The sequence below is a fragment of the Anolis carolinensis genome, chromosome 1 (assembly GCF_035594765.1).
Source record: "Anolis carolinensis isolate JA03-04 chromosome 1, rAnoCar3.1.pri, whole genome shotgun sequence".
NCBI classification, from domain to species: Eukaryota; Metazoa; Chordata; class Lepidosauria; order Squamata; family Dactyloidae; genus Anolis; species Anolis carolinensis.
The window spans coordinates 15,338,035-15,482,213 of record NC_085841.1 but is presented as its reverse complement, the minus strand read 5'-3'; the positions used below and the strand labels follow the sequence as shown (position 1 = coordinate 15,482,213).

General features: G+C 39.1%; 1 long non-coding RNA gene across 2 annotated transcripts; it reads right to left on the bottom strand.

Moving 5' to 3' along the window:
• Window positions 1-23,125: 23,125 nt before the first annotated feature.
• Window positions 23,126-133,384, bottom strand: LOC134296183 (uncharacterized). Of its 2 annotated transcripts, XR_010002763.1 has the most exons (3): window positions 132,537-133,384; window positions 53,615-53,683; window positions 23,126-25,659 (listed from the first exon to the last, which is right to left on the bottom strand). It is a non-coding gene; the product is annotated as an uncharacterized LOC134296183 (long non-coding RNA). The 2 variants fall into 2 exon arrangements; XR_010002762.1 differs by lacking the exons at window positions 53,615-53,683; window positions 132,537-133,384 and adding an exon at window positions 42,365-42,903.
• Between the last annotated feature and the right edge of the window lie 10,795 nt (window positions 133,385-144,179).

Sequence of the window (144,179 nt, the reverse complement as noted above, 5' to 3'; positions counted from 1 at the left end):
CTAAATGACTTCAGCATGAATCAGGTAGCATCATGTCAGGACCCAGGCTGCAGAACACCAATAACCATGCGCAGAGACCAGAATCTATCTAATATCTTTATTAAGGAAATATATAAAGTCAATAAAAACAAGTGTAGAATATAGTTCAGAAGTAGACCTTTCAGGAAAGGTCAAATATAGTCCAGGAAAACAATGTCCAATATGTGATATTAGAGTCCAAAGTTATAATCCACTTGACCGAAACACACACTATTTGGCAAGCAATAGTGTGGGGAACTGTCCATAGTCTTTCGAGGCTTAAGGTAAATCCGAAGGAAACTGGAAAACAAGGCTTGAATCTAGGAAGCTAGGTCCGTGGTTTAAAATGCAAGGCAAGGCAAGACTTGAAACTTGGCAAGATCAAATTTTAAACAAGGCAAACATGAAACAAGAACTGAGTCCATAGAAGTCCGTGGAACAAGGCAGGGCTGGAAACTTGATCCGGGAAACAGGGAACTGGAGTACGAAGTCTACACACGATCTCACTCCTCAAGCTGACGAATTGACTCCGCAAGGTTCCCCTTGCGGGCAAAACCCTATATAGGATCTTGTTTTCCCGCCAGAAGAACACTTTCCCTGGAGAACTAGAAGTGAAACTCATCTCTGTCCAGATGCATAACTCCTTAGAATTTCCCAAGGGAAGCAGACCTAATCAGCTAACTGTTTGGCTGCGATTCTGGCGCTTCGGCGATTCGCCTCCCTAGCGCCTCTATCTTTATTATAATTATCCTTTCGAGAAAACGGGGGAGAATTCTGCCCAAGGCTTGTTTGGCTAACTTCTTGAGGGCAAACATCCTGCAGGTGCAAGGGCTCCGTTTCTGGCTGAAACGGTGTAAATCCCATGTTTTCCTCTTCGTCTGCCACAATAGTACTAGGAACGGGACTACAAGGCCCATGAGACATCACACATCAGGTTTACATTTTGACACTGCTGTGAGCAAATTAGGTTTTCCCAATGAAAGATGCTCTCTTTTTACCCTTTATCCTCCTCCTCCAATGTGGATATAATAATAATGTCCAATTTAATGGGGGTCGCATGATTATGACACAATATAAATGTATGTGGAAGAGCTAAGCATTCTTATATTCCATGTGGATCATTGCTTTCAAAGAATTTATCTTGCAATCCTGCAGAAGCTAATTCGATATGGGACAAATCTGGATATAGAACATTCTTTGAGCCCTCTCATGAAAAAGGGATTATGTGGAAAAAACAAAATACAAATATAAATCTACTAGTTGTACCCACCCATGTGTTGCTGTGGTCCAATCTGATTTAATTTAAAAACTCAGAAAAGAGTTCTTTCTCCCACCCTGGACCTTCCACAGATATATAAAGAGGAGCCTCCCACAGGATGGTAAAACATGCAGGCAGGGCCGGCCGGAGATAATTTAAAATATTAAGCGGGGGTGGGGAAAAGCGCCCCCCCGCCGGTGCCGCAGGAGGCGTGGCCATGTGCCATGGGAGGCGGGGCCAGGGCGAGTAGCGCGGGTTGGCCCCGCCCCCCGCGCTACTCACCCTCGCCCGTCTGGCCTTTTCCAGCTGGCAAGACTGCAGCGGAGGTCCCTCCAGGCTGCGATCGCCCGGGGCACGCAGCATGGGAGGCAGGGCCAGGGCACGCTGGGCAGGAGGTGGGGCACCGCCCTGACGGTGCCCCGCCTCCCGCCCAGTACGCCCTGGCCTGGCTGGCCTTGCCCAGCCAGCAGTGGCCATGTGGAGCTCGCTCGTCGCCGAACAGGCCTTCCTGTTCACCGGTGAGCGAGCACATGGTCCCGGCTGGGGCGGGGGAAGCCTGACGGCGCCCCCCGGGGACCTGCGCCTGAGGCGGCCGCCTCACGTGGCCTCTATGGTGGGGCCGGCCCTGCATGGAGGTGTCCCCTGGGCAACATCCTTGCTGATGGCCAGTTCTCTCACACCAAGAAGTGGCAAGGCTATTCAATGGTAATCTAGTTGGCCAATTGGAACATTTCTTGCAGTAAATAAACAACACCACTCAGAAAACAGTAGAATACCAGACATGAAACAATCAGGGTCAGCTAACACCTCCCAACAGAGGATCCCCCAGGCAGGAAGTAGCTAGGGTTTGAAGCAGCAAGGCTATGTAATGCTAATTAAGTTGGCCAGTTGGAATATTCACACTTGCATGTAGCAGAAAAGAGTTCTTTCTTCTATCCTGGACCTTCCAAGAATATATAATGAGAAGCTTCCCACCGGATGGTAAAACATCCAAGTGTCCCCTGTGTAACATCCATGCTGATGGCCAATTGTCTCACACTAGAAGTGGCTTGCTGTTTTTGAAGTCACTCCTGGCACCCTTTCTGTGGCTAGGCCTCAGAGCCTTGGCCTCGCGTAACTCCTCATGAGTGGTGAGGAGTTACGCACACCGGTTGAGACTGCATGGCCATTGCTTGTGCCATTGCTAAGGGGAGGAGCAATCAGTTACAATGCTTAGGGAGGAGGGGAGTGCTTGGCCATTGCTAAGGGGAGGAGTAGTCTGTTAGGGTGGTAGCTAAGGGAGGAGGAGACTGACTGACTGTTGCTTTGAGGTATGATTTTACCTTTCTCAAGTGTGTCAGGTTTGTGAGAGTAGGCTTAAAACCCACTGTAGTTTGAGTGCTATGTTGTCCAAATTTCATAGCATTTGGTGGAGTAGTTTGGGAGATATGAGGTCCCTCACTGATGGACATTATATTTTTATTTATATAGATTTTTTTTAAAAATGTCAATGGCTCTGAAATCAAAGGCTTTCATAGCCAGAATCACTGGAGTGTTGTGTGGTTTCAGGGCAATAATTCCTAATTAATGGCACAACATGGTCAAAAGAACTGCAAAAATAGGAAGTTGGCTAAACCCAGAAGATCTATTACAGAGTATCAGGCACCCTGCAACTTGGGGGTAATCCATTCATGATGTGGATAGGCTGTTTCTTCATATTGTCCTCCACATGCCAGATGGAGGTAGCACTCGACTCGGGGACCCATATAAGTAGTGGGTCCTTCTTGAGTCTTCCCACCCCCATTCTTGTTTGCTGCTTTCTACATTTTGTCACTATGAAAATGTCCATAACATTTGACCACCACAATTACATGTATGTAACACATAGGGTGGGCAAGGTCAACTAGCTGGGCAGCAATGTGAGGGAGCTTTCCTACCACATTCACATATTTCTGTGGCAAGTCTATGGTTATTTTGGTCAACAGATGCAGCAGTGACACTGCTTTTTTACTGCTAGGCAAACCTCTTGCACAAGGAAATAGTAGATTCCTCCTTCTGCAGCATCATTTATGCCACTGTAGGTCACCAAGAGATTTATTGCTAAAATAACGTGGATTTGTCAATCATATTCTGAGATTTCTCAGTGAAAATATCATTGAGCTAATTACACCCCTCCAGCTTAGCTATGTATTGTGATATTTGAATAACTATTAATGGTTAAACGACACTAGTGGGAAGATGGACACTATCTTCTTCTCTGTCTTAGGTGATCACTCAATGAGTTATAGACCAGGTTTCATGGTGCATAGAGTTACAGTCAGAGCATTGTTTATGATTCTCAACCCAGCTGGTGCTGTCAGTATTAAGAAAAACTCACAGTCATTTGATTGCTTGAGGATAAACATAATGAAGTGCTAATTTGTTCTGTTGCTGTTCCAGCCTGTTACCCATCTCTGGCAAAGTTCTTTATTGCTAAAGAAAATATCCAGTATGGTTCAAGTTAGGTTTAGATGGAGCCAAGAAGAAAAAGTGCAAGTACCTTTCAATGTACTGGTTTAGTGCCTAAAGCAGGGGTGGACAACAGTTGAGGCCAAGGGGCTAAATTGCATACAAAGGAAAAATGCATCCTCACTTTGGAAGGTCACACCATGATCTAAGACAAGTAATTTGTTTGGTCCCCCAATACAAACAACACCCCTATAGATTGTAGAGGCGTTTTTTCCATGCTTTGGGTACTTCCTGGGCCATTTTAGACTAAGGAGGAGATTTTTTCCCCAACATGAAATTACCTGGAATTTGATTCTGTCTTGGAAAAATGTCCCATTGGTTAAAGAAGAAAGTGGCTGCACCTGAAATAGCCTGAGGGGTGAAAATGTAGAAAAAATGATAGTAAAAATGAAATACAAAGATACAAAATGGGAGATGCCTGGCTCAAGTCTTCATGAACAATAAGTTGAACATGAGATAAGAATGTGATGCAGCAGGTAAAAAAGCCAATGGGATTTTGGGCTGCACCAAAGGAGTATAGTGTCTAGATTGAGGGAGGTCATGGTGCCTTTGTATTCCACTTTGGTTAGATCTCACATGGAATACGGTGTCCAATTCTAGGCACTGCACCTTAAAAGAGATATTGACAAGCTGGAAGGTGTCCAGAAGAGGGCAGCTAGAGAACAAGCCCTACGAGGAACATCTTAAAGAGCTGGGTCTATTTAGCCTGCAGAAGAGAAGGTTGAGAGGAGACGTGATAGCCATGTATAAAAATGTAAAAGGGGGTCATAAAGAAGAGGGAGCAGGCTTGTTTTCTGCTGCCCTTGAAACTAGAATTAGGAGCAATCGGTTCAAATTACAGGAAAAGAAATTCCACCTGAACATTAGGAAGAACTTCCTGACCATATGAGCTGTTTAACAGTGGAACTCTCTGCCTCAGAGTGCGGTGGAAGCTCCTTCCTTGGAAATTTTTTAACAGAGTCTGGATGGCCATCTGTCAGGGATGCTTTGATTGTGCTGTCCCTACATTACAGGGGGTTGGACTAGATGCTCCGTGTGGTCTCGTTCAACTCTAATATTCTCTGATTCTATGTCTTCAATTTTTCTAGGGAGTATTTAAGGGCATTTGGGGCACAGTTTTTCTTTTATTTCAAAAAGGGTGACTCTAGGCAGTCCCAAGGCATCAGAAATGTGGGGTTCACTATTTCTACATCTGTTTTAAGGGGAAAGAATGTCCATCAAATCAATATACCTGCATCTTGAGAAACTCATTGTGAAACCAAGTATGTCTTTCCTACGGAATAAAAGAATAAAATATGAAAAAATACACCCAAGGGTGCATTGTAAAAATGGCAGCAGCTAAAAATAGTTACAGCTGAAAAATACATAAAATATACTTTAGTCAATGGGGAAAATGCATACAAAAAAAGGAATAGATTGCTATGCTGGAAAAAAATGCAGTCTCACAACCAGATGCAAATAATGATTCAGAATCCACATGAAATCCAGGCACACAAGGATGCTAAGAGCCCCTGGCCCTTAACAAATCATAACTGATAGCCTGGGATTTTATAATAATTTTCTTCATCAACCAAAATCTGTAGTACATTACTCCAGAATAAACCAGCCTCTGCTTCTGGTGCTACTAATTCCTTTGATCTGAACCATTTCACTGGAGTAGCTCAGAATTGCCTTGGCCTTTTTTGCCTACTATATCACACTGTTGAGTCATATTTGGCTTGTGAGCTATTAAATCTGCTAGATCCTTTTTGCATGTGTTGCTTTCAAACCAGGTGTCATCCATTTCATATTGGTACATTTGATATTTCCTGCCTACATGTCGTACATTTCATTTGTCACTTTGTTAGTCTTTGTCCGGCTCTTCAATCTACAAATTCATTTTTAATTCTGTCCCTGTTCTCCGTGTTTCCTGCAAATCATTCATGTGTGAATTTTACACTGAATATGTCCCGAATTTCAAATAGGCTTCAAAAACGGTTTGACTTTTGAAGACTTCATTGCAGCATGAAGAAAATAACAAAAATTAGTCTATGCTTCCTTTGAGAAGAAAATTACTGAAGGATTATATCTCTAATCAGGAGACAACAAGGCCATGGGATCCATCAGTAATTGCATTACTGGAAATATTTGTAGTCCTGATGGCTCTTCCATTTGTCTGTGCCAATATTTTGCTTCGCACAGGGTATTTTAACACCTATAAATTAAGCCTCCCTTATCTGGAATTTCATTATCTGAAACCTTCCAAAACCCAAAACTTTTTGCCACCAGTTCCTTGCTTTTGCTGTATTTCTGCTCAAGATAGAAGTGAGTAGCTGGCAAGTTCCATAAAGAGAAAGAATAAAAGCTGGAGGGAGGCCCCTTCCATACTGTCCTATATCCCAGGATCCAATCCCAGATTATCTACTTTAAATTGGATTATATGAGTTTCCACTATCAGATAATCTAGTATAAGCAGATAATCTGTGATCAGATCCTGTGGAAGGGGCCGGAGAGATGCAAGTAAATGGAAAATAGTGGGAGACCTTGATTTGTGCTGGGCCATACACTTAGATTCATTGCCATTTCACAGATCCCCAGTCTCTCTACAGCTTTGTGTCTCATGAACAGTGTAAAATAGTGAACAAAGGAAATATGAGGCACTTCAAAACTTACAACAGCACCATTGACTTTGTGTTATCTTTGAAGAAGGAAAAACTGTGGGAAGACTTTGTACAACATAATAGCTGTTGTCAGCCTTTGATTTTAACAGAACTGTGGGTTTACTACACAATGCAGCAAAAAATTGCAAATTCCATGGAAAATTTGACATAGGCAATGGTTGACTCACTCATGCATATACATTACCCAATGCATCATCATCACCATTACTCAGTTTTCCATTACATACCAATAAATATGTGAACAAGCTCTACTGAAAAATAGTCACAGGGACATTCTAATTTTGATCTAGTAACTTGTTAAAACTAAGGGTCTTTAATAAGGCTTACATTCCCCATGGACTTAAAGCATCATATGCCTGTATCTACATTCAGTGCATATGAGCAAGTGGGTAATAATCACCAGGTAATATATATATTGAGACCATTAACAAACAGAACTAAAAAGAAACATTAAATGAGAAAACATTTCAGCTCCTAGCTTCTTCAGTTGCTAAAAATAAAATTGCATTCAAGGTGGCAGTTTAGAGCTTTTAGTTTTCTTTTTTTCATCTTTCACTGGAAAATAATATTGTTCTCTAGATTGAGACTATGCAGCATTAGGGTCTTGTTGGTATCTTAAGTCTATAGACCCAGAATGTCTCAATTTTGTCCAATATGCCTGAAAGAGGTGCCACTGCAATGCCAAAAAGGGGTAAATCAGAGAAGCAATGAAATTCCAAATAGAAATGTATGTTCTCTGGTTACTCTTCATAAACATGTATGCAGGTCTGTAGTTGTTTTGTCTACATACTGCAAATGACATCCTGTATGCCTGAAATATGGATTGACATAAACCTGGGAGATGTGCTTGGTTTGCATTTTAATCTCATATACAAACACATACAATGAAGGTTGAGAAGTTGGCAATGAAATATTCATTAGCCTATAGGGAACACATTCATACATTTGAAGGTCAGTGTGGCACAGTATGGTTTGAGTATTAAATCAGGAATCTGGAAGACCAGGATTTCAATCCCAATCAAGGCATGGAAACCCACTGGATCAGCTTGAGCAAGTCAGACTTTCTTAGTCTCAGAGGGAAAGAATAGCAAACCTATGAAGTCACAATAGATCAAAAATGTTGTTGTTGTTTATTCGTTCAGTCACTTCCGACTCTTCGTGACCTCATGGACCAGCCCACGCCAGAGCTCCCTGTTGCCCCCCCCCCAGCTCCTTCAATGTCAAGGCAGTCACTTCAAGGTTATCATCCACCCACCTTGCCCTTGGTTGGCTCCTCTTCCTTTTTCCTTCCATTTTCCCCAGCATCATGATCTTCTCCCAGCTTTTCTGTCTTATTATGTGACCAAAGTATTTCATATTTGCCTCTAATATCCTTCCCTCCAGTGAGCAGCTGGGCATTATTTTCTAGACTATGGAATGGTTTGATCTTCTTGTGGTCCAAGGCACTCTCAGAATTTTCTTCCAACACCACAGTTCAAAAGCGTCTATCTTCCTTCACTCAGCCTTCCTTATTGTCCAGCTCTTGCATCCATAGGTTACTATGGGCAATACCATTGCTTTAAATATGCGGACCTTTGTTGCCAGTGTGATGTCTCTAATTTTCACTATTTTATCGGGTTTGGTCATTGCTCTCCTTCCAAGAAGGATCCGTCTTCTGATTTCCTGGCTGCAGTCTATGTCAGCAGTAATCTTAGCGCCTAGAAATATAAAGTCTGTCACTGCCTCCACGTTTTCTCCCTCTATTTGCCAGTTACCAATCAGTCTGGTTGCCATAATCTTGATTTTCTTCATGTTTAACTGCAACCCAGAAAGATCAGAAATGGGTTGCCATAATTTAGAAATGACTTGAAGTGATACAACTACATACGTTTATAGCATTACACAAACTGAAAAAACTGAAAATAGGTTGGATGCCATTTGTATTCCACAATATGCACATTGACAGAGATCAAAAAACCAAACCAAAACTAAACTGAACATTATAAAAAAAACACCAAGAGAGTGATGCTCACATTAGGAAAGTACACATAGAAAAGTGACAACACGCCACTGTCTCAATACGTTTAATTAAAAGGAAATACATTGAAGAATTATGCATGATTTTCAAAATCATTGATGTGAAATTTGTTTTATTGTCTTATTGTTGTTATTGTATTGTTGTGTCGGGCATGGCCCCATGTAAGCCGCTCCGAGTCCCTCTGGGGAGATGGGGCGGGGTATAAAAATAAAGTTATTATTATTATTATTATTATTATTATTATTATTATTATTATTATTATTAAAATGAACACACACATGCATACACTGCAAGACTGCAAAAGAAGGGCATGTTTTGCAACATCTGTGGAGATGGAAGGAAGGAAAGTTTGTGGATTCAGATGCCACTTATCTGCACATTTTTACTTAGTATGGTTTTGAGCTGGGGAACACAGAAGTGGGTTTCTGTGCTCATGTACTGATGGTTGGCTTCCAGAGAAATTTGGTTGACTAGACTACTAGATCGTAGTGACTTGGAGGTCATCTGCATGGACATTAAAACCCAGAATAACACTGAGTTGGAACCTGGCTGTCCCTATGATGTTTCTCCACTTACATGAATATCACAGGTTAAACCAGGTTAATCCAGCTTGCCCCATTTCAGTAAAAGTCAAGGTATGCTCCAAAATTTTCTTGAGAGTGTGGAGTATCTACTGGCTTTGAGGTAGAAAAACAGAACTGGATCTGATTTTGACTGGTCCACTGTCCACACAGGTCATCTCCATAATGCTCTGTTCTCTATGATCAGTGTAGGGAAAAATGGAAAAGATTGTGCCTTCATCACCAATGCCATCACTGCCAACTGTCTACAGAGCTTCATGTGAGCTCCTAGCTATTGCGGGTGCTTCATATTGACATCAGCAAAGGTGCTTGAGTGGCCATGAAGAAGATGAGATCAACTTCCTCTTGGTTGTAGGGAGCCTCTGATGTTGTCAGCACAAAGCACCCACAACAGCTCTGCAGCTGGCTGGGAGCAGCAATGGTAAACCAGAAAGTGAGGCGACAGTCCAGATAGACCAATGCAGTCTTGGCCCAGCTGAATTGTGTAGATTTCAACCACTATATGATCTGTCCAGTTCTTGTATAAACATATGTCAGCCATTCTTTTGAGGAAAGCAGGAAGCCATGACATTTGAAACAATATCATATTTTTATTTTCCCTCCTTTGGGTTGACTTTATGTGTGTGAGAGAGAGACCCAAGAACAATTTCTGGGTCCTGTAATAGTAAAAAAATATATATTTCCATTATTATTATTCCTTTGGTTCTTTTTCTGGCACAGAAGTAATCAATAAGAAAGCTGGCGTTCACCTCAGTAATAAAAAAAGACCTTTATATTTTGGGCTGATGGTATTGCTGAAAGGTCTACTTTTGGTGTCATGCTATTATTTCTTTGCGTTTCCCTATTGACATTGAATTTTGTTGATATGTCTATGCACTGAAGAAAAAATAGAAGCCATTCCTTGTAAAAAAAAAAAAGTTTAAATGTTCATATAGGCTGAGAGCAAATTGTAGTAAAGCACCGGTGGTGGTGATATATTTTTTTTTTTGGTCAAGAGTTGTATTCTTTTAGGAGTAGTTTGATGAGGGTCACACCTAATAGAAAGGCACTAAGCCAGTCAAACATAGCTAGTCTCCCTCCCCCCTTCCCTCCCATACTTCCTTCTTTCCAACAAATTCCAGTGAATTAATGAGATTTAAAAGGCAAATAAAAACTGGTTAAAACAGTTTAACATGATTCAAAACCATGTATGTATGAGGCCTAGTATAAAACCAAGTACACACCATAGGCTTTAGAGAGCAACCATTGTTTCACTATTTACTGGAATGGCACAGATGAGGTCTCCAAGGGGTGGGTGGTCTAGAATTGGATGCAGAGAATGTCCTCTATGGTTTTCCAGACCTGCATTGTTCTGACTAATGGGGCACAGAGGAGTTACCCCTCTCAATAGAAGATTTAGGTTCTTGGGTATTTAGTATTAGGACCCCATCCCCTTTCATGAATATCTGAATCCATGGATGCTCAAGTCTGATTATATAAAATGGCAAGATCAAAATTTGACTTTTGTAGCTATCTAGCTAGCTACCTATCTGCAATTTTTTCACGTCAGTGATGGTTGAATCCACATATGCAGAATCTCTTGATGTGGAGGGCTGACTGTAATGTTTCTTTACTCTCACATTGCCTGGTGAGTGCATATTTGGCAACAGGATTCTGTTTGTTATTCAGAACTGTTTAACAGGCCTATTGAGTCACTTGTTGACTGTTTCCTCAATACATCAGTAGATTCCATAGGTCCAGTAGGTTTAGATCCTGAGAGACTATTGGTCTGAAACTCAAGTCTTCTAGATTTTTGAACGTCAACTCCTAGAATTCATGAGAATTGGCTATCTTGGCTGGGACTAACTTTCATAAACACATGAAGGACTAGAGTTCATGAATGCTGTCCTGAGAATTATGCCTTAGAACATCTGATTATAAAATTAATCAGATGAGATAGTTGATCACCATGGACCAAGGACACATTGCTAGGACATAATTTGAAGCATGAGCTAACTGGAAATAGTAACCACAGTGCTATTAAATATAATTTATAGGTAAGGTGCATTCTATCAGATTTTAGGAGAAGAAAGTTCTCTAAAATGTTACTTAAATAATGACTTATTTAAAGAAAGCTTGGGAAGATTAACCACTAACAATGAATATGTTAAATGATTAGTAGTGACAAAAAAGAGAACATTGATGAGACAAACAACTCTGAGTAGATCTATTAGGTGGATGTGTTATTTCTTATATATGAGATACAACTGGGAAATTTGATGGAACCACAACTTATTATTGGTTAAACTGGGATAGAGTCTGGAAGCAGTCAAATAAAGTTAGTTGTATATAATAAAATAATACCACAGAATATAGGACCTTTAGATTAACTATAGTATATGTGCTCATTTTATGTCAAAACTAGTTCAGGTATCTGTGGCAGACAAGAATACTACGAGAAGACAAATAAGATGATGAGAACTGAGAAGACTACATTGAAGGTGTTGGAACAATGTCAGTACTGATTTACTGTATATGATGTGTTTATATTGACAGTGTATGGATTGGATTGCTTACTGTTTATTCATTGATTTGTTTACTGTGTACTTAATAAAAATGACTACAAAGAATGATACAATGGGTGGCAAGGAAGTTGAAAGGAGAAGTCAACAGCTCCTGCACCCCTTATTCAACAAGTTTCTCTCTTTGTTCTCTTGGCTCCCAAACATTGGAATTCTCTCCCTAGGAAAGTTAGAGCAGTTTCCTCCCTGCATCCTCTTTGCAGTGGGTATTTAACAACTGACAATCATAGGTTTTTAATATGTCCTATGTTTTTTTCAGGCTTTTAAAATATTGTCTTTTAATGAATTTGAAATGGGTTTAACTCTACAGATTGTTTTTAAGTTTTATATATACAGTAGAGTCTCACTTATCCAACACTCGCTTATCCAACGTTCTGGATTATCCAACGCATTTTTGTAGTCAATGTTTTCAATAAATCGTGATATTTTGGTGCTAAATTCGTAAATACAGTAATTACAACATAGCACTACTGCTAATTGAACTACTTTTTCTGTCAAAGTTGTTGTATAACATGATGTTTTGGTGCTTCATTTGTAAAATCATAACCTATTTTGATGTTTAATAGGCTTTTCCTTAATCCCTCCTTATTATCCAACATATTCGCTTATCCAACATTCTGCCGGCCCGTTTACGTTGGATAAGTGAGACTCTACTGTGTGTGTATATATATATATATATATATATATATATATATATATATATATACACATGAGGGTTGTCCAAATATTCGTTATGTTTCTCGTTTCGTAATTATTTCGGATTGTTCTCGTTTTTTGAAACGAGTATTGAAACGTTTTCCCTGGGCTCAACTGGCAATGTAATTCGAACCATCGTTGGCCCATTCTCGAATTGTTTCTTAAAATTTTCGTTATATTTTTTCCTTCGAAATTTTTTTAAAATTTTTTTTAAATTTTTTTTTAATTTTTTTTGTTTCTGCAACCTAACATGAATGGGAGCCTAGCGCAGCCTAACATGGCTACCGCTCCCTGGCCAATCAGAGACTTCCACGATGGCTGAAAAAGGTGGGGGCTAGCGTCCTCCACGTCCACGTGGAGGATCTCTCCCCTCCCCAACTGAGTCAAGCCATTCTGGGTTGGGATACCGAGGAGAGAGGGTGTTTCGCGCGCGCTGGGAAGCTGCTTGCTTGCTTGAGGGAGAGAGGGCTAAGTGACTGGGGGTAGATTGTTTCTGTTGTTGCTGGTTCGATATTGTGTTTTTTTGGGGAGAAATTGGCTGGGGGCTTGGGGCAGAGTCCTTGCTGTGGCTGGCTTTAGGAAACTTTCTTTTTCCAAAGGACGTCTGCGTCCCTGCTAGTGCTGAGCTTGGGGTGCTTTCCATCTACTCCTGAGGGAGACCTTTTGCCTTTCTGTTTTCTTTTTTGGAATCTAGCAATCACCACATCAGCCCTTCTTTGCAATCCTGAAAGGGGGGGACTTGAAAATAAGGACATCTGCGTTCCTGCAAGTGCATTGCTTCCCTCCCGCTCCGTTTGTAATTTCAAGCCCCCGGGCTGAGTGTTATTGCAGCAATCACAAAGACACACATTGTTTTCAAACCTAAAGGGTACATTGGAAGAAATAGTTTCCAAAGGACGTGGGGCACCCGCCAAGGCATTGCTTCCCTCACGCTCCATTTCTATTCCCAAGCCTTGGGCTGAGTTTTATTTCTGCAATCACAAAGTCAGACATTGATTTGATTCAATAGAGGGTCCACAGCAATTTATAGTTTCCAAAGGACGTTGCCAATCCTGTCAAGGCATTGCTTGGCGTGTGCTGCATTTCTAATCCAAAGTCCTCAGCCAGAGTTTCATTTTTGCAATCACAAGGTCAGCCAGTGGCACCATTGATCAAAAGGTTCAAAGGCAATTTATAGTTTCCAAAGGACGTTGCCAATCCTGTCAAGGCATTGCTTGGCGTGTGCTGCATTTCTAATCCAAAGTCTACACAAGTAGAAGAGGGACTTTTACAGTGATAAGAACCCAATTGAACAGGAAATAAGACTTTCAAACCAGGAACAGGTTTCTTCAAATATTGAAAAATAGTGTATTATAAAAAGTTATGAAAATTCGCCAAAAATCATAGGAGACAGGAAACATTCTGCAATTTGTTGAGCAAAGAGTGTGGAATGTGTTCTCCCACTGTACCAAATTTGATGAGAATAGCTCAAGAAATGAGGGCGGGAGACCCCCAGAAAAGTCACCCCCGGTTTCCTGTTTTTTGGCGATTGCGCATGCACGTCCGCCATTTTAGAAACATTTTAGAAACATTACGAATTTTTGGAAATATCCAAAAATTTTGGGTGAAACATTAAGAAATAATTTCTACATTGAAGAGCCGGCACCCCCTACTTTAGAAACGAGAATTGAAACATTTTTTCCATCGATCGGACAAGCTATATATATATATATATATATATATATATATATATATATATATCCCTTTTTCACTAAAGTTTTTCTGTTGTTTTTAATCTGTGCATATTTTCATTAATTTGTTAGATGCTTTGAATATTATGATTGGATGAGGGGGAAGATGGTATGTAAGTCAGTAAAATAAATTTTATATTGTAGAATATATGAACAAATTACAAATTAACACATCACAAGGTCCAGATGTTATCCATCCAAGAGGCCTTAAAGAATTCAAATTTAGAACTGCTACTCTAAATTAAAGTAATGTTCAATCTACCTTCGCTACAGTGACCACCTTTAATAATTGTGTAGCTAGTAGCAACAACTTGTTTTTTGTATACTTTCAGAAATAATTTCTTCACGCAACTGTAAACAGTATAGGAATCATGTGCCTTTTTACATTCAGCCACTCTTAATGATGGGTTTAATAACCTATCAGTAATACACAAGTATTCTCCAGCTTGTCCATTCCAAGGCATCAATATAATGTTTTCTCTGTTCATAGAGGCCATACTGTCAATGCTTCCCAAGCCCTTTGCTTCTTAGCCTTTTCATCTTTGTCCATGGACTGAAAGAGAAAAGGGCATTCTGTACAGCCCATTTTTTCCCACTCTGGAACAGAAGTTCACTTGCACAAAAAGTTGCACTGTTTTCTTCCAATTTATTTCTTAATCATTTTAATTCTGCTTCATTACATCTCAGAAATTGCCAAATGCTAATGCTTTTTCATGGGGTCATTCATTTTAATAAATGGTGCATTTTCACACTGCAGTGAAACCCATCTAGCAGCCTACTTTATATTAATCATAAGTTTTAAATTAAGAAATGTAAAGAAAAACCTTCTTATAAACTATGGCAAATCCAAGTCTCTCAAGTAATTTAATCATTGGTAGCTTATGGTAGTTTAATTACTTTCTGCCTACCAAGTTCAATTTTGTCATTATGTTTGGAGTCAAAGCACTTTTGCTAACCTCTTCTCTGACATATTGTTCTTTGTTTATTGCATGAGAGAGAGAGAGAGAGAGAGAGAGAGAGAGAGTGAAAGAGAGAGAGAAAAAAGAAGAAGGATTTCACACAAACCTCAAGGGGCTTTCAAGGAAGATGCTGTGTATGATTTAGATTTCTGCTGTGAAAATTTGGATCCATGAGATGGATTTGGCTATTACTCTCTGTCATCAGAAAACAAATGGAATCATCAAGGAAGGATAGAAATATCTGTAGGAATATTGTGTAGCTTCGAGTCATACAAGTTTTTAGTTAAGGATACTTAACTAAGCAACCTCTCCTTGACTACCACCACCCCTTCAAATCTGAAGGAAATACTATTTGTCCAGGTTCACATTGTTCGCAAAATGAACTTGTTTTCTCCTTCTCCTAGTTCTGTTGAAGCCAAAGTGGTTTGTGGGTCACACACTCTTTGCCTCAGAATAGGCTCACCTTATGGTTGCTATAAGTCAGAAATAATAATAATAATAATAATAATAATAATAATAATAATAATAATAATAATAATTTTATTTTGTACCCCACCTCCATCTCCCTAAAGGGACTCCGGGTGGCTTACACATGGGACAAAATGTTCACAAAGCATCAAAGCAAACAATCCATTAAAATAAAAATATGATTGAAATAAAAAATAGCAAAGCACAACTATCAGATTAAAACACAAGTAAAACATAAGGGTACAAAACAACAGCAAAAAATACAATGGCTTGAAAGCACACAGCAACAATTGTACATAGATAAAGAATGGTAATAGAAACTCATGTAAGGTCATTGAGTGACCTCGGCAAGTCAAAGGTAAAGGCAGCCTTCATTTGAAAAAATCTTGTCAAGGGGATAGCACATACTTTTTCTATTGCTTGTCACTGTGATAATGACCCTAGAGCTTCAGAGAGATCCTGGACATTGCCAGCTTCCTTTACTGATGCAACCTGGGAAAGGAGGGGGGAATCACTCTCCTCCTTTCCCCAAGTCATGTAGGTGCCTCTGCATACAATATCAAAGGTGCTCAGCAATGATCAGGAGCTCTTTGGAGCTCTGCAGCCATTGTTGTGGCAACAAACAACAGAAAAAGTAAGGGTGACCATCCAATGGGACTCATGTGGGTTTTTTCTTACTTGGACAGTCATGACTACTTCTGCCACTCCCACATTTTGGGAGGTAAAAACAACTCGAATTTACATTTACATTTAGATGGGCCCCTAGTGCAGAAAAGGTTGCAATTAGAGACTTTCCGTGCAAAATTCACTTGCGGTTAACTTGTACAGAAAACAGCTTTTTTTCTGGGCAGAAAATAATATTTCTGCACACAAAAAATCCCTGAGGGTTTATTTCAGTTTTCCTTGTCATTTTTAATACTTTCTTCTTTATGCAGATGTTGTGAATTTTGGTTAATTATGATTAAAAAAACTGAATAAAATCATCACCTATTATTATTATTATTATTATTATTATTATTATTATTATTATTACATAGTTAATTACTATAGCCTGAACCCTAACAGTTATGTCCTATTAAATAGAACCATAGGTAGGCAAATGTCACTGATTTAATGGTTTTACTCAGGATTTAGAGTAGGATCTAGGACTATATTTTCTAGCAATGAGTCTTACAAGTTAATCACAGGTTGAGTGAAAAATAATTGATTTTATCTTCACTTCTTGCTAGTTATTCTGATTGCCTTTCCACAGTTTCTCATGTTATAAGATAAAGAAAAACTGTTTACTTTCCTCCCACAAAATATTTCATTTTATTTATATTATGTTTCCAACTTCTTTTTTGATCTTCTCTCTAAATTAAATTAAAAAGCCCACAATGATGTGCCTTTTCTGACTGGGAAGATGTTTCAGCCTCCAAATTATTATGATTGCCCCTTTCTGTACCTTTCTCTATTTTACAATGATATTTCTAAGATACAGCAAGTGTATCCAGCTTTCAAAGTGTAGCTGCTACATGTATTAATATAAAAATTTCGAATAGCATCAGTGGATTTTAACAAACATAAAAATAATCTAGATACAAAAGTTTTAGAAATTTAATATTGCATGGTTGCCTAAACACACACATACATACACATTTGATGGAAGAAGCTTGCACAATTCACTCATTTATGTCAGTAGTTCCCTTTCCCAGTTTCCCTTCTCATTAAGTTGCTTTATTCAAGTGCCTAAGATCACAAAAGGCCAGCAGAGTTGTCTAGAGCCTGTCTGAAAAAGCCATTATGCAAACAACAGAGGCTTGCACAGAAGAAAATAAACATGTTTATTTTCATATCAGCACAATGTGTTGCTTTTCTCCACTTTTGCTAATTAGAAATATTGAAAAAGTTAAAATGCTTTCTGCCTGATGTTAAACCCCCTTATTTTCTGTGAATGTAAGGGCAGACTGATTAAGAAGAACAGAAAGTCCCATTTTTTCTTCCTATTTTTTGTTATTTTATTTTGGAAATACATGCATATGTTGTTTATCCTAGCTCCTGCTCTTGAAGCTTCCCTCCTAGATTCAAGAGCAGGTAAGGATTGAAGGATATAAACACGTTCTTTTTGCTCAATGATCCTTCCTTCTTTGCTTGCTTTTGAGGAGGCTGCTGCTGCTGCCAGAGGTCCACTTGCAATCTCCTCCTTGCAACCCAGCTTCCCACCACCTGGGCCTGAAAATAGAGCTCTGGCAGCATCAGCGTCAAGCCCAAACAAGGAAGGAAGGATCCAACACTGCCACTCTTGCCCTCTCCCTTTGCCTACATTGGGGCCTTCCTTCCTTGCAGGCCCAGGCAGCAGGGAGCTGGGTTTACAAGGAGGGAATTGCAAACTGGGTCCTGGCAGCAGCAGCCTCCTCAAGAGCAGGCAAGGAAGGAAGAGGAGAGGGAAGGGAGGCATTGGATTCTTCCTTCCTTGCCTCTGCTTGAGGAGGCTGTTCTGCCAGAGCCCCATTCACAGTAACTTTCTTTCAACCAAGCCCCCCACCCTCCTGTTGTCTGGGCCTGCAATTCGGGCTCTGGCAGCAGCAGACTTCTCAAATGCAAACAAGGAGGGGGGGGGGGATTCAATGCTCTCTCCCACACCTCTCTTTGCCTAGCATTGGACCTTTTCGTCTTTACCTGCTCTTGAAGAGGCTGCTGGCAGGGCCCCATTTGGGGTCTCCTCCTTGCAACCCATCCCCCTACTGCCTGGGTTTGCAAGGAAGCAAGGAAGGATCTCACATTGGGCAAAGGAGGGGACAAGAATGGTAGTGTTGGAGCCTTCCTTCCTTGACTGAGCCTTGAATTGCTAGTGTCAGAGCTCCATTTTTAAGTCTTGGCAGTGGGGAGCTGAATTGCAAGGAGATTGCAAACAGGGCTCTGGCAGCAGCTTCCTCAAGAGCAGGTAAGAAAGGAAGGGTCTAGCATTGGACAAAGAGAGCAAGATGGCATTTGATCCTTCATTCCTTACCTGCTTTTGAGGCAAAGAGTTATTCACAGGCTGGATTGCAAGGAGGAGGAGGCAGCCAAAGTCAGCAGGTCATGAAGGCATGGGTGAAGGGAAACTCCATCTCTAACTCCTCATTTTGAGGGAAGGGAAAGAAGCATGTGAGCACACTCTTCCTTTGGTTGAGACAGTGGAAGTAGAGCTCTCAGATCCCATTCTCCCAGACTGGCTATTGAAGTCTGAATACTAACAACAGCCTTGGCTCCTGTTAATACTTGGGCTTCAAGAGCCTTTCTACTATTATTCAGTGCCACATCATGTGCATGACATTTAGTTAATAATATCAGTCCAATAATTCCCTACCTAGTGAAAGAAACGCAAGCTCAAAAATCACATTATTTTTCATTAAGTCTCATAATGGTGTTTTGTTTTTATGTATCCAAATTTTGCCTCTATGGTCCACAGTCTCTTAAAGGTTGGGAACCACTGCTTTAACTAGACAATCTTAGTATATTGTTTTGCCGTTTCAGCAATTTCACCCATATTTTACACAGAAGTTTCTTAGTAGATGGCAAGGCTGGATTGCACCATTAAGCAGTAATTAGAATATTTGCTGCTGTTATTATATTCCAAATTAGTGTATGATTATATTTTAATAGAATTATAGAGGCATCCAAATGGAATGTTAATTGGATTAGAAAGAGAACGAAAGTTTATCATTTATTTGATTGCAACTGATATCCTGTGCATACTTACATGGTAACAATGGGCCATGAAAGACTTATTACAATGTAAACATACTTAGAATGTCACTGTACCTATGCTACATTTCCATCAATATATATGGTTTTCAAGACACAACCAGGAACCAGATTTATAATATGTCCACCCAGTGTCTTTTTTAGTGCCAGACCTTATCACTGTAAATCTTTTCACTCCTTTGTTGAGTAAGAAACCAACAACACACACTTGTGACATAGCTTTCTTTAAGGCTGACACAAGTGGAAAGGAACTGTATTTCTGAAAATCTTTTTCCTGAGACCCACCCAGCACTTTCCCCAGCACAAATAATCTTCCCTCACTTCCCTCCTGAAAAGACATATGCCCCTGTTTCTTTTTTAATGCAATAAATAAGTGCAGTTTGAGAATTGTATCATGATGAAATATCCCCCTCCAACTAAACAAAAATGTAATAAAAACAATTAATACTGGTCACTGTTGTGAATACTAAGGATGGGCATTCTACTTACCTGGGAATACTCCCAGTGGTTAGAGAGCCTGAAGTAACCATCTGTGGGTGATTTATAGGACAACCTTGATACAAAGTTGAGGTGTATGTAATGTCCTTCTGGGCTTTTGTAGGCATGGCAAAAATGAGGAAGGAAAAACTTTCTTATCTTCTCCTTCAATTTTTTTTATCTCAGCAATGTGGAGGAAAGGGATGAGACCTTTCAATGAATTGTTAAATGCTGGGAAAATATATGTAAATCCCCTTTGGTTACGCTTGTTGTAACTAAAAACAGATCCATACCAGTGTATATATTTATTCTTATCATTATTTTCATTGTAACACAAGTGTCATTATATATTACACATTATACCTTCAGTCTTCTCATTTAGTTACAAGCTCCTATCACCAGACTCAGATTTTTATCCAAACTAATTCCCACTCTCTATTAAAAAGATTCATCCCCTTCCTCTACTCCTTTTAAAATAATACTAAAAATTAAAATTAAAAAATTTATTTCAAAAGACTTCTCACCTACCTATCTAAAGATAGGTATATAGGTGCAATGATTGTCTTTTTGATATTATTAAATACAAATGTGTCTAATCCTGATAAGGTTTTCTCTTTTCTATTTAATCTTTGGAACATGCAAGTATCTTAACTTTTTATTTCTTCTTTACCAAAGTCATGAAAGGTTCCCAGTTATTTTAAAAGATTTTGTTGATGTTTTTTAAACCAATATTGATAGTTTGTCCATTTCAGTCTTTTCCTTTACTCAAAAGGTTTTTATTTTATTTTTACAATCATATTGCAGAAATTACATTTTAAATCAGGATCAAATACGAATCATTGGTATGATGGAGCCCCTGGTGGCACAATGGCTTAAACCCTTGTGCTGGAAGGACTGCTGACTGAATCTGGGAAGAGTGGGTGAGCTCTTTTCGTCAGTTCCAGCTTCCCATGTGGGAACAAGGATGGTAAAACATCAAACATCCGGGTGTCCCCTGGTCAACGTCCTTGCAGATGGCCAGTTCTCTCACGCCAGAAGCAACTTGCAGTATCTCAAGTCACTCCTGACACAAAGAAAATGGTATGTTTGCTTTCTCTCTCTTCCCCCTCTCTCAAAATCTATACATGTATTTATACATAAATACATACACTTTTGAACAGTGCCTACGGTAATTGTTCTTCATTGTACTATTTTCCCCTTTCCACCCCTCCCTTTGCTGTTACCTCCCATCCTTAGGTTTGAAGAGATTCATATACAACATTTCAACAATTTCCCTCATTTTTATAACCTAAGTTTGTCTTGATGGCAAACATGTTTTTTAATTATTATTATTATTATTATTATTATTATTATTATTATTATTATTATTATTATTATTGTGCGGGCCCAGGTATTTATTCCAAGCCCATGTCTGTGTATATTTCCATCTTTATGCACTACAGTTATAGTGGTATTATTATGATGGGTTTTTAGGAAACACACCAAGCCTTACTCAAAGTGGGAAAAGAAAAATGTAGATATATTTCAACTGGCTGGGCCTCCGAGGTGGAATCACTCCAACTCAAATTCCCGAAGACCCCGTGGCCCTTTCACACAAAACATTTATATTATTGACTTACATTCAAAGCATTTTTAAAGGCACTACATATCTTATTATCTGGATTAAACACAGGGTACTCAGGTTAGAGTTGGGTAATCATGATGCTATTTAAAATACTATCAGACACATAACAGGAATTTTAACTACTATGTAAATAGAAATAGCCATTACAGTATGATTCTAGGTTGGATCTACGCTGCCATATAGTGCATTTCAAACTGCATTATATCACAGTGTAGATCCAACGGCATTTTAACTACAGTAGAGTCTCACTTATCCAACATAAATGGGCTGGCAGAACATTGGATAAGTGAATATGTTGAATAATAAGGAGAGATTAAGGAAAAGCTTATTAAACATCAAATTAGGTTATGATTTTATAAATTCAGCACCAAAACATCATGTTATATTGATAGTGCATGCCCCATTTCACAGTGTTAACAAACATCTAATGTATTCATATAACCCCAAGTTATCACTAACTAGCCAATACCAGCCTACCTGACAAGGGACATATTCATGATACAGAGCTAAAGAATGACTATTTCACTGTAACTGCTATGGTTCAATTTCTATGAAATCCTGAGGTTTGTAATGTGATGGGGCATTAAAACACTCTGGCTACAAACTCTGAATGCTCCTTGTAGCACTGTAAACTCCAGGATTTCATAGGATGAAATTAAGGCAGTTATAGTTGAATCATAGCATTTTAATTCTGTGATATAAAGCCCTTGTGTCCTACAAATCTGTGGGTCTGCAATTCCAATAACCCCAGCTACATGGCCATCGGGCAAACTGGGCAACTACAGATTATCTGGTTGCCCTGTGTACAGTTTACATTCCTGTCAAATGGTGGTTGATAATTTTCTTAATGTGTATGTGTTACGTGTGCAGGATGCAAGGAAGTGGGGGGGGGGGGGGGTTAAGAAACATGGAGTAGTTATTGACCGTTATAGAAGGGCCGGATGAGACAATGGTATGGAACATCCAGGAGAAAAGTATGTCCAGCTTACTGAACAATGAGGAGATGGCCATAGTTTGGTCTAGAACAGCGGTTCTCCATCTGGGGTCCCCAGATGTTTTGGCCTTCAACTCCCAGAAATCCTAACAACTGGTAAACTGCCTGGGACTTCTGGGAGTTGTTGGCCAAAAACATTTGGGGACCCCAGGTTGAGAACCACTGATATAGAAAGACCTTCAAACAAACAAACATGACTCCATTAGAAGAACCCAAAAAGAAAACACCACTACCCCCATTGACAAAACACAACCTAACGAGCATTGATCATAGTCAGTAGTGATATAATTGTGTGTAATTGGTAGGAAGGGATAGAAAACTAGGAAACAATGGAATGGAGTCTTTGAGCAGAAGCAGGAACATTATGAGCAATGACACTCTTCAGCAGATCCTATTTGTTGCACCTTCCACTCACAAGAGACAAAAAAGAGCTATTATATTGTGTCTTCATCAGTTTTGTTTCAGGATTACGTTAAAGAGTAAGAAATGTTGTTGCAGATATCCTATGCAATGTGTAGCTCAGAAATGGGGATATTGCACCTCCCAACATTCCTCATTATTAGCTATGATAGCTACATGGATGGTCAAACAATACCTAGAAAGCTGCACCCATGATATAATTTATTCTTAAAATCACTACAATGGATTTCCTCTTTACAGTACTGGGCAGTATAAGGCAAACCCTCCCCCCAAAATGAATTAGAAATCCTTGTTCACTAAGACTGAATTGCAATCAGTCAACATGTAGGCAATAATGGACAATATCAAACTACTTAGAAGAGTAAAGAGCAAATCTGTGAAGATTATAATCACATCAATGACTGAAATTGTTTCTCCTGTTGTAGAGTTATTTCTATAGGCACGCTGTGTGAGTCTGCATAATTAAAATGCTTTATTATCACCATAGACAATGATTATAGTAATAACTTTGTGGGACGTAAATGATTGCATCTTAATTTTACATATACACACATACACACAAATGCACACAATTCACATTTGAAGCAATCAGCAGAAAAAGAACTTTGCAAACAAGAGATGCTTTAATACTGCTTGCTAGAACCCTCCATGTTATTGAGACACCTCAGAACCTCCAAGATATTCAAGCTGGTCCAGATATTGCAAGAGCTATATGCAAATAGTTGCAGAAAGTGTGAAGGAGCTGATTTACTGTCTAAATCCTATACAGATATACTAGGGATGGAATATTTAGATTCCCTTGAAGCCCTGGGTTCCAGAGTTTTAAGCAAATGGTTCAATGTTTAACTCAATTTATAGAACTTGTCTAAGCTTAATTTGGGTACTGGTGTCTCTCAATCCTCCAGGTAGCATTTTCTGTGGGTGAAAGTATCTGCTGTGGAGAGACTGTTTCAGAGGACTCTGCTCCCACTGACCTAGTTGACAACATACATATACATTTGGATCCTTCAGAATATTCTATGTTCTAATATTTCCAATCTGGCAAAAAAAGTTCTATTAAATCATTTCAAAACTAAAACACAAGCCAAGGATGGGAAAATGTGGGGTCAAAGCACAACATACAACATGCTCAAAACTGATCCACAAATTTGTTTCTTTGGCTGGATCTACACTGCCCTATATCCCAGGATCTGATCCCAGATTACACTATGTAACATGATTTTTTGTTTCTGGGTTATAAATATCATTTTGTAAGTGGTTCCATCATACAAATGTGGAAAGGTTCATTAAACTGCAAACACTTTGTTTTTATGGGACATCCTGCAGCACATTGTGCTATAGTTTTTCAATTAACATCTTCTAAACTCTCAACCAATTCAACATAGTTTGTGGCAGCCACAAAAATGAAGTTTTTGGAGTATAACAACTACTTTAAAAGTAAGCATCTCACCAGGAACAGATTTTTTTTTCAAATTTTGTTACATAGTGTTATCTGCTTTGAATTGGATTATATGAGTCTACACTTCCAGATAATCTGGGATAAGAAGATAATCTGGGATCAGATCCTGGGATATAGGGCAGTGTGGATCCAGCCTTTAATGTCCTTCTCAAAACACTATAAAATGTATCAGATTATGCCTCGCTTACATACATGAAAAAATCCTGAAGCAACATTATATTAAAACCAAAATACACATAGGAAGCGAGTAGTAAACTTTCTAGTTTTGATTTTGGCCAATTTCAAGATAATATTTTTATTTTTCTAGAAATATCAAGATATTTGAAGGAGCTTTGTGGGAAAATCTGTATTTTGGAGTGGATTTCAGCCCTTTGGCAGGGTAAAAAAAATCATATGTGCTTTTTAAAAAGTTGAGGGTGTTTTGAAAGTTTCAAGGTACAGTACATGCTTTTGGACAAAAAATAGTATGTGGCCCGTAGGTTATATTTTGCCCACCCTGATCCAAACAGCAATCAAATAACTCCTTGATTGTTTTTGCAATGGTGAGTATGCATTTGAAGAGAGGTGTTATGGTGTAGTGATTTGAACATTGGACAACAACTCTGGAGACCAGGCTTTAAATCCCCACTTGGCCATGAAAAGGTGCTTGGTGATTCTGGTGCAATTCCACTCTCGATGCCTCAGAGAAAGGCAGTGGCAAATCTTCTTTGAACAGATCTTACCAAGGAAATCACATGGTATGCTCACAATAGTTTTATCATAAATTGGGACTGGCTTAAAGAAGCACAAGAACAACAACAATGCATTCGAAACCTGAATGACTGGAGTATGAGCTCATCCTCAGACACATCTTAACCCACTCTCCATTGTGCTCTTGTTCTTCAAATATTTTTATGCTCAATTTGCAATCATGACACTGAAGAGTTATTGAAATATCAACTTGTATCTCTGCAAGTAAAGTTCTCATTGAAAATGTTTTCCAACCTCAGTTTTCAAAGAGTACCTATACACCAAACAACAGGGCTTATTTTACAATGCATACCTTTCCCTCTTTCTTTTCTAAATGGATGACATTTGAGCAACTGGGTGTTACATGTGCTGTTTCTGTATTAACATTTACATTAATTAGCTAATTGAAAGATTAAACTGCTTACATACATTATGCAAATTTGATTTACACACATTTAAAGAGCAGCTACTGATTAATAAATTAAACACTTGCAAAATCATGTGCAAATCAATGTAAACCATCCATTTTCAATTTCATTCGGTTTTTAATGGATTTCTGACAAACACCTGCACTTGAACTTATCAGGTGCTTTGAGCTTCTCCATATTTCTAGTCATTCATGTTTTTCAGTGTAGACCAACATTCTCTAACCTGGCACATTCCAGATTTGTTGGCTTGCAGGTCCCATGATTCTTAATATGGAAGTGCTGGGAATTATATTCCAAAACACTGGAAGGGAGATGTAGGCACACTAAAGATCAGACAAGTTAAGTTGATGGAGTTCTGTGATCCACTCTGTTGGGGAGAAAGAAAAAGAGATAGACAGATAGATCAGTACTTCTCCCAAACTGTATTGGTACTATGGTGTTGATAGATAGATAGATAGATAGATAGATAGATAGATAGATAGATAGATAGATAGATAGATAGACCTTCAAACTGACATATATGATTCTACCTAATGTTTTACTGGCATGATTTATTCAGAGAAACTTTGCTACTACCTTCTTCTGAAGCTTGCAGACTTGCCCAAGGTCCTGGTGAGTTTTCATGGCCAACCAGGAATTGAATCCCTGGTTGAGTCCCTGGGTCCGGAAATTCTAATCCAACACAATGACCATTGTCTCAGGCTGCCTGTCCCATGGCTGTATGGAGATGGTTAAAGGCACCTTTCTTTATCTGTCATTTCCCCATGAGAAACACACTTTTTAACCTCATGCAAGGAATATATGGGGTATGAATCATAAAATCATAGAATCATAAAGTTGGAAAAGAACACAAGAACCACCTAGTCTATCCACCTGCCATGCAGGAACACACTGGATGAGTGTAGACAAAGCATGTGACAAAAACTAATAGTATAATAAAGACTAATTGAGATTTATTTTGGAAATGAAGCTCATTTTGGATGAAGCAACACAACCCCCCCCCCCCCAATTGAAATCAATTGTTCTAAACAGCTGGTTGAAAACCAACAGTTGAAAACCAACTCACTAATGCCTTGAAAGATCTCTCCAGCTACAACAAAGAGAACCACCTGAAGCCTAACCCTTCCAAGACACAAGTATGTGCTTTCCACCTACGTAACCGTGAAGCCAAAAGGAAACTGAAAGTTACCTGGGAAGGCCAAGAGCTCGAACACTGTTTCCATCCTAAATACCTTGGTGTCACCTTAGATCGAACACGAACATATAGGAAACACTGCATGAACACCAAGCACAAAGTAGCCGCACGCAACAACATCCTGCAGAAACTTACTGGCAGTGCATGGGGTGCAGACCCACAAGTAATAAGAACATCAGCCCTGGCCTTGTCTTACTCAACTGCTGAGTACTCCTGTCCTGTCTGGCACAAGTCTGCCCATGCAAAGCAGGTGGACATAGCACTGAACGAAACATGCAGAATAATGACAGGATGCCTTAAACCTACACCAGTTGATAAACTCTACAAGTTAGTTGGCATTGCCCCTCCTGATGTGCGACGGGAAGTTGCTGCCAACTGCGAGGGAAATAAGGTCGAACATTGTGAAAGCCATCCACTGCATGACTATCAGCCTCTTCCCACTAGACTCAAATCAAAGAAGGGCTTCATGAGAACCACCACTCCTCTTGATGTTCCTCCAGCAACAGCAAGAATGTCCCTCTGGGCAGCTAAACCAGGCAATTCCAACTGGATGGCCCCCCATGAGGGTCTTCCTCCAGGGGCAAACCAAAAATGGGCAACTTGGAAGTCCCCGAACAGACTGAGAAGTGGAATGGACAGATCAAAAGACAACTTGGCAAGGTGGCACTACCTGGAGGAATACTCCACCTTGTGTGACTGTGGAGCAGAACAAACAACTCCACATATGTATGCTTGCCCACACTGTCCTGCCTCATGTACGGAGGACATGTTGTTTAAAGCTACAGACAATGCGGTCACTGTTGCCCGCTTTTGGTCTAAAACTATTTAGCTGCTTGTGATTTCCTTTATTTCATCACTTTTAAATGTATTTATTATGCAATGCTTTTGACATGAAATAAATAAAATAAACAGCTGGTGACAAACAATTATTAGAACAAACTTTTGTGAAGAGTGTTTCTCCATCACACTTCACAAAGATGAGGAAATGAATGTTAAATCTGGCAAATGCAACTGAATTAAAACAACTGGGTGAAGTGATTTATAATGAGTTAAAATAAATAAATCTAGACTTTACACACACACTTGAAAGGTATGGGCTCACAGTCACTAATCAAGGGATTTATGATTTTGGTAGACAGCCCAATGAAAATGTCAACCAACTGAGTAGTTTCTGTTTAAAAAAGGAGTGGGGGGAATTCAGCATAATTCCTAGCATAATTAATAGAGGATTTTAAAAAAAATTGTCAACACATCGTTATAGAAAAGTTAGAACTATTGACTGCATGGTGAAGATGATGAAGTTCTAGCAGGGACAGAGTGGAGGTTGAATTGATCATCAACTACTTTATCTTAGTACTCTACTTGGTGATATCTGAACAAATGTTTCAGGGAACAATTGCTCCCCCCTCCCAACTTCTATGGTGCTTTGGCTCTCCAGTCAGCATCAGTAAGTGCAACTAGTAACAACCACTTGCAATTTCATGACTGGTGGTCATCACTAAGATGGGTATAGTATGTTGTATGAGAGGGGGAAGATAAGAGTGGTCATCCTTGGGTGTTGAACTGGGTTCAGTGCTGCTTGGCCACATAAACTCAATCCAGCTGCTGGGTAACCTCAGTAACATGAAATATGGACACCCACTAGCCACTGAGTCAGCTCAAGGGCTGGTTGTGTAGGTGCTCAAAGCACTGATCTGGAATACTCCATTTCATGACAGCTCCAAGATATGTGGTCCATGTAGCACATATAAATGAGCCATATGGGTTGCAAGATTTCTTTATTTTCTTCTCACACTTAAATACGTACATGAAAGATAGATAGCTCGTCAATAAAGGCATTTCAAATGACTTTTTATGTTTTTAATGTCTAATACACATTGTAACCCCTGCATCTCCTACTTGAGACAGAATGTACAGAAGGATTGAGGGAAAGACTTAAGGGATTCTTCTAAAGTTGATCACAGTTGATTGAAGAGCTTGTCTGAGTTTCATTAGACAAACTCAGAGACTACATAACTTTCTTGCTCCCAAAGGTGAAGTGCTTTCTGCTCCTACTTTCAATTCCTTCCAGTGAAGGCTAGCAGCTCTGATGCCAATGGGACACTGAATCTATACAGTTTTAGCTTTCAACAAGCTATCTGGGATGCAAAATCTGCTGCTGATAATAAGGTGAACCATCTGGGATAGTTTCTTTAAAGATCAGGCCAAAACCAATTCCTACTGATGCTGAAACTACCCACCTTCACTGACCTCGGAGTCTATATGCTCTCCCTATGGGTGAACTTGACATTCCTTTTTCTAAAACAGTTATTTGCATTTTACATGGAATCATTATAAACTTACTCCCAATTCTTCTTCCCTTTCTGCAGACAACATTTCATGATTCAAAATACAGACAGATAGCATCAACAGAATCAACAGCTAAAGATAGCCACCTTTTATTTAATTAATTTACATCCCACTTTTCTCCTGATGTGGATCATATGATATGTTGAAATAATACAGTACAACTAAGACCAATCTGGAATATATCTACATTACATATAATCGTCTTATGTAAACTTTAGGTTAAAACTATTAAAAGCACATGCACACCTATCTATTGCATTAGCCCAACTGAACCTGTTTAAATAGGTCTTGGCCTGGAGACAAAAAGAAAACAAAGAGGGGACCAAACAAGCCTCTCTTGGCAGAGAGTTCCATAACCTGGAGAAGCATCATAGGGTTGGTGACACTTAAGAGTAGACAACCAGTAGACAGAGAAACATTTAAACACAACCACCTCAGCCAAGTATTGCTGTTGTTCTTGCCTCAGAGACTACTTTTCCATTTTCAAAACAAATTCTGTGAAAAGAATTAATCATTTGTTACATGCAAAGTGAGAGTTGGGTGAGAGCTGCCTTCATCTCCATTTTTATTGCCATACATCTTAAGACTCCTCTTTTCAAAGGTCCACGTGAATATCACTTTAGAGCAGTTAACATGCCACTTTCTCTCTGATGTGTTCCTGAAACCTCCAATCTTTTTTTTTCCCTAAATGGGTGAAAACCTGACACACAATTGACAAGTGTATTTTTCCCAAAGTGGCATTGACAGAGAAGAATTGAACTCTACCAGTAGAAAGTAACATCTGAGGCAGATTTTGACTTGGACTTAAACTACCAGTTAAGTGGAGTGCCATGATTTATAGCTTACTTGGATTCTTCTGAAAACAAAGGGGTACCATGCATGAGAACAGAGAAAGGACAGAAGTAGCTCTTAACTTCCAAACTTCAACTGGGGAGGGAGGGGGTCATCTGTGCAGAGAAAGGGGGTGAGTCATGCTTATGTTTCTATGTCTGAGTTCCTGGCTGTCATAGGGCAGCTGCATGATCAGGAAGAAAAAGGGGCAACCTCTCTCCATCTTCTTGGTCTGATGTCAACAGAGGCACCCACAATGGACAAGAGCTTGGATGGAGCTCCATGGGCGACCAGGACAGTGGCAGGGGTGGCACAAAGGAGGTGAGATGTTGACTTCCTAATCAGAGCAGATGCACTCCTGGGTTGTCTGAACAGTGGCCCCAAGGCACATTTACACCAGACTAAGCTGTCTGCTATAGATGAGCTCCTGGTTCACGTGCTATTCCCCATTAATAACTACTTGACAGCACTGCCACATTACTTGGCCACTCAGTCCAAGTTTTCTTCTGGCAAATGTTGGTGAGCATGTCATGGGGGGGACATTGACAAAATCCTTACAGATCTTTTCACCATAAGCAAACACTGCCAGAATTGTTAGCCATTTCGATAAAGGCAAAAAATCAAGAATGAGTAATTTTCATATTCCTACCTGGTGATGCTGTATTTGGAATCAGGGTATATGAGAACACAATGGGAGATTCCAAGTTAGGATGATAATGTAAAATGTCTTTGTAGGCAAAGAGAATGATATTTCTTGAAGGGGAAATAAATTTCAAGATGGTGATATGTCAGGAATGGGCTTACATAATTGCCTTACATTGTGTAGGGATGTGAGAGTGGGCCTTCACCACTGTGGCACCCTGACTGGATAATGCCTTCCACTTGGATATAAAGGGCCAACTATAATGTTTTTACATAGTGGTTGGTGCCCTTTAATTTGGCTCTCCAGATCTTGCTGAACAATAACTCCCATCACTTTTGATTATCTGCCATGCAGTGTGGGTCTAATGGGAATTGCAACCCAACAGCACTTGTGGCTGTTAGGTTGGGGAAAGGTTAAAGGACATTTTAAAGTCATATCCATAAGACTAAATTCAAACCCTACTATTCAGACTAAACAGACCAAACTGAAGTCTTCCAAATATTATTGTATCGCAATTCCTATCAGTTCTAGTCATAATGTCTGATGATGAGTAATAAAAGAGTTGTAGTCAGCATCTTGAAGGCCATGTAAAATGACATGGTGGATCGGACTCAAATAGCATAGCAGGACTTGAGTTTGACACATGCTGTTTAGACCACATCATGAGAACTTAGAAGTAACTTCTGAAGCAAACATGTTTTCACATCTTTATCTTCATAGAAGGACTGATTTATTTTCACTTTATGATTGTCAATTTCATCTAACTAGAATTTCACATAGTTTACCGTTTCGAGTTCCCAAGGTTATTATACAATAGCATTGTCTGTCTAGTAGTCAGATCTGCAACAGTATTCCCCTTGGAAACGTCTTACGCCTTCCATGACATTTATATGACAGGAGAATACACATGGGCTTTTATACTATTTTTGTATATTTATTATGCAAAAAATTAGCTTATGCAGTTACATACTGTTGTGGAAATTCATCTTCTCATAGACAGTTCATGTCTAGATACATTATGTCACACAGACGCTACATTACTTTGGTATATTATCTTCTTATAAGGGCCATTTCTCATACTCTCTGTACTTGTAGTACAAGAATATGGTACCTATTCGTTTAAATGGTAAGAAACATCAAATTGTACAATATTTGTTATATATACAGCATTGCACATTTCACTTTTCATCAGCTGAAAAATTTCATCTAATGCAGAGTATTTACATGTATTTCTATATTTAACGGCATTTCCAGTATATTGCGTTATATCAGCATAGCTAACAGCAGTGCTTCAGAGAGTATTTTAACTTTCTCTGTGCAGTTATTTCTAACTCTGTCAACTGGTGTTTCAATCAGAGTATTGCAAATTCAAAGTGTCCTCACCAATTCTGGGGATTGCATAGTATGTAGAAGACTACATGATTTCTAGATTTCTAGATTTCTTCTGGTTTAGGAAACTGGCCCAAAATTGCTGCAGCTTAATAGTTTTACAGCTGTTGCCTGCATATCTTTGGACCTTATCCCAAGTGTGTATGTGGGGGGGGGGGGGGATTCGTTTCATCTAAGAGTGGTATTTAGTCCTGTAGCATTATAACTATGTTCCATTATTCATATCGCATGTTGTCTGAATTTGCTGGTTTACTTGTTACTATATGTTTTCATCCTTGTCCCAGGATCAAGTGGATTCTCCCCTCCCCCTTTAAAAATATTGTCTAACTTTAACATCATGAAGGATTGAATTATAACATTAAAGGCATAGAAAAAGAGCAATTTACTGAAGTAGCGATATTTCTTAGTTTTATTTTTTAAAAAATACTGAAAAGGATCAAGTGGCTCCATTATGGCAGTACCAGGGGCTAACTGCTGGTTAGGAGACTGCCCACAGGACAGCCCATTTGCTCATGTTATTTTTTTTTTATTCAATGCAGGCGATTCTGACAGCTCCCATCCCATGTGTTTTTGATACTTTAGAAATGGTATATCACAACGCTAAATAGCTGAACTGTTTACTTGAGCCTTGAGTGTAATAGAAACAATATTAATAGACCAGGACAGTCTGTGGTGAAAGAAAGCCCCAGATATTGGAAACTTCTGACCTGAGTTTTTAGCTTAGGATCCAGTTTAATTAATCACTTAGCTCAGGATGAGTACATTAGCAGTTGTTTTAAGATCAACTCTAAGAAAGCCTTTCTGCATCCCTCCTAACTCATCTGGGTTTTGACATGGCTATCAAATCAATCAAACAGAGATTGTGGGACATTGCCTTATATGAGCTGTGCTCTCGTTCTTATGTATCCTGCTCCCCTGCACTTTTCATTGGATTTTTGATTTTTTTTTTTTGCATGTTTGAAATAAAAAGAAATGTTTGCAGAAAAGTAGATAAGCACAAGTTGCACATTTTCTGTGAAATAAGTACTAGTTTGGAGCATTTTCCTACAAAGAAGTCCTGAATTATGTAAAATCTCATGGCAGTTGGCTATTTCTCCATTGGAATGAGTCCATGACACATTCATCATATTCTTAGTTTGTATAGTTTGTTTCAAGGTTTTATAGAATAATAATATTTTAAGCTGGAAGAGACCACATTTAGTTCAGCCCCTTGCCATGCAGGACACACAATCAAAGCATTCATGACACATGGCCATCCAGCCGTTGCTTAAAACCTCAAAAGAAGGAGACTCCACCACACTCTGAGACAGCTCTTACTATCAGAAAATTCCTTCTAATGTTTAGATGGAATCTCTTTTCCTACAGTTTGAATCCATTGCTCTGTATCCTAATCTCCACTGCAGCAGTGAACAAACTTACTCCTCAAAGTGATATCCTTTCAAATATTTAAACATGGCTTTCGTGTCCCCTCTCAGACTACTTTTCTCTGTGCTAAACATACCTAGATCCCTAAACACTCCTCATAGGGCTTGGCTTCCAAACCTTTGATCATTTTGTTCATCCTTTTTTGAACATGTTTCCAGGGGATGGTACCCTGTTTCCCCAAAAATAAAACATCCCCTGAAAGTAAGACCTAGCAAAGTTTTTGTTTGGAAACATGCCCGTCAAATACCAGAGCATGCAGGATTGGTAAATGTACATACCATAAATTGTTGTACATAGAAATAATGGTAGTAATAAGAAATTCTTGATAGGATTCACAGTTTGTCTGGCTATGCTGGTTTGTGATGACAACTACTGTACAGTATATAATAAATGTCCTTTTTTTGTTCAACAATAAATGTGAATTCTTCTCCATGGGAAAATAAGACATCTCCTGAAAATAAGACCTAGTACATCTTTGAGAGCAAAAAATTAATATAACACTGTCTTATTTTCGGGGAAATACAGTATATGGATCATGGTTCGTGAAAAAGGTTTTCTGAGAAAAATGAATCTTGTGACAGTTCTTGTATCCCAACTTTAGGTTTTGCACATCATATTTTATGTTTTTTTATGTAAAGACAAACAAAAAGTTCTTTGACTGATTTTAACAACATCCATGATGTCTAGAGTCATAAAACAATAGAATTGGAAGAGACCACATGGGCCATCTAGTCCAACCACCTGCTATGCAGGAAAAGCACAAGTACCCCTGAGAGATGGCCATTCAGCTTCAGTTTAAAAGCCTCCAGAAAAGGAGCTTCTACCACATTCTAAAGTAGAGTCCCACAGTTGAACAGATCTTACAGTCAGGAAGTTCTTCCTAATGGAATCTCCTTTTCTGTAATTTGAACCCATTGCTCTGGGTCCTAGATTCCAGAGCAACAGAAAACAAGCCTGTAATAGTTTGTTTTGTGGTGACATGAACAAACTATTGTTCGACTATAAGTATTTGTCAATGCAAAGAAAGAAACAGAGACAAAGAAGAACAGACATGACTTCATACTAAGAAGCAGTGAAAGGTATGATAATCATTTTGAAGACGTGAGGAGAGGCTTTTCACTAGCCATTGAACATGATCTTTGTACCATACCCTTGAAACCATGAAACACGCCTAGACAGAGGAAGAATTTGCTGAGTGTGTTGAAAACTGCATGACAGCACATGTCAACATGGATTTATTATTGAAGGGTGGCTGAGCAAGGATTCTGTGTAAATGTCTCTGAAACTAGCGATGGAGAAAGTGTCAGTTTCACTGTACATTGCAGGTTTCCTTTTTGAGATGGTTATTGTGAAGTCATGTAGAAGAAGCCTAGAGGATGCCCACCGGTGTAGAGCTTTCTCTTTGGCCTTGTGTCTGTCAGAGAAAGCTCGTTTCCTTGCTTGGTTTTAATATGTCTGTAACTAAAGTACAAACTCATAGCAGACATCACTAAGATAGAGATAAATTTTATGCACTTAAGGTGCTAGCAGTTTGCAGGCAGTCAGCTGTAGAGTTAATGTAAAATCTGCATCATGCAAAGATCATCCAAGATCTTCATTTGGTTTTTGTGAATTTCAGCATGAGGACCAACTTCATGTGAAGATCATGCTCATGTATTTGCTCTTTTCAACAAGGAAATAATATTTAGATGATGCATACATAAGGTCCCATTATTGAAAGCTCAAATAAGGTAGGCTGACTGTGGTCAGATCTGTAAAGCAGTTAAAGGTATAGGAATGCTAGAGGATGGCCTTTTATTTTTATGTGTCATCATGGGGTTTTTGTGTGTGTGTGTGTGTGTGTCAGGAGCAACCTTCTGGAGTGAGAGAATTGGCCATCTGCAAGGACATTGCCCAGAGGATGCCCGGATGTTTTGATGTTTTATCATCTTTGTGGGAAGCTTCTCTCATGTCCCCGCATGGAGCTGGAGCTGATAGAGAGAGCTCATCCACGCTCTCCCTGGGTGGGATTCGAACCTGGCAGCTTTCAGGTCAGCAACTCAACCTTCAAGTCACAAGGCTTTTATCCTCTAGGCCACTGGAGGCTCCTATCATGTTGGTTTTGAATTATTGGGACCCGATGAATAAGATGCCTCCAAGGAACCCTGTTAATGACATCTCTGATGGGGTCATACAAACTCAGGGCTATATCATATCTCCATGTGTAATGTAGTCTTTCTGTTTTTCTACTCCCTTCAACTTAAATGAGCATTATTGATGGTTTCCCCCCGTGTATCATGTTGTCTTATGATAGGTCCAAAGAATGGTCTGCAACACCATTAGCCCTACTTGTTTCTTAGAAGAAGTCCTGAATAAAGTGAATGTCTCTGCAGAGGCAACTGGACCGTGGTTTGTAAGTCTAGAGAGGATTCCAGGAGAAAGTCCACAGACTGGGGCTGGATATACAGTGTTCCCTCACTACTTCACGGTTCACTTTTCATGGATTCGCTGTTTTGCGGTTTTTCAATAAACTCTAAAAGACTACTATAAATCATAAAAAATTACAATTTACAGCCTAAGGAAGGGAGGAAGGAGAAGCCAAAGGGAGAGAAAAGGAGCCCAAGCAGCAACAGGAGGAGAAGGAGACGATTTATCAACACACGATTGGTTGATAAAAACTTAAAATAGTGTATAACTACTAAAATAATGTATGAATATTAAAATAAATATAGTGTCCCTACTTTGCAGATTTTCACTTATTGCGGGTAGTCCTGGAACCTAACCCCTGTGATAAGTGAGGCAACACTGTACACTGCAGTTTCAGAATGCAGGTTGACTTCATTGAATTTGATTATATGGCAGTGTAGACTCATACAATCCAGTTCAATGCAGGTAATCTATTCAATACTGCTATTTTGTATTTGCTATTCATCTGATCCTTTTGGAAATGCCCTTTCCCCCTTTTTAACAGCTTTCTTCAATAAACATTTTTAGATAGACTCTGGACTCTGGTGTGGTGCTAGGTGAAAAGGTGTTTCAGTGCAAGACTGCAACACTAAGGACCTCATCAGATGGGGTTTTTCTTTCTTTTAGCATGCTGCTGGGATGGAGCCAGGACAGAATCCACCAGAGACCATCATATGATACAGGGCTACTTCCACTGGGGCTCCATCTCGGTAGCATGCTAAAAGTAAGAAAAGAAGCCTGGAACAGAGTGCAAGGAAGCTGGGGACAACTTGGAACTTTTGTGAGATGCAGCCAATGACCGACCACAGCAAGGGGATAAAGCTGGAAACTGCCCCATGGTTTTCCCCACTGTCTCTCAGCTTCTGGACCTCCATTTGATGAGGTCCTATGGTACATCTGTAGTTCCATTCTAGGAAATGAAAGGGCTTCTATATCTCTGATAGTTGTGGGGCTTTGAGGCATCTCTTCTTCAAACATATTACTGTGTATATTTCTGCATGCAACAAATATACAACAAATGTTTCATATCACATGCTTACATCATATCAAGTGCATATTTTGGGTATTTTGGGTATTTTGCAAAAAGTGTACATGGTCTATTGAGCCTCGGAATTTTTTTCAGATCTCTCAAACTAGATGTGTTCCATTTAATTCTCAGTCTTGCACAATGGAGATTACCAGGGGAAAAGACAAATTACTCATTTCTTTTCTATCCCTGATTGTATGTGACATATTGCTGCATATGACTCTTGTAGTATACGTAGTTTATGCTGCTCTACATCATTTATGCTAGTCTCCTGGTAAGCCACAGGGTGGCTAACAGAGAAGTGCGTGTGGCTCATTGTTAAGAACGTGTTCTGCATGACTCAGTAATTCCAGGGAGGGTACCAGCCAATACTAAAGATTGTTTTTGGGTTCCATCTCACCAGTCCCACCCCACAAGCCAAACTGGTAGATTCCAATTGTCTATGTTATCTCTTCCAGCTGTTGAGAGCTTGGTCTGTTTCTAAAAATATATGGTCTCCACTTAGCAAAATTTATTATACTGTACTGTTGCCCACAGCCTTTTTTGATACGGTTGCGCTTGACAAGACTGCATTCATTATCTTATCATAAATGTGGGCTCATGGATTTCAAACAGACCCAGCCAGCTTGAGCATTCATTGAAGCAGTTCATTCATTGAAAGGAAATGCCACATAATTAATTGAAAATGGTTGCAGGCAATTATGACATTCTGGCAAGGAAAGCTCTTGGTGGAAAAGCACATCAAATACTTCAACCCCATTGCATTTTGGAACAAGCAGGAAGACAGCCTGCCCTGGGCTTTAATAAACTTTGGGGATGTGTTACAGAAGGAGCAGTTCATATTATAAAACCAATCAGATTAACGTTACCCAATAAAAAGGTACATAGCTGTAAATTTGACCATGTGTTGTTTTAATTTTAATGACTTAAATATGGTTGAGATAAAAACTACTCTTTTGTGAAAGTGGGATGGTATAAATCTCAGTACTTGGAGGAAGAGTGTTTGTGTGCTTTCAATATGGCAAATGTAGATTTGTTTTTGCTATATGCCTTCAAGTCATTTTTGACCTATGGTGACTCTAAGATGAATTTATCATGGAGTTTTCTTGGTGGGATTTGTTCAGATAGAGTTTGCTCTTTCCTTTCTCTGAGACTGAGAGAATGTGATTTGATGGAGGTCACCTAATGGGTTTTCAAACCTGGTATCCAGAGTTGTAGTTCAACACCCAAACCACTCCATCACATTATTATTATTATTATTATTATTATTATTATTATTATTATTATTATTATTATTATTATTATTATTTCACTTCTATAACACTTTTCTCCTGTAGGTGGGATTCAAAGCGGTGTACAACATATAACATTAGCTTCCTGTATGTCAAGGTATATCTATAAATAGCAAAGATAGATTTTCCCTTCAGTATAACCAATGGAAAGCTTCCAGAAAAAGCAAGTCACACCAGGTTGATAGATAAGTAGTAGAATTAGATGCATTTTATTCCTCTGTGAAATAAATGGATCCAGTTCACTTTCTATACCATTAGGGCTCATTTATATATGTTAGTGTCGAATTCAGGTCCGATGCCAAATTCTGGATCCTAATATCTTTTCCACAGGTCTCCATAAGAAACCACTTTGCCTCATGCAAAACAAATTTGTAGCATCTTTGAGACTGAGAGAACCAAGTTTGTAGCATGGCCTTTCATAGAATCTCCCAATGTCAACACACAGGCCAAAATCTATTCATCTTAAAACAGTTTAGATTATGTAGAATTGGTTCCACAGCAGAAGTACTGTTTCCAGTCATTAATCCCACACAAGAGTAACTGTAGGTTGGTTTGCAGTGTCCAGGAAACACCAAAGTGAAGCGTGTTTATTTTGGACATGTGGATAATTGGATTGGACTGGATCTGAGATTGTCCACACATCAAAAAGACCCATCAACATTTCACTGGCTAAAAGAACCTCCCTGGCAGAGCCTTGCTCACTGTGTCACTTTGAGTGATGTCATGGCTGGGCACCCGGTTTTGACCTCACCAGAAGTAATGTTGCCAGCAAAGCTCTGCCAGGAAGCTCCTTTGGCAGCAAAACAGCAGTAGTGGCCCCCAGGAGAACAGGGCACTTGTGCTGAAGTGCTGTGGGACTGGCTCGCTTTGTGGACTGCAAAAGAGATTTGGGATGCTTTCATGTTTGTATGCATGGATTCCCCACATTCTATCCAGAACTGCTCTAGAACATACTAAGTTTACTTCAAGAGACTTTTACTATGAAAGCTTACTCTACCAGCTTTTCTTTGGTATCAAAGATTATCTTCATATACTGTACAACAGTGTTTCTAAACCTGTGGGTCCCTAGGTGTTTTGGCCTACAACTCCCAGAAATCCCAGCCAGTTTACAAGCTGTTAGGATTTCTGGGAGTTGAAGGCCAAAACAATCTGGGGATCCACAGGTTGAGAACCACTGATCAACAAGGTCTTCAGCTTTCTCTGCTAAAGAGAGCAAATGTCTCACCAGCTCTCAACTCCCAGGATTCCATAACACTGAGCTGTGGAAGTTAAAATAGTGTCAAACTGCATGAATTGCACTAGGGAGCAATGGATTCAAATTACATGAAAAGAGATCTAAAGAAATGTACAGGAAAACAGACTTCAATATTAGGAAAAATCTCCTGATCCTCGGATACAATGCTTCAAGCATATATTTTTTCTGGGGTTTTTTTAACAGAGGCTGTATGACCATCTGCCAGGAGTGCTTGGATTGTGCATTCCTGCATAGTAGAAGGTCTGACTGTATGGTCCTTGTGGTCTCTTCCAACTGTGATGATTCTATGATTCCAGGTCCTTTGTGAGCAATTCCAAATTGACTAAAAAATCACCTTAAACTATCATAGATAGGGTCACAGTAATATGGTTAGAAACATTGCAACATGCAATGTTATCACACAATACACACACACACACACCTCATTAATTCCTGGATAGAATAAAGCTCCAGTCCAAAGCTCTAATCAGTACAAACTAGCAGACTGTGAATCTGAAATAATAATAGAATAGACTTCCTCAGAAGGTGGAGGACTCTCCTTTGTTGAAGGTACTTACAACCTCATCACATGAGGAAATTTCAGTATCCTAGGAAGCTTCTGCCCCAGTTGAGCCACGGAACCCCACACATCGCATGATGTAGCCTCATTTCCGTCGGGGCTCCATGGCTCAACTGGGGCAGCAGCATCTTATGCAGGGGGAACCGCACAGCAATACTTCCCCATATGTGGTGGGGAAGTGTCAACTGCCAGCGAGGTGGGGCACAGGGCTCCAAGATTGCCCTGCTGCCCCCCTCCTCCTGATTTGCTACAAAGTCTGGCAAATCAATCTGGTGGACCTCATCAATGTGATGAACAGAGATGAAATGGCCACCTCTCAGAACTTCAGCAAAGGAATCCTGCACTCATGGAGTTTGAATAGATGAGTCCTTTGTACCCTTCCTATTCTGTGATTTTATAATTTTTGGTTTTAATTGCATTTCTTCCTTCCAACTCTGATTATTCGAGCTGGTGCTACCATAAATCAATAATGTGCTTGTTTACCCTTGGCAAAGTAATGATGCTATTAGAAAAGGTTGCATGTTTTGACACAATGCCATTCATTCCTATGTGCCATCTGGTGGACCTTTAATGTAACGCCAATTCCACTTTAACTTACAGTGGAACATGATATGCTGTTATGATGTGAGGTGTTCAATTCCCTGTCTGCATGTCTGACTAAAAATGTGGGTTAGTACAGGAGTTTATTGCAAAGCCAATATTTTTGCCTCTTCCAAATTAGATATGTTTCTCTATGAGTCTCTGTTTGATATGTTTCACAACATCTGGCCCTTCAGAAAAGCAAAATACACTGAAAGATGTTAGTAGCTAAAAATAAAACTCAACATAGCTAAGTAAGAGCAGTGTCAGGACTTACATGCCTTTAAAGCAGTCTGCAAAATTGAACTAATTAACATTCTAATTACTCCATTACATAGGCTAAGCAGCACTGCTACTGCATGAAATTCCCAGAGTCCTAATATAGACTTCATTTGCTATTAACAGCCTTGCATATTATATTCATTTACTGACAATACTAGCAATCAGTGATTAAAAAAAATAATTGACATGGCCAGATATGTAACTGAATGGAAATGGTACTTAACATTACTTAAGTTTAGTTTTTTAAACTATTACTTTTAAACAACTTTTTTTTGGGAAGGGCAAGATTTTAGGTTGCAACCTCTGAAGTAGAAGGAATACACACACACGAACACACACACATACTGTACTATGATCCCTGTTCCAAAGGAACCAATATTCATAATTCCATCTATTCTCATCTGACAAAATATGCTCTTGCTAGGGATTTCCTAGGTCATCCAGATAACTTTTATTGCAACTTCTGGTGGAAGATGCTTGTGTCAATAGGGTTCACGGTTTCCTGTTTCTATTATAAGTTAAACATATTCTGCATGTCACACTGCATATATAACACAGGCCTGCAAAATGAAGAATAATTGTTAAAAAAGTATGCTGGTCTAAATTCACAAGTGAGGTCCAGTTTTACTTCAGCACATCAGTTCTTTTCATAGCTTGCAGTGACGTTTTTATGTTTTAATATATGGCTAAGGGAAATTAGTAGTGAAATTAGTAGTGAAATTTTGTGAAAGAATTATGTGTGACATGGTATTTTTATTGTTTTCAAATTCAGTACCCGCAATGTTGAAAAAGGTTTTATCATCACAGGCTCATATAATGTGTTGGTTTCACAAATATTAGGAGTAGGATACAATCAGGTTGTAACCGAATAGGTGTTTGAGTTCTGAAATCTTCAGGAGAGATTCTTCTTTTGGTTCTACTTATTTCCTGGGTTCATTTGGTAACAATAAGGGAGAGGACCTTCTAAGGACACATCTACACGGATACCTATATAGGACCAGTCCAAAGCATTGCAGCTTCAGACTGGCCCCGGACAGCAAGAAGGTGATTAACGTCCCACTTGTGAACCTCAGCAGTAGCAAAAATAGATTCCTCACCATCCAGCCACGCTGAACCTGGTTCCCATCTACTGGATGATCACCCTTACCTTTCCCGTTATTTGTCACAATAGCAGTGGCCATGGAGCTCCAGAAAGCTCCTTGCCACAGCTCAGTACCTCTGATGATATCATAGGATTGGGGAAAAGGAGGAGAATGATATTTAAGAGAACTTCCTCCCGGATGTCCTGGAATACAACTGTGCAATTTGTCTGGAGTGAAGAATCTCTTCCACCACCATCTCTTCCTACACCTCCTTCTCCTTCCTCTTCTTTTTCCTCTCATTTATATCCAACCTTTCTTCCAGTAATTGGGCTCAAGGTGGTTTACAGCAGATTTAAAAAAACATATTGGATTAAAAACTGTACTTGGATAAAAATATAACTATAACAATTGTTTAAAAGATAAGCAATTCACGAAGTTAAATTCATGAATGTTCATTAAAATACTATGTATAAACCATAAAACACCACAGCAAATTAGGGATTCAGCAAATTAGGGGGGAGGGATTCAGGTGCAGAAGATCTGAGAAACTGTGTGTGTGTGTGTGTGTGTGTGTGTGTAGAGAGAGAGGGAGAAGGAGAGGGAAGAGAGAGAGGGAGGGAGATGTGGGGGGTTCAAGGTCAGAATAATGCATTCATGCTTTGTAGTCCTTAAAGCAGAGAGATCTGTGTCAGGATTTTAGATCTAGCAACGTCACTTACCCATGAAGTATCTCTTGCCTTGTTCTCTGTTCAAGCATGGGTTGGAGACCCAAGATTCATGCTCATGTTGTGGCTCCTTGCTTCATGGATTTTTCTGGGATTCATGCTCATGTTTTGCCCCTGGTTTCCTGGATTTTTCTGGGGATTTATGTTCATATTTTAAGCCTTGTGTTTTGGATTTAACCTGCCTTCATGCTCCAGTTTTGAGCCTTGCTTTGGGATTTATTCTGCTTGTGGATTGTTCTCTGTAAACAGTTTGACTTGGCTTTTTGCCTATGACTTTTGCCTGCTATATTAACTCCTGGATTTTATTCCTTATTTACTCCATGGTGTTTTCCCTTTTTAATATAAGCTTTCTTAATAAACTGCTTTGACTTTCAAGTTTGGCTTCTTGGTGGGTGCTGTGAGCAAGATGAAACCTCGCTGAGGAGCAACAGTCCCTTACAGTCAGCTTACAAAAGCATGATGGCATTAAAATATTTTATTTTACTGTTAGAAAGAGAGCAAGGGTCAAGCAATTCCGGCCTCTCTTAGGAAGGAGTTTCAATGTCTGGGAGAAGCTACCAAGATGGTCATCTCCTTTATTTCCACCAAATTGCCACCCAGCTTCTGCTCACCTAGCAGTCTGAAAACAACAATGTTTGCTGCGAGGTAAAAGGAACATTGAAAAAAAAAACATGCTGGCAAAAATCCAACCAGTAAAGGTGTCCGTGGACCACAGGCTTCTCGTGTGGAAAATGAAACAACAGCACCTCCCCATGGCTGGGTCGAGCACAGCCGGATGCCGGAGATTAAAAGAGGGAAGCCTGGCCTCTGTTCATGTACTGTCTGGTATTATCAATTGTATAATGGCATTGAATGTTTGCCATATATATTCCTGTAATCTGCTCTGAGTCCCCTCGGGGAGATAGAGTGGAATATAAGTAAAGCCTGTCTAAGGATTATTTATCAAGGCCCATGAAGATTGGCCACTGAGGAAAACATCTTAATGATTTTTATTTTATGTGGACCACTTTGATAATTTTACTAGAAAAGTGGTTTAGAAATGCTACACATAAATAAAACAAAGAAGGGTTTTATTTGATGTATTATTATATTTGAGGTTTGAGGGATAAAAAGACTCTTTTTAAATTCATTGTGGTCTGTCAAATAAATAAAATATAATATTGTATAAAACATGTCTTAGTCTTAGCAACGTTGGAAGATTCAATACATTTCTAAGGCCACATACTGTATGCACATTAAAATTACAGTGTCAGTGAAGTAACCTCATGTTTAAGGCAGTACATTTTACCAACAGGATAAAAAATTAAATGGATACTTTTTCATAATGGCCTTTCTGCCCTATAGCTATTGAGTAATATAAAGATCTTATCTAACAAAAGCATCTCTTTAGAAATCATTGAGTTGTATTTATCTCAGGACAAAAGCTGAAGCAAAAATACTTACGTTATTTTTCTTCACAAAGGCAGCAAGAATGACATCCTATGCAGTGTTTGAGATATTGCTTTAGACTTATTGGCATCTTGGCTTTTATCAGTTGCCTTTCCTTGTTCTTTTGAATGTCAAATTAAGACTGGTTTTTAATTACTTTATTGAAACTTCAGTGCAGCAACATGCTAAATCCATTAGATAGCCCCCGACTAGAAGAGCCCTATTAAAACAATGGGTATTTGGGAACACTTCTGCAGTTTCCCCTGATTCAGTGGCTCTACTCTAACAAGGGGGTTATAATAGGATTTAGAGTTGCTGAGCTGGAGTGGAAAGTGTATGCTCCTCTAGATTTTGCTGAACTGCAATTCCCATCATTCTATATTACTATGTTGATTATGGATGCCTCAGGTTGGAATTCAACCTTGTATGGAAAGCTATGTGATTCCCACCTCTGATTTAGTCCAATAAAAAAGACTGACTGATTGACTTTTGACTAGTTTATTATTTTGTGTACTGCCTCATTCTATAAAGGTCTTTGCTGTAAGATTAGAAGCTAAATGCTTTTCCTAGCCTGCTAGGCAGGCCTAACAGGTTGGTGAATACAAAAGACAGAAAGTCACAGAATCTTCAAAGAGAAGGATGTTTAGAACCATCTTTGATGACTTCTACAAAGACCTGACTGTTTCATGCTGATTTTAATTAACCAGGCTGGGGATGATCTGTACTTCTAAACTGCCATGTTAACCTATTGCTTTTTATTGTTCTGTTGTTTGGAATGTGCACATTGTTTTTCATTGCTACCATGAGAAGGTGTCACTTGAGACTTTCCCTTGTTAAATAATTTAGCTCCAAGGGATGAGACAGGTGTAAGAGATTGGGATTCAGCACAGACCTCTTCTGTTGACAAAATGGGCAGTATCAAAGAGAAGCTAGAGTCTATTAGGAAGAATAAGATTCTATCACCTCTTCTTTCCCCTCCTTCTACTAGGGACCCTTCTACATTGACCAATAATGCGGTCCCCATCTACGTGATGATCCTTGTAGATAAGCCCTAGGTAAATTGTGTTCAAACTACCTTTGTATTATGAACTCATCTACAGCATTTGAAATAATTTTTTCTCATGTCAGGAGTGACTTGAGAAACCACAAGTAGCTTCTGGTGTAAGAGAATTGGCCGTCTGCAAAGATGTTACCCAGAGGATGCCCAGATGTTTTACCATCCTATGGGAGGCTTCTCTCATGTCCCCACACGAGAAGCTGGAGCTGACAAATGGGAGCTCACCCCACCCCCCGGATTCAAACTGAGAAATAAACTGAGAACAAATGATAAAAAGGGGGGGGGGGAGAGCTGGGACATTTTAAAAGCAACTGAAAAAGTAATTTCCAGGAATTCTATGTTGGATGGGGTTTGGATGATGTTTTAGCTAGCATTGTGCAAGCAGAAAGGACTCCTTGCTGTCTTTGCAAGATAGAATAATAGTCCTAGTTACTTTTTTACAATCAACCAGAGTTATGATTTTTAATTATATCTAATAAGCTGTTGGAGGTTACATATATAGTTGTAACAAATGACTTTTTAAAAGTAACTTTTGAGTCTGTTTATAGATCAAGAAACAAGTTTTGTCAATAAATGAGGCATTTAACACAGTTGCTTAGATGTGAAATGAGTGGAGGATTGAAGTTCCCTGCTCTGGGAAAACTTCTGAAGAATTTTGAAGAATGCTTAATGAGACTTAAGACTGACAGAATTCCTCCTGTGTGTCTGATGAAACTTATGTTGCCATTGATTTTGCTCAAAGTTAAATTCAAAGCAAATATCAAGCTTTTTGCTTGGTCAAAAGACCAGGGGAACATTAAGGTATTCAGTATGGCTGGCAAAGAGAGCGAGTGTGCTGTAATGGTTTGAACATTGGACTACAAAACTGGAGACAACACCACTTGGCCATGGAAAGCCTCAGAGGAAGGCACACAACAATTCAACAAAGTTAGTTAATCTATAATTGAACAATCCAACAAAGCTAGTGGAACTCCCTCCCCAGTGAAATTAGATCAGCTCCTGACTTTTAGAAATAAACTGAAAACTTGACTATGGTACCAAGCTTTTGGAGAACAATCAGTGCAATAGACGTCTATGAAGTAAGCATAACACAATTGGAATGGTTCCTGGATTGAGATTTTGGATCTTGTGTGGTTTTAATAGCTGATTTTAATGTATGAATATTTTATTTTTATTTTATTTTACTGATTTTAATGTATGTGTTTATTGTATTTGTATGTTTTGTTTGTATGGCATTGAATATTGCCAATTCGGAAGTCACTCTGAGTCCCCTTCGGGGTGAGAGAGAGTGGGGGTAAAAATATAGTAAATAAATAAGTAAAATAAACTAATCTCCTCAGGTGACTGAGGGCATTGAATAATTTAAATGGAAATAAATGCTTCAGGAATCTAGCAAGAACTTACAATGGTATAGGTCAGATAAGGAAGTTTGCTTCATTAAAAACTTATTTTTGAAAAAAAAAGAAAAAAGTAAAGGAAGTTGGTGGGAACATTTTCTTCTATTCAAGTGAAGCAACCACAGACATATAAGTTGTTCATGACAGGCTCATCCCTCATCCTTTTTCAAAACCCATGCCATTGCCTAGCCATGTTTATTCAGCAAGCATTATCAAACAAAGCTATAAAGCTACACCCCATTAAAATATGATGAAACATAATTTTGCTACAGCTGATATATTCCATCCACTGAAGTCAACAGGCCTTACTTTTAATATGATTTTGAATATTGTCCTTAAGTGACACTATCCCATTCCTAGATACATCTTTCATTCCTACAAACCCAAGCGATACGGAAAAAACAATGTGATCTCAGCTCTCTAATTGTCACCCACCTCCCCCGCTGAGGTTTTAATTTTCAGGATTCTTACACTTTCTGTTAAGATTCAAAAATATAAAAGGCTGGTATTGGGCATAAAATGTAGGGATGTAGTGAAGTGAGAGCCTTCTGTCAGCAGAGAAATGGTGATAAGTGGAGATGAGTTTATATCCTGAATTACTGGCTGTATTTCAATTTCTAACAGATGATCCAAGAGGTGTTTCTCTACATTACTGGCAGTAAAAACAGAACATGAATAAATGTAACAAACAGGCACCTAACAGTAGGGCTGGCTTTCCAGATAATTATGCTGGATTTAGGGGAACTGCACTGACAGGTAGTACTATAGGACACATTTCTACATTGTTGAATATTTATATTCCCAACTCCAGCCAATTGGCAGCCCTTCCATTTAAAAGACCCTTGTGTGTTTTACTGTCATTTATCAGAGAAGCATTTCCACCAAACTTTTCTTAATTGAATAGATATCATTTAGCAGTTGCACCATAATAAAGGTTTCGTTTAGGTAGGACCAGTCTAAATGTTGTTAAAACACGTTGTTATGCAACAGGAATGTAATTATAATAATGTAAAAAGTCTAAGTGGCTATATTTAATCCCTCTGAGGTCTTTTAGACCTGAAAAGCCATCTCGAAACATATAATCTCCTGCTGATTTGGAACAGAGCACTCTGAATGTGCTTTCATGTGCAGCCAAGAGCAGCTCCCACCCCCAAGAATAATCAGATGATGAAAAAGGTAACGGTGCAGAATAAAGCTGAGAAAATATTATGATAACAGAAAAACTATCATTAGACATTTTTGGATTTTTAAAATAAAATCTCTCTCTCTCTCTCTCTCTCTCTCTCTCTCTCACACACACACACACACACACACACACACATACAATATATGTAAGGATATAGAAACTTTTGTACATATTTGATTTTTTTGACATTTTGGTGTTTTCTTCCCAAGTATTTTATTTGTTTAAGAATGCATTAATTTTACCCCCCAAAAAATTGGATGGCATCATTTTTAGTACTTAAAATATCATGAGTTAGGCTTACAATATCCTAAATACTGAGGATTCAGATTTACGAGGCATGAGCAGCTGCATGTGATCCCAAAAAAGGATGGTAGTACAGTAGAGTCTCACTTATCCAAGCCTCGCTTATCCAAGCCTCTGGATAATCCAAGCCATTTTTGTAATCAATGTTTTCAATATATCATGATATTTTGGTGCTAAATTCGTAAATACAGTAATTACAACATAACATTACTGCATATTGAACTACTTTTTCTGTCATATTTGTTGTATAACATGAAGTTTTGTGCTTAATTTGTAAAATCATAACCTAATTTGATCTTTAATAGGCTTTTCCTTAATCCCTCCTTATTATCCAAGGTATTCGCTTATCCAAGCTTCTGCCGGCCCGTTTAGCTTGGATAAGTGAGACTCTACTGTACCTCAACTGAAGGTTTTCCAAGATGTTTGAAACTGGAGCACCAGGTTCAGTCTGATCATGCCACAATTGGAACAAGCAGCTGTAGTTTTAAGTCTCTTTGCCACTTTGGGTCACATTTGGGAGAAAAAAAGCAGCATCTAAATAAATATATTTAATAAATAATAGTAGGGGTATCTCCAAATGCCCCTTTTCAAGGCACCTCATGAAAACATGTCTTTGCCATTTCCCACTGCTTTAATACATCTCACCACTTTAAAACAGTGCATGTTGTCCTTAATGAGACATGCTGCATTATCACAGCATGCCTACATCCTGCACCGCTGGAGAAATTATGCTGTTTAGCCAGTATTGCTCCACCTGACATCCGTCAGGAAGTAGCAGCTTGTAATGAAAGGACTAAGGCATTGACATCTCCAGCCCATCCTGTTTGCATATCAACCAGCATGCCAACTCCTTAAATCAAGAAACAGCTTCCTGGGATCCACCAAAATACTCTCAGGAAGTGAGAGTCCAAAAGTGGCAGGCTAAGATCTGGAACCTCAGAAGACCGGGCACACAGAAGACTGTGCAACTTGTAGGGGCTGAACAAATTGTGCTTTGGTACCACGAGATGCAGAGTCAATTTTAGGAAATGGGGCTACAAAGTGGAGTCCATGACATGCAAGTGTGGAGAAGAGCAAACCACAAACCACTTACTACAATGCAATCTGAGCCTTGCCACATGCACAATGGAGGGTCTTCTCACAGTGACACCAGAGGCACTCCAAGTGGCCAGCTTCTGGTCAAAGGAAATCTAATACAATGCCAAGTTTTTAATTTTGTTTGTGCTTTTAAATATATTATAACTGTATCCTCAATTCGCATCTGACATGATAAATAAATAACTGCTCCAATCTTTAGTGCATCAGAAATATTTTGTTATGACTCTGCTTGACTGGAAATGCAAGTTTCTTGGAAGTCATTGCCAGCTGTGAACTATAATTATAGATAATGATAGTGATAATGATAATGCAGGATCTTGGTCATCTATATATATAAAAGATTAATGAAATTTCGGCCTAGGACAAAACAACAAAACGACACATCCCAGAAACAGTAAACTTGGTAGCACAACCCCTCATCCATGCCTCTATGTTCATACAACAAAAAGAAAAGAAAAATAAAGTCCTAATTAGAGGGAGAGGAACAGTTGTTTTTATCCAATTGCTGCCAGTTAGAACTCTGCCCACTTGGTCTCCTAGCAACCCACTCACCCAGGGGACAGGCACAGTTAGGCCTCTTCCCCACTGCCTATAAAATACAGATTATCTGATTTAAACTGGATTATATTGCAGTGTAGACTCAAGGCCCTTCCACACAGCTATATTACCCATTTATAATCTTATATTATCTGCTTTGAACTGGATTATCTTGAGTCCACGCTGCCATATAATCCACTTCAGTGTGCATTTTATACAGCTATGTAGAAGGGGCCTCATATAATCCAGTTCTAAGCAGATAATATAAGATTATAAATATAATATATAATAATTACTGTGATATAATAATACAGAACAATATAATCTCTAAAATCAAGACAGTAAATAAAGAACAACACTCTGAAAGCATAAGCCACAGCGACGCGTGGCCGGGCAAAGCTAGTAATTTTATATAGGAAACAGCATTTCTCCCCTCTACTGAAACATTTTGGTGCCCATGCAATTATGCAAAAAACCCCTCCTTCTGAGATAGAGGGGAAAAAATTCTGAGTATCAAACATATTTTTTGATGGAGTGTCTGATGTGACAACCACATAAGCAGAAAAAAACGTTTTCCATCCCTACTTAAGTATAAACACTCACATCTGGATGGGAATAGCCTTTTGATGTGAATGGGGATACACATTTCCATCTAAGGCCAATAGCTATTCTGTATGACTAATTGCATATGATTATACATATAACAGAGCAAATGTCTACACACATTATATATAATAAAACAGACGTTCTGTTAGCTTTAGAAACTGTCAATAAATAAATGAATGTTTCCACTTCAGCTATGGAGACTCATTCACAAAATAGTCAGCCTCAAGCCATTGAAAAAATCAACCTAAATATGACTGGGCATAAAGAAAGAATGCATAGAAAAATATTCTGCCTAGATTCATATAATCTGTTAAACAGACATATAATTACCCATACAGTAACACCCCTGTATCCATAGGGGATATTCTTATAGGCTGACCATGGTTATTGGAAGCTGTGGATAATTCTGAATGGTATTAAAATAAATGAAATCCAGTCCCAGCATAGCAGAGAAATGTGCTGGAGGACTAGTATCCTCTTTCGGCATTTACTATGTTCTTAAGAGTGACTCTTTAATAACTTCATCGGAAGGCACCAGAGAATTGAACTACAGAACCTAGCAAATGCCTAGAGCAGTGGTTCTCAACCTTCTGAATGCTGCGACCACTTAATACGGTTCCTCATGTTGTGGTGACCCCGAACCATAAAATTAGTTTTGTTCCTACTTCATAACTGTTTGGCTACTGTAGTTTGGCTACTGTTACGAATTGTAATGTAAATATCTGATATGCAGGATGTATTTTTAGTTACAGGATCAAATTTGACACAAATACCCAATGCACCCAAATTTGAAAACAGGTAGGGTTGGGGAGGGATGATTTTGTCATCTGGGAGTTGTAGTTGCTGGGATTTATAGTTAACCCACAATCAAAGAGCACTCCAAACCCAGCCCATACCGGTAGTTGATCTGCACCAAACCTGGCATACTACCTACATGGCCAACATTGAATACTGGTGGGTTTGGGGGGCTGTTTTTGAATTCTGGGAGTTGTAGTTCACCAACACTCAGAAGGAACTCTACCAAACTGGTGATGGAACTAGTAAACTTGCGACACAAACCCAACATGCCAAACTTTGAATATTGACGAGGTTTTAAGGGGACTGACCTCAGAGTTTTCACTGTTTCCAAAAAAGAAGATAAGACAGAGAGATCTTCAGCCTTCTCTGCCAAAGCGGTTCCTAAAATCATCAGAAATATTGTTTTCTGGTGGTCTTTGGCAACCCCTCTGACACCCCTTCCATGCCCCGCAGGGGTCCCAACCCCCAGGTTGAGAAATGCTGGTCTAGAGAAACCATTTTCCCCAAGCACAGATAATTGAAACTGCAGATATGGGATCATAATGTATTTTATCAGTTTGAGATTACAGATGCATCTAGAAGCATGGCTTCTAATGTGCAGTCAGGATACTCACATTCCAAAGCACTGCCAAAACGCTGCCCTAATTTGCACTATTTAATTACTGAAAATGATACCACATGATTACTTGGACGTAGAAGATACCTTAATATCGTGGGATGCTATGAAATGTACTGTTGAAGCTGAGCCCTATTGATCATGTATGCAATCTATTCAAAGAAGCAAATAAATGATTCCAAGTGCAAATGAAGCATGAACTGTGACTAGAACCTGAAGTAACTCAACTGAAGTCATATAATCATGAAATTGGAAAGAGCCCCATGGCCCATCATGTCCAACCCTCTGCCTAATGCGAACCTTCCAGCCAAATGTTTCTTTGTGAAGACATGTAGAAGAGGAGATCCTAATACAGTTGTAGAAAATTGATTTAATTACCAAACCATTCATACTGTCAAGAGGTTCCTTCTAATGTCCAATTGAAATTTATCTTATTGTAACTTAAAACCATTAGACCAGGTCCTATTTTGTGATGCAGCAGACAACAGACCTGCCCCCTCCTTGCTCTGGCAGCTCTTAATGTATTTAAAGACTGCAAACATGCCACCTCTTAGTCTTCTCTTCACCAACCTGACCATATCAGCTCCTTTACAAAGCTTTGAGTAACATGAAGCATGAAGTGCATTTTCTTCCCCACCCCCATTCCACTTGTGTCCTCAAGTGCATATCCTGACTTATGAGCTCACTTTTTCCTTTGAGAAGAAGAAAACTACTCCCGCATACATTTATAATGACTACTTGCCTTTAATATCAGTTATTCCATATCCAGGATGTATTTCTGTATCCTCCACCACAAGCTAAAACTCTCCATAGGCCTCACCTACCCTGTTTTCCCTAAAATAAGACATCCCCTGGAAATAAGATCTAGTAGAGGTTTTGTTGAATTGCTAAATATAAGGCCCGAAACTAAGACCTAGCAAAGTTTTTATTTGGAAGCATGCCCACCAAACAGAACATCAGAGCATGTGGGATGGGTAATTGTATGTAGCATAGATTGTAGTACATGGAAATAATTGTAGTAACAAGAAATTCAAGAAACCAGTTTGTCTGGTTATGCTGGTTTGTGATGACAACTACTGTACAGTATATAATAAAGGTTCTCTCTCTCTTTTTTTTGTTCAACAATAAATGTGAATTCTTCTTCATGGAAAATAAGGCATCCCCTTAAAATAAGACCTAACACGTCTTTGGGAGACACTGTATTCTTTTTGGGGAAACACGGTATCACAGCAACTGTCATGTTACCAGTATTAATAGCAAATGCAGACATGAACCTCTAAGACAGTGGTTCTCAACCTGGGGTCCCCAGATGTTTTTGGCCTTCAACACTCAGAAATCCTAATGGCCGGTAAACTGACTGGTATTTCTGGGAGTTATAATAAGAAAGCATTTCTGGGAGTTGTAGGCCAAAAACATCTGGGGAACCTAGGTTGAGAACCACTGCCCAAGAGGGAGGAACTAATTCCAAGGGGGTGGGACTAATTCCATCTTTTCTTCTAAATCTTTAACAATTCAAAAATAATCCTTTCTCTTTTTTGTGGAGAGATACTAATAAGAATTGGTCTAGAACAATGGTTCTCAACCTGTTGGTCCCCTGGTGCTTTGGCCTACAATTCCCAGAAATCCCTGCCTGTTTACCAGCTGTTAGGATTTCTGGGAGTTGAAGGCCAAAACATCTGGAGACCCACAGGTTGAGAACCACTGCTCTAGAAGGTGACATTTTACAGAGTAAATATCTCCCATTTCCTCTCCCATCTCATTCCTTTCTTTTCCAATGGAAAGGGATTCTGAAATAATAGCAAGGAACAGAGAAACTGGTCTCTGAGGAGACACAGCATATGAGATGGATCATCACCAGATTCAAAATCTTTATCTTGCAGTCAATTCCAGCAGCTATGTGTAATTACCCAGACAGTGTGCTTTTTCATCAGTTGAGTTTCCCAGAAGCAAGTATGTCTGCTATGGCTTGGAAATGTTGAAAAAACTTTGTGGCAGTTTCATCTGTCTAGTGTGAATTCAAAGAAATCATATAACATTCTCATAAGGCAGTGGTTCTCAACCTGTGGGTCCCCAGAAGTTTTGGCCTTCAACTCCCAGAAAACCTAACAGCTGGTAAACTGGCTGGGATTTCTGGGAGTTGTAGGCCAAAAACATCTGGGGACCCCAGGTTGAGAACCACTGTCAGAAGGGATGATACGAAGGGAAGTAACCTACTTACCAAGAGCAAATGTCTCACTGACCAAACTCCCTGTTCTCATTTCTCCCCAGTTTGCCAAAGTGCCAGAATCTGTATAAAGACAAAGGGAGGGGAGGAGTGAAGGAGAGAGAGAGACAAGGAGAGGGAGAGAGATTTTGATGTATATTCATCAAGGAAAGAACAAGTGCTTTGTATGCAGAAGATTCCATGTTCCCTTGCATTTCCAGATTAAATAGCAAGGTATTTGAAAAATCATTGCCTGAGACCCTAAAGAAATGCTATCTGACAGAATTGATAATGGTGGGGGGGCGGGGGATAATATCATATAAAGCCTGGCACAATAAAATAACAATAGATGAAAAAAATGGCTTCCCAAATCCAGTTTGTACATCAAACATATTACTCAAAGTTACTGAAGACTGGCATAATTGCCATGTTTATTCACACAATCATATTTTTTGCTCAGAAATATTAGGTCACTGAGGGTCAGACTTCATCACACCCAACAGTGGAGAAGAATGTGATTAATTGCCTTTTCACAATCACTGCAGTGCCAGAAACTCAATCAAAATCTTATAACAACATTCTTGGAAGATGTGAAGGCTACATCTAAAGAAAGAAATGAATGCAATAGCTGCTACATTTTACTAATTTTTCTGGGCAAAATACTCAAATTGATTAGAGATGGCACTCATTGTATACATTTGTGAGGGGAAGTCATAAGGAGGAGGAAGCAAGCTTGTTTTCTGCTGCCCTGGAGACTAGAACATGGAACAAAGGCTTCAAACTTCAGAAAAGGTGATTCAACCTGAACATGAGGAAGAACTTCATAACTCTGATAGCTGTTCAGCAGTGGAACTCTCTGCCCTGGAGTGTGATGGAGGCTCCTTCTTTGGAGGTTTTTAAGCAGATGTTGGATGGCCATCTGTCAGGCGTGCTTTGAATGTGATTTTCTTGCTTCTTGGCAGGGGGATGGACTGGATGATGGCCCATGAGGTCTCCTCCAACTCTATTATTCTATAATTCATGGAGTCTGATGCCAAGAAGTGACCTTTTCCAGCTTTTTCATATACCTTTATCCTCATAACATAAACTCTGAAGATCTTTTGAGTGTTTGTTGGCCTTAACATGCTCTAGTTTAGTGTCATATAAGGCTGGGTCTACATTGCCGTATAATGCAGTTTGAACAATGCAGCTCAAACTGAATTAGGACTAGCAAGTATGGCTTTCCAGGTGTCTCTGACATACAATTCCCACAGTTCTTTTCTAATGACTATGATGGCTAGGACGGATGGAAACTGTAAACCAAAAATACCTGGAAATCCCTGGATCAGAGAAGAATTCTGACTACCAGAGATGACTAAGGAGATAGCAGCTGTGACAACACTAGGCCAACTAAAACTGTGTTGGCTCCCAACCAGGGGGCACTGGAAAGTACTTTTAACTATATTTTCCATAGCTGAACATTGTACTACCTGGATTTCAGTTCCTTTCCCAATCCAAAGGCTTTCATGGCCAGGATCACAGGGTTGTTGTATGTTTTCTGGGCTGTATGGCCATGTTCCAGAAATATTATCTCCTGAGGTACCTCACAACCTCTGAGGATGCCTGCCATAGATGTGGGTGAAACGTCAGGAGAGAATACTTCTGGAACATGGCCATACAGCCCGGAAAACATACAACAAGCATTCCTTTTCTGTCTTGTCTTGACTTTTTAACTAGCATATTTCATCTGGAAGATCAGTCCTGGCAGCAGATTGGTCTCTTAGTAGATCTCCTAAGATTTCTGCTGGCAAAGGTTTTTCATTAATCTGTGCCTTCAAGTTATTTTCAATTTATGGTGACATTAAAACAAAATGATCATTGGTGTTCTTGTCACAAATTTGTCTGAAAGGTTTCTCCTGTTAGTGTGTGTAACTTACCTAAATTGACCAATTGGATTGCCATGGCCAAATAGAGATGTGAACCCCACTTGGCTATAGAACTCTCTGCCAAGGGAGGCTCAGTTGGCCCCCTCCCTCCTCTCCTTCTGTCAGCAGGGCAGGATCTTTCTATTAAAATTGGCTTTCGATTTTTGACCCATTGGAGTAATGCAATAAGTAGGGTTGAATTTACTTTTAATTATTTGAGACTAATATTTTAAGTGGTTTGTATACCATGCTTTTTTAATTTCTGTATTTTGAAAGGTTTTCAGTGGTATTGTTTCCAAGAAGAATGTCCCTATGGGAGAAAAGGGAGATATAGAACAGACAAATAAACAGACATTGGTCTCCCAGGGTCCTGGGGCCAGTTCAGGGCAGAAATGATCCCCAGAGGCAGCCACACACACTGTCCTGAATCCCTTACAGTGGTGGGGTCAGAGACCAGATGGTCAAGCCAGAACAAGACTACATTAGCCCTGCAGTCTTGTTCACCTTACCATCCATTTTGTTCCCCCTTCTTTTTGGTCAAATACTCACTTCTACTGATGTTAGCATGACATATCCGAAATGGCTAGGATCTCACATGGGGCACTACAGCCATCTAAAAGGAGCAACAGTGGGGTCATAGGCCCAAATAGAGAGGGCAGTCTATAAATAAAGTATTTATTTATTTATTTATTATTTAAAACAGGAAAAATGGGATGGTGGCAGTGGCCTGAGTGAAGAGAAGATTGGTCCAAGATGGAACTGATCCTACTGTCCACATTGCATCAAAGACATAGAGTTGTCCCAGAGCATCCCCTGATGTTTAAAACTGGATTAACCCAATTTATTCCATGAAACCCACTGAAAGTGGCAGGATGTCATGAGCACAGCCAGAATCCAATACATGGTGTGTACAGTTTATTATGCCTGTATCAAAAGCCCTTGGTCCAACACTTAAACCATCACACCATGCTGACTATCTACAGGTATTTTATGCGATCCAAATCCTCCACAGCTGGTGCATCTTTCAGTTAAGATTGCATTAACCATCAAACACATATTTATTGCATTCATGTTATGCAGAATAGTTCAATCCAAGTTCATTCCTATGTAGATTTATTACCACCTATTGAGAACTTATACACTGTTAAATTTGTTTTGACAGATTATATTTAATACATTTTGAGGCTTTCACTATATCCAATTTGCCTCAGTGTCTGTAAAGCAGATGTTTCAAAAACAATAAAAATTCAGCAGCTTTATGATTGTGGATTTGTAAGCATTTCTTTTGGACTGACTTTCAAGAAGGACTTTTCTAAATTTGAACATTTCGTCAAAATATAACAAAACGACCTTTACATTAAAAATATTGTATATAGAATGAAGGGAGAGAGAGAGATTGAAAGCAAGCAAGACCTTAGTATATTTGTCCATCCAGACAGCGGGCTTTGATGGCTTTGTTTTTTTCAATATCTGGCTTTGAATTTTTGCACATATTTTCTGTGATTTTGACTTAACAGTTGCTATCTTTTTCTTCTGATAAGTTCAGTAATACTATCATGTCAGACAGGTTCAGCATGATCCTTTCATATGTGAAATAGCTATGCATAATGAATTTGACCAGAGTGAAGAGATGAAAATTCTGCTCAACTAGTTTTCAATGAGAACTCACAAAACGTAACAAAAACATTAGGATTAAAAACATTTAAGATTTAAAAGACTAGCATACTGTATGTCAAAAAGTAAAACCTGGAGATTCATGTATTTGATGACATGATACATTGAGACCAGATACAAAGAAAGAGGTTCAATAAGTGGCACTTGATCTGATCAACCTGGGAATGAACAAAAGTGAGAGGAGAAAGCTCATGAGAATTTAGGTGTCAACCTGTGAACACTTCCTCAGCCTCATTTTGTTTTGTTTTTTCACAAAAAGCACTCTGATTTTTGTTTTGTTTTTTTTTTTTAAAAAAATGACTTGTGTTGATGTTTTAAATTGGACATACTGCACATATTCCCTGAATTGATTAAATTGGTATTTTTAAATATTATTTTGTGTGCATTTCATATCCTTGGTTTTCTAATGGGCACATTGTTTTTTTCTAAGATGTTTCCAGCAGATTATGGAGCACAAATTTTATCTATCCTTCAGTCTGGGAAGCTCAGTCTGGCTTGCAAATGATCTAGTAAGTCCACAGAACAAATTTGCCAGAGTGGATTCTTTGCAAATCCTTCAATCTATCAAACTACATGAAATGTACAATCAAGGTGCTAATAATTCAAGAATATACTACACTCTTACCTGCATCTATATATTTCCTTGTATTCTACCTGTCTGCTCATCCATTGATCCATCCATTCATCTAATATCTTCCATGTTAGAGAGCCAGTTTACTCAGTTTTAGTGCGCAATTTAAAGAAGCTTTCCAAGGTGCTGAAGTGTCTTCCTAAATTATTTCAGCACCTTGAATACATCCTTTAAAGTTCAGAACTACACTCAAATTAAGCCACCAGCTGCTGCTGTGCAATCTGATATTAGCTTTCCGAATTTATTTTAGTTGAGTTCCAAATAAGTGAAAAGCACATGAATCAGCATGATGTGAGGTTTCATCCTATTTTTCTCCTCTGTAACTCCACACTCTATAATCCAGTGATGATTAGAGATGTTCAGGTGGGTGGTGGGAAAAATCTTTTGTTCATGTGTATTATTATTACTTTGAGTGGGGAGAAAGACTCAGTTGGTTCCAGCACTCCAGGTACTGCAAGCAATGGAGCAGAGAACTATGTGATGGCTGAAATATAAAAGGGAGCTTAAGAAATTAAGTCAGTACCGCCATTAGATAAATGATTATTGCTTGCACAATTAGCCTGGCCTTTGCACCATGATGAGTTGAGAAGAACTGACTGGCTCAAGCTAGCCCTTATCTGAGCAGCCTTTTTGGGTGTAGATTAATGTGGAAATGGCTTTTCCATGCTTCAATGAGCTATTGCATTAGGAGCAAATACTTTTCCTCCCTTGTTCTTCTTTTTTCAGTAAATCCATTACAAAAACCATTGCTGTCCAGTTTGTTGAGAGCACATGCATTTGCCCTCTTCCTTCTACTGATGCAAGGGATATTGTTCTGCCTAATGAGGTGGAAGGCTGACAAGGAAGAGAACTGACCAATTATGCGTGGAGGGAGAAACATTACAGGAAGGAGCAGAGGATGGGAAAATGAACACTGCGACACAGGGATGCTAGGCCTGGAGCAAAAAAGGGGGAGGAAAGTACAACTTTATTGTTTGCCTGTAAAGAAGAGACATTATTATTATTATTATTATTATTATTATTATTATTATTATTATTATTATTATTATTTTATTGTATGACTCAGCAAACAAGATAGATATGCTGGATTTCATTTCACAAAATCACAAGTCGAACACTTCCCAAGTGTCTAGGACTGTGTGATGTATTTTCAGATGATGTACTCAGATCCCAACAGGGTGGCCTTTTGCAGTTGGCAGATAGTAATTTTGTCAATGTCGATTGTTTCCAAATGCCGGCTGAGATCTTTTGGCGCGGCACCCAGTGTGCCCATCATCACTGGGACCACCTGCACTGGTTTCTGCCAGAGTCTTTGAAGTTCAATCTTGAGGTCCTGATAGTGGCTGAGTTTTTCCTGTTGTTTTTTCTTCAATGTGACCGTCACATGGGATGGCAACATCAATGATCCAAACCTTTTTCTTTTCCACAACTGTGATGTCTGGTGTGTTGTGTTCCAGAACTTTGTCAGTCTGGATTTGGAAGTCCCACAGTATCTTTGTGTGCTCATTTTCCAATACTTTTGCAGGTTTGTGATCCCACCAGTTCTTTACTGTGAGGTGGTACTTGAGGCATAAGTTCCAATGAATCATTTGGGCCACATAGTTGTGCCTCTGTTTGTAGTCTGTCTGTGCAATTTTCCTACAGCAGCTGAGGATATGATCAATGGTTTCATCGGTTTCCTTGCACAGTCTGCATTATTATTATTATTATTGACACAACGACGTTGTATGACACAGCAAACAAGATAGATATGCTGGGTTTCGTTTCACAAAATCACAAGTCGAACACTTCCCAAGTGTCTAGGACTGTGTGATGTATTTTCGGATGATGCGTGCAGATCCCAGCAGTTGGCAGATCGTGATTTTTGCAGTTGGCAGATCGTGATTTTGTCAATGTCTATTGTTTCCAAATGCCGGCTGAGATCTTTCGGCACGGCACCCAGTGTGCCCATCACCACCGGGACCACCTGCACTGGTTTCTGCCAGAGTCTTTGCAGTTCAATCTTGAGGTCCTGATAGCGGCTGAGTTTTTCCTGTTGTTTTTCGTCAATGCGACTGTCACCTGGGATGGCAACATCAATGATCCAAACCTTGTTCTTTTCCACAACTGTGATGTCTGGTGTATTGTGTTCCAGAACTTTGTCAGTCTGGATTCGGAAGTCCCACAGTATCTTTGCGTGCTCATTTTCCAATACTTTTGCAGGTTTGTGATCCCACCAGTTCTTTGCTGCTGGCAGGTGGTACTTGAGGCATAAGTTCCAATGAATCATTTGGGCCACATAGTTGTGCCTCTGTTTGTAGTCTGTCTGTGCAATTTTCTTACAGCAGCTGAGGATATGATCAATGGTTTCATCGGTTTCCTTGTACAGTCTGCATTTTGGGTCATCAGCTGATTTTTTGATCTTGGCCTTAATTGCATTTGTCCTGATGGCTTGCTCCTGGGCTGCAAGGATCAGGCCTTCTGTCTCCTTCTTCAGGGTCCCATTTGTGAGCCAGAGCCAGGTCTTCTCCTTATCAGTTTTTCCTTCAATTTTGTCAAAGAACTTTCCATGCAATGTTTTGTTGTGCCAGTTGTCAGCTCTAGTTTTGTCACGACCCAGGCTACAGAGCACCAATAACCATACGCAGAGGCCAAATTCTATCTAATATCTTTATTAAGGAAATATATAAAGTTAATAAAAGCAAATGTAAAAGTTAGTCCAGAAGCAGACCTTTCAGGAAAGGTCAAAATTAGTCCAAAGAAACAATGTCCAATATGAAATATTAAGGTCCAAAGTTGTAATCCAATAACCGAAACACTCACTTTGCCAGGCAAAGTGAGGGGAGATGACAAGGTCCTTTAGTCCATGAACTTGAGCAAGGCTAGGAAATAACTTGATACTTGAAACAAGGCTTGAATCGTGGAACAAGGTAACGAGGAACAAGAACAAGGTCCGTGGAATAACTTGGTAAAATCCGTGAAACAAGGCAAGGTTTAGTCCTGGGAAACAAGGCAAGGTCCGTAGGTAAACAAAGGCTGGGAAACAGGAGCGAAGGCTGGAAACAAGGACAAGGCTTGAGCAGGAACGAGGCTTGAAGCGGAGCGCGCTGTTCAGACACAACTCGCTCCGGAGGCTGACGAATTGACTCCGCAAAGTTACTCCGCGGGCAAAACACCTATATAGAGTCTAACTTTCCCGCCGAGAGCAGTTCTCTGGGAACCAGAAACGAAAGCTAATCTCTGAGACCAGATGTTTGACTCCTTAAAGATTCTCATGGAAAGCAGGCTTAATTGGCTAAATTCTTAGCAATTATTCTAGCACTCCTGCGCGAGGCCGCTTCCAAACCTCTCTGTTGTTTACAAAACTCATGGCGAGAAAACACAGGAGATGTAGCCACAGTGTTTGTTTGACATACTTCTGGAACATAACCCTCTTGCAGGTGCAAGGTTCCCAGATCTGGCTGGGAAGAATCTGTCTGGGAAGAATCCAGTTCTGACTGGGAAGGTAAAAAACCCAAGTTTTCTTCTTCATCAGGCATCACAATGTCATGAGCAGGACTACAAGGCCCATGGGTCATCACACTATCCCCCTCCTCAAGCCCCCTCCCAAACTGGGACTCTCTCCCCGAGGCGCGAGGTCGTGGCTTGGCGGGATAGGTCTGATGAAAGCGACGGGTTAGATCAGGAGCATGGACTGTGGAGGCGTCTTCCCAAGAGCGTTCCTCAGGGCCAAAACCCACCCAGTCAATGAGATATTGCAGGCGGCGGCGGTGAAAGCGAGAATCCAAAATGTCCTGAACCTCGAACTCGTCCTCCCCATCCACCAAAATAGGGACGGGGGCCGGCCGGTCTACATCTGGCCGCACACCATCCGCCGGAAGGAGCAGGGAGCGGTGAAACACTGGGTGAATGCGCATTGAACGCGGAAGTTGGAGTTTGAAAGTCACGGGGTTTAATTGCGCCACCACTGGATAGGGACCAATGAAACGGGCATCTAACTTCCGGCAAGGGCGATGGGAGGGCAAAAAGCGAGTGGACAGAAAAACCCGATCTCCTACCTTGATTTCGGGGCCCGGCTGGCGATGTTTGTCCGCGTGACGTTTATAGTCCTCCTTGGCTTGTTCCAGTTGCTGGAGCAAAAGTTGTTGCACCGCTGTGAGTTCCTGCAGCCAATCTTCTGCTGCGGGAACTTCTGAAGTTTCAATGACAGGGGGAAAGAAACGTGGATGGAAGCCGTAGTTTGCAAAGAACGGCGTTTCTTTTGTAGAAGCCTGGACTCCATTGTTGTAGGCAAACTCCGACAGTGGTAACAGAGAAGCCCAATTGTCCTGTTGGTAGTTTACATAACAGCGAAGGTACTGTTCCAAAGTGGCATTGGTGCGCTCCGTTTGCCCATCCGTTTGGGGATGATGAGCTGAAGATAAACGAGAGTCTATGCCCAATAGTTTTTGTAGTGCCTTCCAGAAACGAGAGGTGAATTGGGATCCACGGTCTGTGACCAAACTCTTGGGCAATCCATGTAGTCTGAAAACATGTTGGAGGAATAAATCTGCAGTCTCTTGGGCCGTGGGAAGGCCTTCACAGGGAATGAAATGGGCTAACTTGGTGAAAAGGTCCACCACCACTAGGATCGTGGTGAATCCACAGGAAGGTGGTAAGTCAGTGATAAAATCCGCAGAAATTATTTCCCATGGGCGAGATGGGGTAGGAAGGGGGTGTAGAAGCCCTGAGGGCTTCTCCCTTCTTATCTTGGAGCGCTGGCATACTGGGCAGGTGTTGACATATTTTTCCACATCTTTGCGGATCTTGGGCCACCAGAAATCTCTTAGGATCAAATGCATGGTTTTAAATAGTCCGAAATGCCCTGCTGGTTTGCAGTCATGACACAGACGAAGTGCTTTTTCCCTGCCCGGTCCGGGTGGGATATAAACATGATTTCTATAGCAAAGCAGTCCATCTTTAAGCGAAAAGGGAAAAAGCAGACCTTGACGAAGTTGGTCCTGCGCCCAGGCATCTGCTTGCTGACTAGCCCTGATTTCTTGAGCACAGATGGGTCCTGGAGTAGAGGGAGTTGAATCAATGGGAGTGGATTTAGTGTTCCCCACTGTGAGCGTGGCAAAGTTCTCGGGTTGTAGTAGTTGGGATTCAAAGGTCTCCCTGCGTCCTGCAGCGTATTCCGGTTTACGTGACAGGGCGTCTGCTTGCTTGGTTTGGGCTGGGGTCACATAATGAATCTGGAAGTTGAAACGTTCAAAGAATAAAGCCCAACGTTGCTGCCTCTGATTTAGCTTGCGGGCAGTTCTTAGATGTTCTAGATTCCGATGATCAGTGTGGACTTCAATGGGAAATTTGGCCCCTTCTAGCCAATGTCTCCAAGTTTCAAAAGCTGCCTTTATGGCTAATAGTTCTTTTTCCCAAATGGTATAGTTCCTCTCTGGTGCGGTTAGTTGACGAGAATAATAGGCACAAGGATGAAGGTGATCTCCCACCGGTTGTAGGAGCACAGCCCCAATTGCCACATCAGAGGCGTCCGCTTGCACCACAAAAAGGGTTTCAGGATCTGGATGCTGAAGGATTGGCTGGGATGTGAATAATTTCTTTAGTTGCTGGAACCCTTTCTCTGCTTGATCAGTCCAGCGGAAGGGCTGTTTCCCACGGATGCAGCTGGTGATTGGGTCAGACCAGCGGGCAAAATCTGGAATGAACTTGCGGTAATAGTTCGCGAACCCCAAGAATCGCTGCACCTCTTTCTTGTTGGTTGGCGCCCGCCATTCCAATACTGCTGAAACTTTTGCCGGGTCCATGGAGAGCCCTAGAGGCGAGATGCGGTACCCCAGGAAATCTACCTCTTGTAGATCAAAAGCGCATTTTTCCAGCTTGGCATAAAGTCCATGATCCCGCAATCGTTGTAACACCATTTTAACGTGGTTCTCATGTTCTGATTGTGATCTAGAAAACACCAAAAAATCGTCCAGGTAGATGATCAAGAACCGATCTAGATAGTCCTGAAAAATGTCATTGACAAAATGCTGGAACGTTGCGGGAGCTCCGCATAAACCATAATTCATAACTCGGGACTCGAATAATCCGAATTTAGTCTGGAAGGCGGTCTTCCACTCGTCCCCTTCTCTGATGCGAACTAGATTATAAGCCCCCCGTAGGTCCAGCTTGGTGTAGACCTTGGCTCCTCGAAGTCGGTCTAGTAGATCCGAGATTAAGGGCAGGGGATAGCTGTTCCGCTTAGTGATATTGTTCAATGCTCTGTAGTCCACCACCAAGCGTAATTCCCCTGACTTCTTCTTCACAAACATCACTGGGGAGGCGGCTGGGGATTGAGAGGGTCTGATGAATCCCTTGCGAAGGTTTGTCTCTATGAATTCCCTGAGAGCTTCTTGCTCTGGTTCAGTCAGGGAGTAGAGATGCCCTCGCGGGATCGGGGCCCCCTCCACCAAGTCAATGGCACAGTCATAAGGTCTATGTGGGGGTAATTTTTCGGCTTCTTTTTCATTGAATACATCCCAATACTCGGAGTACTTCTTTGGCAAGGTGATAATGGGCTCGGTGTCTGTGGCATGGCAGACCTTGGCTACGAGGCAATGGTTTTGGCAGTACTTTGAAGCAAACTGCAGTTCTCTGTTGGACCAGGAGATGCTTGGGTCGTGAAGTGTCAGCCATGGAATCCCCAAAATCACAGGGAAATGGGGAACCTCAGTAACAAAGAAGGAAATCTCTTCCATATGTTCCCTTATCCACATCCTGGTGGGTTCCGACCACTGGCTTACGGGGCCCGTCTTGAGAGGGCGGCCATCGATGGCTTGCACCACCCGGGCATTCTTGAAGTCATGATATTGTAATCCCAGAGAGTCGGCATACTCTCTATCAATGAAATTGTTGGTAGCTCCTGAGTCTATCATGGCGTGGATCATGACGGGTCCCTTTTTTGCTGACCATAAGGTGACCACTAGAAGGAACAGGACCCCGGTTGGCGGCTCTTGAATGGGTTTCTTGACCGGGTTGGCGAGCCTCTCTACGCCCGGTCGTTGGCTTCCCCCGCCGGCTGTGTGCCAGCCGCCTCAGACGCCTTCGTCTCCGTGGAGGACGCCGCCGCAAGACGGGCGGCGGGCTTCCCTTTGGCTGGGCACTCTCTGGCGAAGTGGCCCCCATTCCCGCAATACCAACAGAGATTTAGGCGTTGGCGGCGGGCCTTCTCGGTGGCATCTAATCTGGGACGCACATTGCCCAACTGCATCGGCACCTCCTCGCTCCCTCTGGGGTATGGGGATGGTGGTGGGGGTCTCCACACTGGACGCGGCTGAACGCTGGCGGGAGCGGGGGGTTTTGCCCCAGCTCTACCGCTCTGGCCTCGTACCCACTGTTTCCTGTTGGCAATCATGACTTCAGCCCGTAAACATTGATCGATGAGTGCTTCAAGCGTTTGGGGAGGATCCACCTTGGAGATTTCCTCCAGCATTTCAATGTTGAGACCCTCCCGAAATTGTCCTCTGAGGGCAACATCGTTCCAGCCGGTGTTGTGGGCCAGCACTCGGAACTCGGCTATGTACTGAGACATGGGTCTGTCTCCTTGGAAGAGGCGGCGGAGTTTGTGCCCGGCTGCCTCCAAATTGTCCTCGATTCCCCAGGTCGCCTTAAGGTGGTCCAAGAAATGTTGCGCTGACCTTAGATGTGGGGAGGCTTGGTCGAACAGAGCCATCGCCCAGTTAGCCGCTGGCCCGTCTAGGAGACTGTAAACCCACGCCACCTTGATGTCTTCTTGGGGAAACTCGGCAGCACGGGCCTCTAGATAAGCTTGGCATTGGCGACGGAAAACATGAACCTTAGAAGCTTCTCCAGTAAACTTGGTTGGCAACGCCATGGCCGGAAGACGGATTCCGCGTTCCTTCAAACCCTTTATTTCCCCATCCTGTGCATTGAGCTTATCACGGATTCGGTCCACCTCATCCTTGTCGATGGTGTAGGTAAGCGGCTGCCCACCCGGCACGGTTCCGGTAGACATTCTGGCCTTGGTTAATTGGTGCTTATGGGTGGCGGAGTCAAACTGTCACGACCCAGGCTACAGAGCACCAATAACCATACGCAGAGGCCAAATTCTATCTAATATCTTTATTAAGGAAATATATAAAGTTAATAAAAGCAAATGTAAAAGTTAGTCCAGAAGCAGACCTTTCAGGAAAGGTCAAAATTAGTCCAAAGAAACAATGTCCAATATGAAATATTAAGGTCCAAAGTTGTAATCCAATAACCGAAACACTCACTTTGCCAGGCAAAGTGAGGGGAGATGACAAGGTCCTTTAGTCCATGAACTTGAGCAAGGCTAGGAAATAACTTGATACTTGAAACAAGGCTTGAATCGTGGAACAAGGTAACGAGGAACAAGAACAAGGTCCGTGGAATAACTTGGTAAAATCCGTGAAACAAGGCAAGGTTTAGTCCTGGGAAACAAGGCAAGGTCCGTAGGTAAACAAAGGCTGGGAAACAGGAGCGAAGGCTGGAAACAAGGACAAGGCTTGAGCAGGAACGAGGCTTGAAGCGGAGCGCGCTGTTCAGACACAACTCGCTCCGGAGGCTGACGAATTGACTCCGCAAAGTTACTCCGCGGGCAAAACACCTATATAGAGTCTAACTTTCCCGCCGAGAGCAGTTCTCTGGGAACCAGAAACGAAAGCTAATCTCTGAGACCAGATGTTTGACTCCTTAAAGATTCTCATGGAAAGCAGGCTTAATTGGCTAAATTCTTAGCAATTATTCTAGCACTCCTGCGCGAGGCCGCTTCCAAACCTCTCTGTTGTTTACAAAACTCATGGCGAGAAAACACAGGAGATGTAGCCTCAGTGTTTGTTTGACATACTTCTGGAACATAACCCTCTTGCAGGTGCAAGGTTCCCAGATCTGGCTGGGAAGAATCTGTCTGGGAAGAATCCAGTTCTGACTGGGAAGGTAAAAAACCCAAGTTTTCTTCTTCATCAGGCATCACAATGTCATGAGCAGGACTACAAGGCCCATGGGTCATCACAAGTTTGTAGTGTGGTTTTCTTGTACTGGTTTTTTGTCTGCTGTGCTTTGAGGAGTTTCTGATTTTTGACTTCAATCAAAGCAGGTTCTTCACTTTGCTTTACATATTCTGCCAGGGCATGTTCTTCTTCTTTGACTGCTTGTTTGACTTGTAAGAGTCCTCTGCCCCCTGATCTTCTAGGCAGATATAGCCGGTCAACATCGCTGCGAGGGTGCAGGGAATGATGGATGGTCATGAGTTTTCTTGTTTTTCTGTCCAAATTGTCCAGTTCCATCTGTGTCCAGTTTATGATGCCAGCAGTATATCTTATGACAGGTATGGCCCAGGTGTTTATGGCCTTGATGGTGTTGCCTCCATTGAGCTTTCTTTTGAGAATTTTTCTGACCCTTTGTGTGTATTCTTTGCTGACCACAGTTTTCACATGTTCATGCTTGATGTTGTCCAGCTGTAATATGCCCAGATATTTATAGGCCTCTGGCTGGTGACACTTTATTGTTTGGCCATTAGGCATATTTATGCCCTCACTTTCAATGATTTTTCCCTTCTTCAATGCCACTGTCGAACATTTGTCCAAACCAAACTCCATGTTGATATCAGTGCTAAAAATTCGGACAGTGTTGGTCAGAGACTGAATTTCAGTTTCTGTTTTCCCATATAGCTTCAGGTCATCCATGTACATCAAATGTGAAATTTTGTGAGAATTCTTAGATGTTTGGTAGCCGAGATTTGTTTTTTGTAAGATTGTTGACAGAGGGATCATGGCAATAATGAAAAGCAGAGGGGACAATGAATCTCCCTGGAAAATTCCTCTTCTGATGTTGACAAGTCCATAGCTTTCATTTCCAACAAACAGTTCAGTTTTCCAGTGCTCCATCATGTTTTCAATGAAGGTGCCAATGTTTTTACTAATCCCGATGGCGTCCAGGCACTTGATGATCCAGCTGTGTGGGAGTGAGTCAAAGGCCTTTTTGTAGTCAATCCACGTCATGTGAAGATTAGCTTTTCGGCTCTTACAGTTCTCCAGGATCATTTTGTCAATCAATAACTGGTCTTTTGTGCCCCTGCTTTTCCGTTTGTTGCCTTTCTGTTCATCTGGCAAGATGTTTTTTTCTTCAAGATAGTCTTGAATTCTGTCAGCTATGATGCCAGTCAGTAGTTTAAACATAGTGGGCAGACACGTTATTGGCCTGTAGTTTCCTGGTGCTGCTCCTTTTGTTGGATCCTTTTGTATCAGGTATGTTCTTCCAGTTGTTAGCCATTCACTGATACTTCCTTTCTGCAGCATCTCATTGAATTGTTGGGCCATTTTTCCATGTAAACTAATCAGATGTTTGAGCCAAAATCCATGAAGTTGATCACTACCAGGCGATGTCCAGTTCTTGACTTTTTCCACTCATTTGCTGATCATTTCAGTTGTTATTTCCATCAGTTCCATTTTGTTCTGTGAGAATTTTCCTTCAAACTCCTTTATCCACCCAGCGTTTTTGTTGTAGTTTTTATTGTTTTCCCAAAGTTCTTTCCAGAACTCCGTTGTTGCAGTTTTCTCTGGTTTTATGGTTACCGTGTCTGTTGTTTGGTTCAGACTCTGGTAGAACCGTCTTTGGTCTGATTGAAACAGTTGATTTTGTCTGTACTGGATGATTCTGGCTTCATACCTTTCAATTTTTCTGGCTGTTGCTGTAATTTGTTCTTTCACGATCTCCAAAGCTTCTTCAATTTTTCTGGTGTTCAGCCAGTACTTTCGGATCAGGTATTGCTTGATTTTGTCATTCTTCAGTTTCTTCTCTTTCATATTTTTCAGGTTACTTGCATCTGATCTAAGCTTTTTGATTTTCAACTCCAGCCTGACCTTCCACTTTGGTTTTCCAGTCGATTTTCTTTGGGGCTGCCTTGGTTGTAGGAGCCCAAGCTCTTCTGTTACTATCACTGCTGCACTGTAGGCATACTGGTTTGTTTGTTCAATTGATGTTATTTGGACAGTGGAGAGTGCTGCATTCACATCTTTCATGAGAGGCGCCAGGTGTCTCTTGGGCACTGTTTTTAGAGTTGGGAGCCGCTTTCTTATTGCATTTGCTGCAGCATGAGCCACGATCTTGTCCTTGAGCTCTTGTTGTCTTGCTGTCAAGGTTCCTGGTGGTTCAACGGGTGTTTCAAGTGCTGGTTCTTCAAATTCTTGCAAAAGCTCCACTCTTTCTTCTGTTTCAATCTGTTCCACCATTCCAAGTGTTGCTGGAGTCTCTGCTGCTGTCTGTGCTGTGGTCTGACGGTGATTTACTTTGCAAATTTTCTGGATTTCTTCAAGTTCAACTTCACTGAACACTTTGTTTCTGATTATGAATCTTCGTTGGTCAGCCAGTCGGGGTTCTGTTATCTGTGAGTCAGGGTACTCTTGTTTCCACAGTTGATGCATCCTTTTTTGGTAGCCATGCCTTTGAGGTTCAGATTTGTAGTAGCATTTCATAATTGTGCGGTTTTCTGGCATTGCGTATTTCTGCCGCTTCTGTGACTGTTCATCTGGGTTTTGATGATTCCGTAGCCCACTTGTCGATGGATGTCCAGAATCAGCAGCATCCACCACGGTCCTTTTTATCCTGGGCGACGACCGAGCCAGTATAGACTTCGTTTGGGTTTGATTCTCCATAATGCTAATGGGTTAGGTGCTCTTAGTTCTGCTCCTCAGCTGAGGCCTCTCTGGCTTGGTTGGACCTGCCGGTAGTTACACTACCGCCAGCACAGCCCTCAGTCATCATTGGAGCAGGTAAGCCCCCCCACCACGTCAAGGTGGCACCTGCGGAGGGGATTATTATTATTATTATTATTATTATTATTATTATTATTATTATTATTATTATCTGCTTTATCTCTCTTGAAGGAGACTAAAAAGTGGCTTAACATAAAAAATTACCATGCAATTTAAAATATACACATATGCAAAAATGAAAACTGAATTAAATATGAAAGAATAGCCACTGAGCATATGTAATGTGAAGGATAATTTATACAAGGGATGTCATTTAGTTTGATGTTCTAAGGAAGCAAAAAGTAATGTTGCCAGCTTTCTTCCTATTATGAGAAGATGTTCCCCCAAAAAAATCCCTTGCATTTCCTATGAAAGAAACAGTTGTTTTCTGATCACCACACCCAACAGCCAAATGCAATTTTTGCATAAAGTGTCAACTACAATTTTTTTTCACCCCCAGTTTTTCTTCACTGGAATTACTAACATTAAAGAAACACATTTTGACCATTTTTACTAATGAGAAACCGAGTAACATAATACATTCGTTTCCATTTCCCCATTTCTGTGTATGTACCTTCAAGTTACTGATCAATTTATGGTGACCCCCATGAATTTCACAAACTTTTCTTAGACTCAGAGATGATTTGGTCTGTTCCTGCCTCTGAAATATAACCTAGAGGTTTTGAGATTCATTGATGGTCTCCCATCCAAGTACTTCATAGGGCTGTGCCTGCTTAGTATGCAAGGTCAGATGATAACTGGTGTCTTCAGGGTATATAAGTCTTTAGAAATAGGTCAGGGTTTGTTTTCCAAAAGTAATGCTGACACAAATGTGTTGGTTTTTAAGACCTGTATTAGTTTTTATTTTTTTCAATGTTCTACAATTGGAATTATTTTGAATGAATCTTTATATGTGTAAAAGGCAGAACTACACTACTCATGTCAAACATGCCTTCAGGCATATGCTGCTGTTTTCAGGTTGAAGGCTTTACCACATGTCACAAACACTCATAGTGGGTATGCAATTTATATACTCATTAAAAGTGGAGCTTTGATTCCACTAAAGGTGATTGGTGCTATGCCATTAGCTAGCTAGGGGAAAGGCCTAGGTTGATGTAGCAATAATTCATTGCCTTGTTATTAAAGCTTTAAACATTGCAATAATTTATCAAGAAATTGAAAATTGATTTGTCCTTCCAAATTAAACATTAAAATTTGCTATTGTTGAAAGCCATTCTAAGCTGCATTGCCCAGTGACAAAACTATACAATCATTGTTGTTAATGAACAAATTCCATCTCCTTTCAGAAAAAATGGTAACCACCTGTGGGAGATTGCCATCATTTATGATATATATATATATATATATATATATACACACACACACACACGCATACATATATATACACACACACACAGTAGAGTCTCACTTATCCAACATTCGCTTATCCAATGTTCTGGATTATCCAACACATTTTTGTAGTCAATCTTTTCAATACATCATGATATTTTGGTGCTAAATTTGTAAATACAGTAATTACTACATAGCATTACTGCATATTGAACTACTTTTTCTGTCAAAATTGTTGTATAACATGATGTTTGGGTGCTTAATTTGTAAAATCATAACCTAATTTGATGTTTAATAGGCTTTTCCTTAATCCCTCCTTATTATCCAACATATTCGCTTATCCAACATTCTTCCGGCCCGTTTATGTTGGATAAGTGAGACTCTACTGTATATAGGTTTATCACATTTTGGCTTTCTGGGGCTCTTAAGGTGATGCATGGCACATGGAAACAGGTCAAGACAATATTTCAGAAACCAGTTTTCCTTGAAGCAAAACATTGGGGTTGGCATGATTCATCAGGATATGATTTAAGGGATGGGACAGAGAGGGTTTTCTGATACTGCTACTATTTTTTTTTAGTCCATGTTAATGGCTTTGAAGAATTACTAAAACCCAGAATGAGCCCAAGTGGAACTGTGGCTTTTGTGACCAGGAATGTTATTGGCTGCTTTCTTCTGGTCGTTTGCTTACTACGCCTCTTCCTAGGGAAGGCAGATCTGGCCCATGTTTTATACTGTAATTATTTCCTAATTCATCTATTGTAATGTGCTTTCCATGAGACTGCCCTTGAAATGTGTTCAGAAATTACAGCTAGTGAAAAATGCAGTTGCCAGATTGTTCTCTGGTATGTGCTTTAGAGGACACATATCACTGGGTTTTTATTAACTATACTACTGGCCCATTTACGTCTGAACTCAATTCATGCTGTTGGCTCAACATACAAATCCCCAAATGACTTGCAGCCAGATTATCTGAAAGACTGCCTCCTCTCATGCGAGACTGCCTAGAACATGATATTTGTGGTAGAAGCCCTGTTTTGGGTCCCAAGGCTTCCAGAGTGGGCACCTAGGTTGATGCGGTAGGGCTTTCTCAATAGCAACACCTCATTTGTGGAACACTATCCCAAGTAGAGTCCCTCAGGTTGGATATGGTCTGAAATTTCTATAACTTTAATCCTGAACAAATCGTAGTGTGAAGGTCCTTCCAGACAGGCCCTGTATCCCAGTATTTCATCCCAGGTTTTCTGCTTTAAACTGGATTATATGAGTCTGCACTGCTAGATAATCTGGGATAAACAGAAAACCTGGGATGAGATCCTGGAATATATAGCCTATCTGGAAGAGCCCTGAGATAAACTCTGCCATAAATCTCTTTCAAGGAGGAGGTCCTACCTCCTCCAGTAGCTTCCTGCAGATGCTGAATCACATTACTAAGATGCTAAAACTACTGAGCAAGATGGAACTCCACAGGCCAATAGCTATGAAGTTAATGGCTGCTAAAACATCTTTGCTAATATTACGCTCAACAAAAAGGTCCACAACCACTGCAAAATGGCACCCCCAAATTCCATATCTGCCAAGTAATTCAGAAGGTAACTAAGCAATTGACTTTGGCAGTGGGGTCACTTTGCATGTGTTGATAGAAGCTTTCATCTTTCATATCCCCCAGGACTGTGAGATCATTTATCTGACATTGCTTAGTAGCACCCTTTCCTTGTTCCAAACCTCATCAGGTGAGTTGAGGAAAAATTGGATGGAATCCATACCAGAAACTTAAGGCCAAATGTTATCCATGGGTTGTACATGCTAGAATTCAACAGTCATGTAAGAGAGAACTTCCAAGTTTTCAGACACATATTTCTTAGTTCTTCTTGGCGGTATCAGGGATAGGACCTGGAAGTCTTTGTATGAAAGCATGTTCTCTATGACTGAACTATGGCTATGGCCCCATATTCAACTTGCAATACTGCAAGTGTAACTGACTGTAATTCTACATTGGAAGGCATTTATTTTTCTAAAGTATAATATTCTTCATTGAACTGTTCCTGCTTCTTCCAGGTTCTCCTACTACTATAAAAATTGCTAATTCAATCTCAGTTTATTCTTGTTATGTGCTTTCCAACCTATGGAGACTCCAAGGCAAACTCATCATGAGGTTTTCTTGATCAGATTTCTTCAGAAGTTTGCCACTGACTTCCTCTGAAACAGAGACAGTGTGACTTGCAGTGGGTTTCATAATTGAGCACGGATTTAAACCTGGTCTCCAGAATCTTAGTTCAAGCTTTTATACCACACGGTCTCTCAGTCTTTGCTTAAAATTAATATATTTAATTAGAAAACTCTCATCCATTGTTTATTTGAATGTTACTTGGTGGACTCTCTATTCCCTATTCCTTCAAAGCTGCTGAAGATAGTAGTATTTATGAGCAAGCAATAGTTTATTAGATTATTTTCTCTCTTCCTAACTAATTCGTGTAATCCTGGGAGAGTGGATTAATTCTTCTGTCTGACCTCAGTACAGTCTGCATATTCACTACTCCAAGTAAATCTCTTATCATCCTGCATGGAGAAAAATGTCTTTGGCATTTACTCATATTTATATTTGTATATTAAAACCCTCCTTTCCAGATGGTATCTTTTCCTTCTCACTTTGAGGGAATGGATTTGTGATATTTTCATTGTGCTTGTTTGTTTGTTATTTCTTCTTTTAACCACTTTAAATCCAGGATTTTGTTGTTTTTTTTTTTTTTAAAAAAAGAAACTACTTCAAGTAAATGCCAATTGAAAGCACCCACCGCAATAATATTTAACAACAGTAATAATAATAATACTTCATATAATTGAATAACCAACATCAAAGCACTTACAACTGAAAGACTACATAATTAAAGATCAAACAATACGGAATAGTTTCAAACTAATTTAAAATATACTAGTTGAAATTGTACACTGAGGTGACATCGCATATATCTTCACACATGGCCATTAAGTGTGTGATGAAACCCTTGTGTTGGATGACAATATTATGCAATTGAACCAAGACCCCAAATGTGCAGCTGAATACACAAATAAATGTGCTTATGCATCATGTGCAAAAAAATGTTCAATGTATTTTGGTGCACAATGATTCTACATGCATTTCTTCCATAACCTGGAACTGAATGAAGACTATTTGCATTAATTTCAAATACCCAACTACTTCCTTTATGGAAACCTATATATGTTTATGATCCAAACAGAGTATCAACTATTTTTAAAACAATTGAGTGAGAAGGTACATGGAGCTGACAGCTGTGGTGTTGTTGGTGCTTGTGTATCTTAGGGAGTAAATAGTCCCTGTGAAAAATGTCATAAAACTTGCATAGGCATATGAATCACCAAAACTGCAGCTATTGCCACTAGGGCTGAGCACAGGTCCATTTTTTAAAAAATGGCTCTGGCTGATTCATCATTTCCTTTACTGTTTCAGCCATAATGACTTTTTTTTGTCCTTAACAAATTACACGGTTGCCTAAATTGGCTGGGTTCACTTTCATTTGGCAACCGCGTGGCGTGCAGAGGAGCCCTGCTGTCTGAGCCAATCACAATTTTACACTGGCATCCTGGCTGTGTGAGAGAGAGGTTGCTTGTTTCAGTGCTCTGCTTTGCTGCTACCTAGCTGTTCAATGGTTGTATCTCTCTCATTTGGATTGCTTTTTGCCTCAGTACTTTTCCTTTATATCAATCCTCCTTTTTTCTGCTAAGGAGTTAAGGAAGATGGTTGTGCATTGGGTAGGAAGCTTTTTTTAAAAGGTCATTTTTGGGGTGTTTCTTAACTTTGTCTTGGAGGGTGGTAAAGGGAAGGGTGGGGTTGGGGGTTAGCCTGACCCCCTTGAGTTCCCACAGCAGAATTTCTTTCAATCTCTTTTCCATCTCTCTCCAGCCCTATATCTATCTGTTTTGCTACTTGTACTCTGACCTGCACCTTCCTTCTCCCACAAGAATATATTTTAAAATTATTAAAAAAGCCCTTCTTCTTCACCTCTTTGACTCTTTCATTGCTTTCCCTCCCCTGCCCTACCTGTTTGGGCTTGTGTACCCCTGTTGCCCCAGGTCATATAGCTTGTGTGTATGTGAGTGTACCCTCTGATGGCTTCTCCCTGCCCCACATTAGCAGTAGCAGCCTTCCTCATCCCAAACACTTATTTTTAAAAAAAACAAACAAACAAAAAAACAAAGCCCTTGGAAGTTTGTTTGTAATGTTCACATATTTGACTCACTCACACACACTCTCTCTGCTCTGCTGCTGCTCCTCCCTGTGGAGACATTCCAGATGATAGGAGGAGGAGCTTTGTAGTTTTTTAAAGGATATTTTATTTCATGAAACTTTAAAAAAAATAACTAAAAATGGTGGGATGACCCAAACATTATGAAACCTGGGAGGCTTGCAGTGGTAAATGTGTACTCCTAGTGTGGCCACTATCGTCCTGATAGCCTTAAAAATGATGGCAAGGGGAGCCATGAAGACTCCCCATTGCTGCCTATGGTCGGATCATACATTAAAAGCCAGCTTCCATCCTGAAAAATAGTATATCACCCATTCTGAAAAACAAAAGTTCCCAGAAAATGGATGGGGGGGGGAGGTGTTAGATAATGGCATGAAATTTGAGAATGATTTTCCCCAAAATGCACACCCCTAATTGCCACCCATTTACCTCATATACCCAAAGTCTAGGAGCCCCGGTGGCGAAGTGCGTTAAAGTGCTAAACTGCTGAACTTGCAGACCGAAAGATCCCAGGTTCAAATCCCGGGTGTGGCTTGAGCACCCGCTGTTAACTCCAGCTCCTGCCAACCTAGCAGTTCGAAAACATGCAAATGTGAGTAGATCAATAGGTACCACTCCGGCGGGATGGTAACGGCGCTCCATGCAGTCATGCCGGCCACATGACCTTGGAGGTGTCTACGGACAACACCGGCTCTTTGGCTTAGAAATGGAGATGAGCACCAACCCCCAGAGTCAGACATGACTGGACTTAACGTCAGGGGAAACCTTTACCTTTACCTTTACCCAAAGTCTGCCATGTACAAACATGGTGGAAACATCTCAGCTTTCCCTTTTCTGAGGAACAGCCCACTAGGAAATGGTAAAAATTGATCCACTGCTCATCAGTGAAGGGATTGTATCATGGAAGCATAATATATTGGTTGGTGCATATTATTTATAGTACATTGAAGCAATGTAAGATCCCCTGAGCATGTCAATAGCTGATGTCCTTTTAGAATGAGTCTAGTTGCATCATTATCAGTGCTATTCATTGTCCTTCACCATACGCCAATAATTCATTGAGTGCCATCTGATCTGGGAGTGTAACATTCTGGCACTATCTCATTTATTTTTTTATTGTCTCATCATAGATATTTTTGTGATAAAATACATTTAATTTTTTCTGTACTTCTTTCTGCACAATGCTAACAAGAGATAGTTATGGCGCTCTTGCCTTTGTGTCTGAGAGATCATCTACCAGTATCTCAAGCACACAAGCATCCCATTACAAAAGCTGCTCTGACATTGGAAAGCCTACCAGCAGCACTGGTGCCATGAGCATAGCCCCATACCTCACAGGAATACACAACTGTGGAAAGGTATGTTTCAAATACTGATGTTTCAATGTGGTAATTTATTTAACTACTTTAATTGTTTATCGGTGTCTTGGATAGCTTGGAAAATGGGGATAAGGAGATGCTGGTGGAAGGTTTAGCAGTTGAGCTGGAGCCACGAAGAAGCACCCATGGAAAGAGCTACAAGTGCAAGTGATTTCCTCTGAGGTTGAGCAGGCTGAGGAAGTGTGAACTGTTCCAGCTTTTGTGGTCCTGCAAAGGGAGAGGTGTCCATAGGTGCTTGAGACTAGCTGAGAAACAAGCCAACAACAGATAACACCTCTGGACTTAGGATTTAAGGAGCTCAAGGGTGTCACCTTCTTGCTGACTGCAACATCAGTTCTAGAAGCTATGACCTTGGACTCTTGCTATCTTGTATTCCTGAACTCTGGACTTGCCCTTGGACCTTGGTGTACAGATTCTTATTCAAACCTTGTAGTCTGGACTCTCTGGTATTCAGCTTATGTGTCTGGAATGGACATTTGGCTTCTCTGTTGTTTTATCCTGCTAATGTTTGCTTCTCTATTGGACTTAAGGCTTGACCTCAGACTGTTGATTAGTGTTCTGCTGGTATTTGGGGGTCAACACTTCTGACAATTAGTAGGCTTTTGGATTTATGTTGTAAGCTGCCTTGGGTCTATGTTGAGAAAATTAGATATAAATAAAAATTTTAAAAATCTATTCAGCATAAAGGTTTGCATTTTCCTGGAAAAAAAAACCCATACCACAATAGGTCAAATGGTCATTCTAGAAAATAAGGTTATAAGCACTACTGTTCTACTCAAGTATTTAACAGAATATTCTCTCTAATTCTAATGCGAATAACATTCTTCAAACTGAAAACATAATCGGTTAGATTTTTCCCCACACTCACTACCATCTATCTATCTCTCTCTCTCTCACTACTCCATGTAATTATTTCAGTTAAGTTTAAATTGTTTCAGGGTTGGTTTTTCTTAGTCAGTTGATTCAGTTTAGTGTTCAAATGGATTTAGGTTTTTAATCATTTTATTGTGTACACTGATTCAATTTAAAATTAATTGAGTATCCAGACTGGATGAAATTTAAATTCAATTTACCCCTTGATCAGATTTTACTTTTACATTGAATTACATTCTTCATGTATCCATGCTAAGATAAATTTTGATGATTAATAATGCCACATATCTTCATAAATCCAATATAATTGACCAAGAGAGATTGAAAATAGGAGGGGGAGTACAATCAGTGTTAGAATATTCTAGTTGAATTTTTAAAAAATCCTTCTTGAACCAGGTATAACACAATTCCAAGCTAGATGTCATGTTAGATTTGTTGATCTACATGTGTTATTCCTTTCAATCTAATAGTAGCATTATCCGGGATTCATTCTGGACACCAGCCACCACTATTTATTTATTTACAGTATTTATATTCCGCCCTTCTCACCCTGAAGGGGACTCAGGGTGGATCACATTACACATATAAGGCAAACATTCAATGCCTTAACATAGAACAAAGATAAGACAAACACGGGGCTCCGAGCTGGCCTCGAACTCATGACCTCCTGCTCAGAGTGATTCATTGCAGCTGGCTGCAGCTGGTTGCTCAACAGCCTGCGCCACAGCCCGGCCCACTAGTTTTATTTTAAAATAATTTAATTAAATAGTAAGTATTAAAATATAATTAACTCTTGTTGGAGAAATCCAGGAAATTAAAATGGTAACTAGTAATGTTTAAAAGGTATCTATCTAATTCTGTTTAAAGGGGAATGGGGATCTTAACAAAGACAATGTTCCATATACTGGGATACTTTAATGTGTTGTCGAAGGCTTTCATGGTCGGGATCACAGGGTTGTTGTATGTTTTCCGGGCTGTATGGCCATGTTCCAGAAGTATTCCAGAATACTTCTGGAACATGGCCATACAGCTTGGAAAACATACAACAACCCTGGGACACTTTAGTTTTCTATCTGCAGTCTACATATTCTTAATAACTTGTGTAAAGCTTTGATGTTTTTCTTGAGTATCCAGGTTCAGACTATAATGTGAGATTGTGTACTGCTTGGGTTGAGATCAAACATGCCAACCAAATCCAATTCTATATATGCCTCCAGATATTAACAACAAATGATGACAAAAGGTCTGTGAGTCAAAGTGGCCTCTTCAATCTCCAAATACCTGTGAGAAACTCAAAATAGATCATTGATTGCATTTGCTGGCTCCCTCCTAACTCAGCTCAAGGGAAGGAAGGAACAAACACTGTGGTTTATCTCTCTCTTTGTGTGTGTGTTGAGCACTAGGAGACTCAACGGAGTAGCTCATAAGCCTAGGCCATTGTAATGAACTGCTGTGCTCCATGAGTTGTACTAAAGGAAAAGAAGAAAGCTTTAATATTAATCAAGATGACAAGGTGTATGACTTGGGATCTCAGCGATGGAGGCCTGCAGCAAAGCAGAGCATGTCATAGCTGGATGGTTCATGAGTGAAGCTGAGCTCCAACTAAAGGTAGCATCACACTGTAGGCTACATCTGACAGGCTGCTCTGCAAATGCATGCTCAGTCTTTACATGAAATAATTGGATCTCTGGGTTTTCTAAAGACTTGAAAGTCACCATGAAAGCAAACAGACATACTGCAGACCATGCAGGGGGAGAGGGAGAGAAACGAAACACACAAACAGTTGTCTAGATGGTTTCTAAGAACACTGACTCCATGCACACCAGGAAACCATGGAATTAGGAAATGGGATAATTTAATTAAAATGGATCAGCTGTCAACCTTGGCTACAATCCGGCACTCAGTCGGGTGGCTTGAATTCCATTAAAGTTGATGGTTTCTCAGCAGTTAATTGTGTTCAGGATTGCAGATTTTCGCATCACACACAGTTCATTTTCATGGTGGGTGGTGGGTGCAAGATTGCAATGTGCACCCATCCACAAGGGTTTCCTCCTTTGCTCAAGCATGGGAGTGTGTGTGAGTGTGTGTGTATGTATATGTGTGAGTGTGTGTATATATATATTCTGGAAAGACCCAAATAAATCTCCAAGCCCAGGTCTGCTTTCCTTCTTATTTCATGCAGTAACTCATGACTTCAGCATTCATTCAAGGTTTGATAAAGGGTGTGTGTGTGTATTTGCATGTGTGTAATGGCTTAGAAAATATATTTTCATCAACAACTGTTGGATTCATACTTTTCAAAATTTCCTTCCCCTTCCTGAATCCTTCTCTTCTCTTTTAGAAAGTAAAATATTAATGAAAATAAACATTTAATATGTGTTGTCGAAGGCTTTCATGGCCGGGATCACAGGGTTGCTGTATGTTTTCCGGGCTGTATGGCCATGTTCAAGAAGTATTCTCTCCTGACGTTTCACCCACATCTATGGCCAGCATCCTCAAAGGTTGTGAGGTACCTCACAACCTCTGAGGATGCCTGCCATAGATGTGGGCAAAACATCAGGAGATAATGCTTCTGGAACATGGCCATACTGCCCAAAAAACATACAACAACTCCAACTTTAAGATATTAGACGATGCTGTCTCACATGGAAGTGGTGGAAATTCAAATCAAACAATGACTCATACACTTTGTGGTCATTGTCTAAGTGTGTTGAATTAACTTGTGAAGGGAAACATATTAGCCTTGCTCCCTCTTTTCACAGATCTCTTTCTGTCTTTTCTTATGAAGAGAGTCAAAGATCTGATCAGAAGACCTTCCCTTCTACGTATTAATACCCTTCATATGGAACCACCACATCCCCTCAGATCACAGAAATCAGTATCCACCAAGGCTCGAGTGGAATATCATGCTCCACATGTACAACTCTGCTCCATCTTTCCTAGGTACTGCCAAGCCTCATGAAATGTCTGGCGGAAGGAGGCAGGTGTTGCATTGAGATGGTCTCACAACAAATTCCATGCATGCTTTCAATGTGTAGAGGGACCACATGCAATACAGAACATTGGAACACAATAATAAAATGAGATTATTTGTGTGGGGGGAGGATTGTGGGGGGGAAGAATTCAGGGTGTAAAAATCCCTCTTGTTGTATTACACTAGTGTAACTAACCATTACATTAATGAATGCACTTTGGAGGATTGTGCAGAGATAGAGAGGGAAGTGAACTAATTTGTTGTCAAATGCCTTCATAGCCAGAATCACTGGATTGCTGTGAGTTTTCTGGGCTGTATGGCTATGTTCCAGAAGCAATCTCTCCTGACGTTTCACCCACATTTATAGCAGGCATCATCAGAGATTGTGAGATTTGTTGGAAACTAGGCACATGTGACATTTGGAATATTTTTGCATGGAAATTTCACCTTTTCATGTATTTTTCTGAACATTTGTTCATGCACTTTATTCAATTTATGCATTTTCTTCACTTAAGGAAATACAATTTCTGTGTGTTTTCTCAATTGTGTATTTAAGGACCTCATCATATGGAGGTCCAGAAGCCTGGGGACAGTGGGGGAAAATGGAGACAGTGTGGGAAACCCTGGGGCAGAACCCAGCTTTATCTGCTTACCATGGTTGGTCGTGGACTGCCATCACAATACTTTTCCTGGATGGGGAAAACTCCTCATCCAATGAGGTCATTAGTCTTGTATGTTTAAAATGTGGTTTTGTTTTATGTGTACTTTTATTTCTCTGATATGTTCTGCAAGCCTTCCCATTGTGTGGCTTTTCTCAAAAGGTAAATTTTGTCTCACAAGAAGATATATTCTATCACCTAAACTGTCACATCAAATCCATTTATTTTCCACCTCTTTGCAGAATACCTGTGCATTCCTGTGAATCCTGTCCACATATTAATCTGTCTCTTTAAAAGGGATTAAGTTATTTCTATCTGTCTGGTTCATTATTTTTGGTATATGTATGTGTTTGTTTTGAATCTCTCCTAAATGCCTCTGAACAATTGCAGATTTTTGCTGATGTGGACAGTGGTCAATGAATGGCAATAAAATAGTTGAGTAATTAATTTTCAAACCCATAATTATGCTGAATGGTTAATTCTTGTTTTTGTGTAATGGAAAAAATAACATAATAGGTTAGGCACAATCCAGTGAAAACAATTAATAAAACAACAAAATCAATAGAATTTCACAGTGCTGATGAAGCAACATCGGGCCTACTGGCACAGGCCAGGGGGTGAGTTTTCTGTCTCTGGGACATTAAGGTTTTGGGAACCAGAAAGACTGAGACAAATGTTCAGTAAAAAAATAAAAAATAAAATAATTTTTTTAAAAAAAACAGAGAAAGGAAAATATTTAAAAGTGTTGACAAACTTTTATTAGACTCCTAGACTGGAAGTTTCCCTTCTGCCCCCCGCCCCCCATTAAGAAAAGGGTGTATAAATAGAGAAGGTGCAGTAATGTTATATGGAAATGAAATGTGTATAAGTATGAGCAGCAATGGAAACTAAGTGTAGGCAAGATGCTGCATTGCTGAAACAATAAAAAAGAATCCTAGACTGAAAGGATGTCTCAAGAGGAGTGCCTCATTGTTTTGCCTTAAGGTCATTACTCTCCAACATTTTTATAAATGACTTGGGGTGAAGATAATTTTGCAAATATAGATTATAGCACTTGATAAAATGGGGAAAGTTAGGATAAAGGTAAATGTTTTCCCCTGACATTAAGTCTAGTCGTGTCTGAATCTGGGGGTTGGTGCTCATCTATATTTCTAAGCCGAAGAGCCAGCATTGTCCATAGAAATCTCCAAGGTCGTGTGGCCAGCATGACTACATGGAGCACCATTACCTTCCCACCAGAATGGTACTTATTGATCTACTCACATTTCCATGTTTTTGAACTGCTAGGTTGGCAGAAGCTGGGGCTAACAGCGGGATCTCACCCTGTTCCCCAAATTCAAACTGTCAACCTTTTGGTCAGCAAGTTCAGCAGTTCGGTGGTTTAACCCATCGGGGGCTTTGGGGAAAAGTTGGTACACAGCAATATTTTAAATTGTGTTCCTCTGGCAAGATCCAGTGTTTTTAAATGGGTCATGAAGCTATACACATTTGATGATGCTACAGAAATAAATGACAGAGGAGTTGATTTAATGGTAAGTAATGACATCCAATAGTAGAATAATGTGGTGCTATTGCTTTCCTAAATATGAATACTATAGTTCTATTGATGTAGCTGAAACACACTATTGGCTCACGGTCAGGTTGTGGTCGACTAAAATCCCTAGAACTTTTCCATATTTGCTGTTGTCAAAACAGAGGTCACTTATACCTGGGAAAACCACTGGAGTGGCCCTCAGAATTGCTTTCTCCATCTTTGCAGTAGAATTCCAGTGGAGTTTTGTGCTGCATTGTTGTTGAACATGATCTCTACCAATGTTATATTCTAAGAAGACAAGAAAAGTCCACATGGGGAATGATACCCCAGTGAATTCATATTCAAATTTCAGTTTTCTTTTTTAATGCATACATGTAGGAAATCTCTTCTTAAATAATAAATTGTATTGTGAATACATTTTACAATCTTAAAATGTTCCCCAAGCAGATTTAAATTCCAGTGTATTTCATTTTCTAGCTTCATGAGTTTTATAGTTAATTTTTATAATTTCATTTTATTGTTTTATATATTTTCTGTGCATTATCGTGGGATTGTGTTTTCTGAGGAAAGAACAATGCAACAGATTTTCAAATAAGAAATCTTTTTTGAAGAGTCTTCAGTGTAGCCAAGCACATGCTATCTGTTGAGCAGCCCCCACCCTTGATTTTAGAGAAATGTATTTCCAAAATCTTAAAACATTCCTAAATGGAAAGACATCTTGAGTGTTGCAGTCATTTGCCAGAAATGCTTATTGTACATTTATTATTCATCATAAAAGCTAATGAATATGTTGTTCAGATCATGTGATTTCCTCTCTGGATATTTGCTGAAATGTAGGTGCCTACACATATGACAGAAAGCTATTGAACATTTAAAGGAGAAGATAGCCATGCACAAATCAAAAGAAGAGCTTATGGCCCTGACCTCTTCACTCATGATACATTAATTTAGAACTAAGAGCAATGTTTCAGTGAATATAACAGGGAAGAACAATCATAAAAGTGATTACAGAACATGCAATCAGGAAGTATTTCTTTCCCGCTGTGAGAATGAAGTGCAAAAGAATCCAGGAAGGGAAAGAACAGACGAACAGGCTAGCAGACAAAATGAAGAGCCGTGGAATTGAATGGGATCCAACATCCTGAGGCTGAATGTCACTTGGGAAAAATTATGCCAGGAAACACAGGAGGCAAGGATGATTCATTTCCATTTAAGTTCGACACTTATACATAGATGCACTTCTGTTAAAAAGCCTGGGTTACTGTTCTCAGTAGACATATTATATGGTATCTCACAGCTATCTTATGAACCATCTTAAGATCAGTTTCTGGAACTGTGCATTTCTGTGATGAATCATGGAAACCCTCATCAGGGATTTTTTTTTAAAGGTGTGAGTTTCAGTTTTATCCAGATCAGAGGTTTTTTAGCCTCGATATACATTTCAATCATAATCATGAAGAAATGTGGGAACAAATCCCAGGTTTGGAGAGTTACCTCCATCTGTTCCCAAATTCAGCCTTTATTAATCTTAAGTCCTTTCCATCTCTTAAATGAAGAATTTTGAGAACTTTGGTAAATTCCCTGAAAATTGACTATAATGAAATTTTAGCTCATTTACATTGGTTTTCCTTGTTTTTTTTTACTCTACACCAGGGGTCCCCAAACTAAGGCCCAGGGGCCGGATGCGGCCCTCCAAGGTCATTTACCTGGCCCCTGCCCTCAGTTTTATAATATAATATTTTTATATCAGTTTTAATAATATAATACATATAATATTGATAGTAATATTATAATGTAATACAATGTAATACTAATAATAATATTAATTATATATTATATATTACATATAATATTACTAATAATATTACAGTATAGTGGTTTAATCCAATATAGTAATATATAATGCTAATATTGTTCTATGCTAATAATATAATATATTGTAAATACATATAAATTGTAAGCCGCTCTGAGTCCCCTTCGGGGTGAGAAGGACAGGATATAAATGTAGTAAATAAATAAATACATTTTGACTTAAGCTCGCCCAAAATCTGAAATGACTTGAAGGCACACAACAACAGTAATCCTAATTAACTTGTTGGCCAGAAGCAGGTCCACACTTCCCATTGAAATCCTGATCAGTTTGAGTTGGTTAAAATTGTTTTTATTTTTAAATATTGTATTTTTCTTTCATTGTTGTTGTTGTTGCTGTTGTTTTTGCACTACAAATAAGACATATGCAGTGTGCATTGGAATTTGTTCGTTTTTTTAAAAAAATGATAATTCAGCCCCTCAACAGTCTGAAGGATTGTGGACCGGCCCTCTGCTTTAAAAGTTTGAGGACCCCTGCTGTACACAATGGAGCAGTGGTTCTCAACTTGTGGGTCCCCACGTGTTTTGGCCTACAACTCCCAGAAATCCCAGCCAGTTTACCATCTGTTAGGATTTCTGGGAGTTGAAGACCTGAAAACAATAGACCACTACCATAGTTCCATCGTACGAAGATTGTGTGTGTACCTTCAAGTGGCCTGTCAACTTATGGTGACTCCATGAATTACACAGGGTTTTCTTCAGGAAGAAATATTCATAGTTGGTTTTACCTGAAATATAGCCCATAGCACCTGCTATTTATTGATGGTTGCCAATCCACATACTAACTAGGGTTGACCCTGCTTAACTTCCCAGACGTGATGAAATCTTGTACATTTAGGCTCTCTATGAGGTTTAGGATGTTGTTCAGATTTTTTATCCAGAATGTACAAGTGCCACACCAAACCATAAAAATCTGGATTTAATGGTATACTGCTGTGTGGCATTATATTGTTTGTGTCCTATTTATCTCCGTGTCCGTATCTCTCTCTATGAACTGGCGTGAATTTTAAGATTTGCCGGGGAGGCCTTTTTCTCACTCCTTCCTCTGTCACAAGCATGGTTGGTGGGAACAAGAGAGAGAGGGCCTTCTCGGTGGTCCCTCCCCCCCCAGCTCTGGAACTCCCTCCCCATGGAGATTTGATTAACCCCCACCCTGTTGACTTTCCGCAAAGACTTGAATACTTGGCTGTTCCAACGTGTCTTTGAATAACAGGTTAGCTCATGTTCAGCCCTAATTTTGTTTTTTCCAGGACTTTGATTCCAGTCCCGGTCCTATTGCTCTGTGTTTTGCACAAACCTTGTCCTTCCCTCTCATATTTGAATATGCCCACTTTTCCCAGCACTGGTTTGATGTTGATTGGTGTATTTTATGATGTTTTTACTTTTTGGTTTTTAATTGTTTTAATTATATTGTTTATTTGTTATATGTTTTAATTATGTAACTTCGTATTCCTTGTTTAATGCTGGGCTTGGTCCCCATGTAAGTCACCCGAGTCCCTTCTGGGAGATGGTGGTGGGTTATAAGAATAAAGTTGTTGTTGTTGTTGTTGTTGTTGTTATTTATAGTTGGCATCTGTGTAGACTAAAAGTGCCTCAGGGTGTATTATTGGACCAAAATGTTTGAGTGGCAAGCAGTTCTAAGGGAATTGCTAGAGAGGATTTCATGGCATAGGGGAAGTACACTGAATCCATAGCAATATTGTGATTTGTAGGAGCTGACAAGAGACAAGCTGTCACAAAATAAAAATACAGTCAGCTCTCCATATCCTCTCAGAACATCTGCAAAAGTGGGGGGGGGGGGGAAACCAGGAATAAAAAATCTGCCATTTTTTGAGAGAATTCCTCTCCAAGAACATCCAGCATGACTTTATGGTTAATGATTGCCAGAAATTGGCCATACACACACATTGGAAGAGCTAGAGATTCCTAGAGATAGTATATTAATCTAATCAACAAATAATCAAATCTGCAAAAGTTAAACTTGCAAATGTGGAGGGGCATCTGCAGATGTACTGGATCATAAAATAGAACATGGAATAATCTGAAATGAGTCAAATCAAGTAGCCAAGACATCAGTGTGGAAAACCAAGAAAACAAAACATGTAACATTTTCAGTTGTTTTCTGCACTAGCTGTGGGAGAAGAGCAGCTTTGTGAGCAGCAGTATTTGGGCTACATCTTCCCACAGCCACCACTGCAGAATCACAGATTATTGCTGAGCAAATCTCAATAACTGGGTATTGAAGTCAGGCCTGTAAAGCATTATTTACAGTTTGTTGGCATCTCTGTCAGCTTCAAAGTCAGTTTCAATGCTTTCATCTTCTGGCTGAGACAGATTACCTCCTATGACTGGTGGTGGTAGTATCTGAAAAAGCTTGTGAGCTGGAGCCTTAGTACCATCCTCTGGTGCAGAGTCATCCAATCCTTACTTATCATCCTTTGGTTAAGGTGTCACAATGGCCCTCTTCAATAGCTATAGCTATTCCCAGCAAGAAGTGGGCAGATAATGTTGTCTTGCGGCCTCCTGTACAGGATCTGCCCAAGAGACGAGAAGTTGGGTTAACTGCAGAGAGATTTCCAAAGCCCTACATCTGGAATATATTCATTCCACCTCACTCAGATTTAGGGACCTTCCACAGATATTTTCTATATCCCAGAAAATCAGGGCGGAAAATCCCACAATATCTACTTTAAACTGGGTTATTTGACTCCACACTGCCATATATTACAGTTCCAAGCAGATAATGAGGGAATTTATTCAGCTGTATGGAAGAGGCTTTAGTTGCTCTTAATTTCAAGCTCTATCCATCCTGAATATGAAAAAAATGAATAATTTCTTTAATAATAATAATAATAATAATAATATAATAATAATAATAATAATAATAATAATAATAATAATAATAATAATAATAACTTTATTCTTATATCCGGCACCATCTTCCTGAAGGGACTCAGGGCGGCTTACATGGGGACCAACTTTGATAGTATAACAATAAAACATTGGCATAAAATACATTCCAATTGCAATAAATTAATACATACAAATATGTAAAACATAAGCTGAACAACCAATAACCAATTGCCAAGTGCAGTGGGTGTGTTCAGAATTGGGCAGGGCAATAATGATATCTGTGAAATATATTGCAAGTCCACTGGCAAAATAGGCCAATAATAAAGTGCAAGGGCTGGGTGTAAGGTTGAAGTAGAAGGACTCAATCAAGATGTAACCAAATTAGTCAAAGGCACATTGAAATAACCAAGTTTTCAGGTCTTTAACCAAGTTTAAAACAAAAGCAAAATACAATTCTTATCCCTGTCCTCTCTTCTGTCATGTGCCTTCAAATCTATAAAGCATTTGATGGCACATCATAAGGAAACAACAAAATAATAAATAATTTCCAATTTAAGGTGAATTATAATGGGATTTTTTGGCAAGATTTGTTTAGAGAGGGCTTGCCATTGCCTTCCTTCAAAGTTGAGAGTGTGTGATTTGCTGAAGGTCATCCAGTGGTTTTCCATGATCAAGCAGGGATTCAAGCTCTGGAATTCAAACTAGGAGTCCTAGTTTAACTCTCATGTCCCTATATCACACTGGCTTCCATAACAGATAGTATTTGCCAATGTCTGGTATAGCACAGCCAGATATCTAATGTAGTATACATTCTGAGACAGACAGGTACAAGTTGGAAACTGTCATAGAATCACAGAGTTGAATGAAACCACAATGGAAGGATAATACAATGAAATCACTACTGCGGATGGTCATCCAGCATCTGGTTAAACATCTTCAGAGAAGGAGACTCCACTGCTCCCTGAGGCAGCATAATCCACTACTGAACTGCTCTTATCATCAGAAAGGTCTTCCTAATGTTTAGGTAGAATTTGTTGTTCTGCAATTTGAATCTATTGCACTTTGTCCTAGTTTTCAGAGACGAAAAGTGTAGTGTAGAAGGGGTCTAAATTAAGGAATTATCCAAGGTGCTCAATCTTTCCTCCTTTTGACAAACACTTAGCAAAAATTCACCAGCATTTTGATATGAAACCTCTAGTTGCTTCTCTATTTGCTTCTCTAGTTGCTTTGTTTTCACCTTAAGAGTATGTTACATTGTTTTGGGTAAACTTCCTTTTCACTTTCCAACTGTCTCCAATTTTCATCATGGGGCTAATAGTACTGACCTACTTTTATGTTTCTAAAAAGCTACTGGGGTTAAAACACAGAAAATGAGAACATTAAATAATGTTGAGACTTTAATTATTCCAGCAGAAGCTAATCCTAAAGGCTTAGCTTCAAAAATATATATAATGTCTTATTAGACATTCAGTATGGTAATCTAGAGGGAATTAAGAATACCTTGGAGAAAGTTTCTTCCCAGTGTCCTTGTATTGTTAGAGACCAAGAGTGGGAATTTTATAGCTGACTATTCTTTAATACTGGCTATTCCAACATAATTCAGCTTCAGCTATACTGGCTAAAGTTGGCTGGAATAATAATAATAATAATCATCATCATCATCATCATCCAGCATATCTATCTTGTTTGCTTTGTCATAATAAAATAATTGCCAACTGCAAAAGGCCACCTTACTGGGATCTGCGCACATCATGCGAAAATACATCACACAGTCCTAAACGCTTGGGAAGTGTTTGACTTGTGATTTTGTGATACGAAATCCGGCATATCTATCTTGTTTGCTGTGTCAGACTATGTCGTTGTGTCAATAATAATTTTATTTCTTAACTGTCTCTCTTTATGGCTTGAAGCAGGTCACAGCACAGTTAAAAGACACAAAAATTGCAAAAGTTCTGTAAACACACATGTTAAAATTTAGTTATATAAAAGATAAATATTAAAACATATTTCTGTAAAATACATATAAAATACACATGACAGAGATTAAAACACAGAACATGAGTTTAAAATTCATGCTTAAAAATGGCTAGCTAGGCCTGCCAGAAGAGATGGGTCTTTAGATGGTGTTAAAATTCTGACAACTTATTTAGCTGTCGGAGCTGACAGGTCATTCCATGATCTTGGGGTGGCTAATGAAAAAGTCATCCCTCAACCAATCTGGCTGCCATATTTTGAACCAGCTGGACTTTCCAAACTTGGTACAAAAATAGCTCAGTCGAAGCTGGTTGTAAGCATTAAGCACTTCTGACTGTCACATCTACCTATGCTGACATTTGGAGAGAGAGATCCAGGAGCACTCCCAAGCAATAAACACAGTCTTTCAGCGGGAGTGTAACTCCATCCAGAACTGGTTGATACACCTAAACAAACCACAAAAACACTGCACGTTTACCATTGCATTCGTGATTTTAATATATTGGAATTCTTTATGGAGCAATGGAACTATGAAGTTGGAATGTGCTAAATGTAGGACACATTCCTTTAATTACTTAACACATGATATTTAACTCCAGTACAGCTGAGTTACTGGATAGGTTGTGGGGCATTGAAGACTTGTATGCCTTTGTGGTTTTAATGTGCTGTGGTGTGACAGATCTGGTTAGAGGTTTTTAAAGAAGTGTAACATATTGGAAATTAAAACATAAGAAGAACTATTCCAGAAAAAAAGGTTTATCATCTATGTATTTGGTGGATTACAATTTATTTCATTACAAAATACTGCTTTCATTTCCTTTTAAATATTTTATTAAATATATGAAGACATACATAACTGAAAACATAGACATTTAATCACAACCCAGCAAAAATCACAGCAAAAAAGAGAGCTCTTCAGCATAAGCAAATCCAAACATGCTCACCATTAACTCACATATATTGTCCACCTCCTTTCCTGAAAAGTTCCAGATTGTGTGGACACAAGTTAAAATGACCCTAAATCAACATATTTCTTTAGTACTTTTGTTAACAATAATGCAGAAATACACATCTCTCCAGTACAAGACAGATCTGTCTAAAAAGATATCATGGGCATATTGTGACAATATCCTTATGCTAGTGATTTACATGACTGATAACCCCAGCTAGCATTTTTGTTATGTTTGTAATTGTTGTTGTCAACTATTGTGTTTTTTGGTAATCATGTTATGATTTGCATGTCTTTTCATTTCTTCTTTGAAAGCTGTTGATGCATGTAAGGCTTCAAAATTAAGAATATATTCAAAGAGAAAATAAAACATAATGAAAATTTGATTACAACAAGACTATTTTGCTTACGTTCCCTGAAAAACCTAACAGATATAACAATGACAAGTCTTAGTGCTGATTGTTATACAATTGTTAATATCTGATATTGTAGTATCTAACACAGAGACAAGAATCATGTGGTTTTCAAGATGTTCTTGAACTACAATTCCCAGTAACCCTAGCATAGTAATACTGAAGAATGCTGGTTAATGCAACTTAACATCTACAAGACTGACATGCACTAGAACAATAATTCTCAACCTGTGGGTCCCTGGATGTTTTTGGCCTTCAACTCCTAGAAATCCTAACTGCTGGTAAATTGGCTAGGATTTCTGGGAGTTGTAGGCCAAAACACCTGGGGACCCACAGGTTGAGAACCACTGTCCTAGAAGTTAGTGATCTGTAGAACTTACCATCTGACAGTATCAGACAATTGACATATAATAGCACCCCATTTTATCATATGTCATATGTCAAGTAGATGAAGACACAGTATTGCTTGCACCAATTTTTTGACAGTTGCTACACAACAGCAGTCAATATTTGACACAATTCTGTGATAGTTGGCAGCTAACATGTAGCAGCAGCAGTCAGCTGATATACAGTGGAAAGCAGGATTTGACAGCATTTTGTGACAGTTGGCAGTGTCTGTCAACTGGCATACAGTAGCAACATTCAGCCACATGTATTTGTTAGAAGACAACGGACATATTTTGGAACACATATTAAACACAAAAGTCACACAAATCCTCACGGATCATGCATGGGATAATTGACTAGGGGTCTACACTGTAGAATCAATGCAGGCTAACTTCACTTTGTTATGGCTCAATTTTCTGGAATTATACGAGTTATAGTCTTGCAATATCTTTTGCCTTCTCTGCCAAGGGATGCTGATGCTTCAAGATGACATAGCATTGAGTCATGGCTGTTATAGCGGTGTCAAACTGCATTAATCTTACAGTGTAGATGCAACCTATGTATGAAATGCAGTTTTATATTGAATGCATTCATTTCATTGAGTGGCTAAATCATATTTCTGGTTATTGTATCATATTTCATTTCAAAATCTATACAGATTACCAGCTAAGCAGTGTTGCAGGTGAGCTTTCCCAGCACATCTCCATGGCCAGCCAAGTGGAGAGTTGTACTGCACAGTTAATTTGTTGTTGCACAAGGTTGTAGGGGATCCCTCTTTATGAAACACTGGAAAATGAATTTGACTAACATAAAATTTAATGGGATCCCATAATAAATGGCAGGGAAAAAACAAAGTTAGTCTATAGTAGCATGAAGACCAAAGAGTCAACTAGAAAGATGGAGTAGGAAGTTGCTAGTGGGACATGACATCAAGTAAATGATGACATATATTCAAAGACAATTCTGAAAAGTGACCCCTTTTCAGAGTCAGAAAGGATGACCTGCCCCTGACAGGAAGGTTACTGGAGAGGAAAAGCAGATGGTTTTTTCAAGTTTTTCCTTCACTGAAAACACAGTAGTTTTGTTATCATTTCACCTCTATTCATCATACAGAGAAGCTACTGGAAGGTTATTCAAGGGAGGAAGCTTGCTTTGCAACTAATCTAGAAATGCTTTGTGTTTAGAATCCTGTCTTGTAATGAATGACTTTGCTTTTCCTTGCTATTTATGCCTCCATCCTGCAGCCTGAATGTCCCCTGTAAAGTTCAATGCTCCCTAGCAGGTGACAAATTAAATAGCAAGCAAGGCATTAGCACACCAGGAGCCATTTTGAATCCATTTATCCTGTGTTTCATTTCCCTGTCAGCCGCTGCTAATGCTGATATAACAAAAAAAAAAAAAAAAAAGGGGGGGGGGAGAAAGAGACTTCATTAAGGGGAGAAAACTGTTCATTTATTGTCTCTTTTTCAGTCAGTAACTACAGTCTGTAGTCAATAACTACAGTCTTATTTTTTAGCAAGTATTTTTCATGTGTTCTGTTGTGTTAGCAATTCTCATGAGAAGGCTAAGAAAACAAAACATAGTCTTGGTTCTTTGTGACCTATCTGACTGAGACTTGTATTAGCTGTCAGATGTTTATTCCATCATAGAATTATAGAATCATAGAATAACAGAGTTGGAAGAGACCACATGGGCCATCTAGTCCAAATCCCTGCCGTGCAGGAAAAGCACAATCAAAGTACCCCTGACAGATGGCCATCCAGCCTCTGTTTGAAAGCTTCCAAGGAAGGAGCTTCCATCACACTCTGAGGCAGAGAGTTATTCAGGCACAATAAATATTATATCAACCTATTCTCAATTCCTGTAACTTTCTCATGTGATCACTCATAACAGGTCCATCTGATATATGTGCTGTAGTGTAAGTCTGCATTCTCATAGTACTTATTGCATCACATTACCTTTTTGGTGACTGATCATCCAATTGTGTATTTCCCAATATGTGTATAGATTGTACCATTGTGCAAAGGGGAATAGGTTCCATGGTGTCTATCTCTGAAACTGTAGAGAATCAAAAGGTACATTGAAGGCACTGATGAAGAGTTTGAAGTTAGGACTTCATCAGATGCATAGCAGAAAGCAAAGGGGGGGATAGTCTTCTTAGGACCTCATCAGCCACAAGTCATCCCACATTTCCACACACTTCTAAGACATTTCAGGGACAAAGTACCAAGGAGCTCTTCACGCGATGTACAAGTACTTCCAGTTGTCATCCATTGCACTTCATCCCTAAAATGTGGTATAAATATAGAGACCCTATGGGGAGATGGGGAGAAATCATCTTCTGAGCTCCTGTTGTGCTTGGAAATAAGAGAAAGCAATTAAAAACACATGGGATGGGATATGTCAGATTTGTTGTGTTGAATAGTTTCAGTGCCATGGAGGAATGGGTGTCCCTATAGATGGTCTCCTATGCTCTATTTCTATTATAGGGTTTTCGTCAAAGGAGTTTTACCTTCCTCTGTAGCTGAGAAAATGTGCCTAGTCCAAGATCCCCCAGTGTTTTCTTTGGCTGAGTGACTATTTGAAACCTTGGCTCCAGGAGTCCTAATCCAACACTCAAACCTCTTTTTTTTTCTTGCTGGCTAAAACATCTCTGCATTTTTTTCCAGTTGTAGATTTTAGGCATTCGTATTTTAAAATTTTCATTGTCTCTGAAATACCCCACATATGCCACTTTTTGAGATGTGTTGTTGCATTTCACAATTCTGGGAGTTATGAAATGGTTACTTCTTCCAAATATGTCAAATCTAATTAAATTCTTTTCCATTAGTCAATATTCATTAGATTGCTTTTGTTTTTCAGTGTTTCCCCATTTCTTTCTTTCTTTTCTTTTTTTTTTTTTTTACGTCAGCAAACCTTGGGGCTCCAATAGATCTGTGGTAACTTCAGAGGGAGAGAATGGCCACATAAGCATCAGCAACCAAGGATGAAAGCAGAAACAGCAGGAATCATGTCGCCTTGCTGGCAAAATTCCCAGATCTGGTTCATTGGTCACTAGGAGAGATAGGCTGCTGGACTAGATAGTTCTTTCATCTAATCCAGCTTCAGGGCTTCTCTTATATTTGTTTTATTTTATTTTACAGTACTAACATTAATCTTACTTTTTAACCACATTTTTTCTGATTCATCCAAAATTTGGGGGGGGGGGGTTAATTGAAAGCTTATAAATAAGGTAGGTTAATTCTGGAGCTTGGATAAACCATGCTTTTTTTTTTTTTTTTTTTTTTGGTTTACTGCTTCTAGAACTCACCCTGACCGCAATGGCACATTGAGTATGCTAGTTGAGGGATTTTAGAAGTTGTACTTCTGCCAAAAGATAATGTTTCATAGTGTCCATATAGAGAATTACACTACATATATGTTGAAATCTCATATGGCAGAATACATTTTTCTCTATCTCTCTTCCTATGTACAAACACACTCTGTGCAACAGTTTTTCTAAACCATTTAGGTTATTTGTAGTTTGGAGTGAACAAGTTTCCCATGTGATAATTGCTGAAGTACAAAATAATTCTGTCCAGGATTTCAACTATTTAATTCTTCCTTCATCCTTTGTTATTTCCTTCAACTGTCAATATTCTGCACCAACTGAGCATGTTCTGGTTTTGCATTGTAAGTGGCATTCTCCTTAATATTTATTAGACTTCTGATTCTGTTTAGCAAATGAACCAGTGGTTCAAGAATATCAATTTATATTTTGATATTAATCTAATTAAGGTTGGGGAGCCTCAAGAATTCAGTTCAATTCAATTTATATCTCACCTCTCTACCAATGTGGAGCCCAAGGCAGCCAGCAAATTGAGGTAAAACTAAAAACTGTTGAAACACTTGAAAGGACAGTTCTTGGAGTTTTTTTTAAAAAGCACCATATTAAAACTTTACTTTAAAATTATTTTAAAAGGAAATTAAAATGAAATAGCAATGAAAAAAATACATATCCAACGTTACCTAGGTTCCTTCATATGACAGATTGATAGTGCTATTACTCTATTTTAATGCCATGATTCTGTCTGATGGAGACCTGGGATTGATGATTTAGTACAGTGGTGCTCAACCTGTGGGTCCCCATCTGTTTTGGTCTACAACTCCCAGAAATCCCAACCAATCTACCAGCTGTTAGGATTTCTGGGAGTTGAAGGTCAAAACATCTGGGGACCCACAGATTGAGAACCATTTCTAGTACATGTCAGTTGCATTAACTAGCATTCTTCAGTGTTGACTATGCTAGCTAGGGTTACTGGGAATTGTAGTTCAAGAACATCTGGAAAAACCACATGATTCTTGTCTCTGTGTTAAATATTACAATATCAGATATTAACAATTGTATAACAATCAGCACTAAGACTTGTCATTGTTACATCTGTTAGGTTTTTCAGGGAACATAAGCAAAATAGGTTGAGAACCACTGGTTTAGTAGGAAGATGCATCTTGAGTTCTCAGTCAAAGAGCTCAATGCTTCACTACACTGTAAATTCCAGGATTCCATAGAATGCAGCCATAGCCATTGTAAAAGCTGGTCAGAAAGCCGATAGGAAGAAAATCAACTCATTTGAGATTTGGTTCTGGAGAAGAGTTCTGCAAATACTATGGAGCCCTAGAAGGAGAAATAATTTGGCATTATATCACCACTGAATTCTTCCTGAAGCTGTTGTACTTTAGCCATATCCTGAGAAGACATGCCCCACAAGAAAAAAAATGTTTGGTAAGTAGGAAAAGAGAAGGTCACATTCCAGATGGATCGATTCAATCATGGAAGATACAACCCTGAGTTTGCAAGGCATTTGACAAGTGGAGAGCCAAAAAGGCCAACTTAGCTTTCTGTGGCTTAGGACTCCACAATCAGGGAGAAGCTATTGTCCTCAACAAATATGCCTATGATCTGGTGAGGCTGAGAGAGCGCAAGAAAACTGGGTGGTGCAGCTAAACTTGGTATGTCACATGCTCTCCTCAGCCTCTCAGGGCTGAGGGAGAGGGGAAGGGAGGAGGCGCTGCTGGCATTTCCTTTAAATGCATGAGCCACGTTGCCCCTGACACCATTGTGTGAATGGGTTGGGAGGGAGATTGAGGGTAGCACAGGAGCTAGGAGTTGAATTTGTCCATTTTCAAATGTTGTTGCATGTGACATGCAAGCTTAGTTTGTCTAACAGCTTAGGATTATCTTTAGGATAACCACAGCTGAGTTTAGACTCCTTTTAGGATCATTTTTCTTTATACATGCATGTGTGTGTGTGTGTGTGTGTCTGTTTAGGATTCATTTTGGGGGATCTATATGAGCGGGCTTTCCCCCTTTGATTTCTTTCTATAAACTGTTTTCTTTATTTTCTAATCTATTTCCATTCTTGTCTAGTCTTTTTGCTTTCCTTTCTATTGCTTTTAAACTTATAATTCAATTCTGCAAAGTGTAGTGTGTGCCAGGGGGGTACTTCTGCTGTCGCTGTTGCTGCAGGGCCAATATTAATACAGAAAGCAAACAAACACACATTTTGGGATCTAGTAGCAAAGACCAACCAAACCAACGTGTTCCATTCCTTCATCATATTGTGAGGCAATTTTTAGCACTACCAAGTATGTTGCTTTCCTTTCTATTGGATTCTGCAAAGTGCAGTGTGTGCTTTATGTTGCGTCATTGTAGAAAAATACAAGGGGATAGATGTTGTTTTTTTTAAAGTTGTTTGTAAAAACTTTTTAAAAATCCCAAAAAAGTGAATGAGTGAAATGTTCTGAAATATGGGGCTTATAGTGGTAAATGTGTGCTACAACTGTAGCAAGTTTCATCCTGAAAGCCCTAAAAATGAGGGAGAAAGGAGCCTCAGAAGTGTTCCCATTGGCATAATTGGGTGAATAGTGATATGAAAGACTAACAACATTTTTGGAACTCCATATTAGATATGATATGGACCCGTTACAAATTTTTCAAAGCACTTTAGAAACTAAACATGGATTTTTAAATACAAACAAAGTGGGCTTTTGGTGTTTCACACATCTTTAATAAAGAATTAAGCATTGTATCTTCTGAAAGGGATCTATATGTTTCATGGAATCATAGAATCATAAAGTTGGAAGGGACCTCATGGACCATCTAGTCCAACCCCCTGCCTAGATGCAGGAAAATTGCATTCTAAGCACCCCCCACAGATGGCCATCCAGCCTCTGCTTTAAAACCTCTAAAGAAGGAGCCTCCACCTCAGTCCAAGGCAGAGAGTTCCACTGCTGAACAGCTCTCACAGTGAGGAAGTTCTTCCTAATGTTCAGGTGGAATCTCCTTTCCTGTAGTTTGAAGCCATTGTTCCATGTCCTAGTTTCCAGAGCAGCAGAAAACAAGCTTGCTCTCCTCCCTATGACTTCCCCTCACATATTTATACATGGCTATCATGTCTCCTCTCAGCCTTCTCTTCTGCAAGCTAAACATGCCCAGCTCTTTAAGCTGCTCATCATAGGGCTTGTTCTCCAGACCCTTGATCATTTTAGTCGCCCTCCTCTGGACACATTCCAGCTTGTCAACATCTCCCTTAAATTGCTGTGCCCAGAATCAGACACAGTGTGATTCCTGGTGTCGTCTGATAAAGGCAGAATAGAGGGGTAGCACGACTTCTCTGGATGTAGACACTATATTCCTATTGATGCAGGCCAAAATCTCATTGTCTTTTTTAGCTGCTGCATCACATTGTTGACTCATGTTTAACTTGTTCCCCACGAGGACTCGTGGGGAATCTTTTTTTCCCATATACTGCTGTCAAACCAGGCGTCCCTCATTCTGTATCTTTGTATTTCATTCTCTCTGCCTAAGTGGAGTGTCTTGCATTTGTCCCTCTTGAACTTCATTTTGTTAGTTTCGGCCCATCTCTCTAATCTGTCAAGATCGTTTTGAATTCTGCTCCTGTCTTCTGGAGTGTTAGCTATCCCTCCCAGTTTGGTGTCATATGCAAATCTGATGATCATGCCTTCTAACTCTTCATCTAAGTCATTAATAAAGATGCTGGACAGAACCGGGCCCAGGACGGAACCCTGCGGCACTCCACTTGTCACTTCTTTCCAGGATGAAGAGGAAGCATTGGTGAGCACCCTCTGGGTTTTTTCACTTAACAAATTACAGATCCACCTAACCGTAGTTTTGCCTAGCCCATATATGACTAGTTTGTTTGCCCCAGAAGGTCATGGGGGACCTTGTTGAAGGTGTTACAGAAATCCAGTTTCCTTTCACTAACTCAAGTAAGCAACCTGGCTTTTGATATTTGTTGAAATATTTGAATTGTTTTAAAAGGCACCTATAGAGTGTTTGTCACATTGACCTAAATGGGATATCATCAAGGCAAATATCACTGCAGCCAGATCTGACAACTCAAGGAAGGGATATAACTGCCACCTTAGTTTTAATTGTGTAAATACACTCTTGAACTCTGTCAAGGACTGGGCCTTCAAACTGAAGTCTATATCCAGGAGTATAACCAAGTTTTGAGGCTGAGAGTGACTCCATTCAGCACAAGATGAATCCCTGTTTCCTGTCTTTGGATTGACCAGGAGCACCCCTGTTTTGTTTTTGTGTTTGTCTTTATTTATTGCACGATTAACAACAGACACCGGTAGAGCAAGGAGACAGCTTCCATAGACTTAGCTGGAACCCCTCAAGCTCCATAGTCTCCATATGGGGTTCCCTAGATGGCCACATCCTCTTTCTCATAACATTGTTTCCAGCATTTGCTGTATAACAAGTGATTTGATACAAAATGTGCCTTTTTTATTCTAGCACTTATCCTTTGACTCTGCACACCCTCCCTCCAAGAATGTAGTCTCCTGAGGACTTCTCTGAAGCTGAATTTGACTTTCCGACTGAAAGAGGTCTCTCACCCTTGGCAGATATGATGATAAACAGAAAACACAAAAACTAGTGATGCAATCAGCATGTAGTCGTCTTATAATTGAAATCATTTTTGCATCTCTTTTCTGCTTCTGTATGTCACTACTCGCTTTTCTTCTTGCTTTTTTTCTTTTTGTCTTTCTACACTGTCAAATGTTGAAAGTTTATTTAATGAGAAAATGCTCCCAACTCAACAACAGAGCCATTGGATAGCTCAAGGTTTAAAACGGATTACAAAGGTTTTATAGAAAATTCTATTCATTAGCCACATTAAAGGCAGACGGTACAAATCAATGTTTGACTTTTCCTTTAACCTTAAAATGTCATTAAATTCCCCACATGAAAAGGTTGATAAAAACACCCTTTTTACTTAATTGACAACATTTCCATTCACTGTAGCATTTTGTAACAGGAGAGATGCACATGCAAAAGGTGCAGGAAAGGTCAGCTTACAACTTGAAATATTTAGCGGCTGGGGCAGAGGCCTCTATGTGTTCAGACAGATTTAATACCCGATTGTTCCACATGCATCCAAGAACAAGCCATTATTTTTGTTTGGACTTATACTGCTTCTAGATGAATGATTCCACAGGCTGGGGTGGGTAATTTACACGGTACATTACAGATCTATTCTTACCATTGGCGGCTTGAGCATAACCTTTTTTCCCTTGCAGCCCACTTTATCCTTGGGAAGAAAAGGCATTTTTTAAAATTCTGGATACATCATAATAATGGCACTGATGGACAGGTTTATCAGATGTGTTTCCATAGGAAGGGTCAAAATACAATGCAACACATATAAAGATGGTGGAAAATAAAGTGTAGAAGAGGAAGGATTTAGAGTCTCCCTTTTTAACAGAGAAATATTGTCAGTCAAGCTTTGGATGCCTGCATTTTTTTGGTTTTTTTTGAAACTGTATATTTGCTAGTGTCTGTTAGATGGGATCAGATTTGCAAATACTATCAGATGATTGGGAAAATAAACTTCAGAGTACAATTAAACAAACGGTGTTTATAATGCACAGGAAGGGTGGCTCCGTAGAGTGAGATTCAGGGCAATTGAACACTAAGGTGCATGATATCAAAGCCCATGGCAACTCTCCTTTTTACATGCCACCAATGTTATTATTGAGGGCCATGGTATTTTGGTAAATGCTTCCAATAATCCTGCTTCACAATTTCACTCCGTTTCAGAAGGCCTTCTTATTGGGGCCTGTCTGAATGGTATCTGGCACCACACATGCTATTGGACACACTAAACCAGTGGTTCTCAACCTTTTTCAAGTCACAACCCCATTTTATAAAGACAAACTGACCCGGGATCCCAATACATTAAAAATAGGCTATTTAATAGGGCAAATGAAAACACATTGAAAATATCATATAATGCAAAATAATGTTAACTTATGGCAAAGTTAATGTGATGATTGAGTTTGTAACTCATTAACAAGCTTTAAAAATTGAGGTTCAGTTTTTGACCAGTCAAAAGCAGAACATCATCCGCATTTTGTAGAGCCAACCACCAAACTGCATAAACCTGGACCTCAAAACAAGCTGACACGACAAACGAAAAATCATTACACATTTATGCAAACAAAGCTCTGTGCAGGACGGGATGGTGTGATTTTTTGTTTTCCCTTTTTAAGATTTTCATAACTCACCACTGCCTGGTGACCCTACAGAAAATCCTTCATGACCTCACCTAGGGTCGTGATCCATGGGTTAGGAATCTCTGCTCTAGACCTTGTATTTTGTATGAAGGATGGAGACAATGATGATCTGGAGCATTTTATACCAACACTATTGCTGAAGCACAAAACCATCCAACAGAACTGTTTCAGATGGTTAGAGGATGAATTCAACCTGTCCCAAAAAAAGAATGTTGCCCATACAATAGCATGTGCGGAGCTTGCCCATCATTTTGCAGACAAGATTGCTCAGACTCATTCTGACTTAGATGCAACAGCTTTGGTAGATGTAACCTGCTTGTCCAGTACTGATAGATACTTTTCAATGTGTGCAGCCTGAGGATGTAACAGGGGTCTTGGAGAGGTGAGAGCCACAACATGTGCTGTAGATCCTTGCCCTTCTTGGCTCATAAAGCAGGCCAGAGAGGGACTAGTGAAGTGGGGCAGGGAAGTGATTGATGGCTCCTTTTATTAGGATAGGGTCCCTGTGGACCTCAAGGAAGCTGTGGTAAGACCACTTCTAAAAAATCTTTCCCTAGACACCACTATACTGAACAACTACAGACCAGTCTGCAATCTCCCATTTTTGGGCAAGGTATTGGAGCATGTGGTGGCTTTGAAACTCCAAGGGTTCCTGGTTGAAGAAGTTTATCTAGAACTATTTCAGTCTGGTTTCAGGCCTGGTTATGGGACAGACACATCTTCAGTCACTTTGGTGGATGACAGAGAACTGTGCAGGGGAAGTGTGTCCCTGTTGGTTCTCCTGGTTTGAATCCAGGAAGTGGGGTGAGTTCCCATTGTTAGCCCCAGCTTCTGCCAACCTAGCAGTTCAAAAACATGCAAATTTAATAGATTGAATAGGCACTGCTCCAGTGGGAAGGCTCCATGCAGTCATGCCAGTCACATGACCTTGGAGGTGTCTACGGACAACGCCGGCTCTTTGGCTTAGAAATGGATATTAGCATCAACCCTCAGAGTCGGACACAACTAGACTAAATGTCAGGGAAAACATTTACCTGATCTTTTTATATGAACTTGACAGACATCTACGTTCAACTGGGGAGGGCCCTCTCTCTGCCCCACCACCCACTCAAGTGTGTTTGGTGGGATTATGGGAGAGGACCATTTTGGTGGCATAGGGAAGGGTTAACACCCCTGCTGTATTTATTTTGCAGCCTGTGCTCCTGTTCAGAAGATTTCACCTCACTTTCTGTCCCCTGTGATGCTTGGATTTTGAAACATTTGTCTTGTTGTGGAAACAAGGTCTGGTGATAAAGCTTCAGTTGAGACACTTTCCCCCATGATAACTCTTTCAGGAGTGAATTTCCCTTCCGAGGGATAGATTTCTCTCACTTGCTGTTGTTAAATATGATTTGTTTGTAAGTTGGATGTTTGTAATTCAAGGACTGCCTGTATGCATATTCTGCAAGGCCGGTTAGGCAACTGACTAGAGTATATACAAAAATCTTATCAAGATATGTATAGTCTTAAGGGTCTGTTGGAATTGAAGTGTGTTTTGTATCAGGATGTATGTAGGATGTTACAGGAAACACACACAATTCCTTTTTAATTGGCAATTTATATGCTATTGAAATGAAATATTTTTAAAATTACTTTCATCTAAATATCTCCACAAATTCCAACACTTAAGAGAATTCTTCATTAGATTCCTTCCAGCAGGGCACTCCAAATAATACTTTGGTTTCCTTTGTTTCATCTGATCCCTCACAGAAAAGATAAAACTCCAGATATTTCACAGGAAAGAGATTCCATTATGTTTGTAATAGGCCAGTTCAGCTAATGATACAGATTTGTGTGTCTATTCAGCTGAGATGTGCTGGAAGCCTTTTGTGTAAGAACCTTAAAATAGAAGAGCTTGTCTGGCTAAAAATACATGCCTCTTTGACATTTTATTTTTGATATGCCATCAAAAGGAAGGCCATCTGCAATCTAAGTTGCTGAAATGCTTTCAACTAGTTTAATGTAGTTTAAAAATTCAATAAAATGTTCTCTTGGTAGATCTATAGGTCTCTCATGGGCCAGAAATTTCCACGAGTGTCATGAAATTTGCTTTGTGAATTTTGGATAGAATCAATGGATAAAGAAAAGTCTCCTGTCCAATTACCATTTGCCATCTGCTTTTCCAGTGAGTCATGTTGTCTCAAGGCTTGTTATATTGGCTTCTATGGAGAGTTCAGGTCTGATTTGCTTTCAGACCCATTTATTCATATTTTTCACAATTAGCTAAACTAAACTAAAGAAATTGAATGAAATGAAAATATAATGGGATAAGGGTTATTGGCCAACAAACTGCTGGTTGACATAAGTGTCTCACTTACATTTATATCCTCTGAAGTCATATTCCCCAATGCTATCCACAAAACCCGGTTTATGAGCCATACACTTCCCCACCCAACACAACCACTTCTGAATAATCGGATAATGTGGAGATCAGTAATGACACACCCAATTACCTCTCTTTAGCTGGATAGTCTGCAACAAACTAGGGACCTTGGCAGTGCTTTTTAAGTCAGTTTCACATTCATGGCAAGTAGCCAAAAAGGCTCCCACTCCTCTTTAAATCAATGGCATCTTACCATTAGAAGGTGAAAAACAGGAAGAAAGCAGAGTTCTCTGGGGAAGAAAGCAGAAAACTCTGGGAAATGTAGTTTGGGAAGGAGAGGAACCCTATGGCAGAGAATACAAAAGGCCCTGCCCTAAACTACATTTCCAAGATTTCTGCTCGGCATCAGAAAACCCCAATCAGGATAGAGGAGAGATTTGTCCCTCTGTAGCAGCAGCCAACCAGAGTTCCAATAAATTGTTGCATCTGCAAAGAGGTGGACTAATTTATCCTTCTAGTAAGTAAATCTCTCTGCTGGGCTGGGAAAAAAAACCCTAAATGGAAGTTCTGATTATGAAGATGCAATAATAATAATAATTATTATTATTATTATTATTATTATTTTAAATATGTTTTTATTGTTCTGTTGTTTATTATGAGAGACATACAATGAGATAGCTGTTGTGGCTTTAAAGAAAAGTTTTGACAAAACTTTAAAAATCCCTAAAATTAGTAGATGTATGAATATTTTTGAAAGTTGGGGAAAATGATCCTCTTTTATCTTGTGACATTGTATAGAAAATTCAAGTAGATAGTTCTTGTAGTTTTGTTTTTTTAAAATGTTGTTTAAAAAAACTTTGGAAATTCCCCAAAGCTCTGTGAATAAATTATTGTTCTCGTGGTAAATGCATTTTACCATTGTAGCAATTTTCATCCAGATAGCTGTAGAACTATTTATTTATTTATTTACAGCATTTATATTCCGCCCTTCTCACCCCGAAGGGGACTCAGGGTGGATCACATTACACATACAGGCAAACATTCAGTGCCTTTTAACATAGAACAAAGACAGACAAACATAGGCTCTGAGCAGGCCTCGAACTCATGACCTCCTGGTCAGAGTGATTCATTGCAGTGATTCATTGCAGCTGCTCTCCAGCCTGCGCCACAGCCCAAGGAGAAAGGAGAAAGGAGCTCCTGAAGTTTTCCCACTTGCTCAATTACTGAAACGAAAAAGTAATGAAGTTCCGCTACTCTAGTTATAGTAAAGAAATATTTACTAACAATATTTTAGAAACACTTTAGGCATGAAATGCCGACACTCCCTAATTTTGCAATGACTTTTGAAACATTTTTTATCCATCGCATAGTCCTATTATCTATTCATCTCTTTAGAATATTATTAATCTTTTCACTTTTTTACTTACCCCCTTCCACCCCCACATTTTCCTCTATATCTTTATCTTTAAACATGAACACAATTTTCTTAGAGAAGATGTAAATATTTTCTCTGTATAATATTTACATTGGCTCCACCAGTTTTTATCCATCCCGTGTAGATCAACCATTTCTCTTTAATTTCTTCTGTCTTATCTTCATGCACATCATCTCGGTTTGACAGGCTATAATGTCTTATTGGACCTGATCAAACAAAAAAAAAATTCCAATTTTCAATATTCCATTTTTTCATCTTTCCATCCCCATTCTATCACCTCTTTGCCTGCTAAAATCATCACTCTGAGTATTATCTAGGGGAGAGGGGTTTGCATTAATTGTATTGTTCCCTAATATTTCCATTAACATAAAGTCTCTATATTTACTTGAGTTGATATTTTAAATATTTTCTCAATTTCCCCTGTTTAATTTTATTATATAAGCCTAATACTTTTATCCAATTTTTATTTCTCACTTTTTCTATTATCCTACTTATAGGGATTCATTGACCATTTACATCACACAAATCTTTGATGCTATAATAGCCTTTAGCCTTCATTTACCTCCACCTTAGCTCTTCCTGGTATGTATAATTTACTCTTTTGGGGAATTATAGATTTCTTTTCTCCTAAAATCCAATCCCCAATGGTCTTGTTGCAAATATTGAGTTGTCTTTAATTTATTTTGGAAAAACTTAACATAAATAAATACATTATTTTTGGAATTAAAAACATTTTAACTACTTTTATTTTACTTAGAATGTCTAAGTTCTCTCTCTCTCTCCCCCCCCCCCCCCCCAAATCATTTTATAATCCTAATAACTTTCTTCCATTTCTCTTTGTGGTTGCTCTCCAACATCTTTCCTGTATTTTTTTGTATCGTCACTCCCAAATATTTTATTTTCTTCTTTCCCATGCCTACTTCCATTATTTTGTCTATTTCTTTTTTTCTAGTCTGCTTACATTGAAATACCTGATTTCTGATTTCTTTATGTATCCCAAGTCTTATATTTTTTCATACTCATTCAGTATAATTTTTAGTTCTTATTCCTATTAAATGAGCAGTTAACAGCAACATGATATTGTCTGCAAACAGGTTCTGTTTTGTCTCCTCCTCACCAGTTTTGTTTCCCTCTATCCTTGTTTCTTATTCCGTATGCTAACACTTCTATACCCATTATGAGTAGGGATGGTGAGAGGGAGAAACTTTGCTTGATTTCTCTTTGGATTGGGAACTCTCCTGATATGCCCTCATTTATTTTAATCATTGCTTCTCCTACTCTGAACAGCTCCTTAATTACTTTTGTAAATGGGTCTCCTACTCCAAATTTCTTCATGACCTCTCATAGAATTCATGGTTTATTATATCAAATGCCTTGTGTGTGTCTAGTTTTTAAAATGCTAATTTCTTCCTTTGTCTATGTTCCATTATATTTATTATATTATATCTGTGGTGGAAAGCAGCCATAGGTTTACATTTGGTATACACCTAAGGGACCCCTTTGTGGTGTAGGCCAGGAATGAAAACCCTCATCTGTGGTTTACACCTGGGGTGAGGGTGAACAGAAATGGCCTTGAAAAAGGGAGAGATCTAGGCTCAGTAAAATCCTTTGGACTTGGGGCAGAATTTGTCTTATATTTTTCTGAGTAGTTGCCCTGGAAACATTACAGTTTACTACATCTGGGTCCCCAGGTGTTTTGCCCAATTTCGCCAAGGGGTAGGTCATGGAGGACCACTACATCAGCTTAAATCCACACCTGGTTCATGCCGCTTTAGTTGAAAGTCACTTAAAATTAATTCAGGTGACATTTTAATAAAGTTTCCCATATTTCAGTCTACACTATTGGTGGTGGAATGGCAAAAGACAATATTGCTTGATAAGATATAGGTCAGAGGTAAAAGAGGAAGACCATATTCCAGATGAACAAATTCAGTCTGGGAAGCCACATCCCCGAGTCTGCAAGATTTGAGCAGGGCAGTTGAGGAGAGGGTGTCCTGGGGATCTCTCATTCAAACAGTCACCATTAGTCAGTCAACTTGAAGGCAGTTAACAACAACATATGTAATGCCCATATTCTGCTTCTGAACTGTAGCTGTTTCACTATATTACCAAAGCATCTGACATGTGTTGATGGACGCTAATAATTAAATGCTCTTAATGTATAAAATATTGGTATTGTCTCTTGCGACTGTCATAACGTTTGCATAAACAGCATATGTCTTTCGGGCAAATGAATCAATAGATTGCTATAGCAACTGAGAAGCTTCTAAAAATTGAGGGGGAGAGTTTAGTGCACTATATCCCTCATTCCCTAAGATAATATACTTTTAAACAGTTAAATTGGAAAAAGGAGGCCTTTTAAAAAAAGATATATATATATATATATATATATATATATATATATATATATATATATATTTTCTTCTCAGTTATAAAGAAAGCAACTCTTATTGATACCATTTCCTCCCTGTTTGGTTATTTCCTTATAAATGTCCATTGCACAGTACATAAACTACTCCTACTCATAACCAGTTTTATTAAAATTATTTGATAATTTGAAATCTTTCTTTACCTAATTTAGTCATTTTTGGCCCACTTGCATGCTCACAAACTAGAGCTTTGTGACTAACTTGAAAAGAAAAAGGCTTTCCTTTTTCATTCTCATTTTATTTTATCAGCTAGGACACTTGTTTTTCTTTGACTGTTTTATTTGCACTAAGATATTTAATGCCAAGGAAACGTGCAAAGTAATTACACAAATGGCTACTGAGTTGGTTTTTCAAATATCTAAGTCATTTTTGTTTCTGCTTCACATAAAATCATAGAATCATAGAGTTGGAAGAGACCACATGGGCCATCTAGTCCAACCCCCTGCCATGTAGGAAAAGCTTTTCCAGAGTTATCTACTCCTGAAAAAGTTTAGCTATCTGTTCCTGAGAAAGTCCAAATTCAAAAGAATTCCTTCTTGAAGTTAAGAACTTCTTTTGCACTTCTAATCAAGCTTGTGACTTCAGATGTTAGCATCATCGAGGACTGTGAGGTCATTCAATTTTCTCTTTTGACTCTGGAGCTGAGTTGCTTTTTTATGATGTGGGTGGTCTTAAAAGATCCCGTGTGCCTCAAATATGTCCGGCTTGGGAGAATCTTCCTCCTTACTGGGTCTGTGGGGGATCAGACAGACTTAACAAAAATGTGTTTTTACATAGGTATTTTTAAATAGTGGCATTGAAATAGTTTCTTCTTATTTGAAAATGCACCTTATACGGCATTTATTTATCCATTCAAATACTATGGATTTTGTGTGCATTCAAGTCATTTCCAATTGATGGCAATCCCAAGGAAAACCTATAACAGGGTTTTCTTGGCAAGATTTGTTCAGAGTCTGATGCTGAATGAAAGTGTGACTTGCTTAAGTTCACCCAGTAGGTTTTCAGGTGCATCTATACTGTAGAATTGCACTCAACACCACTTTGATTGTCATGGCTCAAGACTGTCAAGTCTTGGAGGTTGAGGTTTTAAAAGATTTTTAGTCTTCTCTGCCAAAAAAGTGTTAGTGCCTTGCCAAATGACAAATCCCCAGGTTCCATAGAACTGAGACATGGCACTTAAAGTGGTGTCAAACTGCATTAATTCTACAGTAAACACACACCCTTCATGGCTGAGTGGGGTCTCAGAAGCCTGTTCTCCTGAGCTCTAGCCAAACAGTCAAATCATTACACCACATATCAAGTTCCCCCAGATATTCTACTCAATAATCAGCACTGCCAAAGTTTCAGAAAATTTAGACAATTGGTTGCAATTTTATCAACTTTTAAAGAAAAAGTTCATAGATACAGCAGCATAATTGGTATTGCTACAGATCTACAGGGGAGGGCTTTATCTCAGTCCCACCACTTGATGGGATTTTAGGAGAGCCTTCTGCATGGGAGTTCCTAGGCTGTGGAATTCTCTACTGCAGAAGATCCAGTTGGATCTTCTTCCTCTTCTCTATTTCTATCTATCAGTTTAGATATTATTCAGGCAGACTTTTGAGTTTGAATTATGGAGCATTAGTAGATATGCTTATGTAAAGTGCTATTCTGTATTTCTATTCTTTTACTGGAAAATTGTAAATTATTTTCCTGGTTTTTAATAATGGTTTTAACTTAATTTTTTTATAAGCCATCTTGGAAAAAAGACAGGATGCAAATTCCAAAATTATTTATTTATTTATTTATTGGATTTATATTTTAACTAAATTAGATTCATACATACATAAAAACAAACAGAATTACAAGGAGAATGGCATCACAAAGAAGGGACAGACTGGCCAAGCAACACTAAAAAGAACATCTCCACACATTCATATAGATTGGAGGTTTAGTTTAGGATTGACTGTGGTGAGTAGTGAACCAAGAAGACTTCCAATTATTTAATGCCTCTTAGAGCTACAAGATAGCTATTTAAAAAAAACCTTAAGAGGTGGCATATCTTATCATGTCCATAATTCTGACAGTTCTCCCTTTTTAAAAAAAGCTTTGTAAATGGTGCATTTTCTAAAAAGCAAATCCCATGTTTACTCTGAATCTTGCTTTTGATGAGATGTCAATGAAAATGTTGGGCTATCAAGCAAGCAATGCTGATGGAGAATGTAATGGATTCCAGAGCTGCTCCAGGGACAGATTTATAAAGGGGCTAACCTATCTGGTGCAGCTGCGCCCTAATACTCACCAAGCTATTAAACCCATAGGAAGCCTATGGGAATTCAGTTTTCTCATGGCCTGAATAAGCTGATAGGATTGCTATGAAGATAGTGAAGACATCAGTAAAAACTAAACATGATAACTATCAAATAATATTATAGGGAAGCATTCTCAAATGTTGCTTGTGTATGGGCGACACACCTCCGTATAGGGTAGGAGAATACAAGAACAACACAAACTCACTTTTTGGATATAAAATAGACCACAACTTTTTTATTGGTTACAGAACGAGGGTTGGCTGCCATGCATGGGTCCTGGATCACAGATCGGTCAGCCCGCTGCTGACCGATACCTCAAACCAAGCCTAAAATGGGGCTGCTGGGCCGGCCCCTCGGTGGGCCTGTCCACTCAGAAGGCAGGGATGGGCCTGCCTCCTATTGGCCCAGGGCTCCCGGCAGCGGGAAAGTTTCCTGCCGCACAGGGGGCTTCTGGGAAGGAGAAGCCCCCAGCTGGCGCCATGACGTGACCGGAGAGCACCCCATGCAGCAACAGGCATAGCCTGGTAAGTCAGGCCATGCATTATTAAATTCCACAGAGTCCATCTGGGTTTGTTGCTTGCTAACTTTACAGAGGAACACAGCTTTAATTACTCAACTTGAAATTCATACTTCATGTATTTTTCCTTTTTCTCATTCAAGGTTTATTTTTGGTGCTCTGCTACAAATTCTACTTGGATTTCAAGTTTATTTGTTTTTGAATTGAATTGGATTTATTATTAGCAGCATTGCAAAAATATTAAAGTAGATATACACTCACATGCATGTAGATCTAAACCATGTAAATACCTTGAAAATGAGTTTTGAGACTATTTTATATAAACCAAGTTTGCAGAAGCAGATAGCTTTTTAAGTATAATCCACATAGGCACGCACCATCCACAAGAGTGGTAATTAGGCTTTCATTTACCACTCTCCCTCAAAACAAACAAAATCTCCTGCATATTGAGGCATCAGATGCCCGCTCAGAATTCATTTTTTTTCTTATCGTCCCTGACAGACAATTTAACATTAACACAGGAAAAAAAACTATTGCTTAAAACTGAAATACAATGTCTTCAAAACATCGATAGCAGTCAAATAATTGTCTAATACTTCATATAGGGCACACATAATCTGTTTATATGGAATTAAATCATACATTCACTGGACAATTTAGAAAGCACAGCATTTTGAAGCTGAGTGCAGGTCATTTTTGGGTGAACACTAGTGGTGGTTGATGGTTGTCCAATGAGCAGTGAATCCATTGCAGATATATGTCTGAATTCGAAAGGAGCTATCAAGGTGTTGAACCTATTTGGGGCATACAGGTCAAAACCTTGGATAGCTCTTTTAAAATTTCCTCTCAAATCAATAAGGAATTCATTGTGCCTCTGACATTGAAGACACCCATGATGAGCATTGATACCAAATGTATTGGTATTCTGATAATAGGCCATATCTATAGCAGAAAGTCAGTATGGGTTTATACTGGATCAGAAATGTGATCCAGCATAAATGTGTTTCAGGAGTAAGCATAACTTCTTGGAAGATTCTAGACAGAGCTTGGGAAAGGTTTTGTTTTTGTTTTTGTTTTTTGCAACTATAGCTTCCAAGTCTTTGCACAAATGCACATTTTGTTTCATTAGATCCATTGTATAAAAGGAATGTCTGAGTCCCATGTGAGAGACAAGAAGGATTTAAATGACTGATAGATGATAGATAGATATAGACAGACAGACAGACAGATAGATGATAGATAGGACAGATATGACAAAGAGATAGAGATAGAGATTTGATTTTCTGGAAGGATGTGCAAAATCCAGAGCTTGGAAAAGTTACTTTGAGTAATTTCCCAAGCTTCACTCCAAAATATACATCCATTTGGAATGAGAATCCATAGCAGCATGTTGATGTGTGACACTCCTGGAGTCAACATCAGAGAGGCACAGAAAGCCAGCCAAGCTACTTCTAAACTGGACTTGAGAATTCAATAACAGATCATTCCTGAACATTCATCAGATGTCAGACCTCTTTCTCTTTAAGGCTGGATAGGCTGGATTTAAAGGGAAAATACCCTTGTAATAAATGTGTGTTATTCAGGATGGTGATTGATGAGAGAGAGAGACAAAAATATACAATGAAAAGGTTGTGACTAAATCTACTGGATCTAATTCTGAAATTGATTTCAGAAGCTATCCAAGTCAATTAAAGTTCTAGCAAAATGAAAAGTAAGGAAGAACAACAAAGGCGGAAGATGGGATGAAATCCTAATCTAAGATGGATACGATTAAATACATATGAATTATTGGAGTTCTTCAAAATTGAACGTTTGTGAACAACATCTTTGTAGTGTAATCTCAAGCATAATAATTCAGAATTCAGCCTTACTATGTTCTGTTGAGCTTATTCTCTAGCAAATATGAGAACAATTGTAGCATTTCTGCACAGAGAACTGGAGAATCCAAAACAAGTATGAAGAAAATACATCCCTGGACCCCAATTTGCAGCTCTTGAAACCTGAACTGCCTCCTAAAGTCCCTTGATTACAGATTTTTAAAATATTTTTGGCATGATATTCAGGCACAAATTCCCATCAAATTGGACCCAAGTCTCTTCCAACACATACAAACATGAATAAAAATAATAACCATATCCTGTCTATCAAATTCCTGCAGAACCCAACCTATTTCAAATATTTTGTTTACTCTCCATTTCACCTTCAAAATAACAACAGCAAGTGATTGAATTCTACTTCTAGTCACCACTCTCAAGGATAAATGGAAGGAAGACAAATTATTTGGATATTACCCACCCTAATCTAAAGCAATAAGGATAAAACTGATTGAATGAAATGCTCATTTATTTTAATTATAAGTATTGGATTAAAAAGAAAAGTTTATCATGATCTGAATAGTCCCTAAATTCTCCATGGCTGTATATACACTCACTGCTTAAATCCTGCAATCAACCATAATGGCAGCCATACAAACCAGACTGAATCCTATGCCTTGCAATTTCTGTGTCCGGCCAGTCCAACCAATCTGTGACTGTTGACTTCTCCCCTTGTAGTCATTTTACTACTTCTATTCCTTACTGACTGCTTCTTGTTGATCTCATGGGAAACTTATTATAACCCCACCAGACATGACCACTATGCCAAGGCTCTCCCAGAAGACTACTTGTCTGGCAAGGAGTAGCAGGAGAGACACAAGGAAGACTCATCTGGGTCTCTCTATTTCCTATATTCCCTTTTAAACATTAGGTATCACAATGGTAGTGCCATAGGCCTTTCTTTCCTACTTTCCTAGCTGCCCACCCCATACAAAACAGGCCTCAAGATTCTTAGCAGCAGTATCAGGGTCTTCCAGACAGGCCAAAATCCCAAGAGGTACAGTAATTTAAAACCCCAATTCCTCCCAGGATTTAGGCCAGACAACAGTGGGCCCAAATCCTAGTATTTCTGAGGGTGGCTAGCAATTTAGGAAGCCCCCAGCTATCCCGTTTCCCTTCAAAACCTACCAGTCAGGCTGCAATCCTGTTAATGTTAAAATGACGTGACATAAACTTTGAAGAGGGGAGGAGAGAGTTTCCCCCATTAAACAGGAGTTTAGTTCAACAGTCATGCTTCTGTTTGTAGGTCTGGTAACTTTAGAAGGGAAACAGGGGCTTGGAGGGGAGAGTGGGAGTGTCATCCTGCTCCCTCGTTCTCTTATAGTCTGAAGAACCGGGATGGCAATAGGCATTGGTGTTCAAGATCGCTGAAGGCGATCCCCACAGGTCCAACACCTGCAAAGATTCGAATCTCATTGAAATGTCCAGATCTTTGCAGGTGTTTACTTAATCTGGAGTAAACCTGGAAATCGAGGTTTAGTCTGGATTAATCCAAATTAGTCTGAGGCATTATTTGGATACCTCAGGATAATCCAGAACCCAACACAGGTTTTGTGCCTGTCTGGAAGGACCCTTAGATAGCCCTCTCCTGTATTCTAGCCCTTTAAACATCCCCTGATGAATTATGTCAGTCCCACTATTTTGCTTCAAGGAAGCCACTATAGTCAAGTTTCCACATTTGTTGTAGTTCTGGGCACAGGATCAGCATGAATGTGAAAAACCATAACTAAAAATGTTTCTACCCAAGAGAACACCTCTCTAAGAATTTCTGGGTCCTCACGCTCAACTCTGTTGTCAAAGTCGCTGGAATCTGACCTTAGAATCATACTGAAGAACCTAGAAAATCACAGAGAGGTGTTCTTTCCAGAAATCTATAGGTTCTCCAGCATGACTGGAGATTCCTAAAAAGAACATTTTAATCAAATCCATGAATAATCAAATCCACAACAATGAAAACTGCATCATAATTATATGTATGATTATGTATGTTTTAAATGCAAGCTCCTAATTTTAATGTAATTTTTAATTTAATGGTTATAAATGTGATATCAACTGTTTTTTGATGCATATGCTTATATTGTAAGCCGCCCCTGAGTCCCCTGATAGGTGAGAAGGGCAGGGTAGAAATGATGTAATAAATAATAAATATAAATAAATCTGCAGAAGCACAACTGGAATTCCAGTATTAAACTGGCCCACTAGAACTTAGTCAACAACCAAAAATGCTTTGCAGACATTGAAGGATCAACTATGAATTTCTTATAATCATGACAGATTCATTTTTTTCCTTTGCTTATATGAAGCTTCTTGTTTTGAAAATTTTGACTTTTTGACTTGAAACTGAGCACTTCAAAGAGGATGACAGCAAATTCTGTCAATAATGTATTCTGTCCTATATGATTTTATTTAAATGTAAAACTTGCTGAATTCAACTGTGTTTACTTTTCAGAATGCATGCCTAGGATATATCCTACCTCTCCACTGGCATGCTCAAGGCAACTAGCAAAATCAATACTGCATGAAACTACAGCACCAGATCAATACAAAATGATTAAAACAAAGATATAAATCTTTTAAAATTTCATTTTAAAATATTTAACATAGCACACAGAAAAAATAAATCCCATATGATGAGAGAAGTATTAGATTAGAATATAATTACAGTGAATCACAATGGTGATTTAACCAAGTATATAGATAAACATGGTCGTGGGCCATAATGGTCCAACACAGAGAAAACAAATTGTCAATTTGTCTTCCTTCTGTGGTACATATGAAATTTGTCAATTTGATCCACATCCCAGACCTTAAGTAACTAGTCCATTATATATGATGGATCCATTTTGCCCATCTATGCATAATCACTTTTCTTTCTGCTGTTAAGAAATGGCTGTCCCTTTTCAAGTCTTTTGATTCAGCTAGGAACTTGCAATAGCAGAACAAGGCAGAAGTAGCTCTAATTATATCTTTCCCCCTCACTAGTTTCTTTAATGTGATACTCCCCTAGCTTCCTATGCAGCCTTTTCAAAAAAAGACTTTTCCAGAGAACGATGCTATCAAATTAACAGCTGCTCTATGACATCTTCAGCAATTTATGTGTTATGAAATACCAACAAAGTAAAATGTCAGCTATAGTAGATCTTCCAGAAACATTTTGGCTTGTCTCTAGATTTAGTCATACTTTAGGAAAAGCTATCAAAAATCAACTAGATTCAATTTAGCAGGTTTCATCTTTTCCATTCTACTGATTTTAGTGAGTTTATTCAAAGTATATCCAAGGACGCTTCTGCACCATAGAATTGAAGTGCCATGGATCAGTGTTATGGAATCATGGGAACTGTAGTTATACAAAGTCTTTAGCTGGACTAAATAGAGTCCCTTCCAACTGACCACACTATGAGCTTCATCAGACTAACAGTTTAAAAAGGGCACCTCTGTTTTCTTGTCTTCTGCAGTATTTGGCTAAATGTAGTTTAGAGTGGGGCCTTTGCAATTCTCAGATAGAGAGGTCCTTCCCAAACTACATTTTCCAGAATTCTGCAGAAGGCAGAAGACAATAAGAAAGTAGGGGTGCCTATTTTAAAAGGCTACTCTGATAAAGCCTAGGACCTCTTCATTCATGGTTGAAAAAAGCCCCGTTTTCCCAGTTGTTGACAGGGCCTGGATGGGGCCTGCTGAGAGTCATCAGATAATGGTGGCTTGGCCCTGCCCACATTCCTCCCAAAGTAGCTCTGATGCAGTTTTTCCTTTCCTTTTCCCCACCATATGATGGGGGAATGAAGGAGGGCACAACTACTGGTGAAATGGCACGGCCCCAAGGGTTGTGTAAGAGGTCCCAAGACTCTATAGTGTAGATTCTGGCACTGGTGGAAGGTTAGTAGATTAACTTGTAGATGGTTATATTTTTAAAAATATGCTTACTGAATATTGAATCTATTGCATTTAATTTTCCATTTGCTATATTTTAATGTTACAGGTATTTGAGATACATTCTTTATTATTGTTGTTAACGTCCATCAAGTTGACATAGATCTATGATGACCATATGAATGAGATCTCCTAGTCACTCTATCAATAACTTAAAGAATATTACAATAAAGATAAAATACTAGGATTCGAAGAAAAAGAGACATTTTGGGACAAGATAATGAAATTGGAAAAGAAACAAATATCCATAATTTATACAAAGCTACTTGAATGGGAAACTGAAACGGTTCCAATAAAAGAAAACATGATTAAGTGGGCCCAAAACCTAGGGGAAACAATATACTTAGGGGAATGGGAGAAGGCCTGGAACTCCAGATTAAAACTCACCTATGCAATAGAATTGAAAGAAAATTGGATTAAAATGTTCCATCGTTGGTATTTGACTCCCCAAAGAATAGCAAATTTTAACAATAAAAATTCAAATAAGTGTTGGAAATGCAAGGACCAAGTGGGAACTTTTTTCCACTGCTGGTGGTCTTGCAAAGAAGCGAAAAGCTATTGGAAGAAAATTCAGCAAGAAATACAAAAGATATTGCAAATTAATATAGAGTTGAATCCCAAATATTTTCTCTTGGGGATGCTAGACATAAAAAGTGATAAAAATAAAGAAATCCTCTTCAGTTATCTCACCACGGCGGCAAGAATAGTATATGCCAGCTACTGGAAAAAGAAAGAAACCCCGAAATTGAGCTGTTGGCTAAATAAGGTGTTGGAAATAATGAATATGGACAAATTGACATATTTACTAAAAAATAACTACGGCATTCCGAAAAAACAAACAAACTGGGATGCGATAAAAAAGTATTTGAGGGAGAGAAAGATGAGGGTGTTGATTTAACCCTCAAAGAAGTGAAATCGTCAATGAGGAAAGATAGAAAATAGGCTGATATTGACTTAGACAATACGAACAGAGGTCAAAGAAATGGTCTAAAGACTGTAATTACTTCAGGTATCTGTGTAAAAGATGGAAGTGACAAATTTTACTTTTTGTTTTTTTTTGCTCTTTTTTGTTCCTTTTGCTTTTTGTGTCCTTTATTTCATTTTATGAATTTTTTTTTTCCCTTCTTTTTTCTCCATGGTGGTGTTGGACTACCTCTCTACCCTTTCTTTCTTCCCCTTCTTCCCCTTTCCCCCTCCTGTTTACCCTCTGCACATGTATTTTCAATGTTATCTTGAAACTCAATAAAAAATTTAAAAAAAAAAAAATAACTGCCCTGCTTAGGTCTTGCAAACTCAAGGTTGCAGCTTCCTTGATTTGAGTCTATTCCACTGTTTTTCTCATTTCCTACTACAGTAGAGTCTCGCTTATCCAACATAAACAGGCCGGCAGAATGTTGGATAAGCAAAAATGTTGGATAATAAGGTCAAATTACATTATGATTTTAAAAATTAAGCACCAAAACATCATGTTTTAAAACAAATCGACAGAAAAAGCAGTTCAATACATGGTAACATTATGTAGTAATTACTGTATTTACGAATTTAGCACCAAAACATCACAATGTATTTAAAAAATTGACTACAAAAATATTGACTACTAAAAAATTGACTACAAATAAAGATAGAAAAACAGCTGTGGATCTGGGCAGGAGGCAGACAGCATTGAATAATACAAAACGTTGGATAAGTGAAGGTTGGATAAGTGAGACTCTTCTGTATCTTGTACCTTGCCAAAGATCATTGTCTTTTTAGTGAGTCATGTCTTCTCATGATATGTCCCAGTACAACTGTCTCATTCTAGTCATTTTCGTTTCTAGGGATGGTTCATTGGTATGGGACCCATTTATTTGCTCTTTAGTCAGTCCAGAGTATGATTAGACATAGTCAGTCCAAAATGTGTTTTAACTTAGTACATTTTATAAGCACAAATCAAGCATAAATTGCCACTGCTGGAAGTCTTTCATCTTTTCAATAGGATGCAGCACCCCCTGCACTGATAAAGCATCACTTTTACACAATTTTAGGAGAATTTCATTGACATGCATATTAACTGCAAATGTGCATTTTAAGTTTCATGCATTTTTTTCAATACTGCCCTAGTGTTATACTTGAAATCACAGGGGGTCAATTTCAGTTAAACATTAGAAGGAATGTCTTAATGGTAAGAGCAGTTCAACAATGGAACCAAGTACTTAGAAGGATCTAATTCTGTAGATGCCTTCAAAAAAGTACTGAACAACTACTGTCAGAGAATGTTTTAGCTAGAGATCAATCACTGAACAGGAGGTTGGACTAGAAGGCCCATCAGACTCTTTCCAACTCTATGATGCTATGTAGTGTGCCAGTGACTGTCTTCTCTTCTCTAGATAAAGAAAGTTCAATAAAATAGCAAATCAAAATTAATATCCCATGACAGAATGATAACCAAAGGCCAAGTTCTTATACTGTATGCTCAACAGAATATGTTAATTGTTGTTGACAATCCTTGTGTTGTAGAACTGAGTCAACAATGAATTGTGCAACCTAATCATGCACACACTAAACATACATGGCCACTCTGACTACTTTTGAATCAGTATGAGTTATCTGCTTATCAAGTTGTCACTCAACAATTGATTGGGTGGACCTGTTCTAGTTCTCACTAACCAATAGAATTCAGACTTATGTCAGATTTCTAATTCTTCTAGCTCAGCTGATTCTTCTAGCTCAGACAGGCCCCCACCCTCCTTGCCTTTCGAAAAAGCCTTAAAACCTGGCTTTTCCAGAGGGCCTTCGACGACTAATTTTTGGGGGTTGATTTGTCTGCCCATTTAATTTAATTAGAGAGTGTTCTGCCATGATTATTGATACCTTGCTGAATACTTCTGCCACGAAGCTACAGAAGCCCTCTATTTCGGCCTAGAACTGTTTTATCTCCTTGTTTTTAACATGTGATGTATGTATTGATTGTATGACTGCTTTTCATGTTTGATTTTACAATGTGTAATTTGTCACTGTTTTTATTATTGTTGTGAGCCGCCCCGAGTCCCCTCGGGGAGATGGGGCGGGATATAAGAATAAATTTATTATTATTATTATTATTATTATTATTATTATTATTATTATTATTATTATTATTTTTAGGTGGCAGTGACTCTTCTTTATTTTCATGCAAGGATTTTTATGACCCTGGCCAGGAATCTCAGGCTTTGAATCATACTGGACATCTCCATAAAATATATGTTCTTGAGTTATGGACTTTCGAAAGCCATTAAATATTCTATGAGTCAACAAAACTTTGCTATTTACAAGGTTTACTGTACCTGACCTGTTATTCACAAATGATCTGATATCTTGGGCCTTGGCAGTTTTCTTATATCAGTGTCTAGTGTATTAGCCATAGAGGAAAAGTTGCATCAAGGTAGGCTCTCAACACTTCAGAATAAGTGATGTTACAGGAAGATAATGTAATTAGGTTGTTTTGACACCAGCAGTCGATTCGGGCACACCATGAAAACTGCCTTCAACAAGAGCTTCTTTGCCAGAAAAAGCAAAATCTAACAGTTTGAGAGCACTTCACAAGAAATTGTAAAGTAAACATTGCAAAAAAATACATAACTAAAGAAAACTGTGTAAGAAGCACTTTTCTGCACAGCCATCTTCATCTCAAATTCATGTACCCCATATTTACAGCATTGAAGCAAGTGCAGCTGGTGACTCTGATAGAAACTGAGAGGTGAATGTCTTCCAGATGCTACTCTGAACATTAAAAGAGCAATTTAAGGTGCTGGGAAGATAGTTCATGATCTTGGATAGTTCTTTTAGAATCTAAATCTCAGATACTAAAAGGCTGATGTGAGAGAGACTCATGTTGTTGTTTGCTTTCAAGTCATGTCCAAACTTATAACAACTCTAAGGAGACACCACCATGGACTTTTTTGATGCCGAGAGTGTGTGATTCACCCATAGTCAACCTATGTGTTTCCATGACTGAATGGGAAACTGAGCCCTGATCTCCAGAGTTGTAGTCCCTTCCACACATGAATAAAATCCCACATTATCTGCTTGGAACCAGAATATATAGCAGTGGGCACTCAGATAACCCAGTTCAAGGCAGATATTGTGGGATTTTCTGCCTTAATATTCTGAGTTATATGGCTGTGTGGAAGGGCACAAAGTCAGAGCACCAGAAACTATCTGCTCATGGAAGGGAAGCAAAATCAGCCCTAATCCATACTTGGATGAAAGACTGCCAGTGAATATCAGATGCTGTAGGCTATATTTTAGAGGAAAAAACTGACAAAACTATTTGAGTATTTTTCCCTGGGAAAACCCTATGAAATTCACAGGGTCACCATAAATTGCCAGGTCATTTGAAAGCCCATCCACACACAAGTTCCCATCAACTCTTTAGACAGTTTTGCTTCGCACCACTAGGTGGCTTCAATTTTTGATGTACATTTTTAAAGGCTTAAATGTAAAATGCATGAACAAGGTTGACAACTCCTGTGTGGGGCTTAGATGAGTAACAGAGAGATTTAAAATCCCAGCCATGTTAAGGGTACAATGTCAGAGCCGCCATAAAGTCTTTTGGGATTTTTTAAAAATTTAATAGTCCTCAATCTATTTGCTATGAAGCAAAACAGTAAACAGTATTATAATATTTCATGCTTGGGGGCTTTGTTGCTATTGAAATGAAATCATGTATGCATGCTTACTGAATTACAATTGTCTAGAGCTTAATAGAAGAGATCTTATGTCACCAGGGTCAACTTCAACAAGCAATTTCTATTGAAAAAACAGATAAGACCTTTAATTTTTGGTGCAGTTAACATTTTAAGATGAAACAGCTTTTCAACTGAATAGCAGAGTTAACTGCCACCTTTGTCTCATCTCAGAAAGTGAAAAAAGGAGAGTTTTGCCATCCTCAGAGAGATTTTCCTAAGGTCAGACTATGGTGTACTTCAACTAAAGTTACAGATAATTTGTCTCTTGTTTTTGAAGAGGTGACCTGGAAGAAAAGAAGAATGCCTCCATGAAGTGCTACAGAATTCTTGTCTTTTTTAGTTCACTACCTGAACTTATCTGAATGAAGCAATTTTCCCAAAAGACCCATCGTTATCTAGGCTTATATGAGAACATGACCAGATTTATCTGACATAATGTGCACACAGTGACCAACCAGATGTCTGTGGGTAGTCTATAAAGATCACATGTGTGCAAATGTACTCTTACTGTTTTGTGTTTCCAGAAAATGGTGTTTGGGAACATGGTAAACACTTTGTCCCTGGAATTATGATGTAGAATTGGCAGAAGTAGTAACTGGTTAGTATATTGGTTAGTATGCATTTGTTTAACTGTGTGTGAGAAAGATAGCATGAGTGTATATGCTCTCACATTGTCTGTCAACATATGGGAACTCCATTAATTTTATAGCTAGTCAGGATATAATCTCTACCCATTTATTTCACTCTCTATCCAAATCTACTGTGTTGGTGACTATCACAACATCTAATGAAAGTCCTGGAAAATTGTTAAAGTAGTATGGTCACTTAACAATTCTAAGGGATCCCAAAGAAATTAAGTAATGTTATACTTAAATTGTATAAGTAATTTCTTCTACTCCACTTAACAAATGTAACAAAATAGTTGTTGTTCATTGTTTTGTGTGTGTGTGTGTGTGTGTGTGCGGGGGGGGGGGGGGTTATAACATAGTTTTGTACCATAGACCATATTGTGTTGTCGAAGGCTTTCAGGGCCGGGATCACAGGGTTTGTGTGTTTTCTGGGCAGTATGGCCATGTTCCAGAAGTATTCTCTTCTGACATTTCGCCCATATCTATGGCAGGCATCCTCAGAGGTTGTGAGGATGCCTGCCATACCTCATACATATTGAACCAATGGAAATACTTATAGGAATAATAAGAGAATAGTATATGTTATGTCTAGACAGGGCACAGAAAGAGAGAGCAACTGGTGACATTTGTGTTCTTCTGCCATGCCTGATAGAGTAGGCTTCTACAAGTTGAGAAAGCACATCAACCACCTTGAATCCCATTTTGGGAGAATGGCAGGAACTCAAGAAATAGAAATAAATAAATCAGTTGAAGGAGAGGATGACACAACAACGGTCAATACATCTTTTGCAGCAGAGGGTGAAATAAAAGCAAAGACAGTGCAGCTTCTGTTGTAGCTCCTCCAAAAGAATTGGCAAGTGAAGAAACCAGATTCCAGTTGCTCATCTAGATGAAACCCAGTTACACCAAAAATAAATAAATCTAGATATGAGTTTTTTGCTCGGCCTCACCCTCATTCTCTAGAGCAGTGGTTCTCAACCTGTGGGTCCCCAGCTGGTAAACTGGCTGGGATTTCTGGGAGTTGTAGTCCAAAACACTTGAGGACCCACAGATTGAGAACCACTGCTCCAGAGGGAGAGGAAGCATATTGCTTTCAGCCATGCCGCTCCAGTTACATTCTTCCTCTTCCCATTCTACCTTAAAAACCAAGCAACTTCACAAATGGAAAGAATTGTGTGGCATTTGGTGAGTGGTCTGAAGAATGACTGGTCTTGTCCGCTCATACCTGCCAGCCACAGTGTAACAAGCACCAACAGGAACTTCAAGGGGTCTTGTCATAACTACTTGTGACACTGGACCTTGTGGGCAGAAAGGGGTTGTATGCATCATCCTTTAGTATTCCATTTACAATTACTATAGTGTTCCTTCAACATCATAAATTATAGATAGAGATAGATAGATCATAGATAGATAGACAGACAGATAGGAAAATAACACCTACTGTTATGTCTTACAGCATGCAATATTGTTGTTCTCTCTTACAAAGCATGTTGTGAGCAAATATTTTACTAATCCTTTGTGGAAATTTGGTACAATTCTTGAAAGGCCACCTGAAATTACCTTAGAGACTGGATTTGTTTTGTGGACCAACACTTGGACATCCCTCAACTCCCCAAGTAAGGCATTACTACTTTGAGGTTCTTTATGACAAAGGCGTTTCAGATCTAGTGCACTGTTGTTTAAGAAGAACCCTTCCTTTGTATTATAAGCTTTGCTTCTAACAGCTACTTTTGTGTTATCTTCCAAGGTTTTCAAAAGGAACTTTTCTTCACAGCATCATTTTTCATCCTCAGTTTGCATATATGAGATCACAAACAAAGCAAGCATATCAGATGACTTTCCAGGTAATCTGTAAATATCGATGGCTAAAACTGTTCATAGGAGGTAGCAAGAAAACAGTGGATGCACTTTGAGGAGAGCAGGGTTTCCAGGGAATTGTTCTCTTTTTTCAGGTCAGGTTATTAGTTCTTCAAACAAAAGGAATGCATAAAACAAACCAAAAAAGGAAAGGGAAAAAGGTGGGGCTCAATCAAAACAACAGACCATCACATGATGAGATGCATAGGAAAACGAATAATAAATTGTGTATTCCTGCATGTCAGGGAGTTGAATTGGATGGTGCTTGCAGTCTCTTCCATCTATATGTTTCTGTGATTCTATGAAACAAACAATGTGGTTGGTTGCTATTTCCTTCAGTCTTTTTCTAAGAGTAGTCACTTGTTTCTAAAACAATTAAATAACAGCATTGTCATTAGTGATCTAAATACAAAGAGATCTGGGAAGTGATATTGGAAGCAATGTGAATTATTGCAATGATGATGTATGGTTAGTGTTTTGGAAGATGATTTTATGACCCTGTTAAAAGCAGCTCTGTCTTAAACCCACAAATTAGCTTCTCTTCTTCTGGAATCTTAATTATCTCTCCTATTACAGGACAAGTCCAGCAAGGTAGTTGGAAAATGTATATTTTAAACTGGATTTGTTATTTAAAGACATGACAGACAGTGGAGTGGGGAGGCATCCACTGCCTTGGTACAATATGTTATATTAGATATAATGCAGGTTAAAAAATGAGAAACTGCCAGATTCAGAGAAATGGCTAGGTGAAAACAAAGCAATCCCATCTTAGCTAGTGATTGGATAACACAAGGTAGCTGTTTAGGACAGCATTTCATATCAGGGAGGAAACTTAATTGTGCAAGAGTAAGATATTTCCTCCTTCAAGTACTCCTTCTATAAGTGCCCAAATTTATGAAAAATTGGAAGTTAGCCAATAGGTAAGTTAGTTACATTGGTTCAACTGTATATGCATTCTCTGACTCAACTATTCAGAGGCTAATAGTGTGTGTTGGAAGTATGAATCACCAAAAGGTACCTTTAATCATATGTGATGGACTAGAAATTGATACAGACACTGAGGCAAAAATGTTTTTATAATTATTTACCTGGAATCAGAACTATTTTACTAAGTCTTCCAAAGAAGTAAATTATAGAGGTGAATAATAAGGTGTCACATTATATGATTTTAGCAGTGAGATTGCTTTATGCTCTCAAATGGTGGAATATTGATCTCTCAATTAAAGAGTGGATTTTAAAGAACTTGGAAATGGAGGAAATTAACAAATTGTCTATTTTAATCAATGAGAAATGTATGGATAATTTCTTAAAAGAGTTAGAACCATTTTTATCCTATATAAAGAAGAGAAGAGAGAAGAAATAACAAATTCGTGGGATTTAATGACTGAGTTTTAGTGTTTGATTTGTGGCAGTAATGTAACTAGGTAATCATGAGAAATTCACTCCAGTTTTTACTGGAGTGAATTTCTGCTTTGAGTCCCCCCAGGGGTGAGAAAAGCAGTATAGAAATGCAGATGATGATAAATAATAATAATAATAATAATAATAATAATAATAATAATGTGTAATTTCAAGTTGACTGTTGATTTATAGTAACCTATGGATTGTTATAGGGATTTTTTTAAAGGCATGGAATACTCAGGGGGCGTTTGCCAGTTCCATTCTCTGTAATGTAGCCTACAGTACCTGGTTTTAATAGGTAATCTCTCATCCAGGTACTCACCAGGGCTTATCCCTGCTTAGCCACCAAGATCAGTCAAATCTGATGTCTTTAAAGTATTTAGGCAGTTAGCAAAGATTTACTGGAAATAAAATCTACTTACAGCTCAGTATATGTTAACTTTGCTTATAGAGATAGCAACACAGAGAGTCAGGCAGTGTTATAGTAGAGCCTGTGAATAATGTTACAAACAGTAGTATGGGTGCCAGAAGGGGGAAAAGGGTTACCCGGGAGCAGGAATCTGATGAAGAGTAGCAGAGAAAGAGGATCTGGGACATACTTACAGCACCTACAGATGAGGAGTCGTTTGAGGGATTCTCTGGGGATGATGGGTCAATGAGTGAAGGAGAAGAAGGAGACACCATGGATTGGACTAAGATAAGAGAAGTGCAAGCTATTTTTAAGGCACCAACAACTAGTGGTACCTTTATGGGGCTCTCTGGGAGTGAAGACTGGCAATCAGGGGATCCAACTGATTCTTGGGGGGATCTAAGTCTTGACAGGAGATGGAGGAATTGGAGGGACAGTCAAAGGAATTTACGTGAAGAGCTGGGAGATGGTGATGGGGCAATGGTCAGTTCATCCTCTGATGATGGTTTGTAGTTAAAAGTGGGTTCAGGGGTGAGGGGTCTTTGCAGAAGGCAAGGTGTTGATGTGTGTTCGTGTGCTGGGTATTGGGAAAGTTTCTTGTAGTCTTGCTGCTGCTTGTTTCATGTTCGGATCTGCAGTTTGGACCTGAACCAGTTTGGCTTCTACAGACATTGGAGCAACGCTGCTTTGGATTCTTCGTGCTTCGACCTTGGACTTTGGCTGACAACGCTTCTCTTCTTGCAACTCCCTCCGTTAACCATTTGTGTACTGTGCCTTTTTGTTTTGCCTTAGAGCACTTTGTTTGACTTGTTGCTTTTTGCATCCAGTTGATCTGGATTACATTTCTGTTTACCCTTTTGAATCAGGTCTGGTTTGGTTTTTTGAGTTTTTGATCAGTGGAACTGCATTTAAGTATCCCTGCGTCCTTTTCCTTTTGTTTCAATAAACTCTGTTTTGAAGACACTTTTAAGTCTGGCCCTTTAAGGCGTCTGTGATTCCAACAGGCAGTGACTATAGAGAATTCTCAAAGTTCATCTCACATTGGTAAGATACAAGTTAACTGTTGTGTGGTTAGGTATAGGTTCATCGAGTGAGGCAACTTCATTATCTTAGATAACTGTGATCATTTACATTGATATAGAATAAAATGAAGAGAAAGACAAGATAGGCTTCCTTGTCTATTTGGAACAAGCCTTTCAAAGGTCTCTAGAAAGTCCAGAATGATTTTGCTTATGTATGGGAGGCCTAATTGACCCGCTTGTTTCGTTTCATGTGTTTATTCTTGTTAATTCTGAATTGCACTTCTTTGGAAGTAAGTGGCATAGGAAACTAAACCTGTACTTTCCATGATAGTCCTGTCTCTGGTACTGAATTTTCTGTGAAAGAAGTAATGTCCTGGAAAACATCTGCTTCATTATCTGAAGTATGCCTGTGAAAGTAGATACAGAGATTTCTGATGAGAGAGGGCTTATTTCATCAGGGTAGGTATTATAAGCAGCAAGCACTTAGGAAAGGTGCAAAGAGTCAGTTCCTTGAGATATTAGTGATCACCATGTGTTTGAAATTCAAGTCTCATATTATGACTGAACTATGACACCATATTTGACTTTGTAGAAATTAGCTCTCTTTATATATATAATTCTGTTTTTATTTCTGTTGTTTAATCTACTGTGTGATAAAAGGCAAAGTGTAGTATCAAAGTAGATTGTGACACATTTAATAAGTAACCTTCTTCTTTTATCAATGCCAGAGTTCTTGTCTGTTGATCTTATGATGCTTTATTGGCTACAGTGGTATACATTTGGTTAGCCTGGACAATTGTATGGATGAAATCCTACAATGTAAAAGCTGAGAAAAAGCTGGGCATTTTGCAATGGGAATGGAAATAATGTTGCAGAATATATATTTTTTCTGGACAAAAAACCTGTTTCATAAAACCAAACCAAAGCAAAAATCTTACTGTTTTCCATGTAAAATTACAATAGTTACTCCGCCAGTCCCTTTCCCATATCACAAACAATGTTTTTTTTCCACAATGGTGACATGGGTGGAGGGAATAACAGAAAAACAGAGGGGAATGGTTTAACTCCTTCAGCACCCCTCCCCCTGTAAAATGGACTATCCTTATCTCTCTAGCACCCTATTGTGGCCTCTGCCCAGATAATGGAACAGCACTGAAAATTGTTAAGATAATCTTTTTTTTTCTTTTGAGAATTAAATTACTCACATTCACTCAAGCATAATGAGCCCTGAATGTAACAAGCACCTCAGTTTTGAAGGTGGAGAATAATAATAATAATAATAATAATAATAATAATAATAATAATAATATAATTTTATTACTTACTCACCTCTCAAGGTAGTTTACAACAGTGCTAAAAACACAAAATAAAAACACAATCATTTAAAAACCCTCTGTAGAACACACATATTAAAACATATTTGTACATGGCTATCATGTCTCCTCTCAGCCTTCTCTTCTGCAGGCATGTTTAGCCTGCAGAAGAGAAGGCTGAGAGGAGACATGATAGCCATGTACAAATATGTGAGGGGAAGTCATAGGGAGGAGGGAGCAAGCTTGTTTTCTGCTGCCCTGGAAACTAGGACACGGAACAATGGCTTCAAACTACAGGAAAGGAGATTCCATCTGAACATCAGGAAGAACTTCCTCACTGTGAAAGCTGTTCAGCAGTGCAACTCTCTGCCTCGGAGTGTGGTGGAGGCTCCCACTTTGGAGGCTTTTAAACCGAGGCTGGATGGCCATCTGTCGGGGGTGCTTTGAATGCGATTTCCTGCTTCTTGGCAGGGGGTTGGACTGGATGGCCCATGAGGTCTCTTCCAACTCTACTATTCTATGATTCTACGTATTTCCATAAAATATTAAAATACACCAAAAAAAATTGCTGGGAGAGATAGGGCTTGACTTGGGCAGGGGAGGCTCAACTGGTAAGCAAACTATGCAGTTGTGGAAGATACCCTCCTCTAGGGGGCACAGTTGAGGCACATCCAGGTGCCTGAATGAGCAGCAGCTTTTTTGTCTTTTCCCCCCCTTTTTTTCTCCTCCCTGCTGGGGGGGGGTCACCTTCCCCCTACAGTGTGCATGCATGCATGCGCGCGCACCCCTGCCTCCTCCTCCAAGACTCACATAACTGTCAGAGATGTGTGCCGTTTCTCCTCTATCTTCTTCTTCTTCCCCTCCCCTCTTTTAAAAATCCTCACCCGGAGAAAAGGTGCCGTTGCACTGCTTCTTCCCCCTTTCCTCCCCATGCGCGTGGGCCCCCACAGGTAAGCACGCGCACACTCACTCACAGCTGGGAAGGAAGGAGGGAGGGGGAGGCCTGCTCATGCACTCGTCTCACGCCACTTGAGGTGGTCTCTCCAGGAATATAGCGAGCGGCCGGAGGGAAAGGGAAGGCCAAGGGGCAGAAAAAAAAAGAGTTCAGCTTCTTCCTCCTGATACAGCTCCCTTCCCCGCCTTAAGCAAAAGAGTTGAAAGGGAAGCCCACTCTTGCAGCGGTCTCAAACTCCAGGCCTTGTTGTTGGAGGAGAGTCATCAATGAACCCATCAGCCCTGACTGCTGTGACAGCTGGTGAGCTACAAAATAGTGAAGAATTGCAGTCTAAATCTTGCACCAGGAATGTTGGTTTGATGTAGTTATAAAATTTATACATTTAGGATAACTGAACCAATTGCTGATGTTGGCCAGTTGAAATCAGTGAGATAGATATAGTCAACATCCTATCCCTCCCGATCTTTTCTCCATGGATGCCTAACTATTTCCAAATGGATCAGAATAAGCTTAATTTATTTTCAGATGCCAGTCCAATTATGGCTAATCTCACTCTCTCTGTTATTATGTTTTCCTTAAACATTCCCTTGATTCCTTCCATTTATTTTTCTAGTCATTTATATGCCACTTTTTATAAAATACTACAGGATAGTTTACAAACATTCTATTTAAATATGATTTTCGATCTGGGTCAGCAACAGAGATGTAATTTCTGGATTATTTCAGCATCACATGTAAGGATGATTCATTTCCATATTTTTCTTTCTGCTCTCAGCAAAAGTATATTTCTGTGCTTTTGTACATCTCACAATTTTCCAAGGGAATTATTCTGTGCGGATATACAAGGGGGATTGTGTTCAGAAATATCACATGTATTTTGGTGCATAATAACTCCCTAGAATGCTTTAGGTTATGAATATTAGGAGAAAAATGGGCAAAAATCTCACTGCTACATTATTCTTCTCAATAGAGTTACTTAAATATCAAAATAGCAAGGAACCTCCCTTTTTTTCTCATCTGGGAAAGAAAAATGAAGGTGGGACTGCCCCATTTAGAACACTGTGATCAGGAGCTCTCCTTAAAACCCGGAGCCAACAATGCAGGTTATACAACACATAAATAGTCTATCCGTTTCTTCTGTGGTTAATATATTTTCACAACACACACATGGATAGAAATATGTATATCCTCCCAGATTGCTGCAAAACCATATATGGAAGCTATAGTAAAATGCAACCAAAGGTGTATAAAGAAGGAAAGTTACCTTAGTATAAAGTGATCACATTACACCAGTGGTTCTCAACCTGTGGGTCCCCACATGTTTTGGCCTACAACTCCCAGAATCCCAGCCAGTTTACCAGTTATTGGGATTTCTGGGAATTCACGGCCAAAACATCTGGGGACTCACAGGTTGAGAGCCACTGCATTAGACTATGACTTTATATGGTCACATTATACCAAATATATTCTATATTTGAAAATGGGCCGTGTTGCATTCCCTCAAGTCATTTCCAGATCTATCACAGGGTTTTCTTGAAAAGTTTATCCAGAGAGGGTTGCCCTTACTTTCCAGTGAAGCTGAGAAAATGTAATTTGCATAGGATCACTCAACAAATTTGCATGTCCAGGACCATAGGATAATGCTCCCTGATGTCCAGAATCACTGCCCAATTCTTAAACAAATACACCACATTGGTTCTCTTTTGTTTCTCCTAGCATGTGATTTTCCTTTGCATCTTGGAAAGACAGATGCTTTGTTTTGTGATCAGACATTAGAAATTAAGCATAGGCGTAACTTGCAAATCTGCTGAGTCACACAACACTGAGGAATGTTTATTGTCTGGGAGAAAAACATGCTAATGAATACATCTTTCTCTTAAGTTCTGTTTTGATACTTGAAAAAAACTGACTCTCAGTGGGAAAGCACATGGAGGTTTGCATGCTGAAAATCCCATCTGTGGTCTTTGGCATACCCAGGTAGGACTGTAAAAATTCTTGTCTGTGTCAATCAGTTTCAATAATACTGCACAAATGGTCTGATTCAGTTTGAGATAGCTTTCCATGTGATCTCCACATGCTTCAATCTTCTGACTTTTTATTTATGTTCTGTTTCTCTCTCCAGTAATTCTTTCCTTGTCACTGGACAAATATTCCCAGAAATTAACCACATAAGATTTTTTTTAAAAAATGTCTTGATTTCTATGACTAAGTAAGAGCTCTGGTCGCTTTGAGTGATCAAATAGTTGTCTGGAGGATATTAGCATTTTATCCAATTCATGAGACAGTAACTGGATGTTCTATTTTTTTTTTATTATACAAAAGCTGACCTTTAACATTTAAATCCAGAGTACCTTATGTCATACTTTGAGATTCATACTGTTCGTTCTGACTGAAATGACATGGGTGGATGTTGGTAAAAAAAAATAGATTTTTTAGAAATCATTTGAAGGTGCCTGATTATTTCTTTGCAAATGAACAAGAGGGAGAAAAATCAGTGTTCAGATGCTTTTGTTCCATCCTCATTTTGCTGCTCAAGAAGCAATATGTTTTGCTAAAGCCCAGAAAGCTATATGTCCTCTAAAAGAAGCGAAAACTAGCATCACTTGTAGGTATTTCCTACTAAATTGCTTTTTATTTTTATTTTGTTTTATTTTGCAGAGGCTTCTTATCTTTAACATTTATATGACAGGAAAGAACACCATGCTTTAAATAGCTCAATTTGGTTGTCGCAGATGGATGAGGATTTCATTTCAGTTTATTTTTTTATTTTTTTTGTGTCAGTTTGCTGAATTTTGCTGGCCTCTTTGACATTTCAGCAAAACTTGATTTTTTAAAAAAAATATATATCCTGAATTTTGAATAATGTTAAACTGATTTTTTCCATCCCTACTTGCTAGCCTACAAACTGCTGCTGTAGTTTTTTGTTTTTTGTTTTTTTTTGTAAATTGCCAACAAGTTGACTGTGACACATGGGGACCCTATTGATAAAAGACTTCCAAGAGTCCAAGTCATTGACAGCCCTTGTGAAGTCAGACCCATGACTGAAATCAGGCCCCTTATTGAATGAAACCATCTGTGGTGTGGTCTTCCACTCTTCCTTATACTTTCGCTTTTACTGAGTGGGATTTTCTAGTGAGTCAAATGATACGCCATATGTCCAAAATACAATAGCCTTGGCTCAAAAACTTTTGGTTTTGCTTTCTAGTGAGAATTTGGGTATTGCCGGTCCTTTTGGCCACTCCCATTATCTGTCGAACTTTTCTCCAGCCCCAAATTTCAAATGAGTTGATTCTCTTTCTGTCAGCTTTCTTCTCTTTTTAGCTTTCATAATCATTCAAAGAAAAAGGAAGCACTATCACATAGATGAATCTAGCTTTGATGTGTCTTTACATTTGAGGATCTTATCAATTTCCTTCAGAGGTTCCTGCCTGAGTGGCATAGATATACTATATTCACAAACACATACAGACAGACACCCTTAATAGGATCATCATAAGGAGTGTTCATAATCTGATGCATGGCTAAGGTTGTCATTTGGAGCTTGTCATTTGTTCTCATGTTGAAATTTTTCAACATGAGAACAGGGAGAAGGCAGAACAAAAAGATATTGTCCATGTCATGATATTGAAACTCAATATAATGTTTCAGTCCTCAAATGTTTTCCTTGTTTAGCACATTCTAAAATCAACAAAAACATCAAAGGAGCCTTCCCAAAGTGGAGGTCAATCAAGGTAAGAAATATATAATGAAATCTATAATATTTAGGGGAAAATCAACTACAGAATTGCAGACATGTTTCAGGAATTATATGTCTGTAGTTCTGACCAGTACTTTTGAAAAAACCAATAGCTAAAGATTTTAATTGTGAAGACCACATCCTCTCTGATGTGTCTTGTAATTCAGGTGTTATTTCTGTCAAATGCTTTAGGTAAAAGGAAAATTTTCTGGATTCAGAGACTTAAGAATTTAACACAACATGTTTTCAATTTAGAAGATACTTAATACCATCATCCGCTCAAGAATGTTGGCAAGAGAGTGATCCAAGCTATCATCTTGGGAGCAGCTCATTTATTTTGCAGTAGAAAGCATTTGCTAGTTTGTTTATAAAGTTGTGAATAACTCCAACTAACACAATAAAATGAAAAAGAACGTTAATTTTATATATATGATTTAATTATGCATCTAAAACGTATTTCCCACATGATATGCATTTCTAAATATGGTCCTTGTGATTTCTTCTAGCTCCATGCTTACTGAAATGGCATGGATGGATGTTAAAAATAGATTTTTAAAGAAAAAAATTAAGTCATTTCCCAAAATCCAACAACAAAAGTGACATATCAGTTGTGCAGTTTGTCTTTCCTGTACTGTCCTTTCCTTTCCTTTACTTGTCCCTCCCCTTCCCTCATTGTGCCAACCTTCATAATAACTTGTCAATCTTCTGTTCTCACTTTCATTCTCCATTCTACGTCTTTCCTTTCTGATCATCTGACTACAATATAAATTATAGACACATGAGCTACATATCTGGGCAACTGTTCCTGTATTCATGATGTGTCATCCTAGTTGGATGCTATGAGCAGGACACAGTGTGGTTATGATTGAAAGCAGCTCAGTATCTTCTCCTCATTAAAGTTCCTCTTGCAGACACTGGCCCATATTCCATCTGCCCAGGAAGATCCCTCCAGTATGGAGGGGGAAAACAAAAAAGGACCTGATTTTGCAAATTCTCTTTTAATACCCTTGGCAAGAATAGGGGTCCAACTTGACAGAGAATTATTTCTTACCCACTTGTTGCCATGGATACTACAGCTTTTCCTCTGTTCTGCTTCTCCTCTTCATCATATTTGACTCTTTGGTCCTGGTGTCCATGGTGACACTGCATAAAATAACTGGCAGAGATTTCTCCCCTCATCTTTTTCTATCTTTCTCCCCGCCTTCTCTCTGTAGTAGTTTCATCTTGTCTCCCAAACTTCCATGAGCTGTAACAGCCTTTGCTGTCTTTTCTTCATACAAAAGAGCACAGATCCCTATTTTTCTCTCTTACTCATTATCTATTGGCAAGAAGACTGAATGGTTTAATTGGATACCCATCTAAGGTGCTCCATCTCATTATCACTTGTTTTTTCATCTTCCTTTGTGGTATTCTGAGGACAGGTGTCATATAATCAGCACATCATCTACATAAACTATGGAACAGCTTGGTTTTGATCACAAGTGGTTGGGCACAGAACATAATAAATTCATTCCTCCTGGCCAAATTTCATACTAAAGGGTAGATCTCAGACTGGGTTTCACAATCCAACTGGGAATATACAGAATTCTATTCTGTGACAGATCACTTTTTTTTTTACGTTATCAGATTCCCAATGCAACCAGATGTATTGGAAAGGTAAGCAGAAAATGTTACCAGGCTGTGCCAGATCTGGGACTACAATGTTAGTCATTCTTTTTCCAGCTGGTACCTAGGATTTTGATCAGTATTTTGTTCTGATGGGAGTATACGTCATTCCTACTTTTCACCATTGGCTATGTTGGCTGTGACTTCAGCAATGCCGACCTGTCATGGGCCCTGCCATGCATTTAACCATGCTTTGTACTTGCTCTCTTCTGCACCTGTGTATACTGGATGATAGGGAATGCTATATTTTCTCACCAGATTAGAAATGTTTTCGTATACTGTTAGGGCTAGATCTGTGGGGAGTTAAACTAATGGTCAGAGGCTTCCATTTCTATGAGAAAAAGAGCATGAAACCAGGGGAGAGATAACTCATGGGAAAGTGAATGTGTTTATTTGTTAACAAATAGGGCTATAGCCTGTGTAACAATTGAATTGCTTGCCTTTATACATACTGCATCACTGCAAAGCCTTCAAACAATAACTATGTGCTTTGATCAGGTCTATTTTCTGAACAAAGCTTCTAAACCTTGAGAGCTTTTGCTTTCTGAACTAGAAATAGCCTATACATTACATAACCGGTGATTCCTATACCAAATTGTTATCCAAACATCAGAGGATCTATCCAAGGTCCTGTCTTTTGTGGAGGGAAAAGGTTCAAAGCCTTGAATAGCTCCTTTAAAGTCACTAAAATCTGGAACAAATTCATTGCCCCATAGAAATAAAGCCCACTAGCTAACAAAGAGGATGTGGTTTTCAGAGTTAAAATCTTTAGCTATTGGTTTTTTCAAGAAAACTGATCAAGATTGGAAATGTGTAATCCCTGAAACATGCATGCAGTTCTGTGGTTGATTTTCCCTAAATACTATAGGTGACATTCTATATTTCTACATTTAGTTTAATTTATTGATGTTAGGTTTAATTTACTAATGTTAGGCTTTAATTTGATGTTAGGTTTTAATGTTATTTTTATATGTAGGGTTTATCTGGGATTTTATGTCTGTATTTGTTTGTTTACGGAGGCATTGAATGTTTGCCATTGTATGTTGGAATCCACCCTGAGTCCCCTTGGGGAGATAGAGCAGAATACAAATAAAGTTGTTGTTGTTGTTGTTGTTGTTGTTGTTGTTGTTGTTATTATTATTATTATTATTTCATTTGTGTTTGTCCATTTGTTTTTAAATCCCCAGATTCCCCTTTTAGCTAATTATTTATTTGCTTCATTTTATCCCATCTTCCTCCCACCATAGGAACTCATGTCTTTTTCTTTCTCCTAGACAAGTAGGTGGAGTCTTGACACTCCAACCAAAAGTTGAAGATAGCACAACCCATGTATCATTACAATGCACTGCACTGCATGTATACATGGGGGATGTGTTTCTGAATTTACTGTGGAAATAGGAAACCGTGGATAATAGTGAACCCCATTGAAAAGCATTACTTAGAATGATACTGGAGGCCCAAGAAAATTCCTATAAAGCTCTCCTCTCTAGGATCCTCCAGTCAATTTTGTGTTGTGCTTCCTTTGTCTGCTACCCTAGACCCATACTGGCAAATTCCTAGTGCAAATACATCTCTAGGAATTTGCCAGCACAACTATATAACTCTAACAGAAGCATACCACAAAATTACCTGGAGAACCTAGTACATTCCTAGACGGAACATATTTTGACAGATTTATGTGAAACCATGTATACCTGTGTCATGGATATGGGGGTTGTACTATATTGCAACTATTCAGCACTGCGAATGTATCTGAAATACTTGTGTGAGTGTAATCACCTCTAAGTATTAATCCAGAGGGGCTTTCCTTGAATTGACACCCCTAGAAATGAATTTCAGCTTCTCCAGAAAGCTACACCAGACATTTATCTCTGATGCTCCTATTCACAGACATTTAGGTAAAGGTAAAGGTTTCCCCTGACGTTAAGTCCAGTCATGTCTGACTCTGGGGGTTGGTGCTCATCTCATCTTTAAGCCGAAGAGCCAGCATTGTCCGTAGACACCTCCAAGGTCATGTGGCTGGCATGACTGCATGGAGCGCTGCTACCTTCCCGCCGGAGCGGTACCTATTGATCTACTCACATTTGCATGTTTTCAAACTGCTAGGTTGGCAGGAGCTGGAACTAACAGCGGGCGCTCAAGCCGCTCCCGGGATTTGAACCTGGGACCCTTCGGTCTGCAAGTTCAGCAGCTCAGCGCTTTAATGCACTTCACCACCGGGGCTCTTTGTATGTTAGACATTTAGATGCCCCCTTTAATAAACTTCCTCATTATTTACCTAAAAATAGGATCTGCATTGAAGAGACACAGTCCTAATTTGGAACAACAGCCAGAGCAACAATGAACTTGCAATTTGGATAGATTCTGATAAGATATTATTTTCCAATCAATCATGTTATTTCATGATATAACCAAAGTAAACATGCCTCAGTTTCATCAAATGATGATGATGATGATGATAATGATGATGATTATAATAATATAAACATCTAATATTTAACAATATAATATATTGTATATTTTGCAATATTGCTATAATCATTGTGTTGTTCTACTATAATGTAAAATTACTTCCTTAACAAATTTTTTTAAAAAAAAATAATCCCCACATTATATATATATACACACACACACACACGTATGTATGTATGTGTGTGTGTGTATGTGTGTGTGTGTGTGTGTGTGTATTCCTCACTTACATTGACTGTTCTGTCAATTAGAGGTTTGTATGCTGACATTTCAATCTTTGCCCATGAACATCTCCAGTGTGATCATTAGAAAAAGCTTCCTGATTATAATTCCTCTTTTCAAAGGATGCCACTTGCTGGAGTGGAGTGGAAATTCCAGTTTTGTCCTGATTGATCAGATAACAGATCAATGTGTGTGTGTGGGCCCCAAAAGTAGGTCTTCTAAGTGAGAAGAAAAGCCCACAAGACAAATTTGAAAGATGCACATTTCCAGCCAACCTGATTTCTCTTCCACGTTCGACAAGGGGATGTCATCATCCAGATATGAAAGGGTCCCCTGTCCTGGCCCATTGACTGCCTCCGTAGAGATTAGCAAACCATCAGGTGTCCTCCTTGGTGTATTTCAGACTGCAGCTGGAACAAGAATTAAAACAGATGATGAGGAACCATCTCCAAGCAATTGGTTGGACAAGACAAGAGGAGATCCAAGGGGTATAGCTACTGGAGGAAACCAAATTAGGACATTGCCTCCTAGCAAGAAATCTGATTTGTCCTGTTGCTAAATAAAGCTTCTCCTAGACTTCAAGTGACCTGGAGGTAGAAACAGAGGGGAAACATCTCAGTCATCTAATCTAACAAATGAGGAAAATATACAGGTTCATCCTCACTCTCACTGATGACTAAAGAAAGGCCAGTTTCTGCAGCTAGAAAACAGACTTGCAATATCTACAAAGTTTTAAGATTAGTGGTCTAGGCTAACCTTTATCCGAAGTGCTGTTAGCCACTACAAGGATCCTATTTTTAGGAGAGGAAAGCATGAGATATTTTAATGTCTGTTTTTGATCCACAGTGGGATTGCAACTAATTAATTCAAAGCATGCTGAAGTGGACAGTGCTTTTGGCTAGGTGAAATGCAAGTTCTGGCAGCAATAGCTTGTGTGTGACAGCCCCAGCCTGTAACATGAAATCACTCGAAGACAAACATTAGGATGTAGTTGAGGAATAATGAATCCTCCTGATGTGACAACAGGTCTCATTTTGAATACAAGCATAAGATTTGAATTTAATGGAATGGACAGGAACAGAGTGACTTGGTAGAGTCTCTGCAGCTGAACCTCAAGGGGACATCTTGGCTTGTCTGTCTGTTTCATAAAATGAAATAAAACCAAATTTTCAAGGCAAATTCAGCATGCATCCAAATGAGACTCAAACTGCCAGGCATTTGCTATGTCAAAGCTGAACTCCTCTCCTTTGTGAGTTTCCATTTATTCTGAATGAGAGGACAATAAAAAGGGAAAAATCGTTTTAAGATTGGAACAGATGTTGCCACTATATATATATATCTGTGTATGTGTATATATATAATCTCAAAAATATTTTCTCCATACTCCCTGCTAAATATTAAGGCTTTATTTAAGGTGGTAAGATTTCCCCCAAAAAAATTCCCCAAAAAGAACAGGTGGATTTGCATTTTTGTAGTAATTGCTCATCCGGTTGGGAATATTCATAACTATTATGAGCTCATCGTCGGTAGAAGAAAAGTTAGTTTTGCAAGCAAAGTAAGAAAGTGATGGCATGTATTGTGCTGATCAGGAAAATCTACTTCTCTGATATGAGTATATTATGTATATTATATCCATGGGTTCCATATCTGCAGATTCAAACAACTGTAGATGTGACCACCTTGCTTTTTATCCCTAGAGATTGAAAGAATTATGTTCTTGAGGGAGAACTGGAAGCATTGCTGCTTCTTTGCCAGCTTTGCAGCATCTGTGGTTGTGGAAGCAATCATCACGGGATCATTTGCAGCTTGCTGATTATAATCTGGGTCGTGTATGGTTTTTTAGAAATGTTATTTATATTTTATATATTGGACTTGAGCATCCAGAGATCTTGGTACTCATTAGGGCTGTGCAAAAAATCATAAGAAGGTTGTAAATTGTGTTTCATTCAATTTGTACATATGAATCAATTTACAACCCCTAGGTCCGTCCCCCATCAAGCACAAACTAATCAAAACACCCAACTCTGAGTTTTCATATAGAAGTTAGCTTGCTTTGTATGTCCTCCTTCCCTGTCTCCCTCTCCCCCTCTATCTCCCCTCTCTCTCCCCATCCACTTCCTTCTCCCTCCTTGTGCCCTCGCAGTGGCCTCTGGTCTGCTGTTCTTCCCTCTCTATTCACTCTCCATCAGTCTCTCCTCAAGACAAGCCACTTGCCTGGAAGGCACCAGATGCCTTTGGAAGCCACAGAAAGTCTGAATGACTGTCAGAAGTATTGTTTTTTTATAACTGTGAAGTAATGCTTGTACATTTTGAGCATCAGCTGGTACTTGCATCCCGCCCAAACTGTAATAAACCTTTGTACTTTGCCTTCAACCTGGAGTGCTTTTTCTTTGTCCTGGCTGATCTAGTTTAACAGAAGCTCACTGGGCATGGACCTTCTTATCTGTGGTCCTAGCTAAAATAACTTCATGGACATTCCTCATTTCCAGAGTTATAATTTAAGTGCTACTTATTGCAGGGGCATGATTACCCAAAACCTATTTTTGCTTTTCTTCTGAGTGTAGTTTTTAAGAAACCATATATCTAGATGAGATTATGACTCGGCATTTTATATTGCTTTAATCTGTTTAATTGATTGATTGATGTGTTTTGTTTATATTTTTAGATTGTTTATATTTTTGATGAGACATGTTTTATTGTTTACCTGTGTGGTATTGAATTTTTGCCGGATTTGTAAGCCGCCTTGGGTCCCTTCCAGTGTCAAGAAAGGCAGGGTATAAATGAGATAAATAAATAAATAAATGAAAAGTACAGCTAACAGTATTGTTTTCATGTGTAACCTTGGTCAAGGAAAGAAGTGATAAAATTGATAGGCATTAAATGTTTCAGCTTCTGCTTCCTTGGTGATTCCCATTGGAATGGACATGATGAAATAATAATATAATAAAATATAACAATAAAACTTTATTTCTAGACTGCCCTCTTTCCCCAAAGGGACTCAGGGTGGTAAACAGCATCCAGTAGCAGTTGGAGAATTCCCTTCATCTAGGAATGGACTTCTGAGCATGGTGCTGGAGGCAAGAGTGCACTGTCTTCTGAATAAAGAGTATCAAGATGTCAAGACCCAGATTTGTTTCCTTTTCTATAATGCATAATTGGATCACAGGGTTTCTCTACCAATAACAGAGCCATGTTTTATTTCATTTTATTGATACATCCATTCAATTAACAAACTTTTGCCATACAGGTCTTATCTCAATATATATTGTTCCAAAGGTCACTTTACCTTAATTGATGCTTTATATATCCCTTCAAATTAAAATGTTTAGCTAAAGACAGCCATTTTTCAATGGTGATTGCTTGTTTCTTTTTCCTGGATCTTGTATGCCCATCAGTGATGTTTTTTTTCCCTATCATGTTGTATCCAGCATGTTGGGATACTATCACATACAAGGCACTGATGGAAATCCGAGCTATGCCTTCAAATGTGATAGCTTTTACCTGTGTTTTTGTTTTTAAACATTGTTTTCTACTACCCTGTTTCCCCTAAAATAAGACATCCCCAGAAAATAAGACCTAGTAGAGGTTTTGCTGAATTGCTAAATATAAGGCCTCCCCCAAAAGTAAGACCTAGCAAAGGTTTTGTTTGGAAGCATGCCCAATGAACAGAACACCAGAGGATGTAGGATCAGTAAATGTTCGTACCATAGAGTGTTGTACATGGAAATATTGGTAGTAACAAGAAATTCTTGATAGGATTCACAGTTTGTCTGGTTATGCTGGTTAATGATGACAACTACTGTACAGTATATAATAAATGTTCATTTTTTTGTTCAACAATAAATGTGAATTCTTCTTCATGGAAAAATAAGACATCCCCTGAAAATAAGACCTAGAGCATCTTTGGGAGCAAAAATTAATATAAGACACTGTCTTATTTTCAGGGAAACACGGTAGGGGTGTGCAATTTGGGTAAATCTTGTGCCATTTTCATTGTCCTAATGTTGGTGCCCCCCTCACCCATTTCAGAAGTTTCCCGAATTCAGGAGGGCAAAATTCCTTTTTTTAGATTCAGCAACCAGAAGATCAGTTTTCGCTCTAGGAAGATCTGGCCCATTGGCGGATTTGAGGGAACTTCCAAGGCTCCCCTTTCCATCATTTTTAGAGCTATCGAGATGAAAATGGCCACACTTGGAGGATATATTTACCACTGCCATCCTCCCAAGTTTCAGAATGTTTGAGACATCCTCTAATTTTAGTAAATTCTTAAAGTTTCTAGAAAAAAACCCAAAAAGGTATCCAGTGGGAGCATCTGATTGAGATTCAGTAGTACCGCTTTCTCTCCCTTTCCCTCTGGCTTTTGCTCCCCTGAAAGCCTGGCCACTTGATCCACACCATAGCCACACAAGATAGATAGATAGATAGATAGATAGATAGATAGATAGATAGATAGATAGATAGATAGATAGATAGAATCATAGCATTGGAAGAGACCTCACAGGCCATCCAGTCCAACCCCCTGCCATGAAGCAGGAAAATCACATTCAAAGCAGATAAAATATTTGGGTGAGGGGATAGGTTCAGTCTTCTTGTGTGAGAGAAGGAGTGTGCACACAGAGAAGCCACAAGAAAAATATGAGAGACAGTCAAAGTATTGAAATTAAACTGAAGATTTTCCTACTACTATCACACCTAATCATTTTCTCCACTTTCTTTCATTTATCCATTTGATTTGCCATCATGCAGGAGACATGTGTCTCCTCCCACTGACTCCTCCCCTGTCACTTGCCCTCATACCCAAACATGAGTTAAGGCATCAGAATTAAGAAACCAGTTTTTCTGGGGTCGTTTCCCCTCATATCCTTCAACTGGCCCTGAGTTAAGGCATCAAACTTAAGAAACAACTTTTTCTGGTGTCGTTTCCCCTTATATCCTTCAACTAGACCTGGATAGGAATTAAATTCTCCCTGTGAGCACTCAATGGAGTCAGGATATCCCCTCCCTTCAGTAAACCACCCCAATATTTAAACAACCCCCATGGCCTTTCACAGCCTTCCCCAAGCCCATACCCAACCTTACTTCCCTAGCAAAATAGTAAAAAAATAATAATAAGGAAGGAAAGATATTAAACTAAGAAAAAGAAATGAAATTGCCAGAGGAAAGGATTAGAATTGAGTCCAAAAGCAAGCAAAGCAATCCTAAGAGCAGGGAAGGCACTGAGATAGAACACATTTGAGCTGCTTTCTTCTGATTGTCTTGGGCAGGCAGTAGGGCTCACAGCCTCATAGGGAAACCTGTGCTTGCTCAGCTGCCTCTCCATGTGACACATGTAGCTGAAAGAAATGGAAAACAGCCATTTTCAGCAGCTGCATGTTCTGTTGCAGCCGAAAAAAACATGGCCGCACCACCTATACTGTTACTAGCGATCCAGCAGCCAAAAATGCTGAATCATCTGGAGCCCATTTTGAAAAACAAATCCGTTCACAGCCCTTTTTTCTACATAGTGAATTGATGCAGCACTCGGATGTACAATGTTGTGATTCAGCACTTCCAGTTGGCATTCTAACATTTTTAGAGTACATACTTGAAATAAAACAACTATTGAAGTTTGTTAATAATTCTAGGAAGATGTGAGCTTTCATTGTGGTCAAGTGGTAATTGGGCAATGATTGGTGGGAATCAACCATAAAATGACTATCCCTATGTTTACAGCCTCATTTTTGTAGGAGAGACTGAATATAGCAACTCAAGAATAAAAGATGGATATCCTCTTTGAATTATAGCCCCATTATGCCTTGGAATTATCGACCTGGAGAACACTAGAACTTCAGCACTATAGTAAGTTAGCACTATAGCTGTAAGAGCACTCTTGAACTATTGCTCTATGGCAGGGGTCCTCAAACTTTTAAAGCAGAGGGCCGGTCCACAATCTTTCAGACTGTTGAGGAGCCGAATTATCATTTGAAAAAAAACCCAAACAAATTCATATGCACACTGCATATTTGTACTGCAAAACCAACAACAACAACCAAAGAAAAATACAATATTTAAAAATAAAAACAATTTTAACCAACTCAAACCGATCAGGATTTCAATGGGAAGTGTGGACCTGCTTCTGGCCAACAAGATAGTCAAGTTATTTAGGATTATTGTTGTTGTGTGCCTTCAAGTCATTTCAGATTTTGGGCGAGCCTAAGTCAAAAAATTATTTATTTATTATTTATTTATTTACTACATTTATATCCTGTCCTTCTCATCCCGAAGGGGACTCATAGCGGCTTACAATTTATATCTATATACAATATATTATATTAGTAGCATAGAACAATATTAGCATTATATATTACTATATTGAATTATACCACTATACTGTAATATTATTAGTAATATTACATGTAATATATAATATATAATTAATATTATTATATGGTATTATTATTAGTATTACATTGTATTACATTATAATATTACTATCAATATTATATGTATATAAAATATTATATTATTAAAACTGATATAAAAATATTATATTATAAAACTGAGGGCAGGGGCCAGGTAAATGACCTTGGAGGGCCGCATCCGGGCCCCGGGCCTTAGTTTGGGGACCCCTGCTCTATGGTGTATCCCCAGAAATTATATCATCAATGCTACCAGGAGCAATAGTAGTTTTTTTAAAGAGGCTGCAATCCCACTTCGAAAGAAAGAAAAAAAGAAAGAAAGAAAGAAAGAAAGAGAAAGAAATCCTACAAAATAAGAGCAGAGATCAATTTTAGAGGGAAGCAGTAGTGTCTATGTTTAGCTGACCATGCGCCCCCCCCCGCCCCCTTCAAATAATGAGGAGTAACTTTGGAGGACTTTCCAATGTGGAACATTTTAAGGAAACAATAACTTTCATGCATTAATAATGTGTAACACAATGGAGAGTATTCTACATTGACTGAACACAAAGCAAAGATCTGACCATGCAGCTTTGCATTCCCCAGCCAAAGGGAAGATAATCTTGTAACAACAATAATGCTAGCTTTCTTCCTCTTGGATATGTTATGCAGGTATATTTCAGATTCTCTCAGCCAGAAAATGTCTGGGAGAGTGCACTCTCAACAAATTCAAAGCTGTCTTCAATGTTAGGAGGAATACATTACATTGACTAACACACATTTTGGTGCCTCATATGTTAGACCTGTTTCTGGATATATTTGACTCGCTGATTCCAAAAATGGGACCATTTTTCTCTTATCAGCTCTAGTTTTTGAGATACAAAAAATATATCATATACCAGTCACCATTTGCTCACTCATAGAAGAGCATGATAACCATATCTAGGAAACTAGAGTTGATGTGGTCTATCCAATGCATCCCAAATAACCCCGGGAGCAGACCTAAAAATATAGAAATCAATACTTTTTTTGTTGAGCTGTGTCATGAAAGGAAATGTTGAAGATCTTTCTTTGCAATATCCTAAAATACATACATTCAGTAATCTAACAGGATTATGATCTCTTCCAGCTCCGTGATTCTATGATTCTAGTCAATGAGCTACGTTGCCAAATTTAGTGATAAGCCGTTCCTACCTACAAACAATGAGTAATGCACTGAGTTCCAGATTTTCACTGGCATCATAAACTCTGTAAATGCAGATGTACATATATGCATACTTGTGTAACCTTTCTTTTTCACTTCCATGCTTATTCATTATGTGGTGGCAGCATCAGCAAAGGATGTGTGTATGGATATGAGAAATAATTGGGCTGGATGAGGATTAACTCCCCTTCAGCACTGAAACTCTGATCAAAATATCTCTCCCCCAATATATGTTTTATCCAAATACAGTATATGAGGAGATCCAGTCCCACAGGGCATCATTTTTGCATCCCCACATTTAACAAATCTGTTTTCAACAAATCTATTCAGAGGCCTTGGTCATATTCACCTTTGTTAAAAATTAATGAATTTCATAAAACTAGTAAAAAGAAGGTTTATTAACTAGAAGTCATTCCAGGTTCCACATAATACTTCTTAAGGAAAGAATGAAAGGGAAGAATTGAGGAAGCAATAGAAAAGTGGACCAGAATCTAGGATCAAACCTATGGTAGTAGAACATAGAGTATGTATCTCAAATAGATCCGTATTCATGATATCGACACACATGATTTTTTGTGCATATGTGCATTCACATAACCTATGTGTTTCCTCCATGGCTAAAGTGTCTTCTTGCACATATCTCATTGTGTTCACTTTAGCTAGTCACATTGCTTTTGTGCATTTTGTTTCTCAGAAATATCCTACCAATCTTGCATTTATAGTGCATAGACTTACCTGGCAACAAGTCTCAGGAGAT